The 144,179-nt window shown below is 41.2% G+C and overlaps 2 protein-coding genes, 1 long non-coding RNA gene and 1 pseudogene across 4 annotated transcripts; 2 read left to right on the forward strand and 2 right to left on the reverse strand.

The window, feature by feature from the left end:
- The first annotated feature begins 1,942 nt into the window (after positions 1 to 1,942).
- NUDT15 (nudix hydrolase 15) lies at positions 1,943 to 12,866 on the forward strand. The gene is made up of 3 exons (XM_003270067.4): positions 1,943 to 2,837; positions 7,149 to 7,345; positions 11,865 to 12,866. Exons 1-3 carry the CDS (start codon positions 2,680 to 2,682, stop codon positions 12,002 to 12,004), a joined length of 495 nt encoding a protein of 164 aa, XP_003270115.1. The 5' UTR covers positions 1,943 to 2,679; the 3' UTR covers positions 12,005 to 12,866.
- Positions 12,867 to 41,144: 28,278 nt separating this feature from the next.
- On the reverse strand, positions 41,145 to 98,477 carry MED4 (mediator complex subunit 4). 2 transcript variants are annotated; one of them, XM_030813378.1, is made up of 8 exons: positions 98,427 to 98,477; positions 72,515 to 72,575; positions 55,413 to 55,479; positions 51,330 to 51,500; positions 48,418 to 48,475; positions 46,706 to 46,792; positions 44,893 to 45,024; positions 41,145 to 42,360 (listed from the first exon to the last, which is right to left on the reverse strand). In XM_030813378.1, exons 3-8 carry the CDS (start codon positions 55,464 to 55,466, stop codon positions 42,188 to 42,190), a joined length of 675 nt encoding a protein of 224 aa, XP_030669238.1. In that variant the 5' UTR covers positions 55,467 to 55,479; positions 72,515 to 72,575; positions 98,427 to 98,477; the 3' UTR covers positions 41,145 to 42,187. The 2 variants fall into 2 exon arrangements, with proteins under 2 accessions (XP_030669238.1, XP_003270117.1); XM_003270069.3 differs by lacking the exons at positions 72,515 to 72,575; positions 98,427 to 98,477 and adding an exon at positions 60,019 to 60,451.
- LOC105739849 lies at positions 42,186 to 45,042 on the forward strand. Its single transcript, XR_001115837.1, has 3 exons — positions 42,186 to 42,400; positions 42,492 to 42,603; positions 44,826 to 45,042. It is a non-coding gene; the product is annotated as an uncharacterized LOC105739849 (long non-coding RNA).
- Positions 98,478 to 101,050: 2,573 nt separating the features above from the next.
- On the reverse strand, positions 101,051 to 101,227 carry LOC115835104 (annotated as a pseudogene).
- Positions 101,228 to 144,179: the final 42,952 nt, after the last annotated feature.

Genomic DNA, 144,179 nt, shown 5'->3' on the forward strand with positions numbered 1-144,179 from the left:
AGGTGGTTGGGGAGCAGCTTGGTTTTATACATTTTAGGGAGACATGAGACTTCAATCAAATATACTTAAGATATAGATTGACCATTGGTTTCGTCCAGAAAGGCGAGACAACTTGAAGTGGGGCAGGGGTTCCAGGTTATATGTAGATTTAAATTTTTTCTGATTGGCAATTGGTTGAAAGAGTTATTATCAATAGAAGGAATGTCTGGGTTAAGATACGACGTTGTGGAGACCAAAATTTTATCATGCATCTGAAGCCTCCAGGTAGCAGGCTTCGGAGACTAGATTGTAAATGTTTCTTACCAGACTTAAGGTCTGTGTTAATGTTAAATGCTAGTTGGCTTTTCCTGAATTCCAAAAGAAAGGTGGCATAATGAGGCATATCCGACCCCTACTCCGTCATGGCTTGAACCAGGTTAACTTTGGAGTGCTCTGGCCAAGAGGAAGGAGTCCATTCAGATGGTTGGGGGTGGAGGTGCTTAGAATTTTATTTTTGGTTCACAGTTTTATAGTTTTCCGTATACAAGTGTTCCACATCTTTTGCTAAATATATTTCTAAGTATTTTATGTTTTTTATGGTAGTATAAATGGTATTGTTTTAAAAATTTACTTTTCGATTGTTCTTTGCTAATATATAGAAATATAATCAATTGTGTAGATTGACCTTGAATCCTACGACCTTGCTAAACTTATTTGTTTTAATGGCTTTTTAATTAATTCCTCAGGATTGTTTAAAAAAAGACGGTTACTTATTCCTTTCCAATTTAACTACCTTTTATTGATTTTTAAATTTTATTAATTGTGCTAACTAGAATCTCCAGCAACATGATGACTAAACGTGCTCAGAGTGGATACCCTAGCTCCTTGGTGAAAGTCTTGTCTTTCACCGAGACTAAGGCTAGGCTAGTGCTATGGCTGCCATAACAAAGTATCAAAGATTGTGTGGCTTAAATAACAGAAATTAATTTTCTCACAATTCTGGAGGCTAGAATTCTAAGATCAAGATGTCAACAGACTTGGTTTCTTCTGAGGCTGCTCTCCTTGGCTTGCAGACGGCTGCCTTCTCACAGTCTTCCAGTAGAACACAGTCTGGGTTCTAATCTCCACTTCTTGCGAGGACACCAGTCATAACATTAGAATAGGGCCTACCCTAATGGCTTCATTTTAACTTGATCCTGTCTCCAAATGCTGAGGTACTGGGGGATAGGACTTTGACATAGGAATTTTGAGGGGACACAATTCAGCTCAAAACAGTCATTAAATATGATGTTAGCTGTAGGTCTTTGTAGATGCCGTATATCATGTTAAAGTTTCATTTTATTTCTAGTTTGCTCAGAGGTTTTGTGGGGCTTTTTAATCACAAATGAGTATCCGATTTTATTAATTTTTTTCTGCATCTATTGAGATGATTATATGTATTTCCTTTCTCCTTCTGTTAATATGCTGAATTACATTGGCTTTTCAAATATTAAGCCAACCTAGTATTTCTGGGATTAATCTCATTGTTTAACGTATTATCCTTTTTATATACTACCATTTTTTGAGACGATATTGTAAGTACCTTTGTAATGAATGTGAATGTTGATAGTGAGGAGAGATGCTGTAAAAAGCTTAATACCCATTTACTATAACATGGAGAGTAAGCATATTACTTAGAAATACGTAGGCAAATATCAGAAATACAGTTCAAAGAGTTAAAAGTGATTGTTTCTGAAAGTAGGAGGGTCAGGTTGCTCTTGTTGCGGTTTTTGCACCATTTTACTTCTTAAAATTATAGCTATAGGTCAGCCGCAGTGGTTCATGCCTGTTATCCCAGCACTCTGGGAGGCCCAAGTCGGAGGACTGCTTGAGGACAGGAGTTGGAGATCAGCCTCGGCTAAAGAGCGACAGCCCACCTCCACACAAAAAAAAGAAAAAGGAAATTAGCTAGCTTGGTGAAAATTTAAAAAAAAGATAAAATAGAATTACCAGTATGTGCACATTACTTTGGTAGAAGTAAAAATAATGAAAGAGGGAGAGAGAGAATCCTCCCAGTGACTACTCATTTGTTTTTAATGATTCAGCTGGTTTGTGTTTTGCATGGTGCATGGTGTGCAAACATCTGAAAATGTCTGTTTTCCACTGTTTGTAACTAACTCTTCCCAGCATGATTTATCAATTAGCCTTTATTTCCTCCCATGACTTATGAATATACCTTAAGCATAGTTGTTTATAACGGAATGTTTCTAAACGACCTATCCTTATCCTAGTACCACGCTGATTTGAGCTATAGGGCAAATGGGTGCACCATGGTGGGCGAGGTCATTCAAAGAAAAAAGAGGGGAAAGTGCAGTGGTGCCGAGGTTTGTAAGAGCAGGCGGCTTGTACATGTAAATGCATGGTTTGCAGGAATCTGGGAATGGATAGGCTGATGGGTGATGAATATTCAAAGCACAACTGTAAGCGACTTTAGTTACAGCGAAACTCTAAGGCACGCTGCCCTTCGGAAGGCAACAGGGCGTTCCCCAAGCTGATAGCCCTCCGCGACGCATTACGCACCGCGGACAGCTGGAGAGGCCGAGGCGCTCTCGCTTTGATTTCGGCGCCCCAGCCGGCGCGGGGAGAGATTGTCTGCGGCCGCAAGACGGGGTAGTGAGCGCGTCACTTCCTGCCGCTGCCAGGCGCGTCCTCCCGCGCGCTATGACGGCCAGCGCAGAGCCGCGCGGGGGGCGGCCCGGAGTCGGAGTCGGAGTCGTGGTAACCAGCTGCAAGCATCCGCGTTGCGTCCTCCTGGGGAAGAGGAAAGGCTCGGTTGGAGCTGGCAGTTTCCAACTCCCTGGAGGTCATCTGGAGTTCGGGTGAGCAGCCGCGGACGCGAAGAAAGCGCGGCGTGCGCAGACGGACGAACTCACGCAGTGCTTGCTTCCGTGTGCCGTGCGTGAGAACGTCCGCGCTGACGCTGCGTCCTTTCTTGCGCGTTCCCTCGGTTCCTCCCCTCGACCTCTGGGCGACGTAGGCTCGCGTCCAGGAGGGGGCGCTGTGCCGGGTCAGGCAAGGTCTTTGCTCTACTAGCTGGGTCTTTCCGGCTGCGCGCCCGCAGGGTGGTGGTTGGGAGTTCGTCTGTGAGATGTGTTTCTCACAGCTTACACACAAAAGGAGGAAAGCAGGTGTGTGTAAACTTCCAGCAGCCCGATGTTGTCAGCTAAAACATTGCACCGTTTCCATGTGATTGATTGACTGATCGATCGATTGATTGACTGAGACTGTGTCTCCCTCTGTAGCCCAGGCCGAAGTGCAGTGGTGCTATCTCCAGTCACTGCAACCTCCGCCTCCCGGGTTCAAGCGATTTTTGTGTCTCAGCCTCCTGAGTAGCTGGGATTACAAGCGCCCGCTACCACGCCGTGCTAATTTTTGTATTTTTAGTAGAGACGGGGTTTCGCCATGTTGGCCAGGCTGGTCTCTAACTCCTGACCTCAGGTGATCCACCCGCCTCGGCCTCCCAAAGTGCTGGGATTACAGGCGTGAGCCACTGCGCCCGGCCGGTTTCCATGTGATTTAGACCAACACAGATCAGTTTAATACCTACTGGCCGCGTAACCAAGCCCATTTGCTTGGCAAGAGTGCAACTAAAAAATAATCATGAATGAGTATTGGATTTTGTCATTTTTTTCTGCATCTGTTGAGATGATTATATGTAAAATTTTAGTTGCACTCTAACCAAGCAAATGGACTAATGAAACGCTTTGGGCCTCAGTTTCTTCATCTTTAAAATGGGAGCGTTGGACTAAATCCCCTTGAAGCTTCCTTCTGCCTTGGCACTTCTGCGATTCGATTATAACTATCAAAGGAGTTGGACAACTAAGGAGACTCAGTTCTATACAAGAGTGAAAGCCCAGATAGTTTATCACCTTGACTGTATTATCATGGGTGTGCACACATGTCCAGACTCATCAAATTGTATATATATTTAACATGTGCATTTTTATGTACAAAAGTGTATACAAAACACTTTTGTAAAAAAAAGAATTAATAAATGTTTTTCAAGTAAAAAAAAAGCCTGGGATGGTGCTAAAAAGTGGATTCTGAAGTGAGAATAATGCTAATCAAGAACAGATAAACAGCATCAGACCCAGCACTTGTTTTTCCTTCAGTATAAATTTTCAAATGTACATAAAAGTGGAGAAAATAGTGAATCCTTTTGTACCCATCACAGAGCTTTTCTTGTTTCATCTTGACTGCCCTTCCCTCCCCCACCCAAAACACACCTGAATTGTGTGTGTGTGTGTGTGTGTGTGTGTGTTTTGGGGGCTTTTTTTTAAACTATCTTACAGGCAATCTCAGACATCCTATTATACCATCCCTAAATAGTTCAGTATGTACCTCTAATAGACTTTTTAAAAAAACATAACCACAACCATTTTCATACCTAACAAAATAATTCTTTAAGTATCATCTGATACCCAGTGTGTGTAGCATTTTCCTCAGTGATCTTAAAAATGTCCTTTTACTGTTTCATACCAATTGGGATCAGAGGAAGGGCATGTATTGCATTTGGGTAACATTTTTTTTTAAGTCTCTCAATCTAACAGTAACCCCCTCCCCATCTTTTTTCCCATGCCATTTATTTGTTGAAGAACATGGGTCATTTGTCCTGAAGAATTTTTCACATTGTGACCATGTTCTTCTAATCCACCTGTGTCTTATAAAGTGGTAGTTAAGAGTAAAGAATAGCCTTGATCTTAGTGCCTTTTAATCAGACTTTGTCCTTTATAAAATAGGAAATTCTTATGATCCTTATCACGTGAAATTTTTAAAAAATGGTCTTTGGAATTTAAAAAAGCATCAATAAGCTTATAATTTTCAGTTAATTAAGAAAAACTATCAGTTAAGAAATAAAATTTCTAGATTAAGAACCAGATTGCCCAGGCAGCCACACATATTGTACTTTGTTGAATATTGGTGACCATTAACCAAACTCAGATCACAGATTAAGCGCTAGTTAGAATGAACAGTCACCAGTGCAATGGCTAGAGGTAGCTGTCTTATTACCAATAACACAAGGAAGTGTTGAAATCTTGACTCAGATGTCAGTGACCATAGCCAACATTGAGCTCTAATGGGCTTTTTGTTAAGGGCTGGATAATATGCCAAGCTCTTTGCATGTATGCTTTCATTTGATCTTTACATAACTGGTATACTCAGTGGGCTAAATTTGATGGGAGAACAAACAGGAAATGGCTTTATTTTCTCCTTCCATTGCCTTCAAACATGATTTTTTCTTTCCCTCTTCAGTGACGTTTCCTGCAAATTCTGTAGTTTTCCTGTCACTTGGTTATAAAAATAAATCACGTTTGGGTCAGTATGATTCACTTCCAAGCATTTAAAAGTCCAATCCAATTTAAACCTTCAGTGTCGCTTCCAGTTTCTAATCCCTCCCCTGCAGTGCATAAAGGAGGTGTGAGCCATTGTTTTGCTTTTCTCCTCTTCTCACCCAGCTGTCTCTGAGTTTCCTTCTTTCTCCAGTGTGTTGGAGAAGGAGGAGAGAGAGCAAGCCATTCAGGTGACTGATGCTACTCTGATCCATCCATTGGTGTCCTCCGGGCATGATATCCACATGTGTGCTCTCTCAGGGTATGTTTGTCAGTTGTTGGGAAGTCCCACAAAGATTTTCCTGACATAGGTGATGGGCTTTCTGTGAGGCTGGCCCACCTTCTAGCTCTTGCTTTTAGCACATCACCCCACATTTTCTTTCTACTGGGATCTCCTATTTGATTACCGAGCAGTCTCTTGTGGCATCTGCTTGGCCCAAAGGAAACACACAATGGGAATGATATTTTCACTGCTGCCCTTTTTCCTTGCTCTACCTCTGTATTCATCTGCATCTGGAAACTCCGAGGGACACATTTCAGATTTACCCAAGAGCTGTCACCCTTGTAGCACACCTTCTCTGATGCACTGGTGTAGGCCTGTGAGTTTCTGCAGCTCAGGATGTCTTTAGCAGGGGAGTGACACACTGAGTATCTCCTTCTTGAGAGTCACTCCCAATCTTATGACTGATTCTCTTGGAATGTTCCTCACTTGGCTTGGGGGGCAGAGTTGGCCCCTTGTAGTCTGGAAGGGAAATGCTCCTACTAGGCTGAAAACTCCAAACTTTCCTCTCTCTCAAACATCTCCTGTCTTATGTAGCCTGGGTAGGGAGAAGTCGCAGGTCTAGTCTGGCCTTCCTTAGCAAACTCTTGAGCTCAGATGACATCTGTTTGCCCTTTTGCTTGAGAATTTAGAAGTGCTTTTTACCTATTGTCATCAGTTTTGAGGCTTAAATTGAAATTCTGAGACTGTTGGAAAAGACACAGTGGTACTTCTTGATACAATTACAGTGACCCCATGAGGAAGTAATATACTCTCTTTTTACTTGTCCAAGGTGGAAAGTAATGAACTTTGAGCTCAATCCTAGGTCTAGTTGACTCCAAAGTCTGCTCTTAATCCACTAAACTGCCTCCTGGTTACACACAGGTTCCAGGGCTGTAAATTAATGCTGAGATGGCTAAATGTTAATTTTTATCCAATATTAAGTCCTTTTCATCTTCAGATAACTAGATACAGGATATAATATCAAGGGCAAGGTTGCTATTTATTGTTTTTAAATTTTTTATTTTTTTAATTAATTATTATTATTTTTTGAGACAAAGTCTTGCTCTTTGTCCAGGCTGGAGTGCAATGGCACCATCATGGCTCTGCAGCCTTGACTTCCCAGGCTCAAACTATCCTCTTGCCTCAGCCTCTTGAGTAGCTGGGACCACAGACCATAGGCACGCACCACCATGCCCGACTATTTTTTTTTTTTTTTTTTTTTTTTTGGAGAGATGAGGTCTCACTGTATTGGCCTCGGCTGGTCTCAAGCTCCTGAACTCAAGCTATCCTCTTGCCTCGGCCTCCCAAAAGACTACAGACATGAGCCACATGCCCAGCTGATTTGTTGTTTTAAAGCAGGAACCAATTACAGTTCTTTTTGCTTTACACTAGAAATTTCTACCCAAGAATTTCATGGCAAAATATATATACACACACACACGTATATACATTTATATATATACATATATATATACACACATATGTATGTCTATATATAAAAAAATAGAATTAATCTAATTTTTGTTTCTGTTTTCCAGTGAGACCTGGGAAGAATGTGCTCAAAGGGAAACCTGGGAAGAAGCAGCTCTTCACCTGAAAAATGTTCGCTTTGCCTCAGTTGTGAATTCTTTCATTGAGAAGGAGAATTACCATTATGTTACTATATTAATGAAAGGAGAAGTGGATGTGACTCATGATTCAGAACCAAAGAATGTAGAGCCTGAAAAAAATGAAAGTAAGAGAATTATATATAATGATGCATTTTTCTTTCAGGAGAGCAAGTGGTCTGGAGGAGTATTACAGTATGTTGCCATATGAAGAGAATGCTATTGTCTGAATGCTTGTGTTCCCCCAAAATTCTATGTAGAAATCCTAACTCCCATGATGATGGTTTTAGGACGTGGGGCCCTTGGGAGGTGATTAGATCATAAGATAATGAATGGGATTCGTGCCCTTATAAAAGAGACCCCTGACCCCTTCCATGATGTAAAGATACAGAGAGAAGATGGTTGTCTGTGAACCTGGAAGTGGGCCCTCCCCAGATATGGAATCTGCCAGTGTCTTGATCTTGGACTTCCCAGTCTCTAGAACTGTTGAGAAATAAATTTCTGTTGCTCATAAGCCACGTAGTCTGAAGTATTCTGTTATAGCAGTCCAAATAGCCTAAGATATGTGAATGTAGAGATGTAATATAGAGATACAGATAGGTAAATATATTTGGACCTGAGGAACCAGACTGTGTTTGTGACCTGGTTCTTAGAGCTTTGTGACCTTGGGCAAATTATTTCGTGCCTGGGCCTCTTTTCTTATCCGTGATAATAATAAGTACCTTGGATGGCTTCTTGTAAGGATTTACGTATGAAGAACCTCGTGAACACAGTAAGTTTTATTGTTAGTGTTTAATTTTGTTTCAGGCAGTAATTTTAAGGAAAATGTTTTATCTGTTTTACTCAGTTTTCTCACCTGTGCAGGAGAGTTAATACCATCCATTTACTGTAAATAATTACACTGATAAAACAGTTATTGTTTCAGAGCAGTTGGGTTCTTCTTGCCTGCTGCCCAGAAAAAGCCAGTACCCTGAGACAGTAGGAGTTGTAGCAGAGAAAGAGTTTAATAATCACAGGGCAGCTGCATGAGGAGGACAGGAAATAATTCTTAAATCCTACCCATAGAGAATTCAGAGGCTAGGGTTTTTCAAGGATGGTTTGGCAAGCAAGGGACTAGGGAATGAGAAATGCCGATTTGTTGGGTTGGGGATAAAACCATAGGGATGTCAAAACTGTCTTCTTGTCCTGAGTCAGTTCCTCTATGGGGGGTTCACAGGACCACTTGAGTCAGTTTCTTTGTGTGACTTACCGATTTGGGTAGTACCAGTTGGTCCATTAGAATGCAAAGTCTGAAAAATATCTCAAACACTAGTCTTAGGTTTTACAATAGCAATGTGATCTGTAGGTATAATTGGGAAAGTTATAAATCTTTTGACCACGGGCTACATGCTTCCCGAGCAGTAAGCAGTTACAAAAAGGCAAGTTATAAAATGATGCCTGGTTAGAGTTTAACTATGCCTACATCTTAATAGAGTTCTGGCCCTTATCATAATTCTAACCTTGTGGCCTTTTATTAGTTTTACAAAAGCAGCTTTGGTCCCTTAACAAGGAGGGGGTTAGTTTTGGGAAAGGACTATTACCATCCTTGCTTTAAAGTTAAACTGTGAACTAAATTCCTCCCATAGTTAGGTTGGCCTGCGTGTAGAAATGAGCACACAGTTTGTGAGGTTAGATGCAAGATGGAGTCAGCTTTGTTAGATTTCTCTCACTGTTATAATATTACAAAGGTGGTTTCATTATCTGTTACCCTCTATGTTGAATTGAGTGCACTGAAAGTTTATTTACCGTGTACTAAGCATTGTTCTAAGAGTTTTCTGTTTACCGTCTCTTCTCAAATTCTCATAAAACAGTCGGAAAAGGAACTAAAGAGAAAAATATCAAACTTTTTGAATATATTCCTTGCCATATGATACTTTATCCAAGTGGTCTTATGTATTGAACCTCCCCTCTAAACATTTAATTTATTCTCTAATAGTGAAGAATCTTTTCATTCAACAGATACTTATTGAGTACAGTGTGCCAGACACTGTTCTAGGCACTAAAGAAACAATGGTGCGCAGAACAAAGTCCCTGCCCTCTTGGACTTTACCTTTTAGTGGGCGGGGGAAATGACAGATTACAGATATTTTATGATAGTAGCAATAAGGACTAAAAAGAGCAATAAAGCTGTGTAAGAAAGGGATATATGAGTGCTGTATCAGATAGGGTGGTCAGGAAGGGTCTCTGACAAAGGGATGTACACACATATACTGGGCAACGTAGTGAGACCGTCTCTACAAAACTAAAAATGTTAGCCAGAGTGGTGGCACATGCCTGTAATCCCAGCTACTCGGGAGGCTGAGATGGAAGGATCATGTGAGCCTGGGCGATCAAGGCTGCAGTGAGCTATGATTGTGCCACTGCTGTCCAGTCTGAGCAGCGACAGAGTGAGACCCTTTCTCAAAAAGAAGAAGAAATGGACTAAACATTTTCTTATTTTTCTTTTTTCTATGGGCAAATAAAGCTGAGACTAGAAGAGACAAATATGATGAAATAGTTTTTTTTTTTTTTTAAATTCAGTATCCTTCACAGGAAGCAGATATAGAAAGCCTTCATTTTTAGAGAAGGTGCTATAGAGAAAACACCAAGGTCACTGACTGTCCCACAAGCTTTATTTGACCATTCTCACCAAGCCACCTCTGGGTCCTTCCTCATTCTTCAGTCCTCTTTTTGCCCTGTCTGGCCTCTGTAGGGATTTGAGTTGGGGAATCCTGATGCAAGTTATAATTTTGAATCTCACTCCTCTGAGCTGCCGGCCTGTGTTTCCAGTTGCTTTCTAAATATCTTCCCTTAATGTTCAGAAGGCATCTCAAATTCAACTCAACTTCAAATTATGCTCATTATTGTTTTACTGAACTTTGAATCTATAAAGAACAGTTCTTTTGGCTTATACATTTTGGACTCTTCCCTGCCAAACACAGTGTGTGGCTCATAATCACTATTCAAAATAGGTTGAAGGAAGGAAGGACCCAGTGAATGAACATACAAGCCAACCTCTTTCTGTGAAGCTCTCACTTAGTACTAGACTGCCCTACTTTTCAATAACTTCTGTAAGATTACTATTCTACTTTAAGTACTAAATCATGAGTTTTTATAACCATGTAACTATATGTATTGTTTTATTCCTCTTAGGATATAGTAGTTTTACATGCTTTGTGGTTTTTAAAATTCATTTATATAACTTTTTTATTTGTTAACTTTCATTTTGTTAACTCCCTGACATGAACCTTGGTAGTAATCTCAAATAAAGCAGTATGATTTACAAGGTCCAAGATTACTAGCATCAAATCAGATTTGATCAAAAACATTTATTCCTCTATATCTGTTAGTAACAATACAGCAGGAATTATGTTCACTTTATTCCCAGTTGCAGCCTGATAACCAACTACACTGATAACCAGCTGCAGCCTAGCCAAGGTGCAAGGGCTTGGTGGATCGTTGTTTTTATTTCAAGGATAAAGACACGGTCTCTCTGTCCTGTGCTCCTTAGGCCTTGGATCTGGGTAGCCTGCTTCAGTTTACTATTTAGTGTATCTTTCCTCCAACCATCTAATTATAGTTGGGAGGCTCATCCAGACACTTCATTTTCTAGGGGATGGGGTAAACTTCATGGACAGCTCTTTGGAGACCTGGTTAATTGAGCATCTTGCACCACATTATTGGGTACTCTGTCTGTGTCTGTCTGTCTGTCTGTCTGTCTCTCTTTCTCTCCCCCGCCCTCCCTCTCCCCCTCCCCCTCCCACCTCATTAGTGTATGGTCACAGTTACTGATCATCTCTTCCTGTACTTGTTCCAGTTTCATGGATTTTTGGCCCCTGCATTCCCAAAGTGAAAATACGTACCCATATACCCGTATTTTACGGACAGAGAGATACTTAGTGCTTACACATAGTAAAAACAGGTGATCATAAAGAAACTAGAACATAGAGTGTATATCTTAATATAATATGTAGGTATTTGCCTATCATAAGCATCTGTGCTTCTATGTTATTTACATTTAAATCATGAAAGAAAACACCATTCTCTAGAAACTTTTTCTAGAATTTCAAGTACTTTATAACTGATAGACACTGTTAAATCTTTCTTGTTTCGATGGATTTTTAAAAATCATCTCCTTCTGTATTTGTTTAAAATATACCAAGGTACAATACTTTATTTTCCTCTGCACAGCTTTCATACTTTTTTAAGAGATGGAGGATATCTTAGAAACTTTGTAATCTACTTTATTTTATAGGTGAAGGAAGTGGCTTATTTTAATGTAGTATAACCTATAGTATATAAAGTTATTTGCATTTTTTACAAAAATATTTAAATAAACTGACTAATACTAAATCTGGGTTTACCATGGCATAGCCTTTGTAAACTGGGCTTCACATTCAAATAACACAATGTTTTAAATGACCACCATTCTCTTCATAAGACCTTCATTCTACATGCAAATTATATTTGTATAGCCAAGCAAATGCAAAGCATCACTATTAGAGTTTATTAGTAGCAAGTTATTTTTAAATTCAATTAATTTTTTCTAAATATAGGTTAGCTTACCCAAATAAATAACCTTTGTTTTCTGTTAGCTAAATAAATTGATTTAGCATTTTTCTTTTCCAGGTTGGGAGTGGGTTCCTTGGGAAGAATTACCTCCTCTGGACCAGCTTTTCTGGGGACTGCGTTGTTTAAAAGAACAAGGCTATGATCCATTTAAAGAAGATCTGAACCATCTGGTGGGATACAAAGGAAATCATCTCTAGGTGGCCAAGATGATTTCTTGATTTTCTTTAAAAAGACAAGAATAAGGTCTGGTTAGGGAATGAAAAATGGCTACATTTCAGAACAACTCCATTTTATCTAAAAAAGTTCTTGTGATCGCCAGTTTATTTGCAGTCTCTTAATGTATCCACCACTCTTTCAGCCAGTACTTGAGAAAATTTTTCTGAAATATGTCATTGAATTGTATTCCAGACACAGAATATATGTAAATACTGATATTATGGGTAACCAGACACAGAATATATGATAAATACTGATATTATGGGTAATCTGCTTTCCATATTTACCTATGATATTTACTATGCAGTTTGTCATTACTAGTTTGCATGGAGTAGGATGCAGTCGAATTTGCCTTAGTGTTTCTGTTCAAATAGAGACCTGAATTCAAATATTGTAGTTTAGGTTCAAACAGAGTATGCCTGTTGCAAAATTTACCAAATTTGTTGATTACCTCTTTTATTAAAGAAATGTTGGGGAGAGGGTAATATATTGTGACAATTTTTGCAACTTACAGGGAATGGGACAGGTCATTAGGGTGTATTTCCCAGGTTTCCAATTGAGAATCTAAACCAAGAGAAGTGAGACAAACCATCTAATATCTGTATCCTACTACTAACGGGCTGTGATGTTGAGTTTCTCACTTACTCTTTCTGAGGTCCAGGGTCCTTATATGTAAAATGAAGAGATTTGTCTAGAGCAGTGGTTGTCAAAGTATGGTCTGGGGGGGCCTCAAGAGCCTTTCAAGGGTATTCTAGGTCAAAGCTGTTTTTATAACACTAAGACATCACTTCATTATTTATAGTTTTTCCTTGTTTTTTATTTGAGAAGGAGTCTTGCTCTGTTGCCCAGGCTGGAGTGCAGTGGCACAATCTCAGCTCATCACAGCCTCCGCCTCCTGGGTTCAAGCAATTCTCCTACCTCAGCTTCCCGAGTAGCTGGGATTACAGGCACCCACCACCACACCTGGCTAATTTTTATATTTTTAGTGGAGACGGGGTTTCACCATGTTGGCCAGGCTGGTCTGGAACTCCTGTGCTCAAGTGATCTGCCCACCTCGGCCTCCCAAAGTGCTGGGATTACAGGTGCGAGCCACCACGCCCGGCCATCATTTATCTTTTTCACTCATTTTTTCATGAGTGTGCAGAGGAGTTTTCGAGAGGCTATCTGGTGTGATATTGTAATAGGCTGAATGCAAAAGCAGATATGAGATCCAGCTTTCGTCTGTCATCAGACATTGAAGAGATTTGGAGAAATGTAAAGCAGCAGTACTCTTCTCACTAATGATTTTTGTTGTTGTTGGTTAGAAAAATGGTTATTTTTAGTGGGTTTTAATATGTGAAAAAATAAAAATAGCTATTTGTCAAAAATGTTATGTGTTTATACATATTCAGTTTTTGTTACTTGTAAATGATTAATAAAAATTTTAAGAAATTTCTCAGTTTTCATTTCTATATGATAAATATTTCTAGATAAAACCATACAAAAACAAAATCTCTTCGTGGTCTTTGGTAATTTTTAAGAGTACAAAGGGATCCAAATTTTTGCCAGATTAGGCCAAAAGCTCACATTTTTAATTTTGAGCCCACTTCTATGAAATCCTGTGCTTCTCTTAGAGTTGATTACCTTTGAATTTTGCTCTTTCAAAAGACCCCAGTATTATCATAATACCTACTAAGGAATCTTTTTCCAGTGAGTATCATTTTTTAAGTTCTTTCTTGTTTGCTTTTTCAAAATTATATATGTACATTCTATAATTTGTCATGTAGAAATCTCACTTTCTATTAATTGTATCTTTATCTATTTTTGTTTTTGTTTTTTTCTGAGACATGGTCTCACTCTGTCAACCAGGCTGGAGTGCAGTGGTGCAATCTCGGCTCACTGCAACCTCCAGCTCCCAGGCTCAAGGGATCCTCTTGCCTCGGCCTCCTGAGTACCTGGGATTACAGGTATGCACCACCACGCCTGGCTAATTTTTGTATTTTTAGTAGAGATGGTCTCACCATGTTGCCCAGGTTGGTCTCGAACTCTTGACCTCAAGTGATCTGCCCACCTTGGCCTCCCAAAGTGCTGGGATTACAGGTATGAACCACCATGCCCTGCCCATATTTTTGATGTTAGATGCCTGATTTTGGAATGTTTGAAGAGCTCAAATATAGTGTGTATGTATGCCTTGTTTTTTGGATATATGGATTAATTTCACACTAATTTTTCTACTCCTATTTGATTATTCCATGTCCTTCTGTTGGTTGCTTCCTCATTTTACTTAATTTCACTCCCTCAGTTGACTGAATCCCTGTCCCTGGCTTCTCCTAAGTGATAAGACGTGAGGCTTGATAAGAAAGCAGGCGAGCTTATGGATTAAATCCTTTCATAGGTTTATCTCAACTACAGTTCATTGGTAATTCATTAAGATATCTCTTTATGTTAGTACTTATCCATGCAGATATTTTATAGCTTCAAAAACTCATCACAAGGCCTGGCACAGTGACTCACACCTGTAAACCCAGCACTTTGTGAGGCTGAGGTGAGAGGATTACTTGAGTTCAGGAGCTCAAGACCAGCCTGGGCAACACAGGGAGACCCTGTCTTTATGAATAGCCAGGCATGGTGGCACGTGCCTGTGGTCCCAGCTACTTGGGAGGCAATGACAAACTCATTGAAAGCTTGTGAGGTTTTTTGTTTGTTTTTTAACTCAACCAACTTGACATGAAATGTGTTTCAATGGAAAGAAAAAACTAATCAGGAGTTTTATTCATAGGAAAAGGTAAAAAGGTAAGAATTCCATATTAATTAGAAGGGGATTGTGTTTACATCAGCACTTAATGTGCTCAGGTGGCATTCAGTGACAACTCAGGAAATATTTCTCTAAATGAGTCCATGAATGAAGCAGGATTTAGAACTCTTAAGAAAGCAGTTAATGCCTGGATGGTTTGAGTATTGCCTTTAATAGAAAAAAAAAACTAAAGCTGACTAGCAACATTCTCATAAAACTAAATGTCAGCTAGAGTTCCGGAAGTGTACTTTACTGCCAGGTTGCTGGGAGGGAAATATCTTTTCGTCTATTTGCTGGACCGACCCTGAGGTGTCATCTGTCCCAGGACAGGCAAGTGCTCCTATACTGGCTCTGGCAACACCTTAGCAAAAGTCTTCCCAGTGGAGCCTGAGGTGAATTCGGCCTCTTTCCGATCCACTTGGAGGAGTCACTTCTTTGTTATCTTGACTGCCAGCTTCCCAAACAAGGCAAATACTTTTAGGTGAAATAGTCTCTTCTTTGTGGCACGAATGATCACAATAAATGGAGATTGTGGGAGAAAGCAAACTCAGGGAATCATTCATAGAAGACATCCAAAGTCTTCTTTCAACATAAAATCACATATTGAAGCCGCCTCATCACCTGTAGAATAAAATCCCTAACCTGACCTATGAGCTTTCCTAATTTCCCTGGACTAATTTTCTCATTATACCACACCCTGCTGTCACACCCTGCACTCTCAGCATCTTTCTTTGTGCTTTGTCCAGTGCAGCATGCTGGTTCCTACCTCCTTGCCAGTGCGCCTGCAACTCCTTCTGAACTGAATGCGACACCCACCCTCAATCTGCCTTAACAGATCCTTACTAGTTTTTCATACCTTAGTTCAAGGTTCCTTCCTCTGTGAAACCTTCTGGACTCATCCAGTTGGACCTTGACATAACTCACCTTACACCATTTCTACTGTATGTTGACTTCAGAGGTAGCTTTTGATTTCATAAGGCTCTAGGTTTAAATGAGACATGTCAGTTGTGTTCTTCCAAAGCCGCCCGTTTGTCTTTTTGAATAGCTTGGTTTAAATTTCTAATGGGTTGAATTCACCTCTGATGCATCTGTGAAGCAATAAGTTAAATTCTGTAGATAAAATGCCCGCAAGTCAGCCTCCTCCTTCAAAATGGCTGAAGACAAGTATACATCAATATTGCAGTTTTCATAAACACTATTTATATGAATGAAGAGGAAATATGTTTACCTTTCAGGGATCACGTGTAACTCTGGAAGGGTATTTTCTGTGGCTGAGCACAGCTTTGATTATTTGAGGATCTAGGTTTGATGCATCTGATAAGGCTGCCAGTACTTGTATATTATGGAAGATGTCATGTTGATTTTTATTAATTGCTTGTTTCCCCAGTAGAAAGTAAGCTCCTTTAGACTAAAGACCATGTCTTTCTATTATATACCTAGCAGCCAGAGTGCTAACTGCTAATGCTAAATGCCTAATATATACTAGCTGAATGAAAAAAATGACCTTTTACTATTTCTTTTTCTTAACTTTTACTTTTTCTGGGTGAGAATGAAAACAAGTAGTATTGAGGATCCTCAGAATAGGAAATACAAATACCGCATTCCAATTATTGGCAGGGACATGAAGAATATCTGTTTCTATAGGTGTAAGGAGGAGTTAGGGCCCAAAATAGAAACAGAAGTGACACTCTGGCTAAAGATGTACACAAAGTTCACAACTGGGTAAGGAAGCTGAAATCCAAATGCCAATTTACTAATGTGAGGAAAAATGAGGGCAACTTACTATGTTGTAGGGGAAATTATTAAGTAACATGCATGTGAAATGTACCTTATAACAGGTTCTGTATTTTTAAAGGGATATAATTATGTGTTCATGCATATTTGAGAATTTTATTATGTTGTGTTTTATTAGTGGAAATAAATCAGTAGAATTAGATAAACCTGACTCACACAATAAGCTGTTTCAATCAACAAGATACTTGGGATGCAGAGAAAGTGACTATTTAGGTAAGATATTCTTGCAACCCCAAGAGAGGTAAACCAGACCACAGGTGGAAGTCTGGCAAGTAGGAGCCATGAACTGCCTTGAGGGAGCAGCTTTAAGACAGTATGAAGAAGGGCTCAACTTGTCCACAAAATGTTTTAGGTCTACCAGTTTTGAAAGCTGCAGGACACACACCTGCATTTTGCTCCTCCCTCTGTTGTTGCCACTGGTGAAAATAAACCAAGTGCTCTCGACCACACATTGTTTCACCCGTCTTTCTTATCAGCAGTGCTACATAGAAGCAATCCATGCACGGTGGCTCACACTTGTAATTCCAGCACTTTGGGAGGCCGAGGCAGGCAGATCACGAGGTCAGGAGATTGAGACCACGGTGAAACCCCATCGCTACTAAAAATACAAAAAAAAAAAAATTAGCCGGGCATGGTGGCGGGCACCTGTAGTCCCAGCTACTCGGAGAGGCTGAGGCAGGAGAATGGCATGAACCCGGAAGGCGGAGCTTGCAGTGAGCCCAGATCGCGCCACTGCACTCCAACCTGGGTGACAGAGTGAGACTCCGTCTCAAAAAAAAAAAAAAAAAAAAGAAAAAAAAGAAGCAATCCATGGCCAGGAGAGTTTTCATTTTCTTAATGGCTTTTGCGTACACTAGGTTTACAAATACTTATGGCAGTTCACTAACTTAACCAACGTCCCTGCTTATGCCACCACCAAAGAGTTGAATTCAAATGGAAGGAGAAAGAAGAGGTGGTCAACAGGTTCAATAATGAAAGATGCCATGTTGGGCAAGAACCATAGTAAGACTAAAGGGCTGGGGGATGGAATGAGGAGTTTAGAATCAGGGAAATAGATCAGCAGGTCAGAACAGGGGAGTGCAGTGAGGTCCCGAGAGGCCACCATCCCACCCCAGCTACCATGCATGGATTTTTCTCCATGAGCCATCCCAGGTGAACTGTTTGGGTGTCTAGCTGACTGACCCAAAGGGCTAGAAGTGAAGTGGCCAGGAGCAATAGTTGCAAGAACCAATGGTTAGAACGGTGGTAGAAACACCAGCTCAGTAGCTAGTTCTATCCTCTAAGAGTTTGTTTTATGTAGGATCTAACAAAACAGGCAAGCAATATAACCAAGAAGTATTTATTAAGCAATCTTCTGTGCTAAGTAAAGAAGGCTCTTGCCAGGCGCGGTGGCTCACACCTGTAATCCCAGCACTTTGGGAGGCCGAGGTGGGTGGATCACTTGAGGTCAGGAGTTCGGAACCAGTCTGGCCAACATGGTGAAACTCCATCTCTACCAAAAAAATACAAAAATTAGTTGGGCGTGGTGGCACACACCTGTAGTGGCAGTTATTCAAGAGGCTGAGGTGGAAGGATCACTTGAGCTCAGGAGGTCGAGGCTGCAGTGAGCCAAGATTGTGCCACTGCACTCTAGCCTGGGTGACAGAGTGAGCCCGTCTCAATAAATAAATAAATAAGGCTCTTTGGGTATCCTTAATGCCTAGTGTAGTCCCTGGCATTTTAGTAGGGCCCCATAAATATTTGAATCTATTTGAAAGATTCAAATGGATTATGGAAACAAGATGACAGCAAATTAAAGTGGCAGCATTTTCTTTTAACTTTTAAATTCAGGTATAGCATGCATATAGGCTTTCAATGAACTTTTACAAAATGAAAACATCTATATAACCACCACCTAGATCAAGAACTGTTTTACCATCACCCAAAAGTGTCACCTTGCGAAGATAACCACTATTACCACCATCTCATAGTTTGTTTTTAATTTGGTCTAAGTGGAATCATACATTATGCATTTTTGTGTCTGGTATCTTTCAGTCAGCATTGTTTTTGAGATATTTATCTGTGTATGGCTGTAATTCATAGTATTCCATTGTTTATAACAAACTTTATCTAATGTTGATGTTCACTTGCGTTGTTTCTAATTCAGGGCTATTACAAATAAAGCTTCTATAATGTGCACATGTGTTTTACATGTGCGTGTGTGCTTATTTCTGTTGGAAGAATATAAACCTAGGAGTGAAAAGGCTGGGTCATGGAGTATATATGTTTTTGCCAAATAAATTTTCATATGCTTGTTTGACTTGTAAGGTGCTGCTTCTGGCTTTAATGGGGACATATAACACATGGTATATAAATCCTATTAACCTTCCAAAATGCAAAAAAAGAATTTCAAATTCTGAAATACATTTAGACCCAAAGGTTTTGGATGAGGGGTTATGGAGCTATATATATAAATACACATGAACATGTGCATAGCAATTTGATTTCTTAGAGGCACAAGTGAAATTCCCATTTCTTTTTTTAAATTCACTCCCCATTAATGCTTCTTAAAAGTAATCTATGTATTCTTAGTTCTACCTGTTTTTCTGTTTGGGTTTCTTTGTCTTTGTCTATGTTGGCTTATAAATAAAAACGCCTAGGGGAAAAAGGTGCTAAGATTCTCAGATAGTGAATGGCAATGACTAAGACAGGTCCTTAAAGGCTTCAGGGCTCCAGTGCTCAAATATGCATAGGATCTCACACAAAGCTTCTCATTCAGATGGTAAGAAACAGGTTCTTGAATCACTCTTGTAACAAACACCCAGGTGATTCTGATATGCATGGTTCATGGTTACACTTTGAGAAATACCACTTTGAAATTTAACAAATGGCCGGGCGTGGTGACTCACGCCTATAATCCCAGCATTTTGGGAGGCCAAAGCGGGTGGATCACCTGACGTCAGGAGTTCGAGATCAGCCTGACCAACATGGTGAAACCCCATCTCTACTAAAAATACAAAAATACACTGGGCGTGGTGGTGGGCACCTGTAATCCCAGCTACTTGGGAGGCTGAGGCAGGAGAATCGCTTGAACCCGGGAGGCGGAGGTTGCAGTGATCTGAGATCATGCCATTGCACTCCAGCCTGGGCAACAAGGGCAAAACTCTGTCTCAAAAAAACAGAAAAAAATAACAAATATGGCCATTGTGCCTTGCACAAGTCTAACGTCATTAGTATGGGGTGTGCTTTTCCTAAAGGTAATTGTAGGTTACCAAAGCACATTATTTCAAACCTTGGACACTTTAAATAGAACACTGTTATAATAAATTTAACCAAATAGCAACATTACATTTCATCAGAATGAGACCGTCAGGGCTCTGAGCCCAAGCTAAGCCATCATATCCCGTGACCTGCACGTATACATCCAGATGGCCTGAAGTAACTGAAGAATGACAAAAGAAGTGCAAATGGCCTGTTCCTGCCTTAACTGATGACATTACCTTGTGAAATTCCTTCTCCTGGCTCATCCTGGCTCAAAAGCTCCCCTGCTAAGCATCTTGTGACCCCCACGCCTGCCTGCCAGAGAACAACCCCCCTTTGACTGTAATTTTCCTTTACCTACCCAAATCTTATAAAATGGCCCCGCCCCTATCTCCCTTCGCTGACTCTCTTTTCAGACTCAGCCTGCCTGCACCCAGGTGAAATAAACAGCCTTGTTGCTCACACAAAGCCTGTTTGGTGGTCTCTTCACACGGACATGAATGAAAGAGACCCTACTGTTACACAGGAGGAGGACACAGCACTCTCTCTGTACAGAAAACTTACCCAGGTTAGAAGAGGAGTACAGGACATTTTGAAAAAGCCCTTATAGTACTTGTGATGCCTGAGGATATTTCATACCAGCCCGCAGAAAGGGTGTTTTTGATGACAGAAATGAGTAATGTTGGGCCGCTGACTAGGGATGATTTTGTTGTGAGAAAATAAAGGTATTTTGTGAACTATAATTTGGACACTTCCCCTTGCTTCAGATAGAACATTTTAGTGTGAGAAATACAGTGTTCCCAAAGTGTGACATTTCTTGCTTTTGTTTTAAATTGTATGCAAACTTTGGATTGTACTTCATAAGAGACCCATGTGTTTATACAATTTTTTTGTCATATCCTTAATCATAATATCTTTAACACTCAAATATTTACTTATTTGTCTTTGAATACCTTTCTGATCTCTGCCACTGCCCTCGGGAGGAATTTTTTACCTCCTTTTGAGAAACAAGGGTGTTGTAATAATTGTTGAATTAGGAACTCTTCATTCCTTATATTTTCATTTCTTTATTATTGTCAGGCCTCTGAGCCCAAGCTAAGCCATCATATCCCCTGTGACCTGCACATACACATCCAGATGGCCAGTTCCTGCCTTAACTGATGACATTCCACCACAAAAGAAATGAAAATGGCCTGTTCCTGCCTTAGCTGATGACATTATCTTGTGAAATTCCTTCTCCTGGCTCATCCTGGCTCAAAAGCTCCCCTACTGAGCACCTTGTGACCCCCACTCCTGCCCGCCAGAGAACAACCCCCCTTTGACTGTAATTTTCCTTTACCTACCCAAATCTTATAAAACGGCCCCGCCCCATCTCCCTTGGCTGACTCTCTTTTTGGACTCAGCCAGCCTGCGCCCAGGTGATTAAAAGCTTTATTGCTCACACAAAGCCTGTTTGGTGGTCTCTTCACACAGACGCGCATGAAATTTGGTGCCGTGACTCGGATCGGGGGACCTCCCTTGGGAGATCAATCCCGTCCTCCTGCTCTCCGCTCTGTGAAAAAGATCCACCTACGACCTCGGGTCCTCAGACCCACCAGCCCAAGGAACAACTCACCAATTTTAAATCGGGTAAGCAGCCTCTTCTTACTCTCTTCTCCAACCTCTCTCACTATCCCTCAACCACTTTCTCCTTTCAATCTTGGTGGCACCCTTCAATCTCTCCCTTCTCTTAATTTCAATTCCTTTCATTTTCTGGTAGAGGAAAAAGGAGACACATTTTATCCGTGGACCCAAAACTCCGGCGCCGGTCACGGACTCAGGAAGGCAGCCTTCCCTTGGTGTTTAATCATTGCAGGGACGCCTCTCTGATTATTCACCCACGTTTCAGAGGTGTCTGACCACATAGGGACGCCTGCCTTGGTCCTTCACCCTTAGTGGCAAGTCCCACTTTTCTGGGGGAGGGGCAAGAACCCCGACCCCTTCTCTCCCTGTCTCTAACTCTTCTCTACTTTTCTGGGGGGCAAGAACCCCCTGATCCCTTATTTCCATGCCCTGACCCCTTATCTCTGTGCCCCGATCCCTTATTTCCACACCCCGACTCCTTATCTCTGCACCCCGATCCCTTATTTCTGCACCCTGACTTATCTCTGCACCCGTTCCCTTATTTCCATACCCCGACCTCTTATCTCTGCACCCCAACCCCTTATTCCCACGCCCCGACCTCTTATCTCTGTGCTCCAACCCCTTATTTCCACGCCCTGCCCCCTCTCTGCTTTTCTGGGGGACAAGAACCCCCGACCCCTTCTCTCCGTGTCTCTACCCCTTCACCACTTTTCTGGGGGGCAAGAACCCCCCACCCCTTCTCTCCGTGTCTTTACTCTCTCTTTTCTCTGGGCTTGCCTCCTTCACTATGGGCAAGCTTCCGCCCTCCATTCCCCCTTCTTCTCCCTTAGCCTGTGTTCTTAAAAACCTAAAACCTCTTCAACTCACACCTGACCTAAAACCTAAAAGCCTTATTTTCTTCTGCAATGCCCTTGACCCCAATACAAACTCGACAGTGGTTCCAAATAGCCAGAAAATGGCACTTTCAATTTTTCCATCCTACAAGATCTAAATAATTCTTGTTGTAAAATGGGCAAACGGTCTGAGGCACCTGACGTCCAGGCATTCTTTTACACATCAGTCCCTCCCTGGTCTCTGTTCCTAATGCAACTCTTCCCAAATCTTCCCTCTTTCCCTCCTGCCTGTCCCCTCAGTCCCAACCCCAAGCATCACTGAGTCTTTCTAATCTTCCTTTTCTACAGACCCATCTGACCTCTCCCCTCCTCGCCAGGCCGAGCTAGGTCCCAATTCTTCCTCAGCCTCTGCTCCTCCACCCTATAATCCTTTTTATCACCTCCCCTCCTCACACCCGGTCTGGCTTACAGTTTCGTTCTGTGACTAGCCCTCCCCAACCTGCCCAGCAATTTCCTCTTAAAAACCCAGCCCAGTTCATGGCTTGTATGGCAGCAACCCTGAGATGCTTTACAGCCCTAGACCCTAAAAAGGCTGTCTTATTCTCAATATGCATTTTATCACCCAATCCACTCCTGACATTAGGAAAAAAACTTCAAAAATTAGAATCTGGCCCTCAAACCCCACAACAGGAATTAATCAACCTCGCCTTCAAGGTGTACAATAATAGAGAGGAAGCAGCCAGACGGCAATGCATTTCTGAGTTACAATTACTTGCCTCTGCTTTGAGACAAAATCCAGCCACACCTCCAGCATACAAGAACTTCAAAATGCCTAAGACACACACGCCTAAGCCGCAGCAGTCAAGCATTCCTACAAGACCTCCTCCCCCAGGAGCTTGCTACAAGTGCCGGAAATCTGGCCACTAGGCCAAGGGATGCCCACAGCCCGGGACTCCTCCTAAGCCGCGTCCCATCTGTGCAGGACCCTACTGAAAATCAGACTGTTCAACTCACCTGGCAGCCACTCCCAGAGCCCCTGGAACTCTGGCCCAAGGCTCTCTGACTGACTCCTTCCCAGATCTTCTTGGCTTAGCAGCTGAAGACTGATACTGCCTGATCCCCTCAGAAGCCTACAGGACCATCAAAGACACTCTAGCTAACTCTCACCGTGGAAGGTAAGTCCATCCCCTTCTTAATCAGTATGGAGGCTACCCACTCCACATTACCTTCTTTTCAAGGGCCTGTTTCCCTTACCTCCGTAACTGTTGTAGGTATTGACAGCCAGGCTTCTAAACCTCTTAAAACTCCCCAACTCTGGTGCCAACTAACACAATACTCCTTTAAGTACTCCTTCTTAGTTATCCCCACCTGCCCAGTTCCCTTATTAGGCCGAGAAACTTTAACTAAATTATCTGCTTCCCTGAGTATTCCTGGACTACAGCCACATCTCATTGCTGCCCTTCTTCCCAATCCAAAGGCTCCTTTGCGTCCTCCTCTTGTATCCCCCCACCTTAACCCACAAGTATTGGATACCTCTACTCCCTCCTTGGCAACCCATCATGCACTCCTTACCATCCACGCTTTAAAAGGATTAAAGCCTGTTATCACTCACCTGTTACAGCATGGCCTTTTAAAGCCTATAAACTCTCCTTACAATTCCCCCATTTTACCTGTCCTAGAACCAGACAAGCCTTACAGGTTAGTTCAGGATCTGCGCCTTATCAACCAAACTGTTTTGCCTATCCACCCTGTGGTGCCAAACTCATATACTCTCCTATCCTCAATACCTCCCTCAACAACCCATTATTCTGTTCTGGATCTCAAACATGCTTTACTATTCCTTTGCACCCTTCATCCCAGCCTCTCTTCGCTTTCACTTGGACTGACCCTGACACCCATCAGGCTCAGCAAATTACCTGGGCTGTACTGCTGCAAGGCTTCACCAACAGCCCCCACTACTTCAGTCAAGCCCAAATTTCTTCCTCATCTGTTACCTGTGTCGGCATAATTTTCATAAAAACACATGTGCTCTCCCTGCCGATCGTGTCTGACTGATCTCTCAAACCCCAACACCTTCTACTTCCTAGGCATGGTTGGATACTTTCAACTTTAGATACCTGGTTTTGCCATCCTAACAAAACCATTATATAAACTCACAAAAAGAAACCTAGCTGACCCCATAGATCCTAAATCCTTTCCCCACTCCTTTTTCCGTTCCTTGAAGACAGCTTTAGAGACTGCCCCCACCCTAGCACTCCCTGACTCATCCCAACCCTTTTCATTACTCACAGCCAAAGTGCAGGGCTGTGCAGTCGGGATTCTTACACAAGAACCGGGACACTGCCCTGTAGCCTTTTTATCCAAACAACTTGACCTTACTGTTTTGCCTAGCCCTCAAGTCTGCGTGAGGCGGCCGCCGCCACCCTAATACTTTTAGAGGCCCTTAAAATCACAAACTATGCTCAACTCACTCTCTACAGTTCTCATAACTTACACAATCTATTTTCTTCCTCACACCTGACACATATACTTTCTGCTCCCCGGCTCCTTCAGCTGTACTCACTCTTTGTTGAGTCCAATTACCATTGCTCCTGGCCCAGACTTCAATCCGGCCTCCCACATTATTCCTGATACCACACCTGACCCCCATGACTGTATCTCTCTGATCCACCTGACATTCACCCCATTTCCCCATATTTCCTTCTTTCCTGTTCCTCACCCTGATCATGCTTGATTTATTGATGGTAGTTCCACCAGCAAAGGCAGGCTATGCTATAGTACAAGCCACTAGCCCACCTCTTAGAACCTCTCATTTCCTTTCCATCGTAGAACTCTATCCTCAAGGAAATAACTTCTCAGTGTTCCATCTGCTATTCTACTATTCCTCAGGGATTATTCAGGCCCCCTCCTTTCCCTACACATCAAGCTCGGGGATTTGCCCCTGCCCAGGACTGGCAAATTGGCTTTACTCAACATGCCCCAAGTCAGAAAACTAAAATACCTCTTAGTCTTGGTAGACGCTTTCACTGGATGGGTAGAGGCCTTTCCCACAGGGTTTGAGGTCACCGTGGTCATTTCTTCCCTTCTGTCAGATATAATTCCTTGGTTTGGCCTTCCCACCTCTATACAGTCCCATAGCAGACCAGCTTTTGTTAGTTAAATCAGCCAAGCAGTTTTTCAGGCTCTTAGTATCCACTGAAACCTTTATATCCCTTACAGTCCTCAGTCTTCAGGAAAAGTAGAACGGACTAAAGGTCTTTTAAAAACACACCTCACCAAGCTCAGCCACCAACTTAAAAAGGACTGGACAATACTTTTACCACTTTCCCTTCTCAGAATTCAGGCCTGTCCTCGGAATGCTACAGGGTACAGCCCATTTAAGCTCCTGTATAGACACTCCTTTTTATTAGGCCCCAGTCTCATTCCAGACATCAGACCAACTTAGACTTTGCCCCAAAAAACTTGTCATCCCTACTATCTTCTCTTTAGTCATACTCCTATTCACCGTTCTCAACTACTCATACATGCCCTGCTCTTGATTACACTGCCGGTTTACATTGTTTCTCCAAGCCATCACAACTGATATCTCCTGGTGCTATCCCCAAACCGCCACTCTTAACACTTAAAGTAAATAAATAATCTTTGCTGGCAAGGCTATGCTGAACCTCCTTAGGCACTCTGTAATTAGATGTCCTAGGTCCTCCCAATTCTTAGACCTTTAATACCTGTTTTCCTCCTTCTTTTATTCCGTTTAGTTTTTCAATTCACACAAAACCGTATCCAGGCCATCACCAATAATTCTACACGACAAATGTTTCTTCTAACAACCCCATAATATCACCCCTTACCATAAAATCTTCCTTCAGCTTAATGTTTCCCACTCTAGGTTCCCACACTGCCCCTAATCCCGCTTGAAGCAGCCCTGAGAAACATCGCCCATTATCTCTCCATACCACCCTCAAAAATTTTTGCCGTCCCAACATTTTACCACTATTTCATTTTATTTTTCTTATTAATATAAGAAGACAGGAATGTCAGGCCTCTGAGCCCAAGCTAAGCCATCATATCCCCTGTGACCTGCACATACACATCCAGATGGCCAGTTCCTGCCTTAATTGATGACATTCCACCACAAAAGAAATGAAAATGGCCTGTTCCTGCCTTAACTGATGACATTATCTTGTGAAATTCCTTCTCCTGGGTCATCCTGGCTCAAAAGCTCCCCTACTGAGCACCTTGTGACCCCCACTCCTGCCCGCCAGAGAACCACCCTTTGACTGTAATTTTCCTTTACCTACCCAAATCTTATAAAACGGCCCCACCCCTATCTCCCTTTGCTGACTCTCTTTTTGGACTCAGCCCACCCGCACCCAAGTGATTAAAAGCTTTATTGCTCACACAAAGCCTGTTTGGTGGTCTCTTCACATGGACGCGCATGAAAATTATACTTAGCACTATCTGACTTATTCTATTTATTGATGTGCTTATTATCTGTCTCTCCCCCCCCACCCCCCCCCCAGCCCTGCGCCACCCTGCTCCTTTGCCTCATAAATTCTGGTAAGGCAGGCTCACTCTGTCTTATTCATTGCCATATCCTCAGCACCCACAGAAGTGCCTGGCACACAGAGGTTCTCAAACATATGGTGAATGATGAATGACAGCTATGAGGACACTTGGCTGCAATGGGTATGGTACATACTGTTTCTCACCAATTGAGCCCAGATTCAGCCTAGGAAGCCTTTTCAACACAGCGACCAGCATCACTGGATGGGTAATGGTGCACAACTGAAACCTATTCCATATCCCTAAATTGCATGCCCTCAAAGGTCTCTAATGCTAATATTCTTTGATTCTATGTATCGGAAGTTAAAATAGCCAAGACATTTAAAAGAGAGGTTTAAGCAAAAGATTCAGAAGAGAATATGCCTTATTTAGGAGTTTAAAAAGTACCTACTTTGTAGCAACCAAACTTTCCTTTAAAATGCCATGAAGTCAGTTGTTACAAAGAAAACCATTTTCCCATTCAAATATTATAATTAGGGAGATAACATCACTGATCAAAGGCTTAGTCTTATAAAAACTGCTGGAAAGAACTATGTATTGAGCTGGACCAGGTGGCTCATGCCTATAATCCCAGCACTTTGGGAGGCCAAGGCAGGCAGATCACTTGAGCCCAGGGGTACAAGACCAGCCTGGGCAACATGGCGAAACCCTATCTCTACTAAAAATACAAAAAATTAGCCGGGCATGGTGGCGCTTCTAATCCCAGCCACCTAGGAGGCTGAGGTGGGAGGTTCACCCAAGTCCAGGAGTTTGAGGCTGCAGTAAGCCGTGATCATGCCACTGCACTCCAGCCTGGATGATGGAGTGAGACACTGTCTCGAAAAATAATTACGTATTAATTCAATATTTCATTAATAAAGTTTATACCAGCTCTTGGGTGGTGTTATGCTCTGAACTGTGTCCCACCAAAATTCATGTGCTGAAGCCCTAACCCTCAGTACTTCAGAATGTGACTGTATTTGGAGATAGGGACTTTAAAGAGGCAGTTTAAGTTAAAATGAGGTAATTAGGGTGGGCCTTCATCCATTCTGACTGGTGTCCTTATAAGAAGAGAAAATCTGGACACACATGTGACACTAGGGATGCATGAGCAGAGAAATGGCCACAGGAAGATTCAGCGAGCAGGTGGCCATAGGCAAGCCAAAATCACTGCATCTTGTTATGGCAGCCCTAGCAAACTAATCCAGATGGCCTAAATCTCACAGCTGTGTTCAAAATACTGCGATAGAGTCAATAAATATTCACTACTGTGAGGTCCCACACACTCCTTCCACATCTATCACCCTTGAATTGGAATTCTGGCAGCATCAAGGACATCTTCAGAGAGTGCCCAAACTTTTCCACTCCCTGGCATTTTAAAACAGGGTATTGGGGGAATACTTTTGATGTGGAGAACAAAGGAATTTTTTTTTAAATGAAAAATTTAAAACATACCAGAAATAGAAAATAGGGCAATGAACTCCCATACACCTATCACCATTCAACGAATACCACGATTTCACCTTATTTGCTTCCTTGTCTGCATGCCCCCTATTCTCCTTGGCTGTAGTATGTTTTTTTATTCATCACCATTTTATTTATTTTTAGACGAAGTCTCGCACTGTTGCCAGGCTGGAGTGCAGGGGAGCAGTCTTGGCTCACTGCAACTTCCAACTCCTGGATTCAAGCAATTCTCCTGCCTCAGCCTCCCAAGTAGCTGGGACTACAGGCGCACGCCACCATACCCAGCTAATTTCTGTATTTTTAGTAGAGATGGGTTTTCACTATGTTGGCCAGGCTGGTCTCGAACTCCCTACTTCGGATGATCCACCTGCCTCGGCCACCCAAAGTGCTGGGATTATAAGCGTGAGCCACCATGCTCGGCCCATCAACATTTTATTTTCTTCAATGCACTATGGGATGACTTAATTTATGTATATTGGTATACATACAAAGGTAAAGAAACTGAACTGAGATAAAATATTTCCACTGTCAGAATTCCAAACTATAACACTGACTCTATGCCCTATATTATTTCAAGTTACCAATCTAAAAAACAATTTTGTCTCTGGGAAATTGCAGAAGTTGAAAGACAAATTTTTTAAGTTGTTTCCCTACATTGACATATTTCAAATTCATATTATACTTTTTCATTGAGATATAATTCACACACCATAAAATTTACCCTTTTAAAGTGTGCAATTCAGTGGTTTTTAGTACATTCAGAGTTATTCAAGAACCACCATCTAATTTCAGAACATTTTCACTACACTGAAAAAGAAACCCAGTGCCTATTAGTTGCTCCCCATTGCTCCCTCCCCCATCCCTTTGGAAACCACTCATCTACTTTCTGTCTCTGAAGATTTGTCTATTCTGGACATTTCATATAGGTGGAATCACACCACATGTGGCTTTGTGTCTGGCTTCTTTCACTTAGTATCTACTTTCTTCAAGGTTCATTCATGTTGTAGCATATGTCAGTACTTTATTCCTTTTTATAGCTGAAGCATATTCCATTATATGGACATATCACATTTTATCAACCCACTCATTAGTTGGAAACTTTGGTTGTTTCTGCTATTGACTATTATGAATAATGCTTCTAAAAATACTTGTGTACAAGTTTTTGCACAGATGTGTTTTCAAGTCTCTTGGGTATATAACTAAGAAGTGGAATTGCTGGGTCATAAAGTTTAACTGTTTTTAGCTTTTATATATATATTTTTGAGACAGAGTCTTGCTCTGTTGCCCAGGCTGGAGTGCAGTGGCATGATCTTGGCTCACTGCAACCTCCACCTCCTGAGTTCAAGCAATTCTCATGCCTCAGCCACCTGAGTAGCTGGGATTACACACTTGCATCACCACATCCGGCTAATTTTATTTCTGTATTTTTCTTAGAGACAAGGTTTTGCCATGTTGGCCAGGCTGGTCTCGAACTCCTGGCCTCAAGTGGTCCACCTGTTTTGGCTTCTTAAAGTGCTGGGATTACAGGCATGAGCCACCAAACCCACCCTTGTGTTTAGCTTTTGAGGGATCATTAAAAGGTTTATCAAAGTGGTTGTCACATTTTATACCAGCAATATATGAGAGTTCCAATTTCTCCATCTCCCCCCCTGCCGCTGGCAAAAACCGTTCTACTTTCTGTCACTATGAGTTTGGCTACTCTAGGTACCTCATATAAGTGGAATCATACAGTATTTGTCCCTTTGTGACTGGCTTATTTCACTTAGCAACATGTCCTCAAAGTTCATCTGTATCATAACAAGTGTCAGAATTTCTTACCATTTTAAGGCGGAGTGATACTCCATTGTATCTATATACCACATTTTAAAAATTGATTCATCTGTCAAAGGACATGGGTTGCTTCTAGCTTTTGGCTGTTATAAATGATGCTGTTATGAGCATGAGTGTACAAATACCTGTTCAAGTCCTTGCCTTCAATTCTTTTGGGCATATCAATGATGTTTTAGAGTTTATAATGTAAGTCTTGCACTTCTTTTGTTCAATGTATTCCTTAGTGTGTTGCTCATTTTTATGCTATGGTAAATTGAGTTATTTTATTAATTTTCATATTATTCATTGCTATTGTATAGAAATGCAGTGTTGCATGTTGATCTTCTATTCTGTAACCTCACTGATTTTACTTATTGATTCTAATAGTTTTTTAGATTTCTTATGACTTTCTACATGCAAGATCATGTCATATGCAATATATTGTGTATGATCCTTGAAGTTTTACTGTTAGTTTAGTGGTTAGCTTATGATTAGACAGAGGTTTCCGTAATTGCCTCAAACAAGTAAGTCTCCCTGCCTTTGCCAAGTGAGCTCTACGTGCATGTTGGAGCACACTTTCAATGTTTTGCAGGCAGTTTACAACTCTACTGTGCCTTCACTCCCTGCATGCACAAAGCCTCAAGGTCAGACAGAGTTGACAGATTAGGGCCATCTTAGGTATTACTGGGGCATACATACAACCCTAAGCATGCATGTCGCCTTCTAGATTTCCAGGAATATGTCAGAGCTTTTCAAAACCCAATGTGGATATCTTATTTTCCAAACTTTCAAGTTTTTAGTCAGCTGTTTATTTGCTTCAGTTGTTATTGCAGCCTCAGGCAGCTGTGATATTAAACTCTTGTCACTGATTGTTTTTGACAAATGCATCCAGAGAAAAGACTGTTCACAATGAGAGAGAGCTCAGTCAGGTCAAATAAAGACAAACCTTATTGAGACAGCCAAATGCCTAGGCAGATAAAAAGGGGTCCCCAGTGAATCTCCAACCTGCCCCACAAGTGTTTACATCAGATACTTTTGCGCAGAGGAAGGAACCTGCCCAGGGCTTGTCTGGGCATGCCCATAGCTGACTGGAGGCTGATACGCACATGGGGGGAAGTGGGTAGAGCCACAGGGAATTCGCCCCTTATGCAAGGGAGGAGCCTGCCCTCTTCAGCTTGTGGTGACCTGGGAATCAATCTGTGAGGTGGGGGGGCCTGTTAGCAGGACTACATTTTGCTTTGCTGAGTTTTATTCTTTTTTTCCCTTTCACCTAATAAAATCCTGCTCTACTCACCCTTCAATGTGTCCACTTGCCTAAATTTTCCTGGTTGTGTGACAAGATTCTGGTTTTAGCTGAACTAAGGAGCAAAATTCTACTACATTTTGGCACCCAGATGTAGGACTTGAGGAAGAGTAAGATGCAAACCAAAAAATCTTTTTTCCATTTGCTTCTAAGCCTTTTTGTCCTCGAACTTCTGAAGGTAGAAAAAATTATGCCTCCCTCCCCTCCCAACTGCTGTTGCTCCCAGGGGTTGGGAATCTCAGCCTTTTCCTTCTTTTTCTGGATGGACAGGCAAACTGGCAGCTTCCCTGCTCCCCTCTTAAGTTTCTCTCCCTGTTGGAAGAACCCATTTGCCTAAGAGTAAGAGGTTCTTCCTCCAGGTGTCTTTCCAATCCTGCACTTTAAACTTTTTCCTTTTCTCTACCCTGTCAGCAGTTAACTTTTAAGTAAGAGTTTTTTTTTTTTTCTTTTTAGAAGACATTTTACTAGGCCAGAAATGATAAGGATCACTGTTTATATTCTCTGCAAAGTTTTAATTATGAAAAAGGATTTGTGAGGTTGGTCTTAAGCTGTAGCCCATCTGGTGTGCTTTGCATGACTTTCTGTATAGTCAGCAGCAAACTTTGCTGCAGGCCTCCATCTTGTTTTACATCCTTGGGAGCATGACCTGTAACCACGTGGCAATGTTTTGTTTAGCCCCACCATTTTACAATGGCAGCTGGGTTCAATCCTGGCTTAGGGAATGAATCCTTTCTGGTCTGATGTCTGTGCAACCATTGCTATTTGTTGATTCTCTTCCCCTCATGAACCACCTTGGATTTTCCTTTCTCTGAGCCTCTAGTAAAGTTTGAAAGCAAATAATATGGCTGCTTGGTAAAACGGCTAAAGTCAGATAACAAATGATTTAAAAGGATTTTAGTAAAGAGCACTCAGCTTAATTAAAAGTGGATATCTAAGTTATAAGTATATTTAAAAGGCCTTTATGTTTTTCTTTTCTTGGATCTTGTTTTGCTGGAAAAAGCATTTTTCCTCAGTTGACCAAATTATTTTTCTTCATTTTGCCTTGTCACTCTCAATGCATGCATGACAAGCCCCAAGATAACTCCTGGGGGCCTGGGATTCCTTGGGAACAACAGAGAAGGCACCACTGACTCCATTTTGGGAAGAAACCTGTTTTCCTCATGGAACCCCAGGAATTAAAAGTGGTTAGATCCCTCTCAAAATCTGTTTTTGCCCGACCTATGCCTGTTTATTAGGCCTTAGAAGCTGCATGTTTTTCTAGCCCGGTCTCTTAAAGGGCTCCACCTAGAGGCCAATAATCCAATTAGGAGATTGGCAAATGAAAAATCTTAGGGCTGCTAAAAATCCTTCTGCCTGTCTGTGTAGTTACATGTGTTGTGTGTATGTGACATCTATAAAAAAGAGCTCTAATTTACTTAAAGAAGGATAAGCACTTGAATCAAATATTTTGTAAAAGGGAGGATAAAAGGTGTGGTACCTTTCAGTTTACATGACTTTAATCTTTGAGAAATAAAAACGTCTTAAAGATTATTGGTAAAATGCAGACATGATCAAAATGTAAATAGGTGGACTAAATTATGCAGGTCAGATACTAAGTTTGCTAAATATTTTAAGGTAATAAACTGCTTTTTTGGTCTTTGAGAACTGTTTGACTTGCCTGTTTCACAATTGGTAAGGCCTGGGGACATATGGAATTAACCAGAACCTTAATTATGCTGGAAGGAGTCAACACTTGGCTGCACCTAGCACATAATTAAAACAACTTACCAGGTTTTACATTAAAGTTACAAATTGCTAGGAGTTACCATTATAACATGTAATTGAAACTACTGGAAATAGATTTACATGAGAGGTGTGTAAGAACAGTAAGGTAAGTCTTTAGAAAAAGATTATAAGAAGGTGTGGAAATGTAAATTCTTGCCTAAGTTAAAGGATTGCCTTGAATTAGATAAGCTAAAAGTTCAAACAAGTTGTGGAAGGATTGTAAAAATTAATCTTGCAAAAGAAATTCCATGTGGAAACATATTGACTAAATTCAAAAAGGTATTATATGGTTTTTCTATAAATGAGCATTGAAATAAAAGCACAACAAAGTACTCTTAAGACACTAATCTCTTTTTTTTTTTTTTTTTTTTGAGACAGAGTCTTGCTCTGTCGCCCAGGCTAGAGTGCAGTGGCACGATCTCGGCTCACTGTAGGCTCCACCTCCCAGGTTCATGCCATTCTCCTGCCTCAGCCTCCCGAGCAGCTGGGACTACAGGTGCCTGCCACCACGCCTGGCTAATTTTTTGTATTTTTAGTAGAGACGGGGTTTCACCATGTTAGCCAGGATGGTCTTGATCTCCTGCCCTTGTGATCCACCCACCTCGGCCTCCCAAAGTGCTGGGATTACAGGCTTGAGCCACTGTGCCCAGCCTTAATCTCTTTAGCAAAATTTGTAAAGGGTTATAAAAAGTTTTTGCTTTTTAAAAATTTCTGAGTCATCATTTTGGCAAAATAAATAACTTACGGTAATCGGGAATTCTGTTTCATAACATCAAGTGTTTTAAACCTCTAACGTATTTAACAGGCTTCCCAAAATAATCAAACTTCAGTTTCAAAATAGTCTTTCCTGATGCTTGGATTTCAGATGCTACAAAGAGCCCCTGGAGTATCCAAAAGAGAGGTAAACAGGATTATTTGATATGTTTAGGTACATGGGATTGTCAAAATGATATTCAATCTTCTTTAGGTTATATTTTAGTGAATAATACTAATATATGTTCCAAAATTACATGGGATTTCTAAAATTCTAATGTCTGAAATATATGCTATCAATCATAATTAAGGGGGTTATGTCTTTGTCAATTATGTATCTAGCTGTAATTACCCTGGACATTTTGTTATCATAGACAATTGTTGTCTTGTTTGGATTCTCTCCAAAAGATGGTTTATAATCAGCTGTATATCTTTGACAGGTGCTCTCAAATACAGGTTTCTAATAACTTTGGAGACTGTGACACTGGGATAAAGGAAAAATGTACAGGAGTCATGAAGAGCTGAAATGTTCATGAATATCAAGCAAAACAAGAGTTAACTGAATGGAGTGAACTAGTAGAAAACTGAAGTAATCTTTTTGACTTTTGCTTGGAATACTGCTGATCCTTGTTGTTTGTTTTTCAGAGTCAAGGAAACTTATTTTAAGCTATTTACAGCCTTTAATAATTGAGTAAGGTATACTCCTGTGAACAAAATTTGGAGCATATTTCTCTCTCTCTCTCTCTCTCTCTCTGCCTGGCTTCTCCAGAATTTGGGAACTACTTGTGAGTATTCTTAACTTGCACTGGTGCAAGAAAAATCCATTTTCTTTTGCAACAGGAGAAACTGGTTGTTTTACCAAGACTTTGACTGGAAGGGTATGCTTCCCTTTAAGGAGTCAAGCTCGACTTGCAGAGCCAATAAAAGCCCCTTGGGAAAACTGGCTTCATACCCTTGTCTACACAGTCCCTGTAGACTACAGCTTCCTGACCTGTAGTCAGTAAAGAACATCACTTTCTAACAGGCCCAGGAGCTCCAAGTTTATCTTCGGACCTTAAGAGGAGAGGATCACCCAACTCACAGGTATCCGAGGATACAAACCCACGACTGGGCTCAACTTTAAAAGATCTTATCTGAGATTTCTTGTGGAACAGAGTTCCACCAAAGCCAATCTAAAAGGCCTGTGTAGAAATAGTTATTCTTACTGCACTTTATGCAATAATCAGGCTAAGTACAAGACTAAAGTCTATTTTGCAAACAACTCAGTCTCATCATGACTGTTTTTTTTTTTTTTAACAAAAATGAGGACTGGAGAGAGAAATTGTTTCAAAACTTATACATTTGTCATTAAATTCTAAACTCATTAGTTGTTTTTAAGTTTTTGCCTACATTTTAGATGAACCATGCTTGTTCTTGTGAACCAACCAGAAATCTCTGGCTGCAGCTCAGAAGGAATAAAAGGGAATGGGTGATATAAAAATCTGGATCAATAGTCTAGTTTTGAGCAATTATCCTGCAAATCCTGCCAGGTGATGGGAATAAATAGGGTGCTCATAATGTGGGGGTTTCCTTTTCGGGAAAGTAAGACCAAGGGAGCTAACCAAAGCCAAGCCCCATGCACCCAAATCTCAGCAAGCATAACTACAGCCACCAGTTATCTGGGTGTGTAACAGGACATTCTTTTCTCTCCCTTGTTGGAGGAAGACTAAACCCCACAGCTTCACCTTGGCATTCGGCTTATGATAAGGAGTCCACGCAACCCCTCAAGACACAATTTTATCCCAAACTCAATTCTAAGCTTCAGGTTGAAGCCCTTGGAAAGAACACTGGGTCTGAGGGATCCAGAGGCAGATATAGAGGTTAAAAGGCACAGCATAGGTGAGCATGACTAATTCCTGGAAATAAAGCCAAGCTTCCCATTTCATGTATAAAGGTCATGCTAGTATCCATAGCATAAACAAGGTCTAGGGAATTCAAAGACTACTGAAAGCAGGGGAGGTACGGTGTACATGGGTAAGAGTGGATACTCCCACCCCCTAGGTCCCCCTGTTAACATGAGTGAAAGCCGCTTTGACACCCATGGGTGGCACCATGTCACAGTTGCTGGGACATGGGGATATAAGGACAGAAGAGAGAAAGAGTGATGCCTCGCTTTCCCCCGCTCACATACCCTGGGTATTTGCTAGGAAGAGAAGGGAACCTGGAATGCCTCATTCACCTCGTTCTAGATGAGTATCCATTCATCTTCAGTCTGTACCCCTTTCTTTTTTTAAGACGGAGTCTTGCTTTGTTGCCCAGGCTGGAGTGCAGTGGCACTATCTCAGATCACTGCAACCTCCACCTCTGAGGTTCAAGAGATTCTCATGCCTCAGCCTCCCAAGTAGCTGGGACTACAGGTGTGTATCACACCTGGCTAATTTTTGTATTTTTAGTAGAGATGGGGTTTCACCATGTTGTTTAGGCTGGTCTCAAACTCCTAACCTCAGATGATCCACCTGCCTCAGCCTCCCAAACAGCTGGGATTACAGGCATGAGCCACTGCACCCAGCCAGTCTGTACCACTTTCAAATGCACCCTGAACATCTGGGACTCCTCTGGAAAAAACACCTTTTTTCCTTTTTCCTCCTGTCCTCTCTTCACTAATAGGCAATTATGTCTCCATACTATGGGACACTCCCCTTAGATGCATCCTCCAAACTGGGAAGAATTAATTTCCCAAACCTTACTGTTTGGCTTAGGATTGGGCTTAGGGGAAGGGAACCCAGAAGCCTGACATGCTGGCAAAAGGGTAAAAGGTCTTTTACCAGTGGGGCTTTTGGCCTCTTTCTCCCTGTGCAAACTGGTAAAAGGCCTTGGGATTTCTGAGCTGTCCTTACCCCCACCTTGCTTTGTTTTGATATGTTTTCCAATAACCCAGTTTGTCTCTTCTAGCCTTTGGGCCATCAAATTCCAAATGGTCATGCAAAGCAGCCTTGGAGGATGGCCCCTTTTGCCAGAGACCCTTAGGTAGGCCTGAGGGAAATCTGACTGCCATTTTCCCAAAACAGCACTGCCTGTTAGCAGGAAGCTCTATCTTCATCCTTATCCGTATCCTTATTCTAAAAGCAGTTAGATGTACTTCTTTTTTTTTTTTTTTGAGACGGAGTCTCGCTCTTTCACCCAGGCTGGAGTGCAGTGGCGCGATCTTGGCTCACTGCAGGCTCCGCCCCGCGGGGTTCACGCCATTCTCCTGCCTCAGCCTCCCGCGTAGCTGGGACTACAGGCACCTGCCACCTCGCCCGGCTAATTTTTTGTATTTTTAGTACAGACGGGGTTTCACCGTGTTAGCCAGGATGGTCTCGATCTCCTGACCTCGTGATCCGCCCGCCTTGGCCTCCCAAAGTGCTGGGATTACAGGCGTGAGCCACCGCGCCTGGCCAGATGTACTTCTTTAGAGGGGGGAATAAGACAGCCAAATGCCTAGGCAGATAAAAAAGGGTCCCTTGAGAATGTTCACCTTGCCCCATTAAGTGTTTATATCACATGCTTTTTTGCACATGAGGGAATCTGTCCAGGGCTTGTCTGGTATGCCCACAAAGGACTGGAGCCCGATATGCGCACTGGGGGAAGTGGGTGGAGCCCCGGGGAATATCTGTCTCACAGGGGAGGAGCCTGCTCTCTTCAGCTTGTGTGGTGACTGATCTAAGAATCAATCTGTGGGGTGGGGGGCCTATTAACAGCACTCCATCTTGCTTTGCTGGTTTCTTTTTTCCTTTTTTCTCAATAAAATCCTGCCCTACTCACACTTCAATGTGTCTGCATGCCCAAATTTTCCTGGTTGTGTGACAAGATCCCAATTTTAGCTGAAGGAGCAAAATTCTGCAACATTGTGAAGGGGGATTTCCAGAAAAATGCCACACAGAACTGTCAGGTCAAATAACAATTCTCAGCAGATGGTGTTTTGAGGGAGCTTCAGAGCCTTTCTACACCCTCCAGTGGCTGCTGGTTTTCCCTCGGATTGTGGCACTGTTGGTTGCCAAGGCTAACACAAAGTTTGGGAGAAGGAGATGAAATTAGGGTAAGTGGAAATGCTACAAAGCAGGCTGTTCTTGCTGAGATTCAGGTGGTTTTCTTGAGTAAAACTTCCCACATTGCCTTTGGTTAATTTCCTGAATTCTGGAGTTCATTTTGATATATTTGTTGTTCTCATTGTTCTTAAAGAGTGGCTTTCATAGGTTCTTTCTCTACCATTCCCACTGGTATCTTAAAGACAATCCTTGGCGTCACCCCATTTCACTCTTACGGTTCAGCTCAATATGCAGACATAGCTCTACAGAACCACACTGCCATTGTTTAACTGCTCACAAAACTTCGTTATCATCTAATACTCAGTTTATAATTAAATAACATCTATTGCCTCAGAAATGCCTCTTTATATAATTTGTTATTCTCTCTTCTTTCAGTGAGCTATGGGAGGTTAATTCTTTGTATTGGCTATATAGTTAGGGGAGATGCAGGTAGGGCACCCTGCAAGGGTCTAGCGTTAAGTGGATTCTGGCTTTAAACAAGAGGTGTAAAGGGGGCCCTTAGAGTTTACTTTAACATCTTCAAGCCAGTCCTCCAGGGACATAAATTGAAATTTATTCTTTTTTTGAGAGAGAGTCTTGCTCTGTCACCCATGCTAGAATGCAGTGGCATGATCACAGCTCCCACACTCAAGTGATCCTCCCACCTCAGTCTCCCCTAGTAGCTGGCACTATAGGCGTGTGCCACCATGCCTGGCTAATTTTTGCATTTCTTGTAGAGATGGGATTTCGCCATGTTGCCCAGGCTGGACCCAAACACCTGGACTCAAACAATCTGCCCACCTTGGCATCCCAAAGTGCTGGGATTATAGGTGTGAGCCACTGCACTGAGCTGAGATTCATTCTTGCAATAATTATTTATTGGGTGCCTACAAAGTGGCAGGCACTATGCTTATGCTAGAAAACAGAAACCTACTCAGAACACCCATGAATTTCACATGTCACAAGTATGGCAGAAGTTTAGGAGGATAAGATTAGTGGAAGAGAGACCCTTAAACAGTTACAAGTCTTTCTAGCACCAAGACCATTTCAAAAAAGCTGAATAATATCCCCAGAGTTAAAAGTTATACTTATCAGTAGGAAAGAAAAAACAGCCTACAGATTTCCTTAAAGGGGACACTGGAGAATCAAATACAAGACAGTAACTTCCTATGAACAAATTCAGAAATCTGCCTACAGAAGTGTGGCTTTGCAAATGTTTTTCTTCCTCTACCCTTTGTTTTTAGCCCCAAGGTGTTTCCCTTTACGACTTAAAAATAACTGCTGATGCAGCTGAGGGATGGATTTGTCCACTCGCAACCTCAGAATACATAATTCTTAGGCAGATCTCACTCTAGCTTCCCAAAGTGACAACTGCACAAAGTTATACCAAGATCAAAAACTGGTACTTGTGAGCCCAGCATGGTGACCTGTAATCCCAGAACTTTGAGAGGCTAAGACAGGAGTATTGCCTGAGGCCATGAGTTCATGAACAGCCTGGGCAACAAAGTAAGACCTCATCTCTGGAAAAATAAACAAACAAACAAACAAAACAGGCACTTTTGGGCTAGATTTGTCCCACAGTTTATATAATCTAATTTTAAATGCCTGGGCATACACTCTAGTTTTGGCCAAAATTTCTACCACTCCCTGTTAAGTAATATCTAGCCACTCCTTACATTTGTGTTAGTGGCCTTGTCTCTGAAGATAAATTTGCGTTTATGACCTTTTATAGACAAATCATTTCCAGAGGCAGTTATTTTAAGGGCATCTACTGGGACATACACAAAAACCTTTAAAAAAAATTTTCAGGCCGGGCACGGTGGCTCACACCTGTAATCCCAATACTTTGGGAGGCCGAAGAGGGTGGATCATGAGGTTAGGAGATCGAGACCATCCTGGCTAACATGGTGAAACCGTCTCTACTAAAAATACAAAAAAATTAGCCAGGCGTGGTGGTGGGCACCTGTAGTCCCAGCTACTTGGGAGGCTAAGGCAGGAGAATGCATGAACCCGGGAGGTGGAGCTTGCAGTGAGCCGAGATAGAGCCACTGCACTCCAGGCTGGGCGACAGAGAGAGAATCCATCTCAAAAAAAAAAAAAAAAAATTCAGAAATATATAGACTTATGATATTGACTTCGTACTTTATATAGTTAAGTCTCATTCTTTCTGTAAAACTGATAGAATGTATATTTGTGTAATTTTCAGGGGAAAAGTTTGGATTATTTCTGATAGGCTGGATAATGACCCCCTTTCCCCAAAGATGTCTAAATCCCAATCTACAGAACCTATGAATGTTGTTTTGTTACATGGCAAGGAAGAATTAAGGTGCAAACAGAATAAAGGTTGCTAATCATCTCACTTTAAATAAGAAGATTATCCTGGGTTATCCAGTGGGCTCAGAATGATCACAGGATCCTTTAAATATGGGAGAGGTAAGCAGAAGAGCATCACAGTAATGCAGAATGAGAAACACTCACCAACCAGGGGCCTGGAGCAGGAGCAAGGGCGGCCTCCAAAACCTGGAAGTTGCAGAGAACAGATTCTCCCCTATGGCCTACAGGAAGGAATGCAGCCCTGCTCACACCTTGATTTTAGGTGAGACCCACTTCGCATTTGTGATGTACAAAACTAAGATAAATTTGTGTTGTTTTGAGCCAAGTTTATGGTAATTTGTTATGGCAGCAACTGAAAACTAATACAGTATTAAAGAATTTGAAAAACCCAATCCTTTTGAATCTATCCTAAAGATTTGGTGATAAAAACAGGCAGTTACATTATGGTACATACCACAATAAAATTTTAGCCATTAAAGTAAATCTTTCAAGAATATATCCACATGGATCAATATTCCTAGTATACGGACAAGGCAAGGTTAAAATTAGATATTGTGTTAGTCCATTCATAAAAATAGCCCTGGAGGGAAAGACATTCAAACATTGTATGTCCTTAATTCTAGATGGTGAAAATGTAAGATTAATCTCCTATTTTCCAATTTTTCTAGAGATCAAAAATAATCAAAAGGAAAAAATGATGGAAAAATGGAATTCTCAGTTCATTTGAAGAATATAGATTAGCAATTAAAAAATACAGCAGTATCTCAGGAAATAAACATTATTCTCATTTTACAAAAAAGAGTGTATGTGAACTTTAAAAAAATCTACACTACAATATGAATCGATATTATCTCTGGGTAGAATGCTAACAATTTTATTTTCTCCTTTGTGCTTTACTGTATTCGCTAAATGTTTCACATTAAATGTTGTATTACCTTTGAAATCAGAAGATACATTGTCTAAAACTGATACCAAGAAATAGTTGTATAAGCATATTACCTAAACACAGAGGTTACCACCAGAAATTAAAAGTGGTTAAAAATAACTCCTGGGGAACTGTAAGAAGAGGAAGGTGAAGGGAAGAAATGGTTGCTTTCCATTCTTAATCTTTTCACACAATCTATTCTTAAAATCAACAAGGCTGTGGCAAATTTTTTCAATTATTAAAAATATTATTTCTTCTAATAGGAATGTGAGCCTTTGAGAAACCTATTAGTTGTAATAGGTTTCAATTCAATTAGTCACTCAACTATTATAAAATGCAACTGGATTTACAGAAATAATTTCCTACCTACACTGACAGTATATTTAAACTAAAAAAAGCATACAATGTACAAACAAATTTATTTACAAAAATTACAATAATTACAAACTGTACAAATTGAGACAATTTCCCATTCCTCCAACAGAAGCCAAGAGCCTTTACTGTTAAATGGGAGTTTTTGTTACTTTTAAATGACACACAGAAAGAAATATGATGCCTATTCAGTCATCCACTGCCAGTTTAAAAATGCTTTTCTAAATAATTCCAAGAAGGCTATTAGTGATATGCACGTGGATAATTTCCCTCAACTCTATTTCTAGAAGAGCTATGTACAAATCCAGCACAACTGGAACAGAACAGGGTAAGACAGCACATAGCAACTGCTTTTTCAACAGTAAATTTTGACTATTCCCCTAAATATCTGCCTAGTGGCTTAAAACTAAAAACTATAATCTTTGGCTTTAAAAAGAAAGTTCATTTTGACTTTTAATGACTGCACAATTCTACCAGAGCCAGTGTTTACCCAGTTATTCTTTGTCACCTGTAGTTTACATTTCCCTGCTACTGTTAAAGAAACAGAATTCTACAGTATTCAATTCTGTATATTGTCTTTAACGGTTTTTCAATCAGACTCACTACTACTGCTTGAGGAGTCCGTTGACATAATCTCTACATCATCTTCATTTTCTTTATTATGCCCAGGAGGTTCCAACAAAAAGTCACTACTATGATTTGGTGGTAACATATTCATCGACATGTCATTTGACTGCCATGGATACTGTGGAGCAAGGACATCTGGAGAAAAAAAGAAGCATAGATAAGAACAGCTCTATTTGTAATTAATCTAGTTCTTATTTTCCCCTTTATGCAACAATTTGAAGTTTTTTTTTTTAATTTTAATTTTTTCTCTTCTTTTATTGAGACAGGGTCTCATTCTGTCACCCAGGCTCGAGTGTAGTGGCATGAACACATCACTGCAGCCCTGACCTAGGCTCAAGCAATCCTCCTGCCTCAGCCTCCTGAGTAACTGGGTTACAGGTATGCACCACCACGCTTGAGTACTTTTTGAAGTTTTTGTAGAGATGAGGTCTCACTATGTTAACCAGGCTGGTCTCCAACTCCTGGGCTCAAGCTATCCTCCTACCTCAGCCTCCCAAAGTGTTAGGATTACAGGCATAAGCTATTGTGCCAATTTTTTTAAGACTAGGAAAAAAATACACATTTGTCCAAATTAATAAAAATCAAATTTATCAAGGAAAAGTGTGGTATTTTAGCAACTGGGGACTTTTTTTTAAAAATCATACTACTCTGTAAGAAACTATTTAGTCAGCTGACATAATTCTTCTTTGGTAAGACATTTATAATTACAAATTTTTCCTGTATCTATGTATCTATTATATGCATATATAATACATACTTATGTATACTAGGTTATGTAGATTATTCTACATATTATAAACAAGTAGTAGGTACTTTAGTATTATAACAGATTTGAATGATTTCTTGATAGAGGAACTGCTATTGTAAATGACTCTCATCAAAGAGGGTTTGATTAGCAATGTATGCATATGAAATACCTTACAAAAAAGTGCCCAAGTCACATTTGAAGTCTGTATTTCCAAAGCAAAGGGACAGAGCACATAAACAGGTATAGTTCAAGACTCAAAGAAAGAAGGCAGATTTTTAAAGGGTTAAAAGAAAGAGTTATGGTATTAACTAGAAAGGTATGCCAGTTAGCTTCAAATTTACCCTTCTCCCTGGCCCCTGAAACCATTTCTCCTTTGCCAGCTGCCACAATTAAGTTTTGTCAGTAGAGGGCACAAGTGGGACTCCACTGGCAAACAAGTTTCACTTTCTGAATCGGGTGGTTTTGTTTCCTTTACTGCTGTGATGCCTGGTTGGTGTGCAGGACATTAAGTGGTGTTCACCATAGCAACTTTCAGTGGCGTCTCTAAAGGTGGTTTCCTAGCAGGTTTCACCAGAATCCCAAAGGACAGCTTCCCAGCAAGCTGGAACCCCAGTGGGTAATTTCCTGCTTGCCAGCTCTGGCCTCTGACGCCTCATCTAACTTCTCTGCCATGGAGTGGGCCACAATTACACTACACCCTCTCCAATGACAGCACCATGATATGAGAGTATCAGCCTTGGGATGGGGCTGGGGAAGACTGTTTCTAGGTCTGTCCCTTCCTTGGTCCAAAATGTGGCAGTGACTCACTCCCCATATCTGTTTTTCCTGTACTTTTAAAACATGAGAAATATGAGGTGATATCCAAGGATATCACAGTTGAGTTCCCCCGATTGTACCTTAGGTAGCTAACAAAAATGATGCATATAAAGCATTATTAATGACACAGGAACAGCCTTATGATGTAACATTCAGCAAAAGATATACAGGGGAAAAAAGGAAACAGGCTAAAATATTTAAAGTGACTGTCTCAGAAAGGGTATTTTTTTTTCCTTTTTTAAATGCCTTTTTCTACTTCCCAAATGTTCTGCCACATCAAAAGTCCCTACAAACTATAAAAGATGAGAAATAATATAAAATAAATATATATAAAAACAGCACAAACCTATGAAAAACTTCAGGAAAACTGAAGCTCAGAATGAACTGGGTCTCACAGAAATACTATTTTATAAAGTTATAAAAGTTTATAAAAAGCTATTGTTGTTCATTTTGTTAACTTGGGGGTTGTTCAGGAGTTCGTTCACTTTATTCCGTAAACTATCGTACTCTATTTACGTAGCATGTTTCACAATTATAAAAAAGCTATGTTTAGAGCAATAATTTAAAAAGAGAGGCCAAATGCCTGAGGAAGACAGTGTAATATTTACAAATAAGAGAAAGGTAGCTTGTTCTGATTTCATACCTCCCTCAAGGAGAATCTTTAGAGAGCAGAATAAACCAGCAAAGAATCCAGCTATTACAATGAACTGGGTCTGAGAGCCAGGCATACTGGCTCACACCTGTAATTCCAGTACTTTGGGAGGCTGAGGCAGGCAACTGCTTGGGGTCAGGAGTTCAAGACCAGCCTGGCCAACAGGCGAAAACCCATATCCACTAAAAATACAACAATTAGCCAGGCCTGGTGGCACACGCCTGTAATCCCAGCTACTCGGGAGGCTGAGGCACAAGAATCACTTGAAACCAGGAGCCGAGATTGCGCCAACGCGCTCCAGCCTGGGTGATACAACAAGACTGTCTCAAAATTACAAAAAAAAAAAAAATTGTGTCGGGAATCTCAAACTTGCTTTACCGCCAGATATTCCAACCTTGTCATCTCTGGAAAACCTTGATCTGTTTGAAAACACTCTTCGGCTTAACATTACCTGGCAATCTTCCTGCTGCGAGTGCATCTCCTGGTAAATGGCCATTCACGCCATTAGTGGAAGGATTGTTCATCTGACCCAGTAACCCACTTCTCATCTCTAAATCAGTTGGGTAGGGTCTCCGGGGGTCCCCTAAAACAATAAAGACTGCATTTAATTCAATCATATTTTAAAAAATAAATTTTAATATGTTCTTTGACATACTCATTTTCCTTGGTTCACGCTGAAAAGTTCAGGCTACATTTTCAATTTTGAAATATAAAAGTCATCTGGCCGGGTGCGGTGGCTCACGCCTGTAATCCCAGCACTTTGGGAGGCCGAGGTGGGCGGATCACCTGAAGTCAGGAGTTCAAGACCAGCCTGGCCAACATGATGAAACCCTGTCTCTACTAAAAATAAGAAAATTAGTCAGGCGTGGTGGCACACACCTATAATCCCAGCTACTCGGGAGGCTGAGGCAGGAGAATCACTTGAACCCGGGAGGCGGAGATTGCAGTGAGCTGAGATTGCGCCACTGCACTCCAGCCTGGGCCACAGAGCAAGACCCTGTCTCAAAAAAAAAAAAAAAAAAAAAAAAAAGAAAGACAAAAAAGAAAAGAAAGAAATATAAAAGTCACCTTATAAATTGTTATTAATAGCATATTACTTTTTAAAATACACGCATTTTAATTTCTTTTCTGAATCTTCCCAAGAATATACTATTTTCTATACTTTAAAAAAATGAGATGTCATTTTTTAGTAAACATTCCAGATGACAACTTAAGAGAATTATAATAATCTCAATTATTCAAACTTAACTGTATTTTCTAGCAAGAAAATGACAATGATTATGCTGCAAGGGAGAAAAAAATCATGACACTTATAAATAAGACAGAAAGGACTGGAATGTTTAACAGAAGGACTGTCTCAATTTAAAATCTTTTTTTTTTAATTTTTCATCTTTTTGTTTTACTTTTTTTTTTCCTCATCCCACCTTGTCTAAGATAATACCTTTTTCTAACCAACCTCTTTGATCTTGTAATTCAGAAACTAATTCCTGTAAGTGGCGAAATAGCAGGAGCAGGTAATGTCCATCCCAAACATGAGAGCACAGTAAATAGCAGTATGTGGTTGACAAAAAGACCAGATTTGGATTGACCTTTTGGGCACATCTCACCAACTGCAGATTACTTATCCCCAAAATTACAGTCACCCTTAGTGCTTTCAGCATGGTAACATAGCACCTTCAGAAGTTACTGAACTGGAGATAACTATTAATATTTCCCCTTCCTCCAGTAAGGCTGCTACCTTACGTCTCCTGTTTTATGTTTCATCCACTGTCAATATAGTTGCAGCTTGATCCTCTCTTTTGCTGTCTAATTATCCCAGCTCTTTCCAAGCCTGTGTGTTCACTGTTGGGTGCACAGTACTTTGTCTTTAGCATCTAAGAGAACTGGAATTGTCTTTCTCAAGCTGGAACCTTTGTGGAAATCCTAATGGCCCTAAGGAGTTTGCTTCTGGCCAGCCCTGATATAATGGTATATAAATCCAAAGCTTTAGAAACATCACATTATTATCTTGTACTTTAAAAAATTATCAATTTATTATTTCAAAAGAGGAAAGAAACAAAGTCCCTAGCAACAATGGCTTCGTAGAAAACCGAATTTATAAAAACCATGGCCTATATCATTACCTATAAACCATTAAAGATGTGAAAATATGTGGCAGAGGTTTCTAAGGATAAATACATTTTAAATTAAATCTATGTCTGTACATAGTCACCTGAGAATCTTCAAAACCACATATATCTAGTATAAAAGACGAGTATGTTTACCTGGAACCCAGGTCAGTGGAGCACATACAGCATTACTGGCACTGATCCTATGTGCATACTTAATTATTTCTTCAGAGGAGATAGCACCTAAAAGAGTTAAGAGGACAGTATAACCTGTAGTCTAACAAACATACAAGTTTAGAAATGTATCTATAAGTTACACATCGTATTTAATTTTAAATTATTTGAAAATAAAATAATCTCAGTCACCCGCCTTCCTTAACAATACCTACATATGTAGTATAAACTTAAATCTCCAAAAACAGGACACTAATCCAGAAAAATCAGTTGACATAAACAAATTTCGGAGATCAGCACGATAGCACTCAATAATCTCAATTATTAACTACCGTTAAATATCATTACTCTTCTGAAAGCAATAGTGAGCACGAATAGAGAAAACAGTGTTTCATTTCTCAAAGACATCCAAGCTATGAAATCAGAGCAGACAGTTCACACCACTCTGTTTGATCAATATGCTCTAAGGCTCTTAAGTAGACCTAAATAGAAAGATGTATACTATGTATTCATTAGGTAAAAAAAAAACTAAACTGCTGTACGGTATGACCCGAGTGTTCAAAATATATGTACATATGTGTATTTGTATTTTTATTATATACATACTCACAGAGCTAGAAAAAAAAATCTAGGACATATACCAAACATTAATAGTTACCTCTGAGAAGTGAGAACCACACACTTCATTTTACAAACTTTAGATAGTTTCAACGTAACAAAGTGTATGTGTGTACAATTTTTGAAGATTAAAAACAGAATCAAACAATGGTCTAGAAGTCAATAGCCAGCCTCAGTCATTGCTCCTAGAGATTTGTTTCTTGCTACAGAAGCCTAACCTAACTCTCCAAAGAATATTAGCTATTTGGCTGGGCGCAGTGGCTCATGCCTGTAATCCCAGCACTTTGGGGGGCCGAGGTGGGCAGATCACAAGGTCAGGAGATCGAGACCATCCTGGCAAACACAGTGAAACCCCATCTCTACTAAAAATACAAAAAATTAGCCGGGCGTGGTGGCGGGTGCCTATAGTCCCAGCTACTCGGGAGGCTGAGGCAGGAGAATGGCATGAACTCGGGAGGCGGAGCTTGCAGTGCGCCGAGATCACACCACTGCACTCCAGCCTGGGCAACAGAGCAAGACTTCCATCTCAAAAAAAAAAAAAAAGAGGAATATTAGCTATTTAACAGAAGCCTTTGAAAAAGGGACAGCAGGGCAGGAAGGCACGTGGGCCTCTGCACCACCAAATGTGCTTATATGCCAAGGCTATAACTGGCTCTGACTTCATGTACGTCTGGCTCTGACTTCATGATGTTTCAGTCCCAGCTCAGTTGTCCAATGGATGTCTTTTCACTCTCTCTGTCCTAGCCTTCAAGATTTGGTACAAATCCCACTTCTAACCCATACTTCTCTTTCCCTCTCCCACCAATTTTATAAACTCAACTGTTTTTACTGTACATTTGGGCACACAGCCGTAAACTGCCTTGTAGTAATTGCTTTTCATAATCTGAAAAAGGATGTGATACTTCTACCTCCCTCACAACACCTAGCACAATGCTAGAACATAACACACTTTACGATAAAAATTTATTGAATCTTTTCAACAGCAGCAAATGATTATCAGTAATATCCTCTTGTACTGGTTTCTTGAAACCAGAATCTTAACTTTTCAGGTCATTCGGTCTTCCCATGATACTAACCTTTTCTTGCTTTTTCTATTGACTTGAGTTTCTCCTTTGCTTGGTAAACAGCTGTTGCCTAATTTAAACAACATTAAAAAAATGTGGTTTATTCTTCAACTATATCAAACTTAGTTTTTGGCTTAATTCACAAGATCCTTTATCCTACAATAACAATCTTTGAAACTTGGAAATCCCAACAATTTATCTGTAATGTTCTGAAATACCACTTGACATTATTTATTTCAGTCATATTTAATGAAAGAAATATTATATTTATGAACTAATCTCCCATTCACAAATTAGTTGTAGAAACAAAACATAAATTGGATTGTCTTTTTCTTCAAGTCTTCTATCATAAACACGCAGAAGACATCCAGACTATGCATGACCCCAAAAACATCCTATTCTTGCAACTAGTTCAAGAATAAAATACCTCTTTCCCCCTAGTTTGGAAGATACAACCTTGAATTCATATTCTTATTTGTTTATATATCACCTCAATGTTTAATGACTTTCTCACAAAAACACTCCCTCCAAGCCCCCAGGTACACTAAAGGACAAAATGAAGTTAACCTAGTATTTGCATATCTTCGACTATGACGCAGTGGTTAAGAGTATGGAGTCAGGCCAGGCACATTGGCTCACACCTGTAACCCCAGTATTTTGGGAGGCCGAGGCAGTCAGATCATTTGAGATCAGGAGTCTGAGACCAGCCTGACCAACATGGTAAAAACCCATCTCTACTAAAAATACAAAAAATTTATATGGGCGTGGTGACACACGCCTATAATCTCAGCTACTTGGGAGGCTGAGGCAGGAGAATTGCTTGAACCTAGGAGGCAGAGGTTGCAGTGAGCCAAGATTGAGCCACTGCACTCTGGCCTGGGCAATAGAGCAAGATTCTGTCTCAAAAAAAAAAAAAAAAAAAAAAAAAAAAAAGACTATGGAGTCAGAGAGATCAAGGTTTAAATTCAATCTACTTTATAGCCTCCATGGGCAAGTTAGTTATTAAAGTATTGGTTTCTTCCTCTAAATGATGACATTGACTTTATATAAACTGTTATGAAGATGGAAGTAATGCATATAAAATGCAAGGCACAGGGCCTGGTGCCTAAGTGCTCAATCAATGTTAGTTACTACTATTTAAGTCATGAAATTCAGTTTTATGGTCCTGTGTTCACTGTCTTTAATTATTTATAACACAAAGTGGGAAAATCAAACAAAGTGGATATAATTATATGAAAAATGCTTAAGTTTCAATAAACAGTAATTGAAAGTCTGTTAGTATCCTAACTACAATAAGCTAAAAAACGAATACACCTGAGACTCAAAGGAAATAGACCAAACTATGATTAGTGGCATTCTTTCCGCAGCTGAACTAAAGGCAGTTTTTTCCCTCTTCTTTCCATTTTTCTGTATTTTCTGAATTTTGTTTGATAAGCAAGTATTACATTCATAAGGATTTTTATATATATATTTACAGATTTTAATATATATAATATATATAAACATATAAATAATATATTTTGAGACAGAGTCTCCCTCCGTCGCCCAGGCTGTAATGCAGTGGCGCGATCCCAGTTCACTGCAACCTCTGCCTCCCGGGTTCAAGAGATTCTCCTGCCTCAGCCTCCCAAGTACCTGAGATTACAGGCGTGAACCACCATGCCCAGCTAAGTTTTTTTGGATTTTTAGTAGAGATGGATTTCACCATGTTGACTAGGTTAGTCTTGAACTCCTGACCTCAGGTGATCTGCCCAATTTGGCCTCCCAAAGTGCTGGGATTACAAGTGTGAGCCACCGTGCCCGGCTAATTTTTTTTTTTTTTTTTTTTTTTTTTTTTTTGAGAGTCTTGCACTGTTGCTTGGGCTGGAATGCAATGGCACGATCTCAGCTCACTGCAACCTATGCCTCCCAGGTTCAGGCAATTCTCCTGTCTCAGTCTCCTGAGTAGCTGGGATTACAGGCACACACCACCACATCTGGCTCATTTTTTGTATTTATAATAGAGACAGGGTTTCACTATGTTGGCCAGACTGGTCTCGAACTGAGACTGGTCTCAATCACAGACTGACCTCGTGATTCGCCTGCCTTGGCCTCCCAAAGTGCTGGGATTACAGGCGTGAGCCACCACACCCGGCCTGATTTTAATATATTTTTAAAAACTATTTACTAGTGAGTTGTTTCCTTAGTAGGGGTATTAATTTACCCTGAACTGCCCAGGCTTCTAGTTACTGGAGCTCATTTTAACACATTTGTTAAGAGATTCATCAGTGGTAAGGATGCCAGCAATGTCTGGTCAACATGAGAATCAAGCTCAGCTATTTCTGCAATACTATCATGTTATATTAGTTAGTATTTAGTGAAGTAACTGGGCGAATAATAGCAAATAAATTGCCTCTTTGAAATAGTAGCCAAGAACAGCAGAGGGAAAACTAGGATCCTTGATATATGTCCAAATCCTACCTAGATGCGGATGAATGACTAAATTAATGTAAATTTTAATCAATTTATAAAATGTGTATATATTTTTACTGATTTCAAAAGATATAAAAAAATGAAAAATTTCCCTGATTTTTATCCTAAGGATCAGAGACCAAAAAAAAAAGAGATTTAGACTACTGATAATTAAAATTTATATCAGACCAGGATAAAAGTAAAACTTTCCATTTCTATAATTGAATACTGTAAAATCTTTAAGCAAATGAAAATGTGGCTCACAAGTAATGCAGACTATCTGAAAACAGTAAGTAAAAAAGAGAATGACAATAGCCTTTCATTTAATCACTGGCAATGGTTAGTGACAAGATATCACCTTTAGACTTGGAAAGTCTAGTTTTCTGCTCTTCAAAATCTTGATAACAGATTTTTCAGAAACAGATTAAACAACATCCTTTTTTAACCTTAAGAACCAACCTCTGTCGACTTACCAGTATTTGTTCTGCTTCCTTTAGCTGTTTTTGTAGTTGCTGAATATCACTGTCTCTCTTCTCTACTTCTTTTTCTAAAACTTGCATTTCATGATGAATTTTTCCCTGATTAAGTGCCAATTTCATTAGTTCTTGAAATTCCCCATCTCGGTGAATTAACAACTCCAGGACCTGTCAGATAACAGTCAATTAAATCAGACAATAGACTACTGAAAGGCTGCATTCCAATGAAATGAAGAATCCATAACTGAATTGGCTAGGCTATAAATTTCAACACCTTCAAAATGTTATTCCTAATTCTTGTTAAGAATAAAAATAGCCTACCTATGATTATTTTGGGAAACATTAATATCAAACTTTTCTACTTTTTCAGCTATTCTTTCATACAAAACAAAATAAAAACTAGTCTTTCAGAACTAGCAATATGGCAACATGAGCAAGTTTAGTGATTTCCTAGGAAGACACAATTTTAAAGTTTATCCTTATGGCTGGGCACAGTGACTCATGCCTGTAATCCCAGAACTTTGGGAGGCTGAGGCAGGCAGATCACTTGAGGGTCAGGAGGTCGAGACTGGCCTGGCCAACATGGTGAAACCCCATCTCTACTAAAAATACAATAATTAGTTGGGTGTGGTGGCGCCTAAAATCCCAGTTACTCAGCAGGTTGAGGCAGGAGAATCGCGTGAACCTGGGAGGTGGAGGTTGCAGTGAGCCAAGATCACGCCACTGCACTCCAGCCTGGGTGATAGAGTAAGACTCTGTCTCAAAAAAAAAAAAAAAAAGTTTATCCTTAAAAATACAATATAGGCCAGGCACGGTGGCTCATGCCTGTAATCCTAGCACTTTGGGAGGCCAAGGCATGCGAATCACCAGAGGTCAAAAGTTCGAGACCAGCCTGACCAACATGGAGAAACCCCATCTCTACTAAAAATATAAAATTAGCTGGGTGTGGTGGTGCATGCCTACAATCCCAGGTACTCGGGAGGCTGAGGCAGGAGAATCGCTTGAACCCGGAGGCAGAGGCTGCAGTGAGCTGAGATCGCGCCATTGCACTCCAGCCTGGGCAACAAGAGTGAAACTCCATCTCAAATATACATATGTATATATATAATGAAAGTTCTCCCAAAACTTGGTATTTGAGATGATTTTAGGTGGCACCAAGAACTTAAAAAAACTTTTACACTTACACATTTGTGCTAATATATATTAGAAAAAACTGAGACACTGAAACTCTGAGTTTATGCACAGTATTGTTTACGATGAAGATGATCTTAAAAATACAGTGATTTCAGCCAGGCGCAGTGGCTCATGTCTGTAATCCCAGCACTTTGGGAGGCCAAGGTAGGCGGATCACGAGGTCAGGAGTTTGAGACCAGCCTGACCAACATGGTGAAACCTCGTCTCTACTAAAAATATAAAAATTAGCCGGGGGTGGTGGCACACGCCTGTAATCCCAGCTACTCAGGAGGCTGAGGCAGAAGAATTGCTTGAACCCAGGAGGCAGAGGTTGCTGTGAACCCAGATCACGCCACTGCACTCCAGCCTGGGTGACAGAGCGAGACTTCGTCTCAGAAAAAAAAAACAAACAAACAGTGATTTCATAAAACAGTACACAAACAAGTGGTATGCAGATATGGCAAAAACCATGAAGTATAAAACACATAAAATAGAAAGTCTGGGGGTTCATATCTCTAGTCCTCCACCTGCTAGCTGTGTGACACAGGGAAAGTTACCAGCCTCTCTGAGCCTGTGTTCTTAATAGGAAAAGGAATATAATATTAATAATAGCCATTACATGAAGCTATTGTGAGGATTCATGATATAATGCACTTCAAGTACATACAGGAAGAGTTCAGCAAAGGCTAGTTATTACGATCACAACCCCAGTACAGAATTAAGATGCAAGTCTAGTCTAAATATCCTTACTTTACTGTGCTAAGTAGAGAATACTACTTCAGAAAGAAAATAGCTATCAAAATTCAGAATCAATTTTAAAACTATTTTTAAAAATTTGTTGAAGACTAAAAAGTACAGGTATGCCTCTTCAAGTGCCTTTTGACATGAAGTTCCTCTCATTTTATAGGAATTCTAATACAATAGACAAAAGACTGAGCTACAAACTGCCAAATATTAAGAGTATTTTAAATAACAATAGAAAGCTTTTTCTGCAAAAAGTAAAGTATATTCTATGTATTTAATAGACTTTTAATCCTCATTCCTCCCACATCATAGGAGAAAGCTAGGTTTCCATTTCTATAAAAGCTGTATTATTAAAGCTAGTACACAGTAGTTCCCTGACAACTTTCAAGAAGTTTACACAGGTTGAATTAATTTGTACACTACCCATGAGTAAAAAATATTCTCTTCAGATCTTATTGTTCAGTAGAAAAAAATTATTCAACTAAAGTCAGAAGACCTAGGTTCTGGTTCCACTCACCATTAACCTCTAGCTCATCCGTCCACCCTGGAGCTCAGTCTCACAGGAGGTTGAACTGAACATCGTTAAGATCCTTTCTAATTCTAAAATTCTATATAAAATTATAAATATCCAAATAAAATGGTGGCTAGAAAATTTTCCAATGGGCACATCCCTCTCTAATATTAACAGTTTCAATGAAAATTACATAGGAATCCACAGTACTAAGTACAAGATACAATTCACAAAATTGCTACTCTTTAAAAAGTACAAGAAAGGTCAGTGCTGATTATAGGTCTTAATTATCGCCTTCTGAATAATCTGTGCGCCTGGCCCATAGCAAGCATTTAATAAGTGTCTACCAAATAAAGTCAAGCCTTGCATTTTACTTCTTGCACATTTTGTATAAACTCCTATTTAATCCCACGGGTATTAATAGAGTACCTGAGAGACTAGTAGTCTTCTACTAACATATTTATCTCTAGCCTCTTTCTTTTTTGAAAAAAACAAAACAAAAACCTTACTACCCCTAAGGTTAGCTGTTTTTCCTAGCTTGTGGCCTCATCTGGATCCCCTCCTCCCCTACTGAGGCTCACTGACACTTTTCTATTCAGTCTGTCAGATTTCCCTGCCCTCAAAACATAAAATAGAACTAAGATAATGCTGCAGACAAAAGATGTATTACTGTCTCCTCTTCTCCTTCACATCTTCTTTAGAAAGGTTAATCCTCTCCATTCATTTTCTCTTAAACATTTTTTTTTGGCCAGCTATGGTGGCTCATGCCTGTAGTCCTAGCACTTTGGTAGGCCAAGGTGGGGAGGATCCCTTGAGGGCAGGAGTTCAAGACAGTTCAAGACTGGCCTGGGCAACACAGTGAGACCATGTCTCTACCAAAAAAAAAATTTCTTTTAAATTAGCAAGGCATTATAGTGCATGCCTATAGTTCCAGATACCGGTGAGGATAAGTGGGAGATCACTTGAGTCCAGCAGGTTGAGGCTGCAGTGAGCAGTCATCATGCCACTGCACTCTAGCCTGGGCTACAGAGCAAGAATCTGTCTCAAAAAAGAAAAAATTAGTTGTGCCAAAAACATAATATAAAATTTATCCTCTTACCTCTAAAAAATTTCTGAATCAGGAAAAAAAGTCTGTTCACCCACCATGGAAAATTAGAAAGCACAGAAAAGTGAGCAAATAAAAACTAACCATACTTTCACACCTATAAGGCAATGTCTAATAAGAGTTGTATGCTCTTTTACTTCCCCTCATGTTCAAGTTGCATTAGGGAACTATACTTAGAATACAGGGTTAAGTTTTTGAGCATTAACTTTTGATTCTAAATATTGTTGTAATCTCCATACAACAAGCCTTTCTTGGTTAATTCAAAGGACAAAAATAAATAAACATGTAAGTGTAACTAGAACTGTAAGAAAAAATAATAAAATACTGCTAAACCCTTAGGCAACTATTCTTCTTAAGCACACTGTTATCTTAAGTAAATGATACAAAGAAAATACCAATTTTAAAGTTTCAATTAATAACTTAAAAGGATCCAATATTCCTGTTCCCACACAAAGTAAATATAAATAGGAAACTTGCAGAAATCAAGTTTTTTTCTTTTAATTAAAAAACAAAGAGAAATTAATTAATTTAAAAAGAAGCCACTTACCTGGTTTTCCTCTCCAGCCTGTAACAACTTTTGGTTTCTTGAAATTGCCAGCATTTCTATAAGTTCCCTAAAAAAAACAACAACAACAACAAAAACCCTTTCACAGCATGCTGAACATCTAGGGCTACTCCCTACAGTCCATTATGACTGTGAACTGCAACTCACCAAGACTCGCTTGTGCTGGTTACCAAACTTATTTATAAAAGTTCTACTTAATACTATCATTATATAAATAGCTATTACCTAAATGCCAATGAAATACGATTGTGAATAGAAAGAGTTCTTTCTATAAAAACCTAAGCCTAATGCTTGGAAAGACTCCACAGAGGCTTGCAAAGGACAGCTATAAAGAAAGGACCAGGGAAAAGTCATAAAAACTAAGGGTCTGCCCTAAGACTGCTTGATAACAGGATAAGTTCTCATTTTGATTTGATCTAGAAATCAAACTACAAATTGCAGACAATGCATTATGAGCGATTTATGCAAGAAAAACTCATACATTAGGGGTGTACAGGCCAAATCCAGCACATCTGCAGTTTTTGTAAATAACATTTTCCTAAGGCAGTCTGCCCATTAATATACAAATTGTCTATGGCAGTGTTCCCAATACAGAAGCAGAGTTGAGTTGTTACAGCAGAGACTATATGGCCCATAAACCCGAAAGTATTTATTATCTGGCCTTCGCAGAAAAAGTTTTCTGACTCCTGCCTTACATAACATGATTAGTGAATGAACGTATGTTTATATATTTTAAGGTAAAATAAAACAAGGGATGCACGGACCATTTTTTAATGATTCTCCACTTTATTTGAATTTTTTAAATTAAACATCTATCAACTAAGAGTGATCCTTACACATAATAAAATGATATCCTTTTAGAATGCTCATTTAATAAATATGACAATTTCCCTATATGAAAATTAGTATCTGATGAGGAAAATAAGATCGGGAAAAATGTACAGCAGGTAATGTTTATATATTAGTTTCAAACTTGTTAATAGATGGGACTTTTGAGAAATTATGCAGAAGGGGCAGCTTCACAACTAGCTACCTGACACTGCTCTGATCAGACTGAGTGCTTGTACTTTCTCACTGGCTACCAGGCTATTTTTACCTTCAAATTTCCACCTTCCTTCCAACCAGCCTCATATCATTTTTCTGGATCATGTCAACTAGACCCAACCCTTCCCACTACTACTTCCCCATACCATTATTTATGGATTAATCAATGAATGAAAAAAGTAGATATAAGAATGCAAAGTCTTCATTTATTCACTAATTTGTCAAATATTTATTGAGTGCCTATTATGTGCCAGGCACTTTCTAGATACTTGGGGTATCAAAGTGAACAATGGCACTTAAATTCTAATACAAGAGACAAGAAGAACTAAGAGAAGAAATAAAACTAGAGTGATAAGGGTTGAGAAAGAAATAAAGCAATGTTTTATTAGAGACTATTGGGGGAGTGGGTTGGCTACTTCAATAGGGTGGTCAGAGAAGGTCTTCCTAAGGGCACAGCTTTTACATAAGACACGGATTAAATGAGAGAAGTCAGCCAAGATGTCTGGAAGGAAAGAGCACAGTAGAAGACACAGATAGTTCAGTGCCCCAAAGATGGATCTGAGGAGGTGTAGCCAGGGCCTGGTACAATGGGGAGAGGAAAGCAAAGTGAGGATGCAGCAGCCAGGTGGCTAGGGGTGAGATTACGTAGGGCCTTATAGTTATGGTAAAGATTAGTGTTTCATTCTTTTTTTATTTTTTATTTTTTCAGATGGAGTTTTGCTCTTGTTGCCCATGCTGGAGTGCAATGGCACGATCTCGGCTCACTGCAACCTCCACCTCCCGGGCTCAAGCGATTCTCCTGCCTCAGCCTCCCTAGCAGCTGGGATTACAGGCATGTGCCACCACGCCCGGCTAATTTTGTATTTTTTTTTTAGTACAGATGGGGTTTCTCCGTGTTGGTCAGGCTGGTCTCGAACTCCCGACCTCAGGTGATCTGCCGGCCTCGGCATCCCAAAGTGCTGGGATTACAGGCATGAGCCACTGCGCCCAGCCTAGTGTTTCATTCTAAATGCAATGAGAAGGCACTGGATTATTTTAAACAGGGAAATGGCATGACCTGATTTATACTTTTAAAAACTGCTGAGCGATTTGGTAAATAGACTGTAAGAGGGCCAGAACAGGAAGTAAGTTAGGTGGTTTTTGTAGTGTTCCAGGCAAAAAATGACACTGGTTTTGACTAGGTCATAGCCTCCAGGACTTAGTAATGGTGATGGGAGAAACGTGGACAGATTTCAGATCTCTTTTGGAGGTAGAGCTAACAGGACTTGCTGATGGATCAACAGTGTATGAAAACAGCACGTTAAGTAAACTTTTTAGTGTACACCACAAGTGAGACATAGACAGTTGAGAACCTCCGGTCTAAGTAAAAGCTGGTTTCAGGTGGGGCAGGGGTGGTGCTGACTGGAGTGGGGCTATGGTAGGAGATGTGGGATAAGCCTTCCTCTGTTCTTGCAAACCTGGGAGTGTGAGTCCACAGAAGGCTTTACAAGGCTTGCCTTAGGCACAGGAGCAGAGGGGAGGTAGAAGTCTCTAAGACTTAGTCAGGTTCTGTAACAGTCCAGGACAAAATAGAAACCTCTGTCCTCCCCAGTTGTGAAAAAGAGGCCAAAGGAAGCCCCACACTCAAGAGCCCTGTCCTGCTAAAAAGAAGGTGCATTCCCGGCATACTGCATTAGAATCCAGACACAATTCCCCATAGAAATAAAATTTCCATAGGGGTTAGAGCCTACATTATTAGTGGTAATATACTTTTCAGGTAAACAGAATTAACAGGCTGGTGTGGAAAACTCAAGACTCCTATCAACATGGTTCTGTGGAACAATGAGTTTTGAGTTACAAACGGGTTAAGAAAAATGTTTAGCCTACAACCTGTGTTTCAACTTTTTAAGACCATCTCCTTGCATTACATTTTACAAAGTAATAAATATCCTGAAAGGCTGTATAATCAGGTTAATAGAAAAAGAAAAGATCCTAAGTTATAAATCCACTATTTTTAAAGTCAAGAGGCTAAACCTAAAAATATGTAAGGTACATTCGTGAATTTTCTTCTCATTTTCATAAATGCAAGCCAAACACAAATTACATTCAGAGACTGACAAACTTCACAGATCACAGAATCAGTACACGTAACTATCTCTGACTGAACACATGAGACTTTTCTGGAAGCCAGTCACACCACCAGAGCAGCTTCATTCTGTGAAGAAGTTCCAATGATCCGCCCGCCTTGGCCTCCCAAAATGCTGGGATTACAGGCGTAAGCCACCGCACCCGGCCCTAATACAGTTTATTTTAAACAGTGGATCAAACACATAAGCCATTTAATTTCTGGTGTCTAGGTGTTTTGGGGTTTTCTTCCATCATTAAATATTGTGCTGACCTGGTAACCTGGTAGCAATACTATGGCAAGGACTAAATTTAACACCAAAGATAAAGTGCTGATTATATCAGGTATATTTTAAAATACAACATATAAGATTTATTCTAAAGCTGTCAAAGAATGTTGGCTACAGAAAAAGTGACATTTGAGCTGGATTCTGAAGGATATATGAATCATTCACCAAATCGGGGGTAGACTGGGAATGGTACTGAAGACGTGGAAGTCTGACTAAAGAATTTGAACTTTGCCTCACTGGACAACGCAAACCTACCAATGAGGTACGTTTTATGTAATTTTTCTGCAGAAAAGTGATATAACATGCCTTTTAAAACTGGTATCGGCCAATATAAAAGGATAAAGTACAGAAGCATGAGGCAGCTAAAACTGGGAGGCTACATTTAAGAAGTAGTTATGAACAGCGGGAGGCGGTGTAGGAACGAGAGGGCAAATTTGAGCAACATTTTAGGAGGTAGAACCAAGATAATTTACCATCCAAGTCAATGGAAGGGAGTCAAGGAAGGCTTCAACTTGAAAGACTTATCATGAAAGGTGACAGAAGATGAAGAATGACATCTAATTTCATCTGCTATCTCTGACACACAACCATTCTAAACAACTTGCAACTCCACCAAGCCAAGCTTTTTGGACTTGCTGTTCCATCTACCTGTGCTGCCTAGTGAGTTCGGCGAGCTCATGCTTCCCAAGCAGCCCTTTCTTCAGAGAGCCTGCCCTGACTACAACCAGGAAAGGTGCCTAGCTCCTGTGCTTCAGTACCCCGCAGCGCAGCCCTCTAATAAAAACAGGCCCCAAGCCAGTTTACACATCTGTCTCTCTCTCGACAGCTGGCATCCAGCCTGCCCTTCACTACCGTCTCCCCAATGCTTAGCACCTAAGGGGCGTTCCATAAATGTTAAGTGGCTGGCTGCGGACAAAGGGGCTCAGACAGCGCGAGTTCTTATCATTACTAAAATTCCCTCTAACGGGAAAAACCGCTGCCCAGAGTGCCAGAGGGCTGCGGACCCCACGTCCGTGACCCTCATGCACCCGAAACTCCCCAGCTGGCCCTCCCCGCCGAACCCCGAGAACGAGCACAAACGCAGTGCCGGCCGGCTCCGGTGTCAGTCTCCCGGCCCAGCTCCAGTCCGGCTCTCAGGCTCGCCGCATTACCTAGACAAGACCTCCAAATCCTCAAGCGCAGACAGCAACCGCTCTCGTGTGCTGTTACCACTCGCCACTACCAAACCGCCTCCCAGCCGCTCCTTCTCCTTCTCACCACTCGAAGACGCAGCCATTCTCCCCACAGCCCCGCCGCCGGCGCACGCGCAGAGCGCGCTGACGCAGGTGCGTGGCGAGAAGGCGGGCTCGGAAGGCGGAAGAGTCACCCAGGAGAGGAACAAGAGGCCTGGCGAGAGCGCCCTCTTTGCGCCTGGAGGTGCACTGCGGGCACCGGCGCCATCTGCTGGGCCAGCGAGGGCTTTCTGGTCCAAACCCTGGGAGCGACAGCTGAACTGAGAACAAGGTGGGCAACGCAGTCTGATTCTCCTGGGCCTAATGTTTTTTCTCTTTCTTTCTTTCTTTCTTTCTTTCTTTCTTTCTTTTTTTTTTTGAGACGAGTCTCGCTCTGTTGCCCAGACTGGAGTGCATCGTCGCGGATGTCTTGGCTCACTGCAAGCTCCGCCTCCTGGGTTCACTCCATTTTCCTGCCTCAGCCTCCCGCGTAGCTGGGACTACAGGCGCCCGCCACCACGCCCGGCTAATTTTTTGTATTTTTAGTAGAGACGGGGGTCTCACCATGTTAGCCAAGATGGTCTCGATCTCCTGACCTCGTGATCCGCCCACCTCAGCCTCCCAAAGTGGTGGAATTACAGGCGTGAGCCACTGCACCTGGCCCACCTTAACCATTTTTAAGTGGATAGTTCAGTGGCATTAAATACATTTATACTGTTGAGCAACTATCCTTCTCCAAAACCTTTTATCTTGCAAAACAAACTCTGTACTCACTAAATGCTAATTCCCTATCCCTTCTTTCTCCAGGCCCTGGCAACCACCATTCTACTTTCCATCTCTGTAAGTTTGGCTACTCTAGGTACCTCATATAAGCAGAATCATACAGTATTTGTCTTTTTTGTGTCTGGCTTATGTCACTCAGCATTATGTCCTCCAGGTTCATCTATGATGTAGCATGTGCTGGAATATCTTTCCTTTTTAAGACTAATATTCCGTTGTATGCATATGGCACCTTTTGATTATCCATTCGTCTGATGATGGATAGTTAGGTTGCTTCCACATTTCTATAATCCATCTTTATAGCCATACATCTTCCAACAAAATGTTTTGCTCATTTCTCAGGTTAATTATTGAACTGAAGGAATCAATACAGTACATAAGTAGTAGTTAATTAACAGTTCAAGTCATTGATGTAGCACACATTCCAAACCAGAACTGGTTGTCAAAGGCAAAAATACGTCTTAGCTTACTTTTCCTAGGGGTAACAATGTAGTAGGGATCACTCTCTACCAGAAAAAACCAAAGTTACAAGCCTATTGGGAATGAGGATTCCATGTTGCTATTATAAAAGACGGTCTGGGACTGCCTCACTCCCATGAGGTAGTAGTACCTGTAGTCCTTTCATTTCAGGGTCTCATCCTCTACTCTGTCTTTTTGGAGGTGCTAAACCTGACTCCTGGGCACCCAGAGTTGACAAGTCTTTCAGAAATTCATGTTAAATAAATTCACTCATAGCAACTGCTGCGTAATCTAGAATGCTGATTTACTCACTTACGATGAAAAGTAATAGTGCCAAACATATCTTTTTCCCATAGACAAAACTATACGAGAAGCCATATTATCACAGGATGTTGCTTGTTAAACTTGGATCAGAACAAACAAGGATAGATTAAAAATTAATGACACAATCATGAGGCTTTGTATCTCTGCAGTGTAGGGATATTTGTGTTCAAGAGACTGGATTATTTGTGTTCATAGGTCAGTACCTTTTCCCCTAGACAGCGCAAGAGATCCTTGTCACCTTTTGTTTTTTGACCGTTCCCTGCATCTGCTGTTGGCTAACCCTTTTTTGTTAATGCAGTCAATTCTCAGGCAATGGGTTAAAGTAGATTGAAGCTTTGTTCATTACACTTGCATTCTAAATATGCCTCTCAGTACTCTAGTCAATCATTTCTTATGTTAGGTTTCCAGGGTGCCAAACTTCTGCCGTATGTGTTAGTTTTGTTTACTCAACTCTCACAGGTCATATTGAGCCATGACTCTGGTAGGAGGAGAGAGAACATTATATTAGTGTAAACATAAAAATTCTAGGATTCTAATTAGTTAAAAATAACCAATTATAGTCCTACTTTGCAGACATTGAGGATCAGTGTGTGGAGCGTATATGTGTATTGTGAACTCCTGACCTCCTCAGATTTATTGCAAATTCATATGCATATTAAATAGTTTCTATAGACTGATAAGTAATAGCATCTTTCACAGATATGCTGTCTTGCAAATTGTGCAAATCCAGGCGTGATAAACAAATATGAATTATTTTGTATAGTTTTACTAAATTCATGGTAATTTGGAGTTAGGTACATATTTTCTCAATCTGTAGATTCAAAAAGGACACTACTTTCTCATGAAATTTTATTTATGTAACATGCTGGGTACTGTTCTAAGCACTTAAAAAATATTAACTTGTTTAATTTTCCTAACACTCCTATGAGGTAAGTACTGCTACTATCCCTGTGTTACAGATAATGAAACTGAGAGGCAGAGATGTTAAGACACATGCTGGGATCATATAGTAAATGGCAAAGCTGGAATCTGAACCCGGAGTCTGGCTCCAGGGTCTGTGCTCTTTACCACTGGTTATCCCAACTCTCTGTAAAGAAAGAAGGATCTTCATGTATTAAAAGGACTGGGAACCTCTGACCTAAAATATGAGAGGACTTCAAAAAGTTCATGGAAAAATGGAATTAAAAGATAATAATTTAAAATATAAACTTTATTTCTCAACATAACCTCCATCTAGTTCAAGACACTTTTGTAAATGATGATACCAGCCATTTAGTTCATCCCTAAAGAACTGAGGGTCCTCGGAATTTAACCAGGTCAATACTGTCTTTTTTACTTTTTTTTTTTGGCCACAGGGTCTCACTCTGTGTCACTCAGGCTGGAGGGCAGTGGTACAACCATAGCTCACTGCAACCTTGACCTCCCAGGCTCAAGCAATCCTCCCAATACATTATTAACTGAAGAAAAATGAGTGCCCTTTACAGATTTTATTTATTTATTTATTTATTTTTGAGACAGAGTCTTGCTCTGTTGTCTTGCTCAAGCTGGAGTGTGGTGGCATGATCTTGGCTCACTGCAACCTCCACCTCCTGGGTTCAAGTGATTCTCCTGTCTCAGCTGGGATTACAGGCATGTGCCACCATGCCTGGCTAATTTTTGTATTTTTAGTAGAGATGGGATTTTGCCATGATGGCCAAGCTGGTCTCAAACTCCTGACCTCAAGTGAACCACCTGCCTCAGCCTCCGAAAGTGCTGGGACTACAGGCATGAGACACTGAGCCTGGCCCAGATTTTTTTAAGATTAGGAAACAAAAAGAAGTCAGATCAGGACTGTAAGGTGGATGTTCAATGATTTCCCACTGAAACACTTTCAAAATTGTCCTTGTTTGATGAGAGGAATGAGCAGGAGTATTGTTGTGGTGGAGAAGGCCTCTCCGGTGAAGCTTTCTCGGGTGTCTTTCTGCTAAAGCTTTTGCTAACTTTCTCAAAACACTCTCATAATAAGCCATTGTTACCATTCTTTGGCTCCCCAGAAAGTCACCAAACAAAATGCCTTGAGCATCCCAAAAACTGTTGCCATGCTGTTTGATCTTGACTGGTCTGCTTTTGCTTTGACTGGACCACTTCCACCTCTTGGTAGCCATTGCTTTGATTTTGCTTTATCTTCAGGGTTGTGCTGGTAAAGCCATTTTTCATCTCCTGTTACAGCTCTTCAAAGAAGTGCCTCAGGATCTTGATCTCACTTGTTTAAAATTTCCATTGAATGCCCTGCTCTTGTCTGCAGGCGATTTGGGCATAACAGTTTTGGCACCCATTGATTGGAAAGTTTTCTCAACTTTAGTTTTTCAGTCAGAATTGTATAGGCTGAACAAATTGACATGTCTATAGTGTTGTCTATTAATTGCTGGTCCTCTGCAATTCGGGCACAAACAAGATAAATATTTTCCTTGCAAATTGATGTGTATGGTCTGTTGCTGCAGGCTTTATCTTCAACATCATCTCATCCATTCTTCAAATGAGTTTTCTATTTGTAAAACTGCTGATTTCTTTAGGGCATTGTCCTCATAAACTTCTCATAAAGCATCAAGATTTCACCATTCTTCCACACAAGCTTCACCATCAATTTGATATTCTTGCTTCAATTTTAGTAGAATTCATATTGTTCTGATAGGGGCTCTTGTCAAACTGATGTCTTATCCTTCTTGTGCCTCAAACTAGATCCTGTTCATACATGTTATAACAGGTTAGTATGACTTTATTTTGGTGGAAAAATATTTTGAAATGCATGTATAGTTTTTCTATAATACACACTTTTCATGAACTTTTTGAAGAACCCCTCATACAAACACTATCAAATAAATGCACAGCCTGAAATTCTGAGCAAAAAGCAGCTGCAAGCAGTTGGTGTGGAGGTTTGGAGGTGCAGCAAGAAACTCAACCAAGGCTGTCCCTAAGGGTCAGCAGAATAGATAGCTGAATACACTATGTATCTTAAAAAAATTTTTTTTTATTTTATTATTATATTTTTGAGACAGACTCTTGCTCTGTCGCCTAGGCTGGAGTGCAGTGGCACGATCTCAGCTCATTGCAACATCCACCTCCCAGGTTCAAACAATTCTCCTGCCTCAGCCTCCCAAGTAGCTGGGATTATAGGCATATGCTACCATGCCTGGCTAATTTTTTTTTTTTTTTTTTTGAGACGGAGTCTCACTGTGTCGCCCAGGCTGGAGTGCAGTGGTGCGATCTCGGCTCACTGCAAGCTCCGCCTCCCGGGTTCACGCCATTCTCCTGCCTCAGCCTCTCCGAGTAGCTGGGACTACAGGCGCCCGCCACCACGCCCTGCTAATTTTTTTGTATTTTTAGTAGAGACGGGGTTTCACCGTGGTCTCGATCTCCTGACCTCGTGATCCGCCCGCCTCGGCCTCCTAAAGTGCTGGGATTACAAGCGTGAGCCACCGCGCCTGGCCTAATTTTATATTTTTAGTAGAAATGGGGTTTCGTCATGTCGGCCAGGCTGGTCTCGAACTCCTGACCTCAGGTGATCTGACCGCCTCGGCCTCTCAAAATGCTGGGATTATAGGCATGAGCCACTATGCTTGGCCTATTTTACTTTTTAAGGCAGAGCCTTGCTATGTGAGCCACTTCACCCGGCCTATTTTTTATTTTCATCAAACAACATATATACATAGTCTAAAATCAAATGGTACTCAAAAGCTTCTAATGAAAACAAAAAAGTTCTAAGTTACCACCTCCTGAGCCCCACTTCCTAGCATATCCTTCTCACTAAAGGTGGGCACTCTCAGCATTTTTAACCATTACTTCTATTCTTTGCTCACATATTTTAAAATAATATGCATATATTCTATATCTCTATTCAACTGTTTTTGAAATTTATTTCCTATTATGATAAATGAGGATTTTTATCTCTCTTACATGTGTCATTTATCTTCCCATTAGTTAGAACACAGTTCTGGCCAGGCGTGGTGGCTTATGCCTATAATCCCAGTACTTTGAGAGGCCAAGGCATTCGAGACCAGCCTGACCAACATGGTGAAACCCCATCTCTACTAAAAAAGTACAAAAAATTGGCTAGGCGTGGTGGCACATGCCTGTAATCCTAGCTACTTAGGAGGCTGAGGCAGGAGAATTGCTGGAACACCCCAGAGGTAGAGGTTGCAGTGAATCGAGATCACGTCATTGCACTCCAGTCTGGGCAACAAGAGTGAAACTCGGTCTCAAAAAAAAAACAAAAAACACAATTCTTTGTTACGTCAATAGTTAGTGTTTACATTACTACACTATATCTACACATAACTATGTAATTATTATTTGTTTGACATGCCTAACATATCCCTGTAGAGTTTTTTTTAATAGAAAAGAAAATATCTAAAATATCAAAGTGCATTGTGCATCTTGTGGAAACTTTTTTCACTTATGTATCTAGGTATGTGTGCACTGGGTCAAACGTAAAATGTATTTTTTACTTTGTACTGAAAAAGTGTGAATGCTTTGGAGATGGGGTCTTCAAAGAGGTGATCAAGTTAAAATGAGGCCATTAGGGTAGACCCTAATTCAATCTGACTGGTGTCTTTATAAGAAGAGGAAAAGATGCCAGGGATGAGTGTGCACAGAGAAAAGACCATGTGAGAATATGGCAAGAAGGCAGACACGGGCTAGCCAAGGAGAGAGGCCTTGGAAGAAACCAGTCTTGTTGACATCTTGATCTTGGACTTTTGGCTTCCAGAATTGTGAGAAAATAAATTCTTGTTGCTTAAACCACTCAGTCTGTGGCATTTTGTTACGATAGCCCTAGGAGACTAATAAAGAGGGGTTGCATGTCAATGGGCATCTGGGGATGTCTAATTATTGCCTTGCACATACCTTTGACTTTCTTGCCCCCATCTTGATTTGTCTTATTCCCTTGGCAAGGCCAGGCGCTGAGCTAAATGCAGCTGTGCCTACTACATGCCTATACCAATGCGGCTGAATATGGTTGGAGAAAAACACACAAGCCAGTTAGTTTGTTGCAACTGAAATTCATGACTTTAACCCCCAAATCTCCAGTGGGTCCTTAGTGCTTCTGGGTAATGAGACTATGCATCCCTATTCTGACCCCTCTCCACTGTCCTTCATACAGTTTCACACCATTGCCTCTCTCCACCCCTCAACATCTCCTTTCCCTTCCCCTTTCTCAATTTAGGATCTTGCCTCACTTGATTCACTGAGGAAAACAAAAAACAAAAAACAAAAAAACATATTCAAGGTCAAGGTTAAGATGGAAAGTCAGACTCAGGTATTTCGTTCCTGGCAGGCAGGCAGTGAGAGAAGGAAAACAGACCAACTGCATTCATTAACTCTTCTCCAAGAAACAAAAAGAGTTGAAACTCTACCTCAAGACATGAACCTCAGAGCCTTTAATCCCAAGTAAAAATAACACTCAATTCAGGATCAAGCTCCAATATCAAGAACCACCATTTATGGTTTCTGAAGACATAAATCACCTCTCAAAAAGCTACTGGGAGAAAGGGATGAATTCCCAGCAAGTTGCTGGCATATGGGGCAGCAAATCTAATTTTTAAATAAATTACAAAGCCTCAAAATGTGCCATTTTAACTGCTTTTAATTAGCCAAGTTATCTCACTTAGAACCAACTAGGGCTGCTCCACCTCAAGAGAAGATTCACCCCTTACTCCTTCACCCCCACATCCTAGTTACATTTTGAGGCTTTCCTCAAAAGAACCTCATCCTCCACTTTCAAAAACAATATGACAAAAAACTCCCACTCTTCAAAATTACTCAGTTAATTAAAGTCATTAGCCCTCTAGTAACTGTGGCATTTGACTTTAACTCCCTACATTCTTGTGCCTTGAGAATGAAAAACAGGTTAGGTTAAGCCTCTCATTCCCTTTATTTATTTATTTTTATTTATGTACGTATTTTGAGACCGAATGTCACTCTGTCACCCAGGCTGGAGTGCAGTGGCACAATCTCGGCTCACTGCAACCTCTGCCTCCGACATTCAAGAGATTCTCCTGCCTCGGCCTCCTGAGTACCTGGAATTTCAGGCGTGTGCCACCACACCCAGCTAATTTTTGAATTCTTAGTAGAGACAGAGAGTTTCGCCATGTTGGCCAGGCTGGTCTTAAACTCCTGACCTCAGGTGATCCTCCCACCTTGGCCTCCCAAAGTGCTGGGATTACAGGCGTGAGCCACTGTGCCCAGCCTCATTCCCCTTAAATATTTGCAGTGTGGTATCAGTGGAAAAATCTCCTGGAATTTATCAGACTCTCAAATAAGAGAAATGTCATCCTCTCCCTGAAATTCTCCAGGCATCATTAAAAACTTATGACCTCTGAGTAACTCAGAAGAAGGGTGGGCATCATCTTTGACCTCCTTTGGTAGATTCATTGATCCTTTCAACAAATATTTATTAAGTTCTGTGTATATGCCACACTAAATGCTAGGCCTATAGAGGTGAGCAAGACAACAGTGGTCAGGAAAGGCCTCCTGGATGAGGTGAAGGGAGAGACTCTTAAGATAGAAGTTGGCTGGAATAAGTATCAGAGATGGGCAGGAAGATTGGCAGGTCTAGAGGAAGAAGGACTAGAGCAAAGAATCAGTATCAGAAAGCAAATTGTCAAAATGTCTCACAAACTTCTTAATCGTGGATTGAATGGTGGCCTTCCCAAAATATATGTCCACCTCCCAGAACTTGTAAATGTGATTTTATTTGGAAAGGTTTTTGGAGTTGTAATTAAGGATCTCAAGATGAGATGATCCTGGATTATCCAAGTTGCCCCTAAATCCAGTATCAAGGTGTCATTATAAGAGATACACAGAGGAGAGACACAGAAGGAAGAGGAGAAGGTCGTGTGAAGACAGAGGCAGAGACTGGAGTTATGCAGCCACAAGCCAAGGAATGCCTGCAGCCTCCTGAAGCTGGGAGAGGCAAGGAAGGACCCTTCCCTAGAGCCTCTGAGGGAGCACAGCTCTGTTGACACCTTGATTTTGGGACTTCTCGCCTCTGCAACTGTGAGAGGAAAATTTTCTGTTGTTTCTAGCCACGCAGGTTGTGGTAATTTATTATAGCAGCCCTAGGAAACCAATACAAGATGAAAAAAAGTCTAGTTTGAATGAGTAAAAATTCTCAGATTATTCTAAGAAAATACAGGTCCATTTTATCCTAATACATAAAACAAATCTCTAAGTGTTCTTGGGTGCTTGGAGAGATGAATAAACTAAATGTATTTATATTAACAGCATCAATTTGTACATCGTGAGCTAAAACAATTAAAAACATTTTGTGTTCTTAAGTAGAAGCCCAGGTTATGGAATAAAAGCTAAAGAGATCTCAGAAGTCATCCGGTCTAGCCTGATGCCAGCCTGTGATCAAACCCTTTCTGGTAGAGGGGAGGTGGCTACATCACATCAGCTAATTTTATGTATAATGAGCCCAAATATGCCTCAAGATAATTTTCACATATTGAGCACAAACTGTGTCTTCTGAAGTCATAAATAAAACATTTAATCTGTCTTTCACACAACAGCCTAGTAAGTTTTTTAAAACCACAATTTATTAAGATATTTTTTCTTATAAAAGTTTCATATATACGTGCATATTTTTATTTCTTTTTAAAATTTTCTATATTTTCTAGGATGCATTTTTTATATTTTCTAGATTTTCTGATGCATATATATATGCTTATATATATACATCATAGAAAATATATATTATGATTATGATTTTTATTTTTATTTATTTATTTATTTTGAGATGGAGTCTCGCTCTGTCGCACAGGAGTGCAATGGAGTGCAATTGGAGTGCAATGGCGCAATCTCAGCTCACTGCAACTTCCGCCTCTTGGTTTCAAGCTATTCTTGTGCCTCAGCCTCTCGAGTAGCTAGGATTACAGGTGCTTGCCACCATGTCCGTCTAATTTTTGTATTTTAGTAGAGACGGGTTTCACCATGTTGGCCAGGCTAGTCTTAAACTCCTGACCTCAGGTGATCCACCCACCTCGGCCTCCCAAAGTGCTGGGATTAAAGGTGTGAGCCACTGCACCAGGCCGATTTTTATTTTTTTGTACTTCTAGATTTACTATGATGCATGTATATGTGCATATATACGATGCATCTTAGAAAATCTAGAAATATATGAAAAAATAAATATCACCTGTTAGCCCACCATTGAGAGACACGTGTTGTTAACATTTTGGTTTATTTCATCTCTGATATTTTATTTTTTCACCCACGTAATCATCCCTAGTTCCTTCAGTCAAACCTCATTTAAAAGGGTTTACAGACCTTTCATCAACTTGATCATCTGTTTCATACATTCTAGTTTGTCCTTCATAAAATGTGACAACCCAGAGTAAAGATGATATTGCAGGTCCAGTATGTCTAGGGCTGCATGAAAGGAAACTTCTCTTTTGGTCTGGGGAATCACTGTAACGAAGTTGAATGATCAGAGCCTTCGTAAAATGACTAACCTCAATTCAAGTCCTGGTTCTAATGATTTATGGTCTCTGCATTTCAGGTTCTCAGCCTATAAAACGGGGAAATGAAGCTTTCCCTATTTTTGCTGGAAGGCATAGAGGGATGTATGTAATGTGCTTGCTGCATGGTATGTGCAAATAAAAATAAATTACAGAAGTGGGTAATGTCTACTGGACTGGGTGTTGTTTCATACTGTATAGGTACAATTGCTATCCCTGTTTACAATCAAAGACACTGAGGCACAGAGAAGTTAGATCATCCATCTAAGATCACATACTGGGAGGTGGCAGCACCCAAGCAGTCTAAAGTCAGAGCCAGTATTCTTCGCCACCATACCGCAATGTCCAGCAGCTATCATCATAACTATCATACTTCAGCATATCCCAATGCATTCAGTAAGTTTTTTGGAAGTCATATTACTTTGCGGATACATGAAAGTTTGCAACATATTAAAAAATTCTAACTGAAAGTAACCAGAATGTTGTTCAATGGGTTGGATAAGTAATGGAATTACATAACAAACATTAGTACATCTGTATAATGAAATACTGTACAGTAACAAAAAGGAATGAGCTATCAAAGCCACCCTAAGACATGGAAGAATCTTAAATGTGTATTGCTAAGTGAAACAGAAAAAGTTGCAGAGAAGGGGAGAAGGCTGGAATGATCCATGTCGTACTGGATTAGATCAGTATGAACTCTTGTATAGCTTAACATAGATACACAGGGTCACAAATAGAAATATGTATGAATATGTGTCTATACGCTGATTGGTATACATACATGTATCTCTTTGCTTTTAATTACCCAGGTTCAAGGAATCCTTTATAGTTTATTTGCATTGCTATAAAGGATTCCTTGAACCTGGGTAATTAAAAGAGAAGTCATTTATTTGGCTCACAGTTCTGCAGGCTGTACAAAAAAAATGGCAAGAACTCTTTTTTTTTTAAGTTTTAAAAATATTTAAATAGTAGAGATAGGGTCTTGCTATATTGCCCGCTGGTCTCGATCCCCCTGCCTCCACCTCTCAAAGTGCTGGGATTATAGGCATGAACCACTATACTCAGCCAAGCATCTGCTTCTGGTAAGGGCTTCAGGGAGCTTCCAATCATGGCAAAAGGAGAAAGGGGAGCAAGTGTGCCACACAGTGAGGGAGGAGGCAAGAGAGAGAGGAGGAGGTGCCAGGCTGTTTTTTACAATCACATCTTGAGGTACCTAATAGACCTGGAACTCACTCATTACCAGGAGGATGCCACCAAGAAGTTCATGAGGGATCCGCCACATGATCCAAACACCTTCTCCGAGGCTCCGCCTCCAACACTGAGGACCAAGTTTCTACAAGAGATTTAGAGGGGACGAATATCTTAACTATATCAGAGGCCGGGCGCAATGGCTCACACCTGTAATCATAGCACTTTGGGTGGCCGAGGCAGGTGGATCACCTGAGGTCAGGAGTTCGAGGCCAGTCTGGCTAACATGGCAAAACCCCGTCTCTACTAAAAATACAAAAATTAACTGGGCGTGGTGGTGGGTACCTGTAATCCCAGCTACTTGGAGGCTGAGGCAGGAGAACCGCTTGAACCTGGGAGGCGGAGGTTGCAGTGAGCCGAGATTGTGCCATTGCACTCCAGCCTGGGTGACGCAGCAAGACTCCGTCTCAAAAAATAAATAAATAAATAAATAAATAAATAAATAAAATTAAAAACTGTATCAGAGATCGGGGGTGAGGGAGTAACTTACAGAGGAGGAGCCTGACAAACACTACTTCAGCCACGTGATCAAGGACAACGGCAAGAAGTCAGTTGATAGTAAGTACTTGTTACAGGCTGAATTGTGTCCCCCTCCTGCCCAAATTCACATGTTGAAGCCGTTAACTCCCAGGATCAAAGAATGGGACTGTATCTGGAGACAGGACCTTTCAGTAGGTAATAAGTTAAAGTGAGGCCGTTACAGTCCCTATTCAAGCTGTCTGGTGTTCTTAAAATAAGAGATTAGGACACAGGGAGAAAGGCCCCAGGAAGGTGGATGCATGGAGAAAGAGCCGTGTGAGAACACGATGAGAAGGCAGCCATCTGCGCGACAAGGAGCGAGGCCTCAGAATAAACCAATGCTGCGGATTTTATATTTCCAGGCTTCACAACAAATTTCTGGTGTTTAAAACACACAGTCTGTGGTATTTTGCAGTGGCAGCCCTAACTGACTAACACCAGCACTCTTGACAGGATGTGATGGAAATGGCACTTTACCTCTGGGGTTTTCCTCCAAACTCTAACTCCACCAGATAAATCCCAAGTGAAGGGCTTTCTACAAAACACCTAACCCATACTCTTCAAAATATTCAAGGCCATTAAAAACAAGGACGCTCTGAGAAACTCACAGCCAAGAAGAGCCCGAGGAGACACTCTGACTAACGGTGATGTGGTGTCCTGAATGAGATCCTGAAACAGAAAAGCAACATTAAGAAAGAACTAAAAAATTCTGAAAAAAAGTATTGACTTTAGTTAATAATAATGTATCAGTATTGGTTTCTTTTCTTTTTCTTTTTTTTTTTTTTGAGACAGTCTCACTCTGTTGCTCAGGCTGGAGTGCAGTGGCATGATCTTGGCTCACTGCAACCTCCCAGGTTCAAGCAATTCTCCTGCCTCAGCCTCCCAAATATCTGGGATTACAGATGCCCACCACCACACCCAGCTAATTTTTGTATTTTTAGTAGAGACAAGGTTTTGCCATGTTGGCCAGGCTGGTCTTGAACTCCTGACCTCAGGTGATCCACCCACCTCGGTCTCCCAAAGTGCTGGAATTACAGGTGTGAGCCACACCGTGCCTGGCCCAGTATTGGTTTCTTTTTTTTTTTTTTTGAGACAGAGTCTTGCTGTCGCCCAGGCTGGAGTGCAATGGTGCGATCTCGGCTCACAGCAGGCTCCGCCCCCCGGGGTTCATGCCATTCTCTTGCCTCAGCCTCCCGAGTAGTTGGGACTACAGGCGCCCGCCACCTAGCCCTGTTAATTTTTTGTATTTTTAATAGAGACGGGGTTTCACTGTGTCAGCCAGGATGGTCTGGATCTCCTAACCTCGTGATCCACTCGCCTCGGCCTCCCAAAGTGCTGGGATTACAGGCCTGAGCCACCGCACCCAGCCAGTATTGGTTTCTTAATTGTAACAGATGTACTTAATTATTGTAAGGAGTTAATAATAGGGAAAACTAGTATGAGATAGATGGAAACTCTTTACTATCTTCACAATTTTTTCCCAGGATGGAGTGCAGAATTTCTTCTCAGCTCACTGCAGCCTCGACTTCCCTGGCTCAAGTGATCCTCCCACCTCAGCCTCCCCAAGTAGGTAGGACTACAGTCACACGCCACCATACCCAGCTAATTTTTTTGTATTTTTTGTAGAGCCAGGGTTTCACCATGTTGCCCAGGCTGGTAAAACTATTCTAAAATAAAAAATTTGTTTGAAAAAATCTTTGTGTTTTTCAGATCCATTACCACTAAATTCTATTTAGATATTCAACAATGTTTTCAGTATAGTAACTATGTAATTGCTGCTCAGGGCAGAGCCAAGTAGGGTATTATGGTGATAATTTCCTTCCTATACAGCTTTTAGTTCTTCCAGTAGTTTCTATTTCTTTTTCTTCTTGTAACCTCTTACAATAATTTTTCATTTGTCTTCCAAAAGTTCCATTATATCCAGAATTTTATTTGTCTCACCTTCTTTTTGGGGAAACCTTGCCTCTCAGAGCCTCTGAGGCCAGCAAAGGCCATTTGGTGAGAGGCTAATTTAATGTGGTTCAGGCATACGGTCTTCTGGTGGCCTAATCTGATTTAAGGATAGAATTTAGGGTAGCTAGAGAAGTGAGTAGATGACATGTACAGTAAATGTCCTTTCCCACTTTACTCATCTAGCACTTGGTGGTGAAGTTGATATAATTCCAATTCACAGCAAAGATATTTGATATTTCAGTTAGTCCCAATAGCATTGATACTTTTAAGAACCTTCTGGGATTCAAGGACTCAAGGTGGAGGCTGACTACTCTCAGCAGCCAGTAATTTAAAAAATCAGTGGTGCTGAGGTACAGCCAATTAACCAAAACAAAACCAACTAATGATATCATCACCCAGTCCACATTTCTTCATTTGATGGACAAAGAGTCTCTGGTAGATTTTGCCAAAGTCATAAACTTCAGATAACAATAACTCTTAACATTCTTATCCTTCTGACATTCCTAAATAACAATAACAAAGAAGTTTTGAGGACAAAGGAAATTTTTTGGCACAGAATAGTACCTGTTTTGCACAGAATAATATATGTTTAAATGTCTTCATAAATGACACCATATCTTTTCAACTTCCTATAAGCAGTACCTACCACAGAGTAAGTCATCAGTATTTAATTGAAGTTCTTTGACTTATCTAGCATCTGAATGTGAAGGTCAGTTTTACATTCACTTAAACTTTTGTTTTCTCCCAGATCAAAATATTTGTTTTGGCTCTATAAAGAGAGATTTCCCAGAAAAAATTTTCCTTTCTGGCTGTTAGTAAGTTAGTTCACTTCCTGTCTCTGAGTCTGTGGAAACAATTCAGAAAAGATCAACTATAATTCCCATTTTCCAGCTTGTTTTTCATTTCCTTGCATTTCAAGTCCTGTTTGTTTTTGTGTGTTAGCCTCTCACATAAGTACCTGCTTGATAAATACTTACTGATTTGATTTAATTTAGAAAAATACTTTATGATCTACACAATATAGTTTAATTGGCAAAATTTGCCTCTGATGGTCGTACCGTTTCTGAATGTTTATCACAATTCAGAAAGTACTACATGACCCTGTGTGCAAATGAGTCACTGTATCTCCCCGACAATGGCACAGAGATTAACATCGAAGTGGCAGGAAATGAAGAATCGAATCCACCTCGAAACAACCAAATTCCCAGCTCGTTTAGCCTTCTTGGTAACTACAGTATCATTATTTTCCATTTTTCCATTTACTTTCAAATACATCCAAACTCATGTTATCTGATTCTGACCCTGGCTAGAATATATGTATATATATGTATGTGTGTGTGCGTGTGTGTGTGTGTGTATATATATATATATATATATTACCATTAAAAGCCATAAGGATGGGTTTACCATTAAATATTTGAGTAAAATCAAAGAGGTTAAAGGAGGTTTCTTGGCACTTGTCAGGGCAGAACAATGGATTCTTTGTCCTTTCAGATTCTCTGTGGCTTGGCCTTTGCCTCTTCTTGGATAACACGTTTCTCTTCGACATGCTGGGCTTCAGCCAGGTCTGGTCCTCAATCCTCCCCATAAGTTATCCCTTTCAGCCAGCCCCAGTCCAGTGGTGAACACAGCGACTCCCTGTCTCAGCAGTTAGCTTTCCAGAAAGTTGCCTGCCCACTTTGTGAATCTAACACCTGATATAAAATTTCTAATTACAAACACCAAATTCTTTCTCCTAGGAGATCTGAAACTGCATGCTCTGCTCTTTGTTTGGACCTTTTATTTTCATTGGAAAGCCCATGCCAAACATTGGGCACATTTCACTCCATCTGATACAGGCTTTTATCTCTTCTCAACTAGAAAAATGCATAATGCTTCATTTTCAGGATAACCAGGCAATCCATTTCCAAGATCTGCTGTATACAATGCTGCTGCCTGGCCAGTATGCTGTGCAAAGTGCCTCAAAGGTATTTCTCAGATTCTGGCAGGACCACTTTGTTGACATTCCTCAACAAAGGCCTTACAATTTCAAAGGCAGTTTAGATAATTTGATTTTAGAAGTGTCAGTGGTTCTTCTTTAAGTCCTTAGACACCAAACCCACAGAGCCCTTAATGTCGAATTTAGATGTGAAGTGGTAGAATTATGGAACACAAACATCATGTGGCAAGTGACCATCTGACAGATGCATATTTAAATCTGTTTGCAAAAATGTCCCCTGTTGGCTTGTTGGCATCCTAAGGTGTTGGTTAATAGACTTTACATCCCCAACACAAGTGAAGAGCCTGGCCCACGTCTATTACCAAGGAAAACGAGGTTGGGAGACATCCAGGGATCACAAAACTCTAATAAATCCTCTTTCTCATTCCACATAATCCTTAGTATACTCACAGTTTCTATTTGGTTTACACCCCTGCAGAAACCTGGGTAAGTTCAGGGTGGCCCCAGGAAACAGGGAGAAAGGAAGACTGCAGGGACTGGCTGTCACTCACTGTCAATGTCAGAGGTCGAAGGAAGGGGGAGGGAGAATCAGGGATCCTGGAGGAGTCTGCAGGGCAGAACAGACTATGCAGCAGCCTCTATCAGGACAGTTGGTGTACAGTTGGAACTGTCTCCTTCTTGCATTTTTCTTAGGAAACTGAATATAATGGCAGAAACCTGAAAAGAGTTCAGATAGAAATCCTGTGTTCAACTCTGAGCACAAGACTTTCTGTTCATTTATTCATTCATTCATTCTGTATATTTATTGAGCAACTATGTTTCTAAGAACTGTTTTAAATTCTGGTGATACAAGAGGACCAGTCAAACAATTCCCTGCCCTCCTAAAGCTTACTTTCTATTGGAGGTGGGGCAGAGTGTTAACAAGTAAATTTACCAGATAATTTTTGTTTATGATAAGTGTTATGAAGAGGTGGGAACCACATTACATAGGGGGGCCAGAGAAGGCCTCTTCGAGGAGGGTGATGCTATGGCTAAGAACCAAGAGATGGGGCTGGGCGCAACGGCTCACGCCTATAATCCCAGCATTTTCGGAGGCCGAGATGGGTGGGTCACCTGAGGTCAGGAGTTCAAGACCAGCCTGGCCAATATGGTGAACCCCATCTCTACTAAAAATACAAAAAAATTAGCTGGGCATGGTGGTGTGCGCCCATAGTCCCAGCTACTCGGGAGGCTGAGGTAGGAGAATCGCTTGAACCCAGGAGGCGGAGGTTGCAGTGAGCCGAGATAGCACCACTGCACTCCAGCCTGTGCAACAGAGTGATGACTCCATCTCAAAAGAAAAAAAAAAAAAGAGCTAAGAGATGAAAAGGAGAACATAACTGTGTGACCACTGAGGGAAGAGGTCCAGGTAGAGCGAACAGCAAGTACAAAGGCCCCGAGCCAGGGAGGCTTGGGGGAGGTGTTTGAGGAAATGAGTCTGAATTAGGTTTCTGTCTGCTAATGCAGGAACCCAAGCCTTTAAAACCACCTTAGTCTACTGTCCTCATACTTATTTATTAATATACTGTGGTAAGTGAGAAGACAGGTGAGCACAGGTTCTGTGGGTTTACAAAGAGCATTTAGATCAAACTGGAGGTTCAAAATATGACATCTAAGCTCAGATATAAAGGATGAGTCATAGTTATGCAGGGGATTTCAGTAAGTGCAAAATTTTAGGTGTACAGTAGGCCCCCTTCATCCATGAGGGATATGTTCCAAGACCCCTAGTAGATGTCTGATAGTACCAAACCCTCTATAGACTATGTTTTTTTGATCTGATAACAGAGATGTCTACCAAGTGAGTGACTCATAGGTGGGTAGTGTTTACAGCATGGATCCCCTGGACAAAGGCAAGATTCACATCCCAGGCAGGCTGGAGTGGGAAGGTGCAAGATTTCAATATGATACTCAGAATGACATGCAATTCAAGTTTACATATTGTTTATTTCTGGAATTTTCTGTTTAATGTTTTCGGACCTCAACTGACTGCTGGTAACTGAAACTGTGGAAAGTGAAACTATCTAAAAGGGGACTACAGTATTTGGGAGAAGTTGGAATATCAGAAAAAGTGAGGGGTAGGAAATAGCAGAATAAAAGGCTGGAATGTTAAAAAGAAGCCATGAGGCTGGGCATGGTGGCTCATGCCTATAGTTCCAGCACTTTGGGAAGCTGAAGCAGGAGGATTGCTTGAGGCCAGGGATTTGAGACCAGCCTGGGCAACATAGCAAGACCTCATCTCTACAAGAAACTAAAAATAAATAAATAAATAAATATATATATAAATAAATAATAAGGAGAAGCCAGGTCATGAACGGCATTTTTTATCTCCAAGATCAAAACCCTAGACTTGGTTTTATAAGTCACCGAAAGATTTTTAAGCAAGGGAGTGACAGAACCACATGGTGACTAGGTTAAAGGGGAATGAGGAAAGACAAGAGGAAGGAAATCAGTGGATATGTTACAACAATCCAAGAAAGTAATAACGTGGGTCTGGCTCAAACAGTGGGGAATAAAAAGGAATAGACAATTTGAGAAATATTTAGTAGATAAAATAAGAATTGGCTGATTGAATTGGGAGGACAGGGAGTGTGTCTGAGGCGGTGGGGGAAGAGTTAAATGGTTAGATTAGATCATGGAGACTGGAGGCAGTGTCACTAGTTTAGGTGAATAATATAAAAGAAGGAATAGGTTTTGAGGGAAATGGAGAATTCAGCTTTGGGCTCATGGCACTTGAAGAACATAGCCTGTAGTCCAGTTTATAGAGAGAAAGAAAACTGCAAATTGCTATTACCAGCACGACTCTCCTTTTTTTGCAGAAGAAATTCATAGGTAAGGCCATGAAAGGTGAGAGTGTCGGGGTTCCTTTTATTTGGTGCCTGATAGAGACCAGGTGCTCCTGGTGGGAGCAGCCAATCGAAAGTACTTAATAGGGAATCTATTGAGGTCAGGAGTTCAAGACCAGCCTAGGCAACATAGTAAAATCCAGTATCTACAAAAAAAAAAAAATTTGTTTTAATTAGCAAGGGGTGGTGGAACATGCCTGTAGTCCTAGCTACTTGGGAGGCTGAAGCAGGAGAATTGCTCGAGCCCAGGAGTTCGAAGCTGCCATGAGCTATGATTGCACCACTGCACTTTAGCCTGGGCGACAGAGTGAGACTCTGTCTCTTATTTTATTTTATTTTATTTTATTTTTTTGAGATGGAGTCTCGCTGTTGTTGCCCAGGCTGGAGTACAGAGGCACGATCTCGGCTCACTGCAACCTCCGCCTCCCGGGTTCAACGAAAGAGTACTTAATAGGACCCACCTCTTATACCCAGGATTTGCCTGGGAATAATTAAGAAACATGTTTCTTAACATATACACATGTTTAGGTGTATGCTTATGATGAGGGCAACAAATGTCCAATCAAGGTAGGAAGATAAAGCTAAGGTCTATATAACAAATGTCCACTAATGCAATAGTTAATTCCAGACAAGGAGATAGGACTGTGGGTGGCACAAGAAGAGGAGCTTTGATTTACAAGGTCAAATCATTGGGAAGCATAGCCATCTTTCAGATGCTGGGAAAGTTTCCAAACAATGGCTTACAGCCAAGAATAAGCTTCATGTGTTGGGGGCAGGGGGTGTGAATCAGGACCCAGGGGCACCCTGGGTGGGTGGAGGGATGGGAGTGGGACGCAGGGTGGGGCTGCAACCTAGAAAGGAGTTCAAACTCAGCAAGGCAGACAAAGGGTGATGTGGCAAAGATTGTGTCAGTAAGATAGTTACTTCCTGAGCACTTACATAAATTAAAGTCATTAAAATTAATTTTACTCTGTGATTTTTTTTTACACTCCTAGTGAAAAAGATGATACCTGGCAAATTTTCCCAAGAGTGTCTCTGTACTTCTTTGGATAATTGATATCCAAGGCAGATGAGATTCAGGAGAGACTTTTATCCAACATAGACAAAAACAGCCTTGCCTTTTGCTTTCACATTTGAGGATTAAAGGACTTCGATTATTTGAGGGGGCTTAGTAAGTGTTGATTGCAATGACTTAGAAAATCCTTTCAGTGTTAAATGATGATGCAGCGTAAGCTTTCTTGAAGAGTGAATTTAACTTTTACTGCTCTAAAGGCAGGTAATACAGAGGATGTGAACAAAGAAACAGACCTGCTTTGGCCACTGAGGAGTCTGAAGTAAATGGCATGACCTCTTTCACCTGCAGTTTTCTAGTCTGTAAAATGGGGATTGTAATTTTTTCATTGATTCAACAAATATTTTATGAGCATCTCCTGGCACATCTCCTATGTGACAGGTACTGTTCTACCCAGTTCATAAAGTTATCTTGCGAATTACATGAAATAGCATAAGTGAAAATGCTTAGCATAGTTTCTAGACTCCATCAGATGCTGATTGTATTAGTTTTCTATCCAAGAAGCTTTTCAACTGGAAAAAGATGGATGTTGAATGTTGGAGCCATTATTGGGTCAGGCCAACAATGGCGAAGACACTCAGAGTGTTTGTTGTAAATATCAGGGTGTCTTGCACAGGGGAAGAAATGACTAAATTGGGGATCCAAGAATGAAAAGACTTTTAATTTAATGATTTTCTTTTTTTTTTTTTTTGAGACAGAGTTTCACTCTTGTCTTCCAGGCTGGAGTGCAATGGCACAATCTCTGCTCACTGCGGCCTCCGCCTCCTGGGTTCAAGCGATTCTCCTGCCTCAGCCTCCCACGTAGCCGGGATCATAGGTGCCTGCCACCATGCCAGGCTAATTTTTTGTATTTTTAGTAGAGACGGGCTTTCACCACGTTGGCCAGGCTGGTCTCAAACTTTTGACCTCAGGTGATCTGCCTGCCTCGGCCTACCAAAGTGCTGGGATTACAGGCATAAGCCACTGCGCCTGGCCCAATGACATATTTTTGAAATAGTAGGATGAAGGGCAAAATGTTGACCTGGGGAAAGTAGAGCAAGTGTCAGTCAAAATTATTCTGGGAAGTCTGCAGATGTTGCCATGAAGAAGCAGGGGTGATCCAAGTTAAGACTCATCAGAAACATGAATGTCCCACTGAGTCTAGAATATCAAGAAAGAACTCCAAGATAGTTTGCTTCATCAACATGTTCAGAGTCAAGGTACGTGACAAAATAATTGTTTTTCTGAAGCACTTTTAACAGTGAACATTGCAACATGCCCACTGAACCCTGGAAAGTTAATTTGTAGTTCGAAGAATTGACCAGATAAGGACCCTGATACTTCGGATATTAACATTTGCCAGTGCTCTAAGTAGTTCATTTTAAAAAGGAAAGGAAGAAAAGCTGACTTAAGCTACAAACATGTTTTCTCCCAGTATCGCTGATATATTACCTTTGCTTCTGAAGTGGGTTGGTTCATTAGCAAAGGGTGCAGCATTTTCCACTTCCCTTTCACAAATTGAACTTTAGCCCAGACTCTGAAGAGTCTATGGAGGTTGGTCAGTAGTCACAGTGGAATAGGATATGCCTTACCCTCAAAGAGAGACGTGGAAGGTCAAGGTCATTTGCAGGTGCCTCCCTCAGTGCTCGGAAATGGTATACATTTCTTATAACAATATGTGATACTGTAATTACCTATTTATTTTTCAATCTTTTCCAATAGACTATAAGCTCTTCAAGTGCAGAGACTGTGTATTATTAATCACTGTAAGTCCAAATGCTTAAAAAGCCACTAACAGGAAGGGCTCAGTAAATGCTTTATACAAAGTGAATGGATCAATGTACAGAGGGATTGATGGATGAATGGATGGATGGTTGGATGGATGGATGATTGAATGAATGGATGAATGGACAAATGGTTGGTTGGTTGGATGGATGGATGAATCCTGGATTCCTGCCATTGAAGAAAAACCATCACAACAATAAAGAAAATGGTGCTCAAGTGAAGGGTGGACAAGATAGATAAGATTGACTTGGGCCCAGAAGAGTCACTAAGGGGGCATATAATCCTAGAATCATTGGGAAGAAGGAAACTTGGATGAATTTTTGCCATTGTTTCTTCTAATCCATCCTCCCAAGAGTCTGGTCTGTACCTCCAGTAGAGAAAACTGCTACTGGGTAAACAAGGTTATCTTTGTGGGACTGAAGAACAAATAAGAGCTCCAAGACTTACTGAGAAGGACAGAAGGCCTGTCTACCTTATTCCTGTCCATGGAGTAGAAACCCTGAGAGGCAAGGGCTCCATCTGCCTGAGGGAGACAGAGTTATACGTTTCTCGGGCCACTGAACAGTCATCATGACAACAGTCCCGGAATAACCACTTCCCATAAGGGATGGACTATGGGGGAGTGAGGAGTGAAGGAGCTTTGGGAGTGCAGTCAACAAAAGCTTGTTTGCAGACCTCAGTGAGCTCCAGGGGACTGCATTTGGTAGCTAGAGATTTGGTAGGGTCACCAGCAATGAGGCACCAGCAGTATAAACTCTTTTGCTCCCAGGAAATCTCAAGCTAGAGACTGATATGATTGAATAATAAGAGAACAGCAATCCATCAACCTCTCCGAGACACAGAGAAACTGCCCCTAGTGAAGATTTCTGCAAACCTATAGGCAATGAGGTGAGGGCAACCTCCAGGGATAGCTCATTGGTCTCCCAAGCAGCCAGGAGCTGAAAAAACTGGCGAGGGGTGGGTGGTGCCGGGGGAGAGTTGAGGGACCGCAGTTCCCCTCCCTGAGCTATGCTGACCCAAGGGCCTTTGGGAGGAGGTTGTGCCACAGGACTGGCCATCAGAGAAGGAAGTCATTGCCATTCTACTAGCAAGTGAAGCTTGGGAATATAAGCAGGCTCTCAACTAGCTGCATGGAAAACAGCCCCAGGGTTCACCTGCAGGGTGCCCCCCTCCCCAGTACATGATTAACATGGACACCTAAAAATCCAAGCTTATAATTTATACATTTGTCAAGGTGGGGTATGTTGGAGAAGAGGAGCCAAGCTTACTGTATAAAAGGAATGCTTCATTTCGCAGAATGGTATTTCACTGCAGTTGCCTCTCACAGGTAGCAGAGCATGGTGTTTAAAAGCATAGGTTTTGGAGCCAAATGCCAGGGTTACAATCATGGCTAAATTCCTTCTGTTCTGAGACCTTGAGCAAGTTTCCTCACCTCTCTAAGTCTCTGCCTCCTCATCTGTGAAAGGGGATAATTAGAGCACCCACCTCACAGAATTGTTAAGAGGACTAATTCAATTAATCCAATTAAGTGCTGGTATATAAAAACTCAATAAATATAGCATACATATAAAATAAGATTTGAGTTATTAAATTTGAATCATATACATTTGGCCAAGCATTCACAAATTTCCTGTGTAATTGCGAGTGGAGTAGTAGTTTGTCATGAGGTGGTGATTGGTGCAGAGGAACTGGGACACCAACCAAAAATATACACTGTGATACATTTTTTTCCCCTAAGATACTCAAAGATTTCTTGTTTTTGCTTTTTTCTTTTTTTGTTTTTTGGAACAGAGTCTTGCTCTTGTCACCCAGGCTGGAGTGCAATGGCACGATCTCAGCTCACTGCCACCTCCACCTTCTGGGTTCAAGCAATTCTACTGCCTCAGCCTCCTGAGTAGCTGGGATTATAGAAGCCCGCCACCACGCCTGGCTAATTTTTGTATTTTTACTAGTGACGGGGTTTCGCCATGTTGTCCAGGCTGGTCTTGAACTGCTGACCTCGTGATCTGCCTGCCTCAGCCTCCCAAAGTGCTGAGATCACAGATGTGAACCACCACACCCAGTCTGTTTTTGGTTTTTGTTTTGAGACAGAGTCACTGTCACCCAAACTGGAGAGCAGTGGTGCAATCTCAGCTTACTGCAACCTCTGCCTCCGAGGTTCAAGCAATTCTCCTGCCTCAGCCTCCCAAGTAGCTGGGATTACAGGTGCATGCCACCATGTCCAGCTAAGTTTTGTATTTTTAATAGAGACAGGGGTTTGCCATGTTGGCCAGGCTGGTCTCGAACTCCTGACCTCAAGTGATCTGCCCGCCTCGGCCTCCCAAAGTGCTGAGATTACAGGTGTGAGCCACCGTGCCCGGCCGGATACTCAAAGATTTCTTGTCAACCCCCTGAAGTTTTTATGGAACATAGTTTGGAAACCATTCCATTACTGGGCCAAAAAACAAAGCTATATATCCTATGGTGATTATAGTGAGGTTAAGTCCTTTACATCTGGCCTACTCATGCTAAAATAACCACTGGCAACTTATAAAGCTGGCTCCACTGAGAGAATTCCTTCTAACATTTTGGTGACTAGGCAAACAGATATGATCCTGATCTTTTTTGAAGGGTGTATGATTGACACTGCCAAGGAAAACAGTTAATAGGAGACACTAACTTCAAAGAAATAAAACCTGTTATTTTGGGGGGTACTATGAGTAGATAAAGGAGCTTTAAAACATATAATATAATGTTGGTGAGGTAATGAATAAAAATTTATTTATAAAATATAACATTTCTTCATATAAAAATGTAACTAATGGGGCTTTAATAAAGAACATTTAAAAAGACAGAGTAATGAGCTAGTCAGAAAACAAAGACTAAGAGGTCAACAACCACTTCAAGCTTTCCCTGAGCTATAAGAAAAACTGCCTGGTGTTTCTGATGAATCAAGTTATTTATGACATTTAAAACGGTAATATGAGCTATGATCTCTATTTCTGTTGAAAAATAAAGAAATAAAAAGTCTTTAAAAGGTAGACTGTCATTCATGGATGACTGGAAGTTACATCTGAGAATCGCTGCCTTTTAAGCCTTGTAGTTTTAAAATATTACCTCTGGGTGGTACAGTTTAGGAACAGGCCCTGGGAGAAGGTAATCTCAGGCCTTTGAATTCTTTCTATCCTATCTACCCTCCCACATAGCTCACTTAGGGTTGAGAGTTGAGTTTCATGTATTTAATTACATGCACCTGGAGGCAGGACACAATGACCCACGCTATGATCAAATGGTAATACTACAAGAGTCACTCATTAAAAAGGCTAAGCATATGTGAGTTTAGCTTTTTCCGAATAAAGACTAATAAAGTGAATATTTTATATATTTAATCATAGTCTATTATGACACCGACAGGCAAAGAGACATAATTGGTAAGCAATCACATATGTAGCTGGTGTTACTCTCATACATGAAAATTATACTTTTACAGCTCCGATCTTCTCACTTTTGGTCCACACAACAGGATCGTAAAAAAGCAAAGTTGCAGTGAGGACAACCTAGGTCAAAAGTTGCCAGGAGAGCAGAGGATTCATGAAAATAGACCCCATGCTTCTGTTGATTGGAGGGAGGTCTTGGTTGAGAGTGAGAGGAAAAAAGACCAGATACTAAGAATGAGTAAAAGGAACGTTGTTCCTGTTGAGCCAGGAAGGAACAGGATAGGGATGGAGAAGGGGAATTTAAAAAAGGCAGGGGGTGGGCAGTTCTGGTCAGGTAGGTAGACCTGTGCTTTTGCAGAAGAGGAACCTTAAGCAGGTTTCTTTCGAATATCTTCAAGGGTAACTGAATTTTTTGTTGTTTTTGTCTCCCACTTTCCCTTATCCCCTCAAAACATTTGTGGTACCCGAAATTCCTTAAACAGGGAGTAAAGTTTTTCATTACGCAATTAGAGACAAAGATTGACCACAAGCAAATCAGCTGGCAGAGGTGACATGAAACTTTGCTCACTAAATGTTAATGGCTGATAGTGGATTATTGGCTATTTTGATAGGAAGAGGAAGTAAGAGAACGGGAGGCCCTGGGATGAGGTGGTTTTCCAGAGAAGGAAAGGAAGCATATTAAATGATAACAAAAGAAACAGCTCACAGTTATTGAGTATTTATGTGCCAGGCTCTGTTCCAAGTGCTTTACGTGAATTAACTCGTTCAATTTCGCAGCACCCTGCCTGAGGTAGGTACTATTACTAATCCCATTTCACGGATAAGGAAACAAAGTCATGGAGTGGTTTGGTAACTTGCCCAAGGACAGAGCAGAATGGCCAAGAATTGAATTCTGGCATTTCTAGCCCAAGAGTCCACACTTTTGGCCACAGAGTGAAAGAAAATTGTCTCAGAGAAAAGACGACCCAGGAGACAAACTTCTCTACATAGACAATGTTGCTGAAAGTCAGCCTGTTCACTTCTGAGTATCAGGGATAAGGAGGAGAGGTGTTTTATGGTGTGCAGCATTGAGTATCTGCTACTTAAAGGAACATTGGTGCTGGAATGGTTACTATGCTCAGTCTTATGGACCTTTTTGATACATTCTTGGTCTTACATGTGCACCGCTCAACTGCCTGAATTAGTGATCCTGTGGCAGTTGTTTAAACCCTCTGTGCCTCTGAGTCCACATTTGGAAACTGGGTTATTTCCACTTGTCAGCTCCCTGACTCAGAGGAATGCAGGGAGGGCTAATGGGCTGATCTATGCTAAGTGCTCTGGGCCATAAACCAGGACTAACTGAACTTTCAGAGAACACTATGACTTGACAGTGCTATTTAAATTGACAGAAGTGGTAGAATATTCTCCTAACAGCTTCTTTACATGTCTTGCTTCAGCTGCCTGATTGCCCTTTAGGACAACAGCAGTCGGTCCACTGCGGCTGAATTCCTTGCTAGACTTACACTGTGTTGCTCCAACAGAGGACGACTGTCTGGTAGACTCGGGAGATGCCCATGTTGTCTGGGACTGTTCAAATTATTCAGAGATAAGAATTCCTAATTCAAATTAAAGAGCTTCAAGCCAGGACTTTGAAAGTAACTGCTTATCAAAAAAAGATGAAAAGAACTGGTCCCGCTCCAAGGAAACTTTTAACCTAATAGCAAATATACCTTAGCATTTAATTCAAATGATAGTGTCCTAATTGACACCATCAAGAGCAGAACCAGTTGCAAAGTTTCTTTAAAAAGTAATGATTTGGCCGGGCCCGGTGGCTCACGCCTGTAACCCAGCACATTGGGAGGTCGAGGTAGGAGGATCACGAGGTCAGGAGTTCGAGACCAGCCTGACCAACATGGTGAAACCCCGTCTCTACTAAAAATACAAAAATTAGTCGGGCATGGTGGCGTGCGCCTGTAATCGCAGCTATTCAGGAGACTGAGGCAGGAGAATCGCTTGAACCCGGGAGGCAGAGGTTGCAGTGAGCCAAAATTGTGCCACTGAACTCCAGCCTGGGAAAAAAAATAAAAATAAAAAAAAGTAATGATTTACAAAGAGATGTGGAAGAAAGGATGCCTGAGACAAAGGGAAGAGGGAGAGAAGCAGTCTCAGCTGTAGCTGTGATTAAGGACCAGTGGACACATAAGGATAAAGCCACTTTTTTAAAAAGGAAAAATGTGTCTAATTAGTCCACCCTCTCACTGTCTAATGGATTTTCCCTCCCATGTGTTTAAGCATAAGAATACGCCACCTATGACTTCAAAAAAAACAAACACACTAAAAGCAGAAGGGTGATCACACTATTTTGAACAGATGCAATTATTCAACTCAATAATTTATCCTTGAATTCATGTCTTCTCCAGCACAGAATCCTATCCTATCCTATCCTATCGTCAGGCTTCCTCAGACCTGAGAAAGGAAGCAATCTTTGTGAGCTAATAAATAAACACGGCCAGTAGGAACCAAGGTGGATGTTCAGGATTAGAAATAGGGCAGATGAAAATAGTTTATAAAAAAAGAGTTTGAGAGAGGGGGAGGGAAACTGAATAACTAACCAAAAGCAGTAGGTGGTCAACACCATACAGTATGAAGGAACCACGAATCCAAAACAAGGAAAACAAAAGACAGATTTTCAGAGTGCTGCCGTGACTCACACAATTTCAAATAAAAGCTATGGTGAGTTTTAGCAAAATTTGGATATAAGAGATTTGGTTTTCAGATCCTAAGTCTCCTTTTTTGGCAGTGTTTTCTCCTATCTGCGGTCTCTTCTCTTTAAGCACCAGAGGCCCCATCTATTCCTCACCAAAGAGAAAATACTGATGTAGACTCTTGGTGTGTAAGGCAAGACATAATCTTCCAAGAGTATCTGAAAGCTTCACCTTTATGTGGAAGGAATTTTCAGGTAAAAAGCTGGTGTGGAATTATACGAACCTTCCTGGTGTCCCTTCTCTCAAACCTCCCTAGAGGCACTTTATACTTTTACTCTCTCTTCCTTGGTCCCATTTATAACAGTGGTTATCTGGTTTACAGGCACATCTTCACCCTGTCTTTGACTGGATTGAAAGAGGTTCCTTTCTCTAAAAAACAGCAGAATTCATGTAAGGAAGAGGCTGTTTACGTGAAATCGTGCTATGATATTTTGCTATGTCCAATCTATGATAAGGTCTTTGAAGGCCTATTACTGAGATGTGAAGTGTAAGGAAGACCAGCAGTCATTGAAAATTGCATTTCACGTAGAAATGTGCATCGCATTTGCTGAGAACATGAGTGCCAGGGCTGGTGCTCTGAGCATGCCGGCGCTTGTTTACATGGAGCTGAAGGATGGCTTCCTCACTCGAACTCCAAGGGCTGCCCCACCCTGCACTGGACTCAATGGAAGGAAGGGCGGGGTTGGCACACAAAGTTTTGACAACGCTCCAGTTCTTTGCACCCCAAATATTTACTGAAACAGTTGGGTAATTCTTTAGGGAGACCAGGCCTAACACTATAAAAGGTGGCAAAGAGCCAGGAGGAGAAAAAAATGCTCCCATTTGGTAAGGTTGTGTTTATTTTTGCCCGTAATAAATGCAGAAACAACAATACAGAAATACAGAAATTGTCCAACACACACCCTTTTCAAACTGATCACACATTTGAAAATTTAGCTTCAGGGAAACCAGCCACTGCAGCTTCCATTCAGGCATTCCTGGTCCTGCAGGCAGCTGTTTCCTCTGCTTGGAATAGTGTCTCTTCTTACTGAAGCCCACCTTTCTTCTGATTCCTCTGCAGCCTTCTCCACATCTCACTGCCTGTATTAAGCCTCTCCCAGTTGTCCCAGCCCACAGTAATGTCTCTGTTCTTGGGCCTCCTACAGCACTCACTTGGCAAGTGTGGTGGCATTTATCTGCTTGTCCACTCAGCTCCTCTCCCCACCACTGGACCTTACAAGGAATAGTCAACCTTCACTACATAGGCCTACAAACAATGACAAGTTATTATAGTATAGTGGTTTAGGTGCGCCATTGTCAAGTTCATGTTTGTGTGATTTGTAAACTCAAATGAAGAAGTTGGGCCAGGCGTGAATGCTCAGGCCTGTAATCCCAGCACTTTGGGAGGCTGAGGTGGGTGGATCACATGAGGTCAGGAGTTCGAGACCAGCCTGGCCAACATGATGAAACCCCGTCTCTACCAAAAATACAAAAAATTATCCAGGCATGGTGGTGCGCACCTGTAATCCCAGCTACTCGGGAGGCTGAGACAGGAGAATCACTTGAACCTGAGAGGCAGAGGTTGCAGTGAGCCAAGATCACACCACTTTACTCCAGCCTGGGCGACAGAGTGAGACTCCATCACTCACAAACACACACACACACCCCCACAAAAAAAAGAAAAAAGTTTTCCTTTGTTACTTTTGAAATGTAGTAAATCCTTAATGTGTAATCATTTTCAAACATCATGGATTTTGTTAGGAGGCATAAGAAACAGCACGTGGGCCAGGCACCGTGGCTCACGCCTGTAATCCCAGCGACTTGGGAGGCCGAGGCAGGTGGATCACAAGGTCAGGAGTTCGAGACCAGCCTGGCCAACGCAGTGAAACCCTGTCTCTACTAAAAATACAAAAAATTAGTCGGGCGTGGTACCAGGTGCCTGTAATCCCAGCTACACAGGAGGCTGAGGCACGAGAATTGCTTGAACCTGGGAGGCAGATGTTGCAGTGAGCTGAGTGAGACTCCATCTCAAAAAATAAATAAATAAAAATAAACAGCACCTGGCAGATATGGGTAGAGAGATGAAGAACTAACTGAAGAGAATGAGAAGAGCAAAGAACTGGTTCACACAGTGTGAGCCCCATTGGTGTGCTTTACCTGGTCTGCTTCACTTGGGATTTTCTTGTTTTTTTGTTTGCTTGTTTGTTTTTGTAGAGACAAGGTGTTGCTATGTTTTGCCCAGGCTGGTCTTGAACACCTAGCCTTGAGCAATCCTCCCAAGGCCTTCTATCTTGGATTTAACACTGAAAGTCCTAGGCAACCCCTCAGGCAAACCAGAAAGGTGGGTCACCCTACCAGGTGGCCAGTAAGCATCTTGACAAGGAGCAAATCACGTTTTAAGTCATGAACAGAGCCCTTTTCATTTTCTTTCACTTCAAATTCCAGTGCCTTGGCCTCTCCAAGGACATTCCACTCTCCTATAACAAGCCGAGGAGCAGGCAAAAATGCCCAGGGACCAAGCAGGAGTCCTGGGTTTATTACACTCTCTCCACTTCAGAAGCAATGCCAGGCCCATTAGGACAACTGGTGAAGGGAAAAAGCTTAAACATAGTTCTCACAAACAGAAACGAAAGGGAATATTCTGAACTGGAAACAGTGACCTTTATGGCATTATTCCCAAAAGGAAAGTCAAAGGCAGAGCCTCAGGAAGGCAAATGTCCAGGATCCACAGGAACTCTGAATTACGCAGAACATTCCACACCAGGCCTGCTAATTACAGCGCTGGAGCATCTGTTTTGATAATGTTCTTTGAAATCAACTCAACCCTGAGAATGTGTGCAAATAGACGAAAAAGAAGACTGGACTGTATGACTATGAATACATTTTGGATATTGTAGCATGTAGCAGAATGAAGTAGTACATTAGGAGCATCAAAAATATACATTACTTTTTTTGTTGTTTTTTTTTGAGACTGAATCTTGCTCTTGTCACCCAGGCTGGAGTGCAATGGCATGATGTCAGCTCACTGCAACCTCCGTCTCCTGAGTTCAAGCTATTCTCCTGCCTCAGCCTCCTGAGTAGCTGGAATTACAGGCTCCCGCCACCATGCCCGGCTAATTTTTGTATTTTTAGTAGAGATGGGGCTTCGCCATGTTGGCCAGGCTGGTCTCGAACTCCTGACCTCATGATCCACCCGCCTCGACCTCCCAATGTGCTGGGATTACAGGCGTGAGCCACCGCACCCAGCCACATATTTTATATTGTGTGCATTTCACAGAACAGACACATTTGAAAAAATGAAATGGGCCTGAAATAAGCATAAGAATAACAACATCATTAATAATGTCATGCACAAAACTAATTAGGGCTATAGAGTTTGTGTAGTAATGGGGATTTTTTTTTCCATAATAAAATGATAAAGCTAAGGATTTTAATCTGTGTAATGTATAACAGTAATTCTGAACAAAAAAGCATAATAGGAATATTGGAAATTCTAATGCTTGTTTCTCTGTATGTCATGCAGGAATAAAACTGAGTTAGTTTCTTTATAAAGACTTCTGTGGCCTCCGTCCCTCCTTCCCTCCTTCCCTCCTTCCCTCCTTCCTTCCTTCCTTCCTTCCTTTTCCCTCTGTGGCCCAGGCTGGAATCTAGTCGGCTCACTGCAGACCCCCTGCCTCCCGCTCCCGTTATTCTCCTGCCCCGGCCTGCGGGCTGCCTGGGATTGCCAGCGCGCGCCACCACCGCTGCCTACTTTTTCTCCTTTGGCTGGAGGCGCGGTTTCGCTATGTTGTCCAGGCTGGTCTGCAGCTCCTGACCCCGACTGCTCTGCCCGCCTCGGCCTCCCGAGGTGCTGGGACTGCAGACGGAGTCTCGCTCACTCGGTGCTCGGTGTTGCCAGGGCTGGAGTGCGGTGGCGTGGTCTTGGCTCGCTGCAGCCTCCGCCTCCCAGTCGCCTGCCTTGGCCTCCCAGGGTGCTGGGATTGCAGCCTCTGCCCGGCCGCCGCCCCGTCTGGGAGGTGGGGAGCGTCTCCGCCCGGCCGCCCCGTCTGGGAAGTGAGGAGCGCCTCTGCCCGGCCACCCATCGTCTGGGAAGTGAGGAGCGCCTCTGCCCGGCCGCCCCATCTGGGAAGTGAGGAGCGCCTCTGCCCGGCCACCCATCCTCTGGGAAGTGAGGAGCGCCTCTGCCGGCCGCCCCTCTGGGAAGTGAGGAGCGCCTCTGCCCGGCCACCCATCGTCTGGGAAGTGAGGAGCGCCTCTGCCCGGCCGCCCCGTCTGGGAAGAAGTGAGGAGCGCCTCTGCCCGGCCGCCCCGTCTGGGAAGTGAGGAGCGCCTCTGCCGGCTGCCCCGTCTGGGATGTGGGGAGCGCCTCTGCCCGGCTGGGGGAGGAGCGCCTCTGCCCGGCGCCCCGTCTGGAAGAAGTGAGGAGCGCCTCTGCCTGGCCACCCATCGTCTGGGAAGTGAGGAGCGCCTCTGCCCGGCCACCCATCGTCTGGGAAGTGAGGAGCGCCTCTGCCCGGCCCCCGTCTGGGAGTGGGAGGCCTCTGCCGGCCCCCGTCTGGGAAGTGAGGAGCGCTCTGCCGGGGGGGGGGGGGGGGGGGGGGGGGGGGCTCGCCGGGCCCGTCTGGGAAGTGAGGAGCGCCTCTGCCGGCCACCCATCGTCTGGGAAGTGAGGAGGCCTCTGCCCGGCTGCCCCCTCTGGGAAGTGAGGAGCGCCTCTGCCCGGCCACCCATCGTCTGGGAAGTGAGGAGCGCCTCTGCCCGGCCGCCCCGTCTGGGAAGAAGTGAGGAGTGCCTCTGCCCGGCCGCCCCGTCTGGGAAGAAGTGAGGAGCGCCTCTGCCCGGCCGCCCCGTCTGGGAAGTGAGGAGCGCCTCTGCCCGGCTGCCCCATCTGGGATGTGGGGAGCGCCTCTGCCCGACCGCCCCGTCTGGGAGGTCTACCACGGAGGCCAGAAGCAATGTGAGGGCTGGAGGTGGTGGCTGACGCCTGTAGTCCCGGCGCTCTGGGAGGCCGAGGTGGGTTGATCACTTCAGGCTAGGAGTTCGAGACCAGCCTGGACAACATGGCGAAACATAGGAAAAATACAACAGACAAACCAACCAACCAACCCAGCAACAACAAAACAGGTCTACCCTGGAGTCATACTCTAATTTTTTCTATTTTCCTCCCTTTCTGATCCTTTATCCCACTTTCTTTTTCTTCCTCTTCCTTCTCCTTCTTCTTTGTCAAATAGAGGATTGAGTTATTATCATTGATCCATACAAAGTCCCTCTCTCATTCATTTTCTTTAATTCTCACTCCCCATTTCTATTCCCCGTCTTCCCATGTGCAACCTTCCTAATATGTTTAATACGCATCTTTTTGTTTGTATGTATTTTTAGAAAATGTTTATTGTTTTGTGTGCAAAAAAAATTAATAAAAATAAAAAATAAAAAAAATAAAGACTTCTGTGACTAGGAATGCTCCTGTGTACCTCGGTACAAGTAGGTAACTTGGCTGGGAGTTGAAATTTAGGGGATGTGGTGCAGAGATATAATTTTACCACCAGGGGGTGTTCTTTCCTCTTCCGGAATGTTGATGAGGTTATGTAACCACAAACTAACCCTAAACCAGCCCCACTAAAAATGGGCCAGGCCAGATCCCAGGAAATGGGATTAACTTACATCATTCACAGAAATTCCCTCTTGTCCTTCCATTTTAGAGACTGTTGAGTTTTCCTTCAGTTGAGAGAATCATGCTGGCAGCAAGCCAACTTACATGAACTGTCGAAAACAGATTACACCCCCCCTGCTGATCAAAACAGGAGAATGATGACTTAAGAAGTTAGTGCAGGTAGCTATTTCTGATTATCCCCAGGGAGCAGGAGTTTCAAGTAAGCAAGAACTCAGCAGTTAGAAAGCAAACATCGAAAGGATCTGAGGGGTAGCAAAGTCTCCTGCTTGAATTTTGATCTAAGCTGATTTACAACTGAAAAAGGTTGATGCCTCATTAAAGACCAGAAAAGCCTAGGAAAATTACCAGAGAGATTTTGACAGCTTCCAGAGTCAGCCAGGGAATCTGTCCCAGCCCATTAGTATAACCAAGTTTAGAAAGCAAGGCCTTGGAGAGGTGCCCCAGGGAGATCCCCAAGGGAGTCCGTCTGAACCCAGCCAAATGCTTACTCTTGAAAAAGGAAGACTTTGTCCCCTCTGTCAGCTTAGTGCCAGAAGCTCTGTCAGGGAGAAAGGCCGTGAAGCTGAGAAATACGGGATATTAGGTCAACTAATATCAACTGCTCAACTGAAGCAAGTTCAACAAATTCAAACTTTGAGTCAATACATTATTTCCCCTTTCAATACCCAAAAGTAATACTTGCTCATTGCTGAAACCAAACAATACAGAGGCTAAAGTAAAAATCAAAGTACTGTCCTCTCATGGCCAGCCCACTCTCCTCAGCCCCACTTACCAAAAATACTCATGGCTGAGAATTTGCTTATATTTTTCAGGGCTTCCTTTTTCCCATGAATTATTTTTTAAAAATGGATCAGTCTATCTGTCTGGCTCTCCATCTATTCATTCTATGCATCTATTAATCACCCATTTGGTTTGGCTTGGTTTTTGCCAAAAAGATATATATAATATATATCTTCATATATTATATATTATAATATGTATCTTCATATATTATATATTATAATATATATCTTCATATATTATATATTATAATATATATCTTCATATATTATATATTATAATATATATCTTCATATATTATATATTATAATATATATCTTCATATATTATATATTATAATATATATCATATAATATGTTATATATATATATATTATATATATCTTTATATATTATATATATTATATATATATATATTATATATAATATATATAATATATAATATATAATTATATATATAATATATATATAATATATATAATATATATAATATTATATATTATAATATATATATAATATATAATATATAAAGATATATAATATATATCATATAACATATTATATGATATATATTATAATATATAATATATAAAGATATATATTATAATATATAATATATGAAGATATATATTATAATATATAATATATGAAGATATATATTATAATATATAATATATGAAGATATATATTATAATATATAATATATGAAGATATATATTATATCATATAACATATTATATGATATATAATATATCAAGATATATAATATATATCATATAACATGTTATATAATATATATTATATATATTCTTTTGTGTAAGTTTTTCATTTAATTGAAATGAAACTTCATTTCAATTTAATAAAGCCGACTTTTCCAAGTCAGATCCATTCTTTCTTATAGTGACACAATATTCCATTGTATGGATGGTCCATAACTTTATTAAGCCAGTGCCCTACTGATGAACATTGATGCTAGTCCCAGTTTCTTTTTCTATTACAAGAATGCTATAATAAAATTCTTAATTAAAAGATGTGGTTATTGATGGGTGTGTTGTGTTAAGGATCAGACATTATGCTAAGCCCTCTACAGGATATTAGGATGAATAAAATATATTCCCTGCCATCTTGGAGTTTACTCTTTTGTGTGGAAGAACTATAAAAAAAATGACATGGCAGGGCGCGGTGGCTAATGCCTGTAATCCCAGCACTTTGGGAGGCCAAGGCAGGCAGATCACTTGATCAGGAGTTTGACACCAGCCTGGCCAACATGACAAAACCCTGTCTCTACTAAAAATACAAAAATTAGCTGGGTGTTGTGACACATGCCTGTAATCCCAGCTACTTGGGAGGCTGAGGCAGGAGAATCACTTGAACCCAGGAGACAGAGGTTGCAGTGAGCCGAGATTAAGCCACTGCACTCCAGCCTGGGCAACAGAGCGAGACCAGTCTCAAATATATATATATATATATATATATATATGATGTAAGAAAAACGATTTACATACTAAATAGTTGGATTAATTATAACATATCTGTCCAGGGAGTAGAAAGGAAGGTGCTACCAATTCTGACAGTTGGGATTAGGGAAGATTTCACTGAACTGACTTCATCTCTGTAGGGATTTGCTTTGGTCTGTTTGACGTGGGGCAGTTGAGGTGGAAGCTTGTACTCTTAACAAAGTCATCCTGTTCACCATGCACTGAGGCAAGGAGCTCTACAATTTTTGCTATTGAATTTCCTCTAAAAAAAATTTCATAAAGATCTGGGAATGATTTGTCCTTCTTTTTTCTTTTTTTGAGATGGAGGTCTCACTATGTTCCCAGGCTAGTCTCAAACTCCTGGGCTCAAGCAATCCCCGCCTCAGCCTCCTGTGAGATGACAGGCACACGCCACTGTGCTCAGCTCTTGCTTTGTCTTCTTCTAAACTTGTCTCGCTGAGTTTAGTCTACAGCTTTGTCTGATAATCTTAAAACTCATTACAAATATTCAACATGGCACTGCTCCTTGCTCTGTCCCAAAATATTCTGGGTAAATATCTGATCTCCAAATCAAGCATGCCATAAATTGTTGAATTAGTATTGTTACATCTGGTGTGACTGTCTAGAGAAAGCCATTTTATCAGTACATGGGATCTAACAGTATGATTTTGAAAGAAAACATATGAAACAACTCACTTGTGACAGCAAATCTCTTTGAGTCAGAACCTTCCCAGCAATCAAGTGAACATACTGGAAAAAGAGTTTTTATTTTTAAGCAATCTTAATTAGCAGTTCTCTTTCTTATTAACATCTTCAAAGGGCTTTCAGCTCCTCCCTAGATGAAAGGTCCTGTGTAAGGACAAATTATTAGTATGCTCACAAAATACACACACTCAATGCAGGAAAAGTGCAAACGGTTTAACTCCACAGCCTGCAATGTTCTTGAGATGCTTTGATCTGCCAGGATAGCCATCAATTATTCTATATCCTTTACTCTCTAAATGGATGCATCAAAGCATGTTCATGCACACCCTTGTAAGTCCAGCTGTTTATTTCAAAATAGTTCTTCTGAATTAACCCTTGTTTCCTTTTTCCTTTTGTTGAGAGCTGCTGATTCAGCTTATTGGGGAAAGGGTATATGTAATCTTGGGTTTAGAGTAGAAAATAATCTTTTTTTGCTCTATAAAGATGTCCATGGGCCAGGTGCAGTGGCTCATGCCTGTAATACCAGCACTTTGGGAGGTCGAGGAGGGCAGATCACCTGAGGTCAGGAGTTTTTGAGACCAGCCTGGTCAACATGGTGAAATCCCGTCTCTACCAGAAAATAGAAAAATTAGCCGTGTGTGATAGCAGGCACCTGTAGTCCCAGCTATTCGGGAGGCTGAGGCAGAGGAATCGCTTGAACCCAGGAGATGGAGATTGCAGTGAGCTGAGATTGTATGACTGCACTCCAGCCTGGGCGACAGAGCGAGACTCCATCTCAAATAAAAAAAAAAGATGTTCATGACATAAAAATGTACATTAATAAAGATTCATTGGTAACCTGGGAAAATATACATAATAAGTGAAAAAAGCATGATACAAAAATTTATAGCATATTATCACAACTGTAATACTAATAATTGCTAACATGAATTAAATACAACAGTGCCAATCACTGACCTGAATGCTTTGCCTGTGTGATATACTTTAATCTTCACAATGAGATGAATATTGTCATCTCTCTTTTACATATAAAGAAACTGAAGCTCAGAAAGGTTAAGTAACTAGACCATGATCACACAGCCAGTCAGCGGTAGAGCTGATGGGGTTCTATCTGGTACTGACTGACAACAAAGCTTTGTGATGGTCCTGCTGCCTTTTAACAGTGAATATACCTAGGCAGAGAGATTTGGGGTGATTTTTCCCCTGCTTTTTTACACTTACACATTTTTTTAAGAATAAGCAAAACTAACATACTAAGTACATGAAGTAATCAAATAAAATTAATAAAGATGGCTGAGTAGCTCTTTTATTCATGGCGTGATAACTTGAGATAAATATAGGTAACGTGTCATTAAGCTCAAAGTTGTCTGGGCCTCTGCTTCCTTATCTTTAAAATGAAAGGGTTGCACCAAGCAATCTCAAAGGCACCTTTCAATTTTCATATTACTTTAGTTCATTGTTTCTGATTATGCTTCAGAGATGGCACTTTTCCTCAGCAATAAGTCGGTTGTAGTTCCCTAAATTTGCTCAAAGAGCATACCAAAGGAAGAACCAAAGGACTGATTGGGATTCGTCTTTAACACCACAGAAGAATAAAGACTACCTTTGTTAATGATGAGTTTTGAATAAGTATTAATGTAAAATTGTTACATACTTATTAAATTGTAATTGTACATAAATAATAAGCACATAAATTTTTATTGTATATATTTAAGGTTTACATAATGTCTTGATATACATATAGAGCGTGAAAAGGTTAGTATAGTTAGCAAATTAACCCATCCATCATCTCAGTTACAGTTTTTTTGTGTGTGCGACAAGAGTACCTAAAATCTACTTTTTTAGCAAAAATTATTAAATACAGTTCTCATGTTGTACATTCCATCTTTAGATTTGTTCATCCTTCATATCTTCTATTTTGTATCCTTTGTCCTGCAGCTCCCCATTAAGCATATTTTTCTGATCTAATTCCAGAGTGAAAGATAAGTTGTGTTGGATATCAGTGCTAGGTCTTTTTCTGACCAGGGTTTAGTTTGGACATGTCTGGAATGCAAGAGTGAGAAACCCTTTGAAACTACATGGAGAGTAGGTGTTTCCAGCTGAGAGGAGCATTTGATCTTTACTTGGAAAAAAAGTACCTGCACTACAAAGAAATGTTGCTTGTCTCCACAGAAGGATGAGTTCCCCCACAGGAAGCATGTGGCACCAACCGTGAAAAAAGAACAGAACTATCTGTAGTGCTATAAATATTAAGATGTCTGGGAAACATGAAGAATTTTTATTTCCGGCTACATTTATTTATCATTTCTATTTTTGATAATAGACTCGTCTTTATTTGGAACTCTTTCATTCCCAGTGTTGTATTTTTCAACATAGGGAAATGTAATGATTCAGCACATGACAGGTATCCAATACTAGCTCAATAAAGAAAGTATATTAACATTTAAGCTTTAATTAGAAGTACAGCTTTTCTAAGGTAAGTTTTAGAAACAGTTCTCTTCCTTTGATTAGTATCCAGAATTCCATCTTCTGAAGACCCTAGCATCTTCACATCAACTTTTAAAAACTTTCCATACCACATAGACCAAAGATTCCAATATAAAAAATGAAATAATTTTTATACTAGATATGGAAGAATTTATCATCTTAAAGTGGGGAAGGGCTTTCTACTATTTCTAAAAATCAGGAGCTTACAAAGGAAAATGATAAAGTTAGTAAAGTTAATAGAATAATTAAAATCTTTAGTAAAAGCAAAGAACAACAAAACATATGCACATAATAAGAACAATTAAAAGATTAACAACAAACAAATATAAAAGGTTTGCCACCCATATCAAGATAAAATAACAATCTACCAATACATGAAGAGTTCCTAGCAATCAATAAGAAAAGGACTGATAAACAATAGAAAAAGGGCAGAGAAAATGAATTGAGAGTTCACAGAAAAGGAGGCAGGTAAGGCTCTTAAACCTAAAAGCAGATGCTCAATTAAAGTCATAATTAGAGAAACACAGGATATAATTATACTAAGTTGTTGTGCCCTATGCATCAGATTGCCAAAAATCTACAAATTTCATACATGCTCTGTAGTCAAGACCTCGGGAAGGGAAGACTGCATTATGAGTGGGAGGGTAAATTGGTACAACCTCTATGGAGGACAATTCAGCAGTGTCTCTCAAAATTACAAATCCACACAGCCAAAGGACGATTTATCCTGAAACTAACAAAGCATAAGCTTCAGGGACCCTCACTTGCACAACCCCTTTTCGAGGCTCTGGGAGAAGCCCTAATGATTTTTCAATATATTATATGTTTTTGGAATCTTTGCAAAGTAAGGGATTTTAGTCACAATTGGTTAAGACCACTGCTCTCTTTCTACTTGGACATCTCCTCCATCACACTTTCCTTTGTGAAGTGTGGCAATGGAGCGGCATCAGGAACTTTTGGGATCTAGCTAAAGGGAAATTGACCTGGAGATTCATTAAGGTTTGGGTTTATTAGGATGAATTTATGTCTTGTGCAATCTCCGCATGTATAGCCAGGTTATGGCTAGGTGTCCTGGTGTAGGAATGGTTTCCAGAAATACTCCTACCACCCACTGTGCTAACCACCTGCCACTCTAACTAGAAGATGCAGAACCAGAGGTCATATTGAAACATAAGCATATCTTATAATGCTTGATACCAGAATTATGTAGGTAGTAGAAAAGAAACAAGGCTTGAAATATGTGGAGCCAGAAGCCAGTTTGTGGAAAATTATTTTAATACTAGCCATGTAAAATAACAAGCAGAATGTTTCATTATTACAGATGCCTGGTCAAAATGGGTGTTTTAGCCTATCAGGAATGTACCTGATGATGCAGCAATTAAAGAACTCATCATATATTCATAGTCTTTTTTTAAAAATGGGAATCACATGAAATAGAATTTCTCAGAATTTCCGGGTTGTAGGATACAAACCTATAGCAGCACTAGACATAGCAAGCATGTCTGTGTGAAACTGAATGCTTAATGCATCATAGCTGTCAATAATAAAAAAAAGAATTTCAATCAACCATGCTAAAGAGAAGACTGAATTCTCTTTCTGCTTTCTGTCTTTAAAATGATGTTACAAAACTGTGGTCACATAAGGAGGTAATCCAAGTCTGTACAGCAAAAAAAGATAGAGAAAAAAGCTTTATAAATGTGTGTCAGAGTTAATTAGTAAAAATATTATGTTATTTTTCAAGGTTCTGTGATAGTTATGGTATTTGTTAGCTTTTTAAAATTAGTAATTTATTGTGATTTCATTTTATTGTTTACATTAGTTATTTGGTTTTGTACCTACTTTAGATTTGATAATTTGTATTCTTTTTGTTTGTTTGTTTCCAAGGAACTTATTTAATCAGAACTTCAGAGGGCCCTAGAAAGCTGCATTTTTAAGGAGGACCTCCCCTCTGGATGCCCTTCCCCACTTCCCCTCATTTTAACGAGGATTCTAGGTGAATTAAAAGTATGTTTTGGGAAGCAATTTTAACCTTCATTGTGTGTCAGGTTATATATTCAGTAATATTAAGTTGTAAATCATGTAATAGAAGAAAAATACTTGTTATACAAAGTGTTAATAGAGGCCTAAATACAATATGGTTTTTAAAATAAAATAAAATGAATTCATGTGTATATTGTAATCATAAAGATAAGAACGTTAAATTGAAAGCTATACAATGAGAAACATTAATGGCAAATCCAAGTACAAATGAAAATGTTCTCTGAATTTCCAGGTTTCATTGAGCATCAAAACCCACCAATCTTTCAGTCCTTTTCTTATCTATTATTCTATAACCACATTCTCCACATTTGACTGGATTGCTGGACTTCATGTCATTTTCTGTGTGACATTCTCTACAGTTACATGCCATTGGCTGCTGCTTTGGGGTTTGAATGTCCTTCTGGGTGTCCATTGTTAGTCCCTACACAGCATGATGAAATTTCTCACTCTTGTATTATTTTTCTTAATGAAGGCTCACAAAATTATAATTGTTCAGGTATACAACCTGGATTAGTATTTGTAATTACCCAAATGCCTCAGAAAAATTTCAACTGGGGGAATCTATCTTAGAGTTGTTCTTGTACAGTTATGAAATGGCATGTGTACAAGGTTAGTCACCGCAAAACTGTAACAGAAAAAGATTGAACTCAGTGGGGATCTGGTTAAACAGATCATGGTACATCCTGCATAATGGAATAATGTACAGCTCTGAAAAATGAGGACACAGTCTATATTCTGATATGGAAAGGGCTACAAGATATATTGCCCAATGAAGAAAAACAAAGCTTAGAACAATGTATATAGCATGCTACCTTTCATTTTAAAAATAAAGAAGGAAGAATAGAAACATTAACTTTTGTTTATTTTTACATAAATAAGTTCTGGAAATGAATACAAGTGATTGTAGGGAGGGGACATTGAGTGGAATGCACTGAGGTGGGAATGAGATTGTTCACTCTATAGCCCCATACAAGAGATGTATATTCACTATTCAGAAGTTAAATAAAAAAAATATATATGTGTATATATATATACATATATATATATATATTTTTTCCCTTTAGAAACAGAGTCTTGTTCTGTCACCCAGGCTGGAGTCCAGTGGCAAGATCTCGGCTTACTGCAACCTCTGCCTCCCAGGTTCAAGCGATTCTCCTGCCTCAGCCTCCCAAGGCTGAGGCTAATTTTTGTATTTTTTGGTAGAGATGGGGTTCCATCATGTTGGCCAGGCTGGTCTCAAACTCCTGACTTTAGTTGATCCTAAAGGCCAAGGCCTCCCAAAGTGCTGGAATTACAGGCGTGAGCCATCGTGCCCGGCTAAATTTTAATATATTGTTCTTCACTTTGGCCACACTCATGGAGGGGGGTATTTCCAGACACCTTTTTGGCATCTTTTTGAAATGCTGTTCAGTTGCTCATTAGCCATCAGATTAAAATTCATGCCTATTCATTTCTGCAGTATTCATATAATCTGCTCTCTATCAAAAAAACTGTGAAAATTATCTGAGTGAATTTAATGTAACAGCTTAAGAAAAACTGGATAATACCAATGAAAATATTTAATTATGTGAGAAATTTAAAACATCCCCACTTCAAAAGAAATAAAGGCAAACAAACACTGGGATTTATTATCTTGAATACCCCCATTTACAGAAAATAAAAGGAAAACATTAAAACTATCTAATTGATAATGAGCTACAGACATGAATAAGAAATTCTAAAAACATAAAAGTATTAAGCTTAGAAGTCATCATTAGCTTCCATCATCTGCTCCACACAAATTCAACATACTGCAAAGTGTTATCAATTTTGCCTTCTAAGTATCTTTCCATTGTTCTCACCCTAGTCTAAGCCACCATTTTCTCTCTTCAAGACTAGCACAAAATGGGCAAAGAACCTAAACAAACATTTTTGAAAGAAGACACACAGACACTCATGCCTGTAATCCCAATACTTTGGGAGGCTGAGGCAGGAATATAGCTTGAGCGCAGGAGTTCGAGGCTGCAGTGAAGTAGAATTGCCACTGCACTCCAGCCTGGGCAATAGAGCAACACTCTGTTTCAAAAAGAAAGAAAAAGAGAAGACATATAAATAGCCAACAGGTGTGTGAAAAAAATGCCCAATGTGACTGATCATCAGGGAAATGCAAATTGAAACAGCAATGAGATATCATCTCACACCCATTAGGATTGCAATTACCAAAAAGACAAAGATACAACAAGCATTGACAAGGGTATGGAGAAAAGTGAATCCTTATGAACTGATGGTGGAAATGTAAATTAATACAGACATTATGGAAAATTGTATGGAGGTTTTTCAAGAAATTAAAAAATAAAAGTAGCATGTGATCCTCAATCCTACTTCTGGGGTATATATCCAAGGGAAAGGAAATCAGTATGTGGAAGAGATATCTGCATTTCCATGTTTATTACAGCACTATTCACAGTAGCAAAAATACAGAAACAATACAAGTGTCCATCAACAGATGAACGGATCAAGAAAAAAAAATACACACACACACACATACACACACACACACACACACACACAATGGAATACCATTCAGCCATAAAAAGAATGAAATCCTACCATTTGTGACAACATAGATAAACCCGGAAGACACCATATTAAGTGAAATAAGCCAGGCACAGAAAACAAATACCACATGATCTCATTTATATGTGGAATCTAAAAAAGTCAAACTCATAGCAGCAGAGAGTAGAATGGTGGTGACCAGGGGCTGAGAGAGGGGGAGGAATTGAGGAGATATCAGCCAAACTATACAGAATTTCAGTTACACAGGAGGAATAAGCTCAAGTGATTTATTGTTCAACATGGTGAGTATAGTTAAAAACAATATTGTATTCTTGAAAAATTGCTAAGGGCATAGATTTTCAATGTTCTTGCCACTAAAAATCTGATAAGCGAGGCAATGCACAATGCCATTTAGCCTGATTTAGCCATTTCACAATGTATACATATTTCAAAACATGTTTCACACCATAAATATATACTATTGTGACATAAATATATATATTTATGTCAATTAAATTTGTGTCAATTAAAAAATTTGTGTCAATTAAAAAAAAAAAGACAGGCCGGGCATGGTGGCTCACGCCTCTAATCCCAGCACTTTGGGAGGCTGAGGCAGGCAGATTGTGAGGTCAGGAGTTCAAGATCAGCCTGGCCAACATGGTGAAACCTCATCTCTACTAAAAATACAAAAATTAGCCGGGCGTGGTGGTGCATGCCTGTAATCCCAGCTACTCAGGAGGCTGAGGAAGGAGAATCACTTGAACCTGGAAGGCAGAGGTTGCAGTGAGCCAAGATGGCGCCATTGCACTCCAGCCTGGGTAATAGAGTGAGACTTCATCTCAGAAAAAAAAAAAGAAAAGAAAAAAAGAAAAAAGAAAAGACTAGCACAACACCCTTTAAATGGCCTTCCTGGACTCCCTGTACGTCTCCCTCATTGCATTCTCTACACAGTGAGATCATTTTAAAAGACGAATCTAATTATATCTCAAATGCACACACCTTTAAGACCCTTCACTGACCTCCCAGTGCTTATAAGGCAAAGATTAAACTTCTTTAAGGCTTCTTCTCCTGTCAGGGCTTTTAAATACTGATGTACCCTCCCCCACTGCCCTATCCTTTGTCTTCACTCATCACTCCACCTCCTCTGACCTAACCAACTCCTCCTCACACCTCAGATCTCATCTAAAAGCCCGCTTTGTCAGGGAGGCTTTCCAAAGCAGTCCGGAATCCTCGTCCCACATTAGTAAAGCACCCGTACAGCTCCTTCACGGCGCTTTGCACAGGGATCATTCCAATTCACTGCGGGAGAAGTGGGGAGGGAAGGCCTCCTACACTCCACCAGGGCAGTGGCTGCTGTTCACTGCACCTAGCACTGCATCTGACACCTGGAAGACCCTTATTAAAACATTTGTTGGGCAAGTGAATAAACATTACTGATAATAAAATAAACGGACCTTAGAACAAACAGACACTAATTTGGCCTGTAAAACAGGCAAAAAAAAAAAAAAAAATTAAAAAGAAGGCCACTGTTCACTTGTCACTAGAGGTGTAAAGCAACCTTCTACATTTTCATATCTTTTAGTTGAGGTAAATTTTGCATAATATAAAATTAACCATTGGAAAGTAGACAATTAAGAACATTCACAATGATGAGCAACCATCAGCCATCACCTCTATCTAGTTCCAAATATTTCCATCATGCCGAAAGGAAACCTAGTACTCATTAAGCTGTTGCTCTCTGATATGGTTTGGATCTATGTCCCTGCCCAAATCTTATGTTCAATCATAATCTCCAGTGCTGAAAGTGGGGCCTGGTGGGAGGTGATTGAATCATGGTGGTTGTTTATCAGGAATGGTTTAACACCATCCACTTGGTGCTGTTCTCGTCATAGTGAGTGAATTCTTGCAGGCTCTGGTTGCTAAAAGTGTGTAGCACCTCCCCACACTCTGTCTTGCTCTTACTCCTGCCATGTAAGACGCCTGCTCCCCCTTTGCCTTTCACCATGAATAACAGCTCCCTGAGGCCCCCCCAGAAACAGATGCTGCCATGCTTCCTGTACAGCTTACAGAACCCTGAGCCAATTAAACCTCTTTTCTTTATAAATTACCTTGTCTCAGGAATTTCTTTTATTTATTTATTTATTGAAACAACGTCTTGCCCTGTCGCCCAGGCTGGAGTGCAGCAGTGCAATCAAGGCTCACAGCAACCTCTGCCACTGGGCTCAGGCGATTCTCCCACCTCAGTCTCCCGAGTAGCTGGGACTACAGGTGCACACCACCATGCCCAGCTAATTTTTGTAATTTTTTTTGTAGAGATGGGGTTTTGCCATGTTGCCCACGCTGGTCTCAAACTCCTGTACTCAAGCGATCTGCCTGCCTCAGCCTCCCAAAGTGCTGGGATTATAGGCTTGAGCCACCAAGCCTGGCCTAGGAATTTCTTTGTAGCAATGTGAGAATGAACTAACACACTCCCCAACCTCCCCTATCCCCAGTCTCTGGCAACCACCAATCTGCTTTCTGTCTGGATTTACCTATTCTTGGCCTTTTATATAAGTGGAATCATACAATATGCAGTCTTTTGCATCTGGCTTCTTTCACTTAGCATAATGTATTCAAGAGGATTCATCTAAATTGTAGCATGGATCAGAACTTTATTCCTTATTATAATGGAATAGTACTCTACTGTATGTATATACCACAGTTTTTATATCCATTAATCTGTTGATGAACATTCGGGTTGTTCTGCCTTTTGGCTATTGTGAACAGTGCTGCTACGATCTCTTACCTTTTTGATGGGCGTGTAAACTGGCATTGGACAAACTGATTACCATGCTTGCTAGGCTCTCATCCACGCATCTGGCAGGGTTGCTCCATAATGGCACATTGGTTGGGACTGATCCTCCAGTGCTTGTGCCATCAGGGTTAAATATTTTGAATAATTATAAACAGATTACCATAAATTCAACAAAGTGGGGGACATGTTCTGCTCCCATTAACCCCACCAAGGACTAAGACAGAGGTAGGTACTTTACCAAAGACAGCCAAATATAATGTGTGCGAGTGACCAATGAGGTAGCCAGAAGGAAAATTCAGCCTAAATAGGCATGATGACTGTTAGCTAAGCCAGTCCAATTTCTTATGTGGGGAAAATGAACTAAAAATATGGATGGGAATTGAAGAGTTGGTAATGGGAGCAGAAGATGAAAAAGGCCAGCTGTGAATGGCTGATTTCTGGAGCAGAGCTTCTTGAGCTGTGACTGCTGATGGACAAGGTAGCTGGTCCCCAGAGCTCCCCTGCATCCTGAACAACCTTCAGTTGCACCCTGTGTGGCTCAGTGAGTTCTTATTTGTTCTTTGCAGTTACTATGAGGCCTGGTTTCATGGCTTAGATTCCTGCCCTAAATATTTCTACAATTGTCATTCCTACAAACCTACCAATGACTGAGGTAACCTGAGTGATTCTTTGCATCCAAAGGAGCTTAAGGAAAACACCTTTGAAAAGAAGTTAGGTTATAGATATCAAGAGCTTTATAATCATTCAGTCTTTGATCCAATAATTCCTCTCTGGAGCTCTAGTCTAAGACAATGATCCCAGATTCAGAAAAACCGCATGCACAAGGAAGTTAATCTCAATTTTAGTTTAGTGCAAGAAATTGGAAATGTGTCCAAATGTCAGCAAATGATTAAAAAAAGGAAAAAAATAAATAGCCTAAATTAGATTAAAAACTTATTTATTAAGAATTATGTGTATGAATAGTTTTATATTCATACTGAAGTATTGTTCTATAATGATTTTTATTTTAAAAAGGAAGGAAATATATATTTATATGGAAAATATTAACAGAAAGACACATAACAAAATATGAATAATGATTATCCTTGGGTGACTTTTTTGCCCTGTTATTTAAAAGATTTTTATGAAACATGCATGTGTTGTTTTTATAATAAGAAAATGCTTTTTTAGGACGACGGTGGCTGCTCAAGCCTGTAATCCTAGCACTTTGGGAGGCTGAGGCAGGTGGATCATGGGAGATCAGGAGTTCGAGACCAGCCTGAGCAACATGGAGAAACCATGTTTCTACTGAAAATACAAAATTAGCTGGGCAAGGTGGCACATGCCTGTAATGCCAGTTACTCGGGAGGCTGAGGCAGGAGAATCGCTTGAACCCAGGAGGCGGAGGCTGCAGTGAGCCGAGATCGTGCCATTGCACTCTAGCCTGGGAGACAAGAGTGAAACTCTGTTTCACAAAAAAAAAAAAAAAAAAAAAAAAAAAAAGCTTTTTTAAAAAGCAAGGTATAGCATGGCTTTTAGGCAGAAACAAATCATCCTAAGCTGATATTTACTTCTTAGAAAAGAGGGAGGGACAAAAGCTTCAGTACTAGTAGAAAACTAAAATAAAAAGATCACAGAGACATGGAGAACTCAACCTCCACCGAATTCCTGAAGGAGCCAGATGGTATTCCAGTTCTCCAGAAGGCACAGGATACTGCCTTTTGAGGGAAGGTCAAAGAAGGGTTTGCTTTAGCTGGGAACACTATGCCAAATCTAAGTCCACAGTGGCCACCCAGACATAGAGCTTATTAGGAAAAGCTCACGCCATTCCAGATGACAGTTCCAAATGGACAGACTTGTAATTTTTCCATGTGGATCAGAAACATGTACCCACCATACAGCATTGCAGTGAAACTCCAAGAATGGCAGCAGGCGGGAGGTAGAGCAGTTAATTAATTAAACATTTATTTATTGAATGTTTACTATGTTTGGGCACTATCGTGAGCCATAGGGAAGAAAATTTCTGCCCTCATGGTGCACACATGCTACAGTGTGGGGTTGCAAGATAAGGAGAGAGGGAAACAATACATAAAAAGTAGCAGCAAATATAGCATGTTAGACAAATATGGAGAAAAATAAAACAGTGGAAGGAGTTCAGGAGAGTCTGTTGTCAGGTTCTTAGAGTTTAAAGAGGTGATGAGGTAAGGTGGTGCAAGGATATTTGAGTGAAGATGTGAAGAAGGTGAGAAATTGAGTTCAAGAAAAACATTCTAGACAAAGGGAACAGGCTGGGTGCAGTGGCTCACATCTGTAATCCCAGTACTTTGGGAGGCTGAGACAGGAGGATCACCCAAGGTCAGGAGTTCGAGACCAGCCTGACTAATATGGAAAAACCCCGTCTCTACTAAAAATACAAAATTAGCAAGGGCCTGTAATCCCAGCTACTCAGAAGGCTGAGGCAGGAGAATCGCTTGAACCCAGGAGGCAGAGGTTGCGGTGAGCAGAGATCACACCATTGCATGGCAGCCTGGGCAACAAGAGCGAAACCCCATCTCTAAAAAAAAATTAAAAAAAAGACAAAGGGAGTAGCAAATACAAAGACCCTGGGGCAGGATTGTATCTGGCCTGTTCAAGGAATGCAAGGAGGTCAATGTGGTTGGGAGCAGAGTGAGCAAGGCGGGGATGGGGAGTGGTGGGAGGAGAAGGAGTAGAGGAGGGTCAGGTCATATATAGCCTTGAAAGCCATTGTAAGGAGAAAGAAGGAAACCAATGCACCCACAGATGCTGACTGATAAAGATGCATGTGGCAAAGATCAGTCCAAGGCCCCTAGCCCAGGTCACTAGGAGTAGGTTATGTCATTTGCTGAGACAGCAAACAAAGAGGAAGGTCAGATTTGTGCCAGGGAGGGCATGGGAAGAAAAGAAAGGAAGAAATCATAAATTTGTTTGGGAAGTTTTTTTGTTTTTTTTTTTTGGTTTTTTTTTTTGGAGGGACCAGTGGGGCCCAGAAGTTGGAACTGGTACCTCAGGAAACTGGTCAGGACAGAGATGCAGTTGATGAATTAACAGCAGAGTGCGAAATTATGAAAGTGAATGAGAAAATGACAGTAGGACATGCTAATAAACAGTTGTTGAATTAACCTTGTGAAACTGTTCAAGAATGTATTTTATTAGGTTCTTTTGCCAGAAGAGGAACAGAGATAAGTGACCTCAGATACTGAGGTTATTGTAAAGCTGCACAGGAAGCTAGAATACATTGTCACATAGCAATCAGGACTCACGGAGCCTGAAAGGTCATTGAGGTGCAGTTATTGGGACCAGCCTACATGTTCACGTGCCCATCACAGGAATCTTTCTAGTCACAGAGCCACTCTGTCTCTGCTTCTATTGCTCTTGATAGGGTATTTCTCTTTCTCCCTCAATCTCAGTCTCAATCTCTGTCCATATTCCTCAAAAGAAATTCTCTAATTTATTTGGTTAGTGATCACCTATGACAGAGAACATTTGATTAGAACTCTAACATTTTTTAGACTGGGCATGGTGGCTCACACCTGTAATCCCAGCACTTTGGGAGGCCGAGGTGGGTGGATCACCTGAGGTCAGGAGTTTGAGACCAGCCTGGTCAACATGGTGAAACTCTGTCTCTACTAAAAACACAAAAACATTAGTCAGGCGTGGTGGCGGGTGCCTATAATCCCAGCTACTCAGGAGGCTGAGGCAGGAGAATAGCATGAACCCTGGAGGTAGAGGTTAAAAAGTTAGCAGCTATGGTGGTGCACACCTGTAGTCCTAGCTACTTGGGAGGCTGAGATGGGAGGATTGCTTGAGCCCAGAAATTCAAGCCTGCAGTGAGCCATGATTGTACCACTGCACTCCAGCAGTGAACAACAGAGCAAGCTCTTGTCTCTAAAAAAAAAATCATGAGATGATGTTTAAATAATGGGATTGATGAGATTACCAAGTAGAGATTGTAGAAATGAGAAGACCTGGAATCAACCAACATTTAAAAGTCAGACATAGAGGCTGGGTGTGGTGGCTCTCACCTGTAATCTCAGCACTTTGGGAGGCCGAGGTGGGCAGATCACCTGAAGTCAGGAGTTCAAGACCAGCCTGGCCAACATGGAGAAACCCCATCTCTACTAAAAATACAAAAATTAGCCAGGCATGGTGGTGCGTGACTGTAATCCTAGCTACTCAGGAGGCTGGGGCAGGAGAATCGCTTGAACCTGGGAGATGGAGGTTGCCATGAGCCGAGATTGTGCCACTGCACTCCAGCCTGGATGACAGAGCAAGACTTTGTCTCAAAAAAAAAAAAAAATAGATAAAGTAAAATTAAAAATGTGGTCTAAACCAGTGGTTCTTACATCTGACTGTACACAGAATTAAACTGGGAGGTTTAAAAATACGGATTTCTGGGCCCACCCCTTCAGCTTCTGATTCACTGGGAAACACAGGAAGGTACCAGGGGCTCCCCAACAGGAGCCTATGGCTTAGAAGCCTTTGTGCAGCCGTAGACATTGACAGCAAAATGAGGTTAACCCAGAGATGATCTCACTGCCACCATCCCAGGACCTCCCTTCCCCAGTACCTATGGAAAAAGAATTCCAGCTTACACTGAGCACAATGATCCCATGATGATGGGGGGCCGCTGGCCACATAAGGTGGGGGTTCTCTAAAGCCAAGAAGTGGCAACCACTCTCCAGACTGACGTGAGACCAGACCCTGGTTATAGCAGCTCCCTTGGCTTCAGAACCAGGCCTTCAGGTACAAGGCAGGGTGTGTCACTCTCCCCAGGGGCCTGTGAACTTCATGGAGAATTCTAGCAACATGATTTTATATCCACTTGTATCATACCTAAAAATTATTAGAAGAAAACTGAATATGGTCTTGTGATAAACAGAATAATACCCATCCCCTCCCCCCACCAGTGACGTCCACATCCTACTCCTTGACACTGTGAATATGTTAGGTCACACAGTAAAAACAGATGGTTACTAATCTTCTGTTTTAACTGACTGACGACGGATGGGAAGATTATTCTGGTTTCTCTGAGGGGGCCCAAAGTCATCACAAGGGTCCTTAAAAGCTGAACAGGGAGGCAACAGAGAGATCAAGAGAGGTAACAGCGTGAGAAGGACTCAGCTCCACATTGCCAGGAAATGGGGCCACAAGCCAAGGGATATGGACAGCCTTTAGAAGTTGGAAAAGGTTGGCTGGGCATGGTGGCTCATGCCTGTAATCCCAGTGCTTTGGGAGGCCAAGCAGGGTGGATCACGAGGTCAGGAGTTCGAGACCAGCCTTCCAACAGAGTTATGTTGTAACCCCGTCTCTATTAAAAATATAAAAAATTAACCAGGTGTGGTGGCAGGCACCTGTAATCCCAGCTACTCGGGAGGCTGAGGCAGGAGAATCTCTTGAACCTGGGAGGCAGAGGTTGCAGTAAGCCGAGACCATGCCACTGCACTCCAGCCTGGGCAACAGAGCAAGACTCTACCTCAAAAATAAAAAAAAGAAGTTGGAAAAGGTGGCCTGGCCCAGTGGTTCATGTCTGTAATCCCAGCACTTTGGGAGGCCGAGGCAGGTGGATCACCTGAGGTCAGGGGTTCAAGACTACCCTGGCCAACATGGTGCAACCCCATCTCTACTAAAAAAATATGTAAAAAATTAGCCAGACATGGTGGTGGGCACCTGTAATCCCAGGTACCCAGGAGGCTGAGTCAGGAAGAATTGCTTGAACCTGGGAGGCAGAGGTTGCAGTGAGCCGAGATCGTGCCACTGTACTCCAGCCTGGGCGACAGAGCAAGACTGTCTCAAAAAAAAAAAAAAAAAAAAAAAAAAAAAAAAAAAGTTGAAAAAGGCAAGAGACAGATTGCTCTACTCTAAAGCTATCAAAGAGACACACATTGCTGCTGACACCTTGATTTAGCCTAGTGAGACCCACATCAGACTTCTGACCTCCAGAACTGCAAGATAATAAATTTGCATTGGTTTAAACCACTAAATTTCTAGTAAACTTTTTTTTTTACAGCAGAAACAGGAAACTAAAACCCATGACCAAGTTCTCAAATTTCGTTTTTCATTAGAATGCAAGGAAAGGAAAGTAGAACTTAAGAGTCTGGCAGATTCTCCTTTTTGTTGCAAGGCCCTGCAAGTCACCCCAATATTTTACTTTTCTTCTCTTTAATAGACAAAGAAAATTGTGTATCTAAGGTGACCAGGCTCATTTCTCAGGCCAAGTTTTTAGCACAGTATGATAGGATTGTGGTAAGATCCAGGATCCATATTTTAAAAATCTCCCTAGGCATCTCTAATATGCAGCCAGGTTTGCAAACCACTGGTCTACAATTTAAATTCTAACCAACATAATTACGACGTGGCTGCATTCCTAGAGAATGAGTACTGGTGGGTTATCATTAATCTGGGAGGACAGAACACAGGTGATGAAGATTCTCATTCTGTGACCTGCAGAATGGAATGGCCAGCATGTGAATTCAATGTGAATGTGGCACCAAATGGAAAACAGGAGGAGGAGGGCATTTTAATTCATTAATGGGGGTTGTTAGGACAGAGGGTTTATTGATTCTGAGGGCAGGTGACAGCAGGCTGAGGAGGTGCCAGATGAGTTGCTGGGAGTTGAATGCTGTTCAGAGAAGGCAAATTCAGGATAATATACCGTCTGTAACAGGGAAGGACATAGCACGATAACTGGCAGGGCTGGGGAAGACCTTGCAAAATTGGAAAAGTGTCCAGAGACAAGGTCAGTGGCAGAGTAGGGGGTGTGAGGGAATGCAGGAGGGCCACTTGGCCTGGGTCTCCATTCACGTATCTCCTGAAATTTAGACTCCTGACATCTCTCAATATCTGATAAGGTGTTTGTTAATGTAAAAACATGCAAAGCATGCCAGTTTAATAATTTCATTTTTGCATCGTTTCCTTTGTTAATGTACGAGGAGCGTGAAAACATGAGGCTAGTGGCCTAGATGTCTCAACTTCAAAAGTCCATGGTGGCTCACAAGATCCTTTCAGCCCTGCAGTTTATGAAGCAGTCCTAAGTGGACCCCCATAGGATATTTTTGGAAGGACACACTAAGAACAGTGAGGGTCTCTAGTGATCTGGGCCAGGAGAGTTGGAATCCAGAGAGGAAAAGAGATTTACTTGTTTTTTTTCCTAAATACAATTTTAATAGATCCTTTTTTTGTTTTCCTCTTTTCCTCCCAGAGTTATACATGCACTTAATCCAAAATGTCAAACACCAAGTCTTGTTATTAAAAAAAAATAGCAGTCCCTTAGTCTCTCCTCCCCATTTTCTACACTTTAACCTTTTAGATAATTCTTTTGGTATTTACTTCCAGGTCTCTACATTAACATGCTTGAAATACTGTTCCTTGATTTTTCAACTATAGCCATTATCTATAGATAATGGGTAGAAGATTAGGATTTGGTGTCTTTCCTCCTGCTGTCGCAGTGGGAGACACTCATCCTTCCCCATCTCCCATCCTTCCAACAGAATTATGTTGTAATGCTGGTAATGTGAATGTTTAATGTGTATGTTAGCGCAATAGTCACAGCTAAGCCATATAGTAAACTATGACCACTTTCTCTTTTCTGAACACCTTTTTTTTTCTTTGAGATGGGGTCTTGCTCTGTCACCCAGCCCCGATAATTTTTGTATTTTTTTTGGAGATGGGGTTTCACCTTGTTGCCCAGGCTGGTCTTGAACTCCTGATCTCAAGCGATCCATCCACCTCTGCCTCCCAAAGTGCTGGGATTATAGGTATGAACTACTGCGCCCAGCCTCCTGCACACTTTTTTTTGTTGCTGCTGGAGGTAATAACTGTTTTGGTTTTTGTTTGCTTCATTTTCTATGTACAGTATTTATATTTGCTATTGGTCTATGTCTGCTGTCAAGGCATTCAGAATTTTCAGATAGTCTAGTAATTTCACCAGTCTCCTAAAAAAAAAAATCTCTCCCATAGCCTTACAGAATATGCTCTAACCTGCACCTGAGACATAGCTCTCATCTTGGAATCTCCCTTCACCAGCATCCCAGAGATTCTCTTGCCTCGTTCCTGTTTAAACATTGGAGTCCTCTTTCTTAGTTTATTATTTTGACATATGTTTGGGGACATCCTAAGGCAGGGACATGGAATATAAATTCTCGAGAAGTTGGATGTCAGAAAATGTTTATTTTTACTCTACTCTGACACTTGATGGATTCTTTGGGCCAAGTATAGAATTCTAGAGTGGAAACAATTTTTCTTGAGAATTTCGAAAGCCATTCCAATCTGGCCTTCAGGGTTGCTATTGAGAAGTCTGAAGCCATTCTGATTTGTCACCCTTTAGGTAGGACTTGTTTGCTCCTCCTCTTTGGAAGCCTGTAGCATCTGTTCTTTGTCCTCACTGTTTTGAGATATCACACTGGTGTGCCTTAGTGTGGGTCTATTCTCTTTGTGCTGGCATTTGGTGGCCCTTTCATTCCAAAAATGCATGCTTGTTAGTTGTGGGAAATTATTTCTTTAATGACTTTCACTCCTCTGGTTTCTCTGTTCACTCTTTTTGGAAATCCTATTTGCAATATTAAACCTTCTGTTCTGTTTTCTTGATTTTCCTTTTTTTTTTTTTTTTTGAGACAGAGTCTCGCTCTGTCACCCAGGCTGGAGTGCAGTGGTGCAATCTTGGCTCACTGCAACATCTGCCTCCCAGGTTCAAGCAACTCTTGTGCCTCAGCCTCCCAAGTAGCTGGGATTACAGGTGCCTGCCACCAAGCCCAGCTGTATTTTCCTGATTTTCTTGTATTTCCTTTCATTTGTCCTTTTTTTTCTCTTTTGCTCTAATTTCAGAGATTTGCTTTTCTTTATTTTCTCTTATTGAATTTTTAATTTTGTTATCATATTTCTAATTTCCAAGAGTTCTTATGTGTTCCCTGAATGCTCCTTTTACTAATGTTATATTCCTTTTTGATGGTGATGTATCTTACCTCTGAGGATATTAATCAGAGGATATTTGACATTTTCTTCAACCTGTACAGTCTCTCTTTCTTTGAAGTTGCTTTTTCCTATTCATCTTGATCTCTGTTTTTCATGTGAGAGGTTTTCCTCGGTGCCTGTTAAACCTTGATTATCTGTTAATATTTAAGAACAGAGCTAAAAAGCTGAGTAGAGATTTTGAACCAATAAGGGACTTGTTGGCCGGAGGCTCCACGACATGTTCTGGCTGGGTTATCTGGCTGAAGGACCCACACAGTAATGCCTTTAAATTTTCACTCTTGGGGAGATCAAATTCCCCTTAGAAGACTCTTCCGGGCTCATGCTCAAAGGGTATAATCTGGCCACCGGCATCATGGGAGCTCACTGGGGAAAGAGCAGTGGGTCTCAGTGTCTGTTCACTTAATTTCTTGGTTTCCAGCACAGCACCTAGCCCTCAACTCTGCCCAGTGTTCTCCTATCTGTGGACATTCTGTTATAGACTCTGCGGTGAGGACAGGCTACTGGCCTGGTTGTGCTGAGAGGGGAGGGACCTGAGAGTCAAACTGCTTCCTAAATAGACTTTGAACCACTCCCGGTTTTAGGAGGCCCCACATCACTTCCAGGAACCTGGCGCTGCCAATTCCTGAGCCTTTGTGGGATTCTGGTTGGTTTCTCAAATTTCCTCACTGCTGACTTAGGATTCAGTTTTCCTAGGTCTGTTGTATTGTTGGCCACACTTCTTACTTTCTAGCTTTCAAAATATTGTTGCTATGAGGAGTTGAAAAAAAATGTTGTTGCTATCATTTCTTCCCTTTTTACGAGAAAGATAAAAAATGCCAAATGCCAGCACAAAGAGAATAGACCCACACTAAGGCACACCAGTGTGATATCTCAAAACAGTGAGGACAAAGAACAGATGCTACAGGCTTCCAAAGAGGAGGAGCAAACAAGTCCTACCTAAAGGATGACAAATCAGAATGGCATCAGACTTCTCAATAGCAACCCTGAAGGCCAGAGGTGTGTGTCTGTGTGTGTGTGTTTTGTTCTCCATCTGCACCTGGAAGTTGGGAGATTTACTTATCACTCTTTAATTTTTTCTGTTGTTTTATTGTTTAATCAATGTTTTAGTTACAAACTATTAATTATCGCAAATTGTTTTACTTTTTTTTTTTTTTTTTTTTTTTTTTTGAGATGCAGTCTCTCTCTGTTACCCAGGCTGGAGTGCAATGGCGCAATCTCGGCTCACTGCAACTTCCGCCTGCCGGGTTCAAGTGATTCTCCTGCTTTGATTCTCCTGCTTCAGCCTCCTAAGTAGCTGGGATTACAGGTGTGTGTCACCACACCCAGCTAATTTTTGTATTTTTAGTAGAGACGGGGTTTCATTATGTTGGTCAGGCTGGTCTCAAACTCCTGACCTTGTGATCCGCCCGCCTCAGCCTCCCAAGGTGCTGGGATTACAGGCGTGAGCCACGGCGCCTGGCAAGAATTGTTTTGCTTTTTAAGATAATCTAGTTCATTTTTTTTCAAAGCAGCTATGAGAGTATAACATGTAAGAACTGCAAAATAATGATCAGCCTTTAAGGCTTTGAGTGGTTCCCAAGTGCTGAGCTCTGTCATATCTGCATGTATGTGCATGTATATTTACAAAGGAGACAGCTGTGGCCGACATGGAGAAGGTAATGTACCCACAAATGGTGACACAAGACCAATAAAAAATAATACACCTATAAGTAGGAAATGAAGTAGGTCACAATGAGTCATCATCCGTTGTGTGAAATTTCTTAGGTTATTGTTACCTCAGCCCAGAGAAGAGTTTTCAATTCAGCTGGACACGAGTTACCCCACTTATAATGAATCTTCTGAAGCCATTAGTTGTTTCCTAATTTTTTGATTGTACAACCTTATAAGAAAAACATTTCAGCATACCCTCAAATATGTAAATGTATTTATTTGCAGGTTATACATGTCATATCAATATCAGTACAATACTAATATACAAATAAGTAGGGATTTTTTAAAGGATGCAATAGAAAATAAAATTAGAAGTTCTAATATTTTCCTCTAGTACCTCAGTGGATCATCTTAAACACCATGAAATTTTCCACCATGATGAATATCCAAACACTTAGACAAGGTTTTCGAAAGACTCTTACTCAGACCCTACCTAGGCATTCTGAATCAGAACTTCTGAGGGTAAGGCCCTGATGAGACAGCCAAATGCCTAGGCAGATAAAAAGGGGTCCCGGAGAATCGCTGACCCTCCCCACAGGTGTTTACATCAGATGTTTTTGTGCAGATGAAGGAACTTGCCCAGGGCCTTGTTTGAGCATGGCCACATGAGCCCTGGGGGAGCAGGGTGGAGTCACAGGCAGGGGGAGGAGCCCTGGGATTCAATCTGTGAAGTGGGGAGCCTGTTTTCGCTTTGCTGAGGTTTTTTTTCATTTTTCCCTTTTCACCCAATAAAATCCTGCTCTATTCACCCTTCAATGTGTCCACGTGCCTAATTTTCTTGGTCATGTGACAAGAACCTGGTTTTAGCTGAGCCAGGAGCAAAATTCTAAAACACTAGCAAGGACATTTTGAAAAAGTTTCCCTGCTGATTACCATGTGCACCTTTGGTTTAAAAATACAATTCTAAAGATACAATAATTAGAACCCCTAAAGGCCAGGCGCGGTGGCTCACGCCTGTAATCCCAGCACTTTGGGAGGCTAAGGCGGGCGGATCATGAGGTCAGGAGTTCAAGACCATCCTGACCAACATGGTGAAACTCCGTCTTTACTAAAATACAAAAATCAGCCCAGTGTGGTGGCGGGTGCCTGTAATCCCAGCTACTCGGGAGGCTGTGGCAGGGGAATTGCTTGAACCCGGGAGGCGGAGGTTGCAGTGAGCCAAGATCACGCCACTGCACTCCAGCCTGGGTGACAGAGCCAGACTCCATCTCAAAAAAAAAAAAAAAAAAAATAGAATCAAATCAAAAAGTAGTCAAATGGCTACTGAATGCAAAGATCAGTCAATTAACGCTGGGAAATGTATAGTTCAATAGACTATCTGGATCATCATGTGCCTCAAAAAACATTGTGCTCTCCTCCCAACTCCATATTTTTCTTCCTCTGTCTCTGTCCTTTCCTTTCTATTTTATTAATTTATTATTATTTTTTTTTTTAGATGGAGATCTCTCTAAGTTGCGCAGGTTGCTCTCAAATGATCCTCCTGCCTCGGCCTCCCAAGGTGCTGGGATCACAAGTATAAGCCAACGTGCCTGGCCTCCCCTCAATTTTAATATAACTTGAACTTTACTATTATATGCATAGATACTCATTGTAGAAAATATAGATAAGCAAAAAAAGAAAATAAAAATGAATTCATAATTCTACCATTCCAAAATAATGAAAATGGTTATTCACAGCCTTCAAGATATTTGTGCAAACATGTATTTAAAAGGGAATTGGCCGGGGGCAGTGACTCACGTGTGTAATACCAGCACTTTGGGAGGCCAAGGTGGACAGATCACCTGAGATCAGGAGTTTGAGACCAGCCTGGCCGACGTGGTGAAACCCCGTCTCTACTAAAAATACAAAAATTAGCAGGGCATGGTGGCAGGCGCTGTTAATCCCAGCTACTCCAGAGGCTGAGGCAGGAGAATTGCTTGAACCCAGGAGGAGGAGGTTACAGTGAGCCGAGATCGTGCCATAGACTCCAGCCTGGGAGACAAGAGTGAAACTCCGTCTCAAAAAATATATATAAATAAATAAATATAAAAGGGAATCATACTGTACATGCCATTTTTAACCTGACTTTTTTCACTGTGTAATTATGTATTTTTGTCCGAGATAATAAGAATGAAAGCTCTGACAGAGCCAGGAACAGTGGCAAGAGAGCTGATCGGCAAAGAGCAGATGGTGGGATCAGAAACTCCCCCACTAACCTGCTGAACTGCCATCCTCTCCCTCATATTCTCTTCCTTCTACTTCTGATCCTCCCTGACTTCATCTCTCTTCCTCTGTTTGCCTTCTACATGCTCTTTCCCTTTCTTTTTTCTTTCACCTTCTACCCTCAATTCTCTCTACTAAAGCAACCAAGGCCTTCTGGACAAGGATTAATATTTAATAGAATTAAACTTCCTGTTAATTTGACAAGGGATGCATAACCGGGAAGCTGGAGCGACAGCTGCACCCTCCTCTGAAGTGGGGATTTTCTGAGCAAGCCCCGGCAAGAACCCTCTGTTCTTCTTCTTCTTTTTCTTTTTTCTGAGACAGAGTTTCATTCTTGTTGCCCCCCAGGCTGGAGTGCAATGGCATGATCTTGGCTCACTTCTCCTGCCTCAGCCTCCCAAGTAGCTGGGATTAGAGGCATGTGCCATCATGCCTGGCTAATTTTGTGTTTTTAGTAGAGACGGGGTTTCACCATGTTAGTCAGGCTTGTCTCCAACTCCTGATCTCAGGTGATCCACCCGCCACGGCCTCCCAAAGTGCTGGGATTACAGGCATGAGCCACCACACCCAGCCTGAGCCCTCTGTTCTTGATAACTATCTGTTATTTCCACTAGGGAGCCCAAATTAAAGTTCCTTATTTGTCTTAGAAGCAAGGTGCGGCCAGAGGCAGCGGGGTACCCAGGTTGTCAGGGAAGAATCATGTCAGGAAGATTGCATTTCTGGAATTGAATCCAAAGGAGAGATGGTTGACAGAAGATGAGGACTGAGAAGGAGGCAGGCATGAAAATCCAGAACAAACCAGCTGCGGAGCTTTCCCACTGGTGTTACAAAACTGGTCACAGAAAACCAGTTCCTCTTGCTTTAGGTGGCAAGAATCTTCTACATGCTGGTTACCTCAACCCCACTGACAAAGACATTTCCACCTGCAGTTATTAATCCACTGGTAGTGAGGAAAGTTTTCTGAACTTGAAAACTTCATTGGGCTGGTGTGAAAGAAAGTAAGCACTTTCTACTACAGTAAAGCCAAATTGTGTTTTTCAGAGGCTGTGGAAAATTACTATTGTCATTAAATGCAATGCTCCCAAACCAATGACGTTCTTAGGCATGATATTGTCATTGGCTTTATTAACTAGGAGAGGCTACATTACCCAGCTCTCTAAAGGCACTCTGCTGTGGAAGGTTCTAGAAAATGAGTGGAAAGTGACTCATTCTCCACCCTCATCCCCAAAACCAAAACACCCCCTGCAGCAGCAGGAGTTTATGGATTATCCTCAGAGTGGGGGTGTGGCACGTAGGCCACTAGATGCTTCAGGGGGCAGCAATTAAGTGCTTCACCAGGGGCATTAGTCACAGTGGGTGGGACCCTTCCTGTCATCCTGCAGAAATGGGAGCCAGAGAAGCTGGTAATAACTGAAGAGAGGGAGGCCCCATCCCCTACAACCTCTCCCTTTTCCCAGCAGCAGGTACTTAATAAGCAGCACTTAGCATATGTACAAGGTCAGAAAGGAGGTGAAAAATAGGGAGAAGGTGTTTTGACATAAATATTTCCAGAAAGGATCTCTTAAGGGAGAGCATCTCTGGCTTATGGCAGAGTTGAAACTTAAAAAAGAAAAAAAAATTATTCGAGAAAAACTAGAAAATTTTTTTCCTCCTCCTCACCGTGAGAAACGAATCTCTACTTGTAGTGGCGCCTGAAGTTTTACCATTAGTGACTCATTCCTTCGTGAACTGCAGGAGACTTGGCACTTAAGAGGTCTGTATTGAAATGCAAATATTTATGAGACCTGCCAATAATTTTCACTAGCATCAGAATCCTTGAAATGACCTTCAAATACAGATTCCTGGTGGCATAGACATGCATAGTTTGTACCCCTAGTCCTCACTACAACCATGACCTTCAGGCAATAGATGGGTTCTCTAGTTCTCTGGCTTCTGATGGGACCCTGATGTAGTTAACAAGTTCTTGCTTTTGCAGGTTAGAAAATGATTTCCACTGTGGCGACAGTTTGGCTACCTCAATCAGAACTGACCCTTTATAGTTAAAGATGGAAGCAAAATGGAAAACTGTAAATAGTTGAGCTTTTTAAATTTTGGCACGTCAAAAGGGAGGGCAGCTATACAGGAGTCAACACTGTCACCTACCTCCACTGAATCCATGGCCCCTTCGTATATCTTGTCTCGTTCTTTTCTCCTTGGTTTCTCTATAATTACATTCTCTTTCTCCTTTTTCTCCTACCCCTCAAGACACAGACGTATTAGGAATGCAATCGTATTTGTCTTATATGTACTTAATCATTTAGTACTTTCTTTACACAATATAGTGAGAAATAAAATTCTAAGCCCCCAACTGACTGAATGGACCCTCTCTTGGTCAAAGGAGCCCCAAAGAAAGCTTGGAAGCTGAATTCATGGCCACAATCTGACACCTCCTCCCTCGATAAAAGTCATTAGGTTTCCTTCTCAAAGGTCTAAACAGAAACCAGCCCTTTCAACAGACTACTAGCTTGTCTTCCCAGACACAGAACAAAGACAAGATGAGGTTAATGGTTCCTTCATCACTCCCCAAGACCTCTGCTTCCTCTATTCCTTTTTTCTTCAATGCTGGCCTTATCTTGTGTGAAATGTAGATTTTGGGGGCACTAGTTAAGTCTCACAAATACATTCTCATTGGTCTCACTGCCGCCCCTCCTCCACCCCTTTTAAAGGAAAATGAATAAATACTAAACCTCCTGAGAATCTCTTTCGAAAAAACAGCCACAGATGCTTCTGTGACTCATGTTTTTTCCCGGGCACACCCTCACACTGGCTCCAAACCTGGATGATTTGAATCTTATGCTTCAGTCACTCATTTTGGTTTTCAATAGGTTTAATACTTTACTTGAGAATAGAGTCGTGTCAGTGAGCTGGCCTTTTTTACTCAATGGGCTTAGCAGCCATGATGGGGAAAAAAGGCCTTCCCTCTGTTTCATGATGTTAAGAGCGAAGGGATCATTGATCAGGTGCTGAGAGCCACAGGGCCACCTAAAGAGTGTCAGAGGGTAAGAAGGGTGAGTTGAGGGTTTGAAAAAACAAGACCAAGGACAAGATCCCCTTCCCTCTCAAATTGGCAAAGAACAAGTTAAAATCAGCCCTGACCAGTGAGCCCTGGTTAACAGTCCACCCTGAGGCAGCGGCAAAGACCCCACAGGTTGCTCTCTACTCACGCCTTCCGTAAGATTTCCTCAGGTGGGGAGGGCACATGGAGCCCAGGGTTATTCTGTAGAGTTGGGGCAACCATAATGTGCCTCTTCTGCCTGTTGGCCTCCTTTTCCCCACTTCAATACATACAGGTGAAATCAAATGAAAATTAACACCAAGGACCCCACAAAGGGTAAAGAAGCCACCACAAGCCAAGAAAGCAGAGTGTGTGGACAAAAGAAGGGGGAAGTAAGTCACTCCAGATTCTCTGGGTTGCTAGGTGTAGTTTGGAAGACAAAGTTACTGATATTTTCAAGCCTCAGCTGGCCAAGCCCTCTTCTCCCCTAGGTGGGGATGCCTCCATGAGCTCCAACAGGCAGCCTGGCTGACCTCCCAGCTCTGCTCAGTTGCTCGGCACCCCATGGAGTAGAGAAGGTGAAGCCCATAATGAACACACTGTCCTGGCCACTTACTTCCTCCAACCAAAGAAGCCCTCATCTTCCAGGCCTAGACCATTTCCGGAGACCAGCTTGTGACAGAGCCACAACCTCCGGTCACTCTGTCAGCTATCTGCAGTTCCTCCTTTTTCCTTTCCTCTCTCCCCTCATAAACAATGACCGTTGATGTTTCCACTAGCTACATATGCTGATGCCAAGATTAGCTTTGGTCAAGATGATATTCTCCATCCTCCAAAACAATGACCAAAATATTTTATTTTATGGCTAGGAACTTTACTTTCTTTCATATGAAATATTTAATGTATTTTTCACTGTGCTCATTTTTGTTCTGTGTGATGATAGTTAATAGCAAAACTTATGCTATCCCATCAAGAAATAAACAAGGAACTTCTTGATAACAGGAGGAACTAACCATGCAGCTGAAAGTAGAGGCGCAAAAAAGAGATTTTTCTATATTTGATTCCTTTTCTGATTTGTATAATCTCCCTATCAAAAAAAAATCAACGAATTGTGTAACTCAGTTTCTCAAGTGTCATAACAACTTGTGCTCCCTGTTCCACTCTCCCCACACACAGAATTCTTAATAAGAGATTAAAGCACACATAGACATCTATTGTTTTAAGCAGGTAGCTATATGCCTCTGCTGCCACTCGCCAAAGACAGGGAAAGTTCTCATTTGTATAAAGCCCAGGTACCAATACTTAACAGCTTTCTCTTCTATAAGTTCAAGTCTAAAAAACAGGATTTCAGAACAGTGGAAGAAAATATGAATATTACAACATCTAATATTGAGGCAACCATAGTCTCATGGGAAAAAAAACAGGACAAAACCCATATGATGCAGAGTTTTAAATGTAAAAATAAAAGTAATAGAGAAAAAATGGTTTTTTAAAATACTTTTTGGAGGCTGGGCGTGGTGGCTCACCCCTATAATCCTAGCACTTTGGGAGGCCAAGGTGGGTGGATCATGAGGTCAGGAGTTCAAGACCAGCCTGGCCAACATGGTGAAACCCCGTCTCTACTAAAATACAGAAATTAGCCGGGCATGATGGCAGGTGTCTGTAATCCCAGCTACTCAGGAGGCTGAGACAGGAGAATTGCTTGAACCCAGGAGATGGTGGTTGCAATGAGCTGAGATTGCGCCACTGCACTCCAGCCTGGGCGGCTGAGCGAGACTCCGTCTCAGAAAAAAAAAAAAGGTTTTGGAGTAAGGAGGACCTTCCTAAGTATTACATAAAACCAAAATACCATAAAAGTCTGATAGATTGAACAATATACAGTTTTTTTTTAACTTCCAGAAACAAAGCCAAAAAAAGACTAATGACAAAATGAGAAAAATGTGTTGGCAACTCTCATCACAAACATGTAATTTCCTTCAGATAAAAAGAACTCCAAACTTAATACTGTAAGAAAAAGACCAAAAACCCAACAGAAAAAAAAAAAAAAAGGAAAAGGATACAAGCAGATAGTTTACAAAAAAGGAAATAGAAGTGCCTCATAAACATGTAAGAAAATGTTTTTAGGCCGGGCGCGGTGGCTCAGGCTTGTAATCCCAGCACTTTGGGAGGCCGAGGCGGGGGGATCACGAGGTCAGGAGATCGAGACCACGGTGAAACCCCGTCTCTACTAAAAAAATACAAAAAATTAGCTGGGCGTGGTGGCGGGCGCCTGTAGTCCCAGCTACTCGGAGAGGCTGAGTCAGGAGAATGGCATGAACCCAGGAGGCGGAGCTTGCAGTGAGCCGAGATTGCGCCACTGCACTCCAGCCTGGGTGACAGAGCGAGACTCCGTCTCAAAAAAAAAAAAAGAAAAAAGAAAATGTTTTTATAAGTTAATTTAAATAATTCAATTTTACTATATTTAAATATAATTTAAATTTAAATTACGCTAATATATCATTCTTTGCCTATCAGATCGACAGACTGCAAAAAGTTTGATAATGTACTTTGCAGGCAAGGCTGTGAGAAAACAAGCATCTTACCTGTTGCTAGTGAATGTAAACTGGTACCATCTCACCAGAAGGCAATTTAAACAGTATCTTTTATTTTGCAAATGTATATAACCCTGACCTGAAATTCTACTCGTAGGAATTTATCCTACAGATATACCCATATATATGAAAAAAGCAAGTACATAGAAATTTATTTGCAACTGCTCTGTTGATTTGCAAATAGATTATTATGCAGAACTGTAGAAGAGACTAAGGAAGGTCTGCATGTACTGGTATAGAATGATCTTCAAGATGTTTTGTTAAATGAAGAAAAGCAAGGAGAGAGCAATGCTTGTGTATGTGCATGTATATGTGGGTAACACGTGTGCAAATGCATTTAGAAACATTCTAAATATTTATTATTATATAACTTTCTGGAGGTATATTTTTAAAATCCATTCACTTATCTCTAGAAAAGGCAATTGGACAGCTGGGGGACAGACGGAGAGACAGACCTTCTACTGTATATCTTTTTGTATGTACCTTCTGCATTTTGAACCATGTAAATGTATTACTTTCTCAAAAATAAATAAAATATTATTATTATTTATTTTATTTATTTATTTATTTTGTGATGGAGTCTTGCTCTGTTGCTCAGGCTAGAGTGCAGTGGCACGATCTCAGCTCACTGCAGCCTCCGCCTCCTGGGTTCAAGTGATTCTCCTGGCCTCAGCCTCCCTAGCAGCTGGGATTATAGGCATGCACCACCACGCCTGGCTAATTTTTGTATTTTTGTAGACATGAGGTTTCACCATGTTGGCCAGGCTGGTCTCAACCCCCTGACCTCAAGTGATCTGCCCGCCTTGGCCTCCCAAACTGCTGGGATTAGAAGTGTGAGCCACCACACCCAGCCTAAAAAGAAATATACTATTATAATGAAGAATAAATAAAGAAGCAGTAATACATAAGCTTGAGTGAGCTTCAAAACGGATGAATAGGATGGTGGATTTTATGTTATGTAAATTTTACCTCAATTTAACAACAACAACAACAAAGAGGAGCAAGATTGCAACAGGGAGCTAAAGGCGAAGCCTGTCCTTCCTCCAGTGCACTTGTCTTTTTGGCATGGCTCTACTAATGATGTGCTGATCAAGGTTGAACAAAAGATGCCTCCCCACCACAATAAAAAGCACTGATTTGTATCATTTGCCAATTTGTATCAATTGTATCAGTTCCCACCAATGAACATGGAGTTGGGACAAAATGCATACAATTGGTTCTTGAGAGCCAGTGCAATTGAGACCCAGGACACCACTGGCATTTACCCAGTTACTGAAACCAGAACCTTGGGAAACATCCTTGATTCTCAAACCTTTCCTATCCCTCCCCTCGCTATCCATGGTCTGCTCAGTAGCCATTGTACTCCTCCCACATTGGGTAGAAGCCTTGTAGTTTAGGAATGGATCCTGTCCCCAGGTGGTCTAATCCAATATATATACTGTCACCCATTGATACGCAAAAACATTTATCCTTTGGGATAGCCAGCTGAATCCTGGGCCACCTGGAGGCCCAGGATGCTTGCTTTGAGTCATTCCAATCTGCTAGCTATGTAAGCATTATGATTTGTTGAAAAGATAGGGAGGCTCCGGACTAAGGGAATTATAGTCATCTATTCCCCTCACTGGTGACTGATTCAGGACCTCAGTACTAAGTCATTTAGTGCATGCTATTCCCTAGTCACAGAGATTAGCCCAAAAATGGACTCATGACTCAGTTCAGGCCAATGAGATGTGACAAGAGTTTTGCTGGAGGAATCTGAAAAATTTCCTACTCTTCAGAGAGTTGCAGGAAGAGATAATTTCTCTCTTCCTTATACAAAAGATGAGGTCTGGAACTGCCACCACCATCTTGTCCGGCAGCCTGAGCACAAATCCCTCCCCCAGAGGTGGGAGGGCCAAGTAGACAGCCAGAGCCAGACACCCCAGCCTGTGTTTGGACATCCCATGCTGTAGGCCAATACATTTCCTACGTTTAAGGTAGTTGGATTTAGATTTTCTGTTTCTTGCTGTTGAATACATCTTAAGCAACATAGTTTTGACCTGTTTGTGCTGGTTTATTTTATGTGTCAACATGACTAGGCTACAGTACCCAGTTATTCAGTCAAACACTGACCTAGGAGTTACTAGTAAGGTTTGTAGGTGTGATAACATCTACTTAAAATGACTTGAAGTAGATTATCTTTGCTAATCTGGGTGGGCTTCATCCAATCAATTGAACGTTCTTAAGAGAATAAACAAGTTTCCTTGAAGAAGAAAAAATTCCACCTGCAGACTGCAACATCAGCTCTTGCTCAAGAGTTTCCAGCCTGCTGGCCTGTCCTACAGTTTCAGACTTGCCTAGTCAGTCCCCACAGTCACATAAGCCAACTCCTGTCACAAATCTCTTGCACTCCTTCTCTCTGTGTATATATGTATATATGCACATGTATATATTTATATACTGTCTCTGTTTCTCTGGTCTAACCCTGATTAATGCACCTCTTTTTTCCTTTGTGATACTTATCTCAATTTGGGATTATATACTTTGCATTTATTATGTATATTCCAATATTCACAGTTAGACTATAGGCTTTATGGACATATGTGAGTAATTCCAGAAGTAGAATTTCTGGTCAATGATTATACACATTTGGAAGATGAAAAATATTGCTAACTTACCATCTTCAGAGGTTGTACCAATTACACTCTTACTAGATTATAGCCTTCATGTCTTTTGTATTACTATGTGTTCCTGGCACATAGTAGATGTTCAATAGATATAAACAGATGGAATTCTAGGAAAAGAAACACAAATTAAGGCAAAAAGACATAAAGGTATGCTACATTGGGAAGTTTTTTGTTTGACTAAACCATTTTTTCTTTTAGTTCCCCTTTCCTCTACAGGTGACTCGAAAATTTGGAGTAATTCACAATCCGGTGCTTATTCAGCAGCAACAGCAGCAGCAGGCAGAACTCTGAGTTTGGGGTAAGCCCTCGGTTTGAACACAAACTCTGTGACATTCAAGCTGTCCAACCTTGGGCAGATCCTTAGCCTCTATCATCCTCAGCTTCCACATCTTTGTGGAAACGAAGCTGATGACCTTCCAGACTGGAGTGAAGATCAGGAGATAAAGCACCTGGTCCATTATGTACTGTGGACATGGGGATTCTAATAAGGTCCTCCCTGCAAATTTGGGAACAGAAAGCAACAATGTGCTCTAAAAACAATGGAAATTGAGCACATAAAGCACCTGAGCAGAGACATAAGGTGACCATGAAGAGACCAGCAGGATAGCAACCAAGCTGAAGTTGGTAAAACACCTAAAGGAGGATGTGACAACTAGAAGGGGATTTTCAGACACAAAGGCTAGAAAAAGCAGAGTCAGAGACAAAGCGAGGCTGTGCCTCTGAAGGCATGTCCCATCAGGCCCCAAAATTCAGCCCAAAATGTCATTCCAATCATGAGAACACATCCATCTGGTTGCCTGAACTTAATACTGTTCTACTTTTGAATTACATAAATAGCTCTTTTTGTTCAGATTCCACATTGCCCAAAATCTTTCTGATAGTTTGGGGTCCTATCTGGCCTGTACACAGGGAATTTTCTCTGGTCAGGCTCACCTGGCCAGCCAGCTCTCCCAACTTGGCATCCCACTCAAACACCTGTGTTCTCTTTTATTTTAGAGGTTAGGCAGGACAATCTGACCCAGATGGGGGAGGAAATTGCAATCATGTTTTTGTCTAATTCACAGCTCTAATTAGGGGATAAAAGAAAAACAGAGCATGAGAAGAAATTGTCCAAGAGCTGGAAAATTTGTAAAAGCACCCACATCCCTATGGGGAAGGCACCCTTGTGAACTTTGCTTCTACAGCTAAGCTGACCTCATATCAACTCTGCAAGGAAGACAGGGCAAGCACTTTACATTATATTTATTTATTTACTTATACCCAGCTTATTCCTTAAAGGACTTAAGGCAAGCAGGTTTTAAGGGCCATCTTCCCTGATTAGTGATAAAACTAAGTGATAAAAATGAGCTTGTCCAGAATCACATACTTTTTATATAAAAGTCCAGAGACCAAACCATGACTTTCCTAGTCTAGGTTAAAGCTCTTGCCAAAGAACCAAACTGAAGATGAGAAAAGAGTGCATTTGTTCTAAACAGAATGCTGAATTCAGAAGACTTAAGGATGGCTTTAGATTAGGACTGAAGTTTGTAATCTGTGATTCAATTTTTAGGCTTTTGTAATTTCTTTATTCCAGTCTTTTGAATTCTTTTAGATTTTTCATTTATTGTAAAATAGAAGATGTTTGATTCCAGCCATAACAGAGTAGCTTATATTGAGCTAACCCTCCCATTGAAAACAACTGTAACAGATGGACTAAGTACATAGCACAACATTTGAAGGCATTGGAGGGCAACCAAGGCCGATGATCCCTAAGAGAAGGGAGGCACATCAAAGTGATCTCTATACTCACCCTGGCCCAACTCACAGGTCAGGGAATAAAGTAAGTGGCAGTTCCATTAGGCTGAAGAGATGGATTAGAGTTCAAAGCTGCTCAAGTGGCTGCGACTTGATGGTAAAATCTCAAGGAGGAGAGAGTTGCAGAGAAATAAACCCAAAAGGCTACATGCAATCTCCCCTTGAGATGTCTGCAAACTCCTAAGCTGAGCAAGTACAAGCAGAGACTGCAGGAGAACCAAAAGAAAAGCAGCAGCTAGGAGGCTGGAGAGCTGGGCAAAGATTTTTGCAGCAGCATGGTACTGAGGAGATAGAAAAACAAAGCCCACCAAAGTGAATAGGTAAAAACCATTGGTTGAAACCCCAAGAAAGACCTGTGAATAGTCACTGCACTCCAGGCTGGGCAACAGAGTGAGACCCCATCTCTTAAAGCTGATAACCAATAAGTTAAAACAAGAGAGGAAAAAAAGGAATAATAAAAGTACTTGATTCTCTCCCCCCAAAAAGCAAGAAAGGAGAATAAAGAACAGAAATGGAAACAAGTTAACAAGATAATAGAGTAAAACATAAATATTTCAATAATTACATTAAATGTTAATGGATTAGTACCCCAATTAGAAGATCAGAATTACTTTTAGACAAAAAAGAAAAATACGTATTCTGTTTACAAGAAACTCAATTTAGGCTGGGCGCAGTGGCTCACGCCTGAAATCCCAGCATTTTAGGAGACCAAGGAGGGTGGTTTACTTGAGGCCAGAAGTTCAAGACCAGCCTGGCCGACACGGCAAAACCCTGTCTCTACCAAAAATATAAAAATTAGCCAGGCATGGTGGTGCATGTCTGTAATTCCAGCTACTCAGGAAGCTGAGGCAGGAGAATCCCTTGAATCAGGAGGTAGAGATTGTAGTGAGCCAAGATCACGCCACTGCACTCCAGTCTGGGTGACAGACGAGACTGTCTCAAAAAAAAAAAAAAAAAAAAGAGAAAGAGAGAGAGACTCAATTTAAATAGAAGACACAAAATTTAAAGAGAAAGAATGGAGACTGGGCACAGTGGCTCACTTCTATAATTCCAGTACTCCTGTACTTTCGGAGGCCGAGGCGGGTGGATCACTTGAGGCTAGGAGTTCAAGACCAACCTGGCCAACATGGCAAAACTCCATCTCTACTAAAAAAATACAATAATTAGCTGGGTGTGGTGGCATAAGCCTATAGTCCCAGCTACTCTGGAGGCTGAGGCAGGAGAATCACTTGAACCTGGGAGGTGGAAGTTGCAGTGACTAGAGATCGCGCCACTGTGCTCCAGCCTGGGCAACAGAGCAAGACTTGGTATTAAAAAAATAAAAATAAATAAAAATTAGCTGGGCATGGTGGGCACAGGCCTGTAGTACTAGCCACTCCAGAGGCTGAGGTGGAAGGATCATTCTTGAGCCCAAGAGGCTGATGCTGTAGTGAGCCATGATCACGCCACTGTACTCCAACCTGGGCAAGAGAGAGAGACAAACCCTGTCTCAAAAAAAAAAAAAAAAAAAGAATAGGAAAAACAAAACGCCATGCCATGCCGACAGTAACCAAAAAAAAAGCTGGTATAGCTGTATTAATATCAGACAGCATAGACTTTAGAGCAAGAAATATCTCTAAAGAGGGATGTCTCATAATGATAAAAAGATCAATTAACAGTCCTAAATTTAAATATACCTAAGAATTTATAATTTATAAATCTTTTAAAAAATGTTTCCTAGCGTGGTTTCAATACATAAAGCAAAGTTGGCAGAACTAAAAGGAGAAATAGACAAATCCACCATCATTATTGGAGATTGTTTCAATAGCTGATAGAACAAGCAGACAAAAAAATTAGTAAGGATATATAAGATTTGAATAACAGAAGTAACTAAATTGACCTAGTTGACATACACATATAGAACACTGCACTTGACAAATGCAGACTAAATACTGTTTTTCAAGAGCACGTGAATACTTATCAAAATGGACCGTACGCTAGCGTGTAAAGCAAGTCTCAAAAATTTCAAAGGACTGAAATTATATAAAGTGTGTTCTCTGACTACAATGGAATCCAACTAAAAATCTCTAACCGGAAGATAACTAGAGACCCCTCCCCACAAGTGTTTGAAAATTAAGCAACAGATTTTTAAATAGCACATAAGTCTAAGAAGAGATAGCAATAAAACTAGAAAATATTTAAAACTAAATAATAATAAAAATAAGACATATCAAAACATCTGAGATACAAGTAAAGTGGGGTTAAAAGGCCACGTGTGGTGGCTCAAGTGCTCAAAGTGCTGCAATCCCAGCACTTTGAGAGGCTGAGGTGGGCGGGTTGCCTGAGCTCAGGAGTTCAAGACCAGCCTGGGCAACATGGTGAAACTCCGTCTCTACTAAAATACAAAAGATTAGCCAGGCATGGTAGCGTGCACCTGTAATCCCAGTTACTCGGGAGGCTGAGGCAGGAGAATTGCTGGAACCCGGGAGGTGGAAGTTGCAGTGAGCCGAGATCGCACTACCACACTCCAGCCTGGGCAACAAGAGCCAGACTCTTGTAAAAGAAAAAAAAAAGGGGGGGGGTGTTAAAAAGAAATTCATAGCTTCAAATGTATACATTTGAGAAAGAGAATGATTGGAAATTCACATGATTTAAGCTTCTATCTTAAGAAGCTAGGAAGAGAACAGCAAATTAAACCCGAAGGAAGTCAATAATAAAAAGATAATAGCAGAAACCTTTGAAATAGAAAACAAATATGCAATAAAGAAAGTCTATAAATTCGAAAAGAAACTTGAGGCCAGGTGTGGTGACTTATGCCTGTAATCCCAGCACTTTGGGAGGCCAAGACAGCTGGATCACTTGAGGTCAGGAGTTTGAGACCAGCCTGGCCAACATGGTGAAACCCTGTCTCTACTAAAAATACAAAAAATTATTCAGGCATGGTGGCGTGAGCCTGTAGTCCCAGCTACTCGGGAGGTTGAGTCAGGAAACTCGCTTGAACCTGAGAGGCAGAGGTTGCAGTGAGCCAAGATTGCACCACTGCACTCCAGCCTGGGCGACAGAGCAAGACTCTGTCTCCAAAAAAAAAGAAAGAAAGAAAAAAGAAACTGGAGATGCTTCCACTTGTTTCTTAGTCAAAGCTTGTTTTAGTTCTTCCTTCCATATCTGTGTACATTTTATTTCCTTGTCTTGTCCTATCGCACTAATAGGACTTCCCGTACATTGTTGAATAGGAGTGATGAGAAGGGACGTCTTTGCCTTTTTTCTGATCAGACAGGAAAAGCATACAATTTCTTACCATTATGTATGATTTTAGCTATAGGCTTTTTGTAGATGCTCTTTATCAAGTTGAGGAAGTTCTCTCTATTCCTAGTTTGCTGAGAGTTTTTATCATGAGTAAGTGTTGGATTTTGTCAAATGTTTTTTCTGTATCAATTGATATGATCATATGATTTTTCTTTTTTAGCCTGTTGACGTGGTGGATGACATTGATTTTTTGTTTGTTTGTTTGTTTTTTTGAGACTGAGTCTCACTCTGTTACCCAGGCTGGAGTGCAGTGGCGCAATCTTGGCTCATTGCAACTCCACCTCCAGTGTTCAAGCAATTCTCCTGCCTCAGCCTCCTGAGTAGCTGGGATTATAGGCACCTGGCACCATGTCTAGCTAATTTTTGTATTTTTGGTAGAGACGGGGTTTCACCATGTTGGTCAGGCTGGTCTTGAACTCCTGACCTCAGGTGATCCGCCTGCCTTGGCCTCCCAAAGTGCTGAGATTACAGGCGTGAGCCATTGTGCCTGGCCACATTGATTGGTTTTTGAATGTTGAACCAGCCTTGTATATCTGGAATAAATCCCACTTGGTCACAGTATACAATTCTTTTTACGTAGTGTTGGATTCAATTTGTTAATATTTTGTGTTAGAATACTTTTGCATCTATGTTCATGAGAGATACTGCTGTGTAGTTTTCCTGTTTGTCTTTTTTTTTTTTTTTTTTTTAAACAAGAGATATGGTCTCGCCATGTTGCCCAGGCTGGCCTCGAATTCCTGGGCTCAAGTGATCCTCCTGCCTCAGCCTGCTAACTAGCTAGGACTACAGATGTGTGCTATTGTGCCTGGCAGTTTTTCTTTCTTGTAATCTCTTTATCTGGTTTGGAGATTAGGGAAGAACAGATTAGGAAGTAATGGTTTGTTTCAAAATATTCCCTGAACCTTGACTATGCTAAGGAGTGATTTATCTTTGTGAGATCTGGATGGCCCTAGTTGGAGGGCCTGGGAAGACCTGGTAGGAGTGGAACAGAAAACTAGGTAAAGATCCCAGACGTAAAGATTGTCGGGGAGTAGCCATAGTTATTTGCTCCCCTGCTAGGTTAATATCTCATTGGGAAGGTTATATACACATTTATGAATATTAAATTAACAATGGAAGGCTGGGTGTGGTGGCTCACATCTGTAATCCCAGTACTTTGGGAGGCCAAGGCAGCTGGATGGCCTGAGCTCAGGAGTTTGAGACCAGCCTGGGCAATATGGCGAAACCCCGTCTACTAAAAAATCCAAAAATTATCTGGGCATGGTGGCATGCAACTGTAGTCCCAGCTATTCAGGAGGCTAAGGCAGGAGAATCGCTTGAGCCAAGGAGGCAGAGGTTACAATAAGCTGAGAACACACCATTGCACTCCAGCTGGGGTGACAGAGCCAGACCCTATCTCAAAAATAAATAAATAAATAAATAAATAAATAAATAAATAGATAGATAGATAGATATAAACATTAACAATGGAAGACAGTATATTGGCCAAAAAAAAAAACCCCAGAAACGAAAAACACCTTAGAGACAGTAAATGATGTAGGATTTGAGAATGGGATGTTGGTAAACTCTTTCTTCTTCTAAACTAAGTTTATGGTTTCTTTACCTCTTCTCCCACCTATATGGCTGAGGATGGAGGAATGAATATGTGAAACACTGCCACAATTATACCAAATGATTCAGCATTTTTTTTTTTGAGATGGAGTCTCACTCTGTCGCCCAGGCTACAGTGCTGGAGTGCAGTGGCGCGATCTGGGTTCGGCTCACTGCAAGCTGCACCTCCCCGGTTCACGCCATTCTCCTGCCTCAGCCTCCCGAGTAGCTGGGACTACAGGCACCCGCCACTACGCCTGGCTAATTTTTTATATTTTTTAATAGAGACGGGGTTTCACTGTGTTAGCCAAGATGGTCTCGATCTCCTGACCTCGTGATCCGCCCGCCTCAGCCTCCCCAGTGCTGGGATTACGGGCATGAGCCACCGCGCCCTGACATGATTCAGCATTTTATGCTCAGGGAAACAAACACACTACAGTAAAATCATATTAATTTGAGTTCCTAAAAATCAGGCACATTATTGTATCCCACGCTGACAAAGGCATATCTTTGTAACATGGAGATAGAGACTGCTAATGAAGTTAATGGTGTAAGCAAAATTGTGTTGGAGGTAGAATTGAAAGAAGGAAGGATTTGGACTTATTTAAAAAGAATAAACACTTCAAGCCCATTAACAATTACGGTAAAGCCCCATTAAGTTGGACTGTACCAATTTGGCATTTGTGCCAAAATTCATGCTAGTGCTGAATTTTACCTATGCTAAACGTATCTTTCTTCAAGATAAAAAGGTATTTTAAAGGCTCTTTCTCCGATTTCTCAAAACATCATTAAGTACAAATTAATTGTTCCTTTATAGGATATTCTTACTTCATAGAATATCCTCTATTTTAAGACACTGTTAATTATAGTTTATCATTAATTTGTAATAATATTCAGGAGAAAAGAAACACTGATAAGCAAACTTAATTTTTTCTTTTTTTTCTTTTTTTTTTTGAGATGGAGTCTCGCTCTGTCATCAGGCTGGAGTGCAGTGGCATGACCTCGGCTCACTGCAACCTCCGACTCCCTGGTTCAAGGGATTCTCTTGCCTCAGCCTCCCAAGTAGCTGAGATTACAGGCACATGCCACCACAACCAGCTAATTTTTGTGTTTTTTTAGTAGAGATGGGGTTTCACCATGTTGGCCAGGATGGTCTCGATCTCCTGACCCTGCGATCCTCCCGCCTCAGCCTCCCAAAGTGCTGGGATTACAGGCATGAGCCACCGCGCCTGGCAAGCAAACTGAATTTTAAGATACATGATAATTTTGGAAATAATAAATGTGAATAATGTCCATTTTAAGATTAAAGATATTCTGTAGCCCACCTCTCCTTGCTCAGCTTTAGACCCTTATAATCCACCTACTTGTTGGACACGTCCACTTCTGTTTCAACACCCCTGAAATTCAATTCATTATTCTGTCAATCCCCTTACCCACACTGCTTTCATTCCTCTTACCCACTTCTATTTCCATTATCAAAACTTTGCTCGAGTCAGAAACCTTGGCTCCTTTCCTCTCACCCTCCACATCTGATCAACCACCAAGTTCTGTCCACTTTACCTCCGAGATATGTTGAGAACCCACCCGCTCCCTCACATGACCCCTGCCGCCATCCTTGCTCACACAACAAGCCCCTCTCTCCTGGAAGATTACAACAACCTCCCCACTGATTTCCGCCTTCTCACTCCCACTTGTCTCTGCTGGAACAGTCTTTTTTTTTTGAGATGGAGTTTCACTCTTGTTGCCCAGGCTGGAGTGCAATGGCATGATATTGGCTCACCGCAACCTCCACCTCCTGGGTTCAAGCGATTCTCCTGCCTCAGCCTCCCGAATAGCTGGGATTACAGGCATACACACCCAGCTAAGTTTGTATTTTTAGTAGAGACGGGGTTTCTCCATGTTGGTCAGGCTGGTCTCGAACTCCCTACCTCAGGTGATCTGCCTGCCTCAGCCTCCCAAAGTGCTGGGATTACAGGCATGAGCCACCACAGCCAGCCAGTCTTTTTTTTTTTTTTTTTTTTTTGAGATGGGGTCTTACTCAGTTATCCAAGCTGGAGTGCAGTGGTGTGATCATGGCTCCCTGCAGCTTCTACCTCCATGGCTCAGTTGATCTCCCACCTCAGTCTCCCAGTAGCTGGGACTACAGTGTGCACCACCACGCCTGGCTAACTTTTTGATTTTTTTAGTAGAGACAAGGTCTCCCTATGTTACCAAGGCTGGTCTCAGACTCCTAAACTCAAGTGATCTGCCTGCCTTGGCCTCCCAAACTCCTGGGATTACTTGAGCCACCATGCTTGGCTGGCACAGTCTTTTCCAAACTCTGTACTTGAGATCTTTTTAACAGATATCAAGACCTTTAGAATAAAGTACTAGATCCTTATTATGGCATCCAAGGCCCTTGTGATGGGAGCCAGTGCTTGGTTCTGCATCATCTCACTCCACTCGCCTCCTTGCTCAAGAAACTCCAGCTGTCTTGACTTCTTTTAGTTCCTCCGTCATTCATAGAATGCTCTGGCACACTATGCACACATCTTACCAAAAGGTTCCTTCCTCAGGAAGGCACTTTCTGAGCCCCAGATTAGACTGAGTCCCACTGCTCTATGCTCCCACTACACACAGGTCCCTCACAATCATAACACTCATCACTGTTATAATCATCATTCAAATCCACCTTCCTCACTAGAGTGCAAACTATGTTCCTGCACTGCACTTAATGCCTGGCAAACAGTAAGCTCTCCCTAAAATGTAGGTAAATACATTAAAAAGTAACGTCATTAAAGGATAAATATTACAAAGAGTAAGCATTTACATACATGCTGCATAGGGCCTAGACTCTGGAATCAGACTGCTGGATTCATATTTCAACTTCTCCACTTATTAGCAAAGTAATAATTGGTATAATTCTTGTGTCTCAATTTCTCCCTTTATAAATGAGTATAACAATGCATAACAATGCTACCTACTTCGTGGGGAGTTTTGAGGCGTGAATAAACTTGTGCAAATAAAGCACTTAAAACATTGTCCAGAGCATAGTAAGCATTCAACAAATATTACTTATTATTATCTCACTTATCCATTCCAATAATCCTAGAAGGAATTATAGTCAGTAAACTGAGGGATACATACAGTAAGAGTCCCCAGAATTTGAGTAATGTAAAGGTCACTGTCTTGAAATGGAACCACTAAAAAAGCATAAAATCAGCTGTCAGCTGAAGCAGCCCTTCCTTCAGTGATGAATTGAATATAAGCTGCTGTTGATACAGCTTTGGGATTCATCCAAATGAATTGAGGTAGCAGAATGCATCTTCGGGTCCAGACTCCAAGATTAAATGAGATAATGCTCACTATGAGCATTTAGAAAACTTTTTTTTTTGAGGCGGAGTCTTGCTCTGTCTCCCAGGCTGGAGTGCAGTGGCGCAATCTTGGCTCACTGCAAGCTCTGCCCCCCGGGTTCACACCATTCCTGCCACAGCCTCCCGAGTAGATGGGACTACAGGCGCCCACCACCACGCCCGACTGATTTTTTGTATTTTTAGCAGAGATGGGGTTTCACCGTGTTAGCCAGGATGGTCTGGATCCCCTAACCTCGTGATCCGCCCACCTCAGCCTCCCAAAGTGCTGGGATTACAGGCATAAGCCACCACGCCCGGCCTAGAAAACCTTAAAGTGTGGTATTTGTGGCATGACTACTGTTATTATTAGTAGAGTAATTCCATTACCCAGTCAATGATATTATAATCTGATTGTCTGAAGCAACATAATTGCATGTACACACAAGGATCTAGTAGAAGGGCAGAGGAATTGAAGAGCTGGGAGGGCAGGCATTAGTAATGTTTATCCAGCACCATCCAAACAAGAGGCATGTGCCTGACAGACAACACAGGTAAAATTCATAGAACAAAGTTTCTCCTGAGACCCCACAAATACCTTGGCTCTAATTGTCACTATGACTATACAGTGGTAAGTTAGATAAGTTAGTGGTAAGTAGTTCCTGCTCTCGTGTCCAGAGGGGAGATGGACAAACAAATAATCACACAAATAAAAATATAATCGCATCTTGTGCTAATTACTGTGTTAGAGGATTAGAAAAGGCTTTTCTTAAACTTTAAGTGGAGCTAGGAGTTAACCAGATGATGGGGTGAGGGGAAAGCTGTCAAGCAGAAGGTAGTAAAGAGCTTAGTGTATCTGAGGATCTGGAAAGGCTGATACGGATTGGAAGGGATCAAGGGAGAGAAGAGCACACAGGAAATGAGCCTGGAAAGGTAGGCAGGGACCAGGTCACAAAGGCCCTTAGTGGCCACTTGGAGATAGCTTGCATTTATTTTGAATATGATATGTAAGGATAAAATTATATATGATGAGATTTGCGCTTTAAAAACATCCTTTGGTTGCTGTGTGAAAAATTGATTGGAGGCCAGGCGCAGTGACTCACGCCTGTAATCTCAGCACTTTGGGAGGCTGAGGTTGGTGGATACTTGAGTCCAGGAGTTTGAGATCAGCCTGGGCAACATGGTGAAACCCCATCTCTACTAAAAATACAAAAATTAGCCAGGTGTAGTGGCACGCACTTGTAGTCTCAGCTACTCAGGAGCCTGAAGGGGAAGGATCATCTGAACCTGGGGAGGTCAAGGCTGCAGTGAGCCATGATTGCTCCACTGCACTCCAGCCTGGGTGACAGAGTGAGACCTTGTCTCAAAAAATAAATAAATAAAAATTTTTAAAAATGGTTTGGAGGGGTCATTAAATTAGAAATGGTGAGGCCAGTTGGGAGAATTTTGCAATAATCTAATCACAGGATAATAGTTCATGATGATCTCTTGTTCCCATCGGTTTATAATTTAGTTTTGCCTAAGCACTTTCTTTGTTCTCTGGTGTTCCCTTTGAGATCACAGATGTCTACATTTATTCACAAGCTTGTGATGACTTGTAGGGATCTATTCTTGAAAGGTAGAAAGAACTCTTCTTAATTGCAACTCTATGCCCTGAATTTAATCTCATTCCTGTCTGTCATTCACTGATTCTACAGTTTTAACAAAATTGCTTAAGCTTTCATAGTCACTTTTTCCTCTGTACAATGGGGATAATAATCTCTGCTGTGTTTTAAAATAGAATTGCCACGATGGAATGGTCTGCTGATTGTTTCGGCTAGCTACCTTACTGGAGTCATGACAGAGGAAGAAATGATTATGAAGTTGTTCCAGTTAAGAAATCTGATTTTATTAACCCATCCGGAGTTGATAGGCTGTAGGAATCTGACTGATGAGAACATAACTCACAAGAGACTGGTGGTTCTCTTTGCTTCTTTTCTACATTTTCTCCCTAGGTGACTTCTCTAATCCTAAGGGCTTTAAATGCTTTTTATACACCAGTGACCTCCAAATGTCTGGGACAGTCTGGACCTCTCTACTAATCTTCATTGCCATATACCTAAATGGCCACTTGGCATTTCTCCTGGGAGGTCCCATATGCTTCTTAAACTTAACATATTCAAATTGAACTCATATTCACTCCATAATACCTGCATTCCCAGCAAAAGCCACATCTATTCTACTCCCCCTTTACCTTTGCTCATTTTAATGAATGGATGGTATCTCTTCAACCCAATTGCTGAAGCTGGAATCCTGGACTGTTCCTTCATGCTCCTTCTCTGCATCCAATCTACCTCCAGCTCTTTTAATCCTATCTCCTAAACCTATCATCAATCTACCCCCTTTTACTACCACTCTTGTCCAAGTTACCTTCTACCTTTCAAGAATAGATCCCTACAGACATCACAACCTTGTGAAGAAATGTAGACATCTGTGATCCTGAAGGAAGACCAGAGAACAAAGAAAGCTCTTAGGCAAAACTAAACTATAAATCAGTGGGAAGAAGAGATCATCGTGCACTCAGGAAGCTAATGCAGCCTCCATACATATGTGGACTGTGACAGATAAGAAGGAATTAGAGTAGGTGAATGGAGAGAGGCAAAAGTCTCAGGTTTAAGGACATAATTCACCAAAATGCAGGGCACACAAGGGGCAGGCCTTACCAAAAAAAGCCAGTGACCAGTGAGCTATGGCTCAGTGCAGAAGGATTGGCAGGATCTGTGAAGAGCAGGAGATAAGGAAGTAGAAGCACCACAGACTTACCTTTCCTGGACTACAGAGTCCGTATGGGTGACTACATAAACATATTTGGATAGCTGGAGTAGGGCCGGATTATGTCTGTCTGGAAAGCCAGGTTGAAAATGTTGAATTTAATTTCATAGTCTACAAAGTGGCTTTATAGATTATTGAAGAGGGAGAATATATAACAAAATTTTGGAAAAATTACTATGTTGGTGGTGCTCTAGGTAAGATAAAGAAGGGAAGGACTGGAATCCCAGAGGAAAACTAGGAGGCTCTTAGCCTAATAAATCAGTGGCTTTTGAAACTTTCCTTAGGAAAGAACACTTCCTGAAAATGAAATCTTATGTGAAATACTAGTGGTATAAAGCAGACAAAAAACCTGGGTTGTTAAAGTTAGCATGGTTTATGTTATAGTTTTAAACATATAACCTGTGTTTATAATAGAGTTGACCAAAAGATAAAGAAAACCAATTAAATAAACATAAACATTTTAATTCTGGGGGTGATGGAAGATAGCTGCATCTTGCATTAGCTTTAGCATCCAAGTATCCAATTTATTTCTGAATTTTATTTTGATTTTACAGTACTAAGAAAAATCTTGATTCACTTTGATTCACATGATAAGTACTTACATATGGTAATTTTTATTTTTATTTTTGTATTTTACAATTTTCCTGCAATCCCAAGGTACCCTTCAATTAAACTAACTCAGAAGGTAGTGTCATAGGAATTTTTGTTTCCATAGTAAAAATATGAATAGCAAGAAGCCTCCAAAGCAAGAACAATGACAAAAAAAAAGAGGTCATCTATAGCGTGAAGTGATCATGACAGAGGCCATTTGCTCCTGCCCAGTCAATGTGGCAAGAGAGTGACAGCGTTTGAAAGATGCTATGGAGCCTGGCTAGGCATTTAATCAGGCACAGTGTGCCTGCACAGTAGTAGGTAGTGGTGGCTTCATTTGCAGTTTTATAGGAGCAGACGTGCACAGTCTGAAAGTGAGAAAACGACAGCCTACTATGTCAACTTTCCCAATATTGAAGACTTTAGGCTTTACATTTATGTTAGGATCTGCTGGCATCACAATTCTTTATTTCATTTGGATTACCCTAAGACTCAAAGTTAATGGAGGTGGGGAGTTGGAGGAGAGGAGGAGGCATCAGGTCTGAGATATTTTTCTTTTTCTTTTTTTTTTTTTTTTGAGATGGAGTCTCGCACTGTTGTCTGGACTGGAGTGCAATGGCGGGATCTCAGCTCACTGCAACCTCTGCCTCCCAGGTTCAAGCATTTGTCCTGCCTCAGCCTCCCAAGTAGCTGGGATTACAGGTGCTCGCCACCATGGCCAGATAATTTTTTGTATTTTTAGAAGAGACGGGGTTTCACTATGTTGGCCAGGCTGGTCTCAAACTCCTGACCTTGTGATCCACCCGCCTCAGCCTCCCAAGGTCCCAAGATTACAGGTGTGAGCCACTGCGCCCAGCCAGGTCTGAGATATTTTTCTAGCTAATAGAAGAGTCTCCATAATTTATTTAGTGATAGGCTTGGATTAACACAAATCATGTACTCAGCAAGTGAGCAAATTCCATTCCATAGTACAATGTATTCCAAATTACATATCCAATGGTTGAAGGAACTTTGTATTTAAAAGATAACTTGAAAGGTGCTCATAATTCTCCTCATCAGATTAAAGAAGGGTGTTTTGAGTCACTTATATTCCAGAAATTTCAGAACCATAAGGAGCATAGAAACTGTGGGGAATAAGTGTTACTTACATTTAAACATATTTAGGCTCTGTCTTTTGATATTGTGGAGGTTTATTCATTTGTTTTTAGGTCTTGGGCCGGAAAGGAATCTTTAGAAGTAGAAAAAACTATTTACACTTAACTGGGATAGCAAATTAATATTCCATTTTTATTACACAATTAAGAATCTAGTTTTTCTTGAGTTTAAATTACTAATCTTGTTATGCAAATGAAGAATAATTCACTTTTCTATGATTAATATTTGGTGAGCTGATGTTAAAGAAACTAAATTTAATTAAACAATTCAGTACCATTTACAAAGTAGATAATTAAATCCCCTTAAACATTTTAAACTGTATTTATAAATTCAATAAAGTCAGTTTTTATTTTAAACATTTCAAATGCCTGAAGAGCTAACCTATAACCTAATAAGCAAAACCTCCCCCAAGTACTTAAATAACTCTTATCAACCTAATACATCAAATGTACAAATATGGCAAATTAAACTCCCTTAAACATTCCAATTTCTCAGAAAAAGCAAGAGTATTAATATTGAACCAAACAGGGAAATTGGAAAGGGAAGGCGGTGTCACAGAGTTATGCTGATAGCAACCTTTAAAGTTGTACTATAAGGAATTGAAACTAAGAGATCTGGAACTGTGGTTCTCTGAAATCAGAATCACTGAGTCCCTCGACATACAGTTTGCCCAAGTCTCACCCGAGACCTACTAAATCTCATCTACTATAAATATTTTGAAAACATTCTCTGTTTCCTGATATTGTCCAACTCCCCAAACTCCCTACTGCATACTCCCCTATCTGTGCCCCATATATTATACCTTCTGCCTAGTTGACTCACTGGCTGGAGCGCAGAGAAAAGCTGCTGTGGAAATGCAGATTTGACAGTGATCACCTGGAGAGAATAGTGTGTCCCTTCATCAGCAGCTTCCATAGAGCAGATGGTTAGTTAGAGAGTCTAGCACTGACACTTGGGAGGATACCCATAGTGAGGGGAGAGAAAGAAGATAAGTCTGAAAAACAAATGATAGCACTTTATATCTACCTATAGTTCTAGGACAAAATTACAAAGTCCTAAAACCATTTTTCCTTAGTACATATGTGAAACTAAGGCCTGAGTTTTACTCGCCAAATGTATACAAGGGAACTGACTTCTTTTTTTATTTTTAATTATTATTATATAATTTTTGAGATGAAGTCTCACTCTGTTGCCCAGGCTGGAGTGAAGTGGTGTAATCTCAGCTCACTGCAACCTCCACCTCCCGGGTTCAAGTGATTCTCCTGCCTCAGCCTCCTGAGTAGCTGGAGTTATAGGCACCTGCAACCTTGCCTGGCTAATTTTTGTATTTTTAGTAGGGTTTCACCATGCTGGCCAGGCTTGTATCGAACTTCTGACCTCAGGTGATCCACCCGCCTCAGCCTCCCAAAGTGCTGGGATTATAGGTGTGAGCCACTGCACCTGGCCACAAGGGGACTGACTTCTAAAAGTTCATGGAAAATGCATTTAATGAAAAAACTACGTGTAGATTTCAAATTTTTTTGGCACTAAAAGAAGCTCATACTAATTTGTTATAGCATGTCTGAACGGGATCTCGTTGAGGCACTAAGAAGGATGAAATATCAGTTTGAAAACAGCCTCTATCAGAGCAACATGAATTCTGCTAAAATTGAAGAAAGAGCAAATATGAAATTGATGGTGAGGCTTGGGTGGAAGAATGCTGACATTATTGATGCTTTATGAAAAATATATGGGGACAGTGCCCCCCCAAAATCAGCAGTTGGATAACTCATTTTAAGAAAGGACGAAGTGATATTTAAGATAAAGCTCACCATGGCAGACCATCCACATCAATTTGTGAGGAAAAAATTCATCTTGTCCATGCCCCAAATGAAGAGGACTAGTGTAACAGCACAAACAGTAGCCAACACAATAGGCATCTCACTTGGTTCAGCTTACACAGTTATGACTGAAAAATTAAACTTGAGCAAACTTTCCGTTTGATGGATGCCAAAACTGTTGAGCCCAGATCAGCTGCAGACAATGGAAATTTTAAACAAGTAGGATCAACATCCTGAAGCATTTCTTTGAAGAACTGTAACAAGAGATGAAACATGGCTTTACCAGTGTAATTCTGAAGACAGTGCACAAAGAAATGGTTACCAAGAGGTGGAAGTGGTGCAGTCAAAGCAAAAGTGGGCTGGTTAAGATTAAAAGTCATGGCAACAGTTTTTTGGGATGCTAAAGGCATTTTGCTTAAGCATCCCAAAAATCTTTCTAGAGACTTTCTTAAGGACCAGAGACTGATAACTTCTGCTTATTATGATTACA

Source organism: Nomascus leucogenys, chromosome 5 (genome assembly GCF_006542625.1).
Source record: "Nomascus leucogenys isolate Asia chromosome 5, Asia_NLE_v1, whole genome shotgun sequence".
NCBI classification, from domain to species: domain Eukaryota; kingdom Metazoa; phylum Chordata; class Mammalia; order Primates; family Hylobatidae; genus Nomascus; species Nomascus leucogenys.

Excerpts from the sequence above, each read along its gene's own strand:
- NUDT15 (XM_003270067.4), top strand. The coding sequence starts at position 2,680 with ATGACGGCCAGCGCAGAGCCGCGCGGGGGGCGGCCCGGAGTCGGAGTC. Across the intron at positions 2,838-7,148 it reads GGAGGTCATCTGGAGTTCGG|TGAGACCTGGGAAGAATGTG; the intron begins GTGAGCAGCCGC and ends TCTGTTTTCCAG. Across the intron at positions 7,346-11,864 it reads AGAGCCTGAAAAAAATGAAA|GTTGGGAGTGGGTTCCTTGG; the intron begins GTAAGAGAATTA and ends TTTCTTTTCCAG.
- MED4 (XM_003270069.3), bottom strand. The coding sequence starts at position 60,143 with ATGGCTGCGTCTTCGAGTGGTGAGAAGGAGAAGGAGCGGCTGGGAGGC. Across the intron at positions 51,501-55,412 it reads AGGCTGGAGAGGAAAACCAG|GTCCTGGAGTTGTTAATTCA; the intron begins GTAAGTGGCTTC and ends GTTATCTGACAG. Across the intron at positions 45,025-46,705 it reads TCCACTGACCTGGGTTCCAG|GGGACCCCCGGAGACCCTAC; the intron begins GTAAACATACTC and ends TTATTGTTTTAG.